The 117155-nt window shown below is 42.0% G+C and overlaps 1 protein-coding gene across 1 annotated transcript; it reads right to left on the bottom strand.

Moving 5' to 3' along the window:
* Positions 1–29611: 29611 nt before the first annotated feature.
* MRPS28 (mitochondrial ribosomal protein S28) lies at positions 29612–101776 on the bottom strand. The gene is made up of 2 exons (XM_009868632.1): positions 101601–101776; positions 29612–29905 (listed from the first exon to the last, which is right to left on the bottom strand). Exons 1-2 carry the CDS (start codon positions 101747–101749, stop codon positions 29752–29754), a joined length of 303 nt encoding a protein of 100 aa, XP_009866934.1. The 5' UTR covers positions 101750–101776; the 3' UTR covers positions 29612–29751.
* Between the last annotated feature and the right edge of the window lie 15379 nt (positions 101777–117155).

Consider the following 117155-nt stretch of genomic DNA (forward strand, 5'->3'; position numbering starts at 1 on the left):
GAGAGAAGACATCTAACTTGAGGTCATGTCTCAAATCAGTGTTCACAGGCCATGTGCTGCTGGAAAGGGTTCAAGTGAACAGCACAAAAATTAAAACCAGAAGTGTCATAAAACAGAAAGGGAGGTCTCAAAATTTTCCCCCTTTAGAGGTGGGTATTTTCTGCTGAACTACTGCCCAGCACCTGACTCACACCCCTGCAAATGACCACAGATGGCAGTATTTTTCGCCCCACATTTTGCACATACGTGAGAGAATTCAGCTTGCACCAAGGGCACAGAAAACCAAGTGTTTGCCACAGCTGCCGGTGCTGTGGGCTCGTGTCCGTCAGCAAACACCCCGAGATGGGGAGAGGACGCTCCGCAGGTGGTCAGCTGCTCACTGTAGGGGCAGCGTCCCCACCCCAAAGCCCCATGTCCAGCCGCGGCTGTGAGGTCGGGGCTAAGCCCAACTCTCAATCTCTCCTGTCTCCGTGTTGCTTGGGGGGGTTGAAGTCCCTCCAGCTTTGTGCAGACAGCGTCCCAAGGCCAAGAGCAAGAGGGCACAAGGAGATCTTGCTTCCTCAGCAGGAGGCCAGGTAGAGCTTAACCCAACTCCCTACTCCCATCATCTCTGCCTCAGCCTCAAATTAACACCGTCACCCTAAATCCCCAAGCTGAGCAGAGAGAGTTGTATTTTTTATTTAAAAGCAACATAAAAAGCCTATAAAAAAGGTTAAAAGCCCCGTATAATTATCTTATTTTATTTTATTTTCGGTCCTGTGGTATTAATTGAAAAAACATTACCCAGCTTGAGAATTTGAATCCTTCTGCCTGATACGGGGAAGGAAAGGAATCTCTCTTGAGAAAGGTCTCCAGAGTCCTTAATCACCATTTAGGGGCCCTGCTCTTTGAAGGGCCATAGAGGAACAAAGTGGTTTGGGGATTAGCGAATGGCTTTTATTTCTTCCCTAATGATGAGAAAAGTGCAACGAACGCCTAGGGCAGATGATAAATTGAGTCAGAAAATGTTGCACGAGTGCCCTTTGCTAAGCTAGAGGATCAGTGTCAACAACATAAAAAAATGCCTCTGTTTGCTCATAAGAAATAATGTTTGAATCATTAAACAGTAGAGACGGTATTGGCCATATTTAATCGCCTTGTACCTGCAGCCCCTTTGCAAACAACCCCTTTGAAGTGACTTCAAAGGGTCCGTGCACATAAGGAGAGGCTGTGGTATCGGTCACTTCATTGGTTACTCACACGGCTGCGGAGCAGAGCACAGCAGAGTTGAGCTGCCTCTGCCCAACAACCTCATTCAGGGATGGGAGTGAAAAGGAAGGCCATCCAAAAGCCCTTGAGAATATTTTACTGAAAAGAAGAGAAAGAAGAAAATGCAGCGTGTTCCCTTTGACATTGTCCCACAAGCCACTTTGAGCCAGAGTTTCCTTGAGCCATGGAAAAAAACCAAAAAAAAATTAGTTAATTCAAGGAAAAAAAAATAGAGTCGTGATGCTCTGTAGCATGTTTCCGAAAGCATCTGTGGTGAGGGTGAGGAATCCAGGATGAAGCCAACATCCCCAGAAGTCACTGGAGATGCTCCCTGATTTTCAAGAGAGCCAAGCCATCTCAAGGCAAAGTTAGCACGCAGCACGAGGCAGAAAGCTCTGCTGGCAAGAGGGGTACAAGATCAGGAGCTGACTTAACAGAAACAATCAAATCTGTAAACCAGACTGTAATTTTTTTTCCTTTTGTAAGGCTGAAACACAGCTCCAGCTCAGAGTGCAGACAGGAACTAACTTGCCAACAATAAGGCAGCATTTGTGGAAGCGCTTTTTCTCCTTTCCTTCTTTTTATAGACAATTTTCCTCTCTTTGCAGAGATGCCATGTGAGTGATAGAATTCAGGCTGTCTGTGCTGTCCAGAAAGGCAAAGATGGCATTGGGATGCTACGACTCATTGTAGCACTGTGTCATTTTTTAACTTGGAGGAAGGATACAAGTTCTTTGGGCAAATCTGGAGCTCAGATCAGCTTCTTTGGAAACTTGTGAGATACTGAGAGAAATTTAATTTTATGTGCTTGTTTTACCTCTCCATTCATTAAAGAGCAAGTTTACTAAGTTAAGATGTTCAAAAGTGCAGTGTTTTTATATCTGGGGTTATACACCTTAGTTGACATATGATGTCTTTCCCCTACTTATCATGGCCATTAAAAATGTTTAAATGAGCTTTCTGAGGAAAGACACAATATAAATACATGATTTATTTTATAAGATATTCTTAATAAGTAACCGTCACCTGAGATGTATAAACATTCTTCCTTTTTTAAAAATCTAATATCAGCTTTTAGGTCCTTATGTTCAGAGGATTTCAGAAGGAACTTGGGCAAGATAAGAACCTCAGGATTTATGGGATAATTCATATTTTTAAATGATGAAACAGCATGAATAGAAGTGCCACCAGTTTATCTCCATGGAGACAAACACATTACCTGCTACTACAGAAAAGCAACCTGGTTAGCACCTTAGATACTTGTAAGGAACGAAAGAAATAATGATAAGGTAAGTGCTCCCCAATTAGCAATTGGCAGATTAAGAAAATACATTGTAAAGGAGAATGAAGACTAGCAGCATGCTTTTCTGCATGTTACCTGAATGAATCTAAAATAAATGCTGGGCTACCATTCTTGTCTTCATTAAAATACCTGTATTGTGCAGGTGACATATGTGGATGAAGTGGGAAAACTACTGAGGAATTTTAAATATAAGGAGCTGGAGAGCTTATGTTTTCCCCTCTTGTATGAAACTAAACAAATGTGGGAGCAATAGCTTTTTGTTAAGATTGAAATCAGAAGCAAATACTTTGACTAAGCCAAGGAAGTGTAGAGATTAGGAAAACATTGCGGTCAAGAAACGTAAGGATGGATGCTATATAGACCTCCAAAGACGCTGAGGAGATACTTTAAGGAAATGGTTTCCACATATGCCAAGAATGTAACACTGCCAGCCTTAACATCTGTGAAAAGGAGAAGTGGAAACATGTATCAGTCGTTCCAAAGGGCTTCTAGGAAAAACAAAAACGTCTCCCAAAAATGGTTTGGGTAAGCTGCTGTGGCTGGAGGGAGTGGAGAGAGGAAGTGAGCTTCACGGTGAAAAGCAGTGCCACAGCTTATGAAGCCCTTAGGTCACAGGAGGGCTGGCAATGGAGACTTGATTCCCAGGGACCGATGCCATCGTGGTCTCTCCACAGGTCGAAAAAAGGGAACACTGCCCCTAACCAGGAGCAAAAGAGGGGATGTCTGCCTCAGACATAAGACTGTTGGGGAGTAATTAGAGACAGCTTTGGAGGCTTTGGATCTAGTCTTAGGAAAAGGGATCCTTCTGCAAGGTAAGAGTTAACACTGGAAGCATGTTTGTGATGCTGGAAACTGCAAACACATTGTGAATAGACAGAAAAGCTAAACACACAAAGAGAGAGAGGATCCATAGAGAAAACGAAATCAATTGCAGTAAAGTGGAGACAGGGATGAGGGCAATAGGTTCAGCATTGCTAAGTAAAGATGCAGGCCATTAGGATGAGCAATAAGCAGAAGGCCTTCCAACTATAAACCAGCCGGGAAAAGAGGACTCTGGGAAAGCTGTACAAATAAGCAGAAGTGACTTAGAGAGATATTTAGAGGAGCAAAAATAAATCTTGAACAGAGTCCTTCTGAGAGTGCTTTGCAGCAGCAGCAGCATATTGCGTTCAGAGAAGGACATGCTGCCTCGCTGTGTACCCCTCCCTCTGCCAATACTGCCCGGCGACTGAGGCCATATGCTGGCATCCCTATAGAGAAGACAGAGGATCTCTTTTTTTTGGTCTTTTTTTGTTTTTTTTTTGAGTTTGGATCTCATTTCTGCAGATGCCAGTATTTATTCCTTATTTATATTTATTCTTTATTTATAAGGAATAAATACTCGGAAACATTTGGCTGGAGAAGTATAGCACAGGACAGAGGAGTTTCCTGAGCCGTCAGATTTTGATTTCATCTGAATGAAAGGCAAGTAGTGGTACAGAAGAAAAGAGACAAGCCAAATTTACTCTATATTTTATCAGTATTTTGAAATGTTTTTCATACTGAGTTGATGAACAGGTTAATAGACTACAAGCCAAGATACAAAGCTTTCATCTCTCAGCTACCAGTGTTTCACAGACAACTTTTCAGCCCTCTCAGTCATATTTTATATATTTACATAAGAAAATGTGAAGTAGAAAATCCTGATATTTTTAATCTTCTTAGAGCCTGAATTGCTGCAGAGAAAAAAAAAAAAGAAAGAAAGAAAGAAAGATGCTTTTTCATTATTTCCTTTGGGGAGAAAATCAGATACCACATGGTCATAAAGACCTAAACCGAGAGTGATAACAAGTCCACTTTCCCAAAGAGCTTACAATATGGAGAGGGGAAAAAAAAGATTTTGTGTATAGAGAGGATAAATGGTCTTTTCATATCCAGAAATGCTTTATTTTTGCATGAGTCATATGGGTTTGAGGAAGTCCTCTAAAACGCCTCACATTTTGGCTCTGGGTATGGAAATCCTCTTGTCAGAAGTGAAGTTTCTTAAAGTCACTTGAAGGATATATATCTGAGTTAGGGAAACTTGGAGATGCCTCCACTACTGCAGACCCCATCCCAAGTCTCTGGCTGTGGTAGCACCGGTGACCCCGCAGCCATTGCTACCGTGGGAGCTTTAACATGTGCATGTAAGCCCGCTTGGGTCACACCAAAGCTCTCAGACATGAGCAGGGACATGTGAGCCAGTCTGTGGAGGCGGAGACTAACTGGTGCTCCCAGCCAGTTTTGGGGTGTTTGAGTGGATTTTTTTCTTTATGTTGTTTTGGTTTAGAAAACACCCCTAGGGATGGTGAGGGTGGCTCCTGTCAGGGAAGTCTTTTGTGTCAGCATCTAAACAGGATCTGTTCAGGATGCTCATACTTAATTCATACTGTTCCACATTTTCAGAGACTTTTTCAGTCCTTTTACCTAAGCCTGAAAGCTTTCAATTGTTTCCTCGGTGTTTCGAGATTGGCATCAGCTCAGATCTCTGGGTGGAGATATCCTCTGGGCCATGGCATTGTTGCCCTGCTCACTCCCCCGACAAGAACGCCCAGCAGGACTCCCTGGAGCTGTGCAAGTGCCTCTGCAACCCTCAGGGATGGCCAGTTCCAGTCTGAGGGGTTTAAGGGCATGAAAAAACCCAGAAGCAACGCGTGGCTTTGTAGCCCTCCTGCCTGACTTTCCACCAGCCAAAACTATTGCCCCATCAGTCTCCCTGGGAGAGGCAGAGGAGCGATGTGGGAAGAGCCTCCAGGAGCACGGATATCTACCACAGCTCTCGTTACACGGCTTCTGGATCACTTCACATGGTTCCCTTTTATCACTAGGAGCCGTGCCTGAGACAGAGAGAAACCCTCACAGAAAACCAGCTGTGAGTGGCTTTCCTGTTGCAATTGGAGTTACTCTGAATTATTCTTTGGAGAGGGAGGGGATTTTCAGGCAGAAACTTTGAAGACAGCACTTTGGATGATGGAAATAATTCCCTTAAACAGTGGAAGAGCTTTTTATCTCCTCTTTGGCCTGTTTAGCCTCCTCCAAGGCTGAATAAGCGTTATTAAAACTTCTGTAAAACTTGCTGTAAGCCATGCCTAATGCTGAAGCAAGGCTATCCCTGAGGATTTTATTGAACTACATATTAAAAAAAATACATAAGTACAGTAGCCTTGCATTGTCCCATCTATTCACCTTCTGGTGCACTTTGAATACGTCTAATGAGAGATTTCTACCACAGAAATGAAGGGGAGAGTCTGCCCTGTCGCTCAGGCACCTTTCTCTCATTGCAGCCACCAGACTATTGCTGGATTTGTTCCTGACACCTTGGTGCCACATCTACCACGTAGTCACATCCATTAATGAGCCTCCCTCCTGCTCTGAATGTTACTTGTCACATGAGGAAGGTGAATCTATCGTAAAGAGAGTCATGGAACAGTCAAGACCAAGCAGAAAAAGCCACAGAGATTCCCTTAACAAGCAATGGCCACAGGATGCAGCCAACAGAAGACAGTCTTCAGCAATTATAATGAAAAATTGTAGCCAAGACACCAGTCAGATCTGAATTTGTCTCTTTTTATCTCGCTGCACTGCTCTGTGGCCATGACATCACCTAATTTAACAAATTCCACTGTCACCCTTTCATTAGGCACTGATGAGGATCACACCAGGTACCCTGCAGGGCTCAGCGCAGCCAAGAGGGAAACCTCTGAGGGTGCAGTGTTGTTTTATTTAATCCAACCAATTTGCTGCCAGGCCCACGTGTGTGTGACACTCTTAAAATTCCTTCGACCTGCAAACCCTAAGAGGACATCTCCTGAGTTTATAAGGACCCAATCCTGCTGGTATTTAATTGCCAGCACCCTCTGTAGTAGGTACCACAGGCACCATTTCCACCTGTGAGGCTAACCCCAAAACAAGCAGCGGGGCTGCTCATCCCACTGGACACCCCACCAGGAAAGGTCTGACCCAAGGAAGTAAATTTCAGTTCGAACTGGGGGGTCCTGTTGTGTGTGGTCAATAAGGAGCATTACCCAGTCTGCCTCTCTTGGCAAAGAAATTGCTTAACCTCCAGACCTGTCAGCTGGGTCAGGTAAGTATCTAAATTATTTTTTGATGTCTTATGATAATGGGTGTTTTTCTCCTAAAGCCTGAGCTCCCAAATGGAAATCATTAAGTGAGAATCTCAGCTTTCATTAAAAAGTAGTTTCCTGTCACTCAGAACCATGAAAGAAAGCTCAGAATTGTGAATCAACAAAATCATACTGGCTTAGAAGACAGAAGACAAATCAAAAGAAGCCCATGGTAACTACCGTGCCCACAGCTCAACATAGCTCCTGGCCCAGGACAGCAGGGCTGTGACTTTGTTCTCAGGTGAACCACCCTGTGGCACATATGCACTGCAAATTAAAGGTGCATTAACTCTTGTTTGGTAGTTGTTGAGTGATTGGACACCTTCATTATGTTTTATTTGTGAGTGTGTAGAGGTAGGAAGAGATTCACCAATATAGGTGCATGCAGGAACATACCTACTTCAAATATCAGGTTTACTGGTGTAGACAGTCATCTTTTCAGTTACACTGACATAAAAACTAGACCAATTCATTACTCTCACAAGAGTCTCACTATAGATATTGTTCAGTTATAACGAGACTACAAAAATAGCCTAAAGATTCTTAGTTTTCTGATCACAATAATGGGACTAAATGTTACACAGCAAAAAAATAACAAGTGCCTACAAGTCGTCTCCTGACTTTTCTAACTAAACTCCTCCAAGTACAAAAAAAGGAGATACAGATAAGCAATTTAATCCTCATCTAAATGTGGAAACACATTTAAAAGCAGCAAGCAGAATAAGATCGGCATCTTTAGCCTGGCATCTCTGATTGTCTTTTATATATAATATTTCATTTCCGTGCATGCTCAAAATTACATTTTAATTTTGAGAACATAAACATCTTATTTTCAGTACAGAAAGAGCTGGCTGTTCTCAGCCATGAATGCTTTGGTGATTCCCTTCTGCTGTGGCGAAGGACAATGCTTTTCAGAGCAAGTACATCACTGACTGTGCTGCTCAGATGCAGCAAAACACAGAGGTAGGTGCTGCACTCCTGCATTGTTGCCGTTTTCCTCAGGACCAAAGTAGACTACTATAGAAAAAGAGCAAGAAAAGAAATTTCAGATTGATCAAAAAGGCAAGATGTTTTATGATCTTTGTGACAGCACTGCAGAAACCCACCTGTCTCACCAGCAAGCACCAGACAGCAGCATTTAGTAAGCTTTGCATCAAGGGGCTCAGTCTAAAGGTTTTCTTGGAGGGGAAAGTGCTGGACTAAATGTTTTTAAAAGCTCAGCTCACATGTGCACACACCCCCCTCAGCAAAATATAATCTGAGCCTTTTCTCTTAACACTTCTTATTTTCTAAGATAATTGAATGACTCAGTGAGCATGGCTGGCATTAAAGTCTTGGGGGAGGGAAAAGCAGAGGTAGCAAGCTCTAAATCCTCTGCCAAATCCCCTTTTCATAATTTATAGTCTGTCACCAGTTTATCACTGAGAACTGTCCCTCTTTTTCTCATTCTCCAGGCTCCTTTCCCAGTGGACAGTCCATGCCAGCTGTCTCGGCAGCAGGAACGTCCTTTTTTTCCCAAGCCTCGACCTGTGGGAAAATCTTCATTGGCCAGTAATTGATTCCACCCTGCCAGCTCCATTACTTTAGTCTACAGTCAAACTGCCAGCAAGCTGGAGACAGGCAGCCTCAGCCCTCCCCTGCTCCCGCTATTGAAGTCCGCTCCTACCCGGGCCATTCGCTACCGGGGCTCCAAGCTGAAGTGTCAGCCTGCCCTGCAATTAGCACTAATCTGAAAATTGGCCTTTGCTAGCAAAGCCAAGCACCTGACAGCTAATTGTTAATGTCAGACTGATGTGCATTTAATATGGAAAGGTTATTTATCAAAGGGTATTTTTTTTCCCTTTCTTTTTTTTTTTCCTTTTTTTTCCTGTTGGTCTTGGTTTGTCTCTGGATTGCCACAGGCACTTACAGCCCACAAACCAATAAAGATCTTATACTTCATTTAACTTAAGGAGCCTTCTAAATACCCTTTTGAAACCCTTGGTGTAGGGCAGTGCAGTACTCATCTATTTATATTGTTTATAAAGAAACTGCTGCTAACCAAGCAGTTATTGTTTTTAGTCTCTTTTTTTGGAATCAAAATATTGGGGGGCGAAGAAAGGTTGATAACAGAATAGCAACTGCTGGCTGGCCCTGGGATTAAAAATGAATTAAGTTTTGACTCATACTCAGAGTCTTGCCAGCCTTTCTTTATGCCAGGCTACGTCAGTGTTTACAGTATTACCTACGCTTTCCCTGGCTGCGCATATCAGAGGAAACACGCTGGGAAATACATCAGTCCTGTTGATTTTAATGCAGGTTTGGACACTCACTACAGCAGAGTGGGGAGGGGGGACAGGACGGGACTTCCCTGGTGGCTTTGAAGATCCAAAAAGGACACTCTCCTTCAGGTCTTCACCCTGTGGTCAGACAGCGGAAGCTCCTGCACGCTCCGGTGAAGTTGGCTGATGTCTATCTGCCATGAAATGGGGTCTCTTGCTGACAAAGGCCATAGCTAAATGTTTTCCAAGAGCGTACGGCAATCACGAGGTGAAAACAGGTTGCACTATGAGCATGACCACTGGGAACATCTGCCCAGTGCTGCACAGGTGACCATCTAGCAGCCCTGTAAATAGCTTACAAAAGCAAACCCACCTGGTCTTTAAACAGAACTACTTTTCCTTGGATTGGACACGCAATATTTCAAGCCATGCTAAAGTCCTGCTAAAAAAACAATAAGGTTTTGCAATTGCTCAGAGGAAATGAATACATCCAATGGAGCCTGCGAGGCCAGCAAAGAAACTAGTGGCACACATAAAACTCTGGCACACAAGCTATGCTAAGAGAAAAGCTGACGGATTTAAATGAAGGAAGAGAGAAAACAGTCTCCAGCATGGAAAGCATGTATGAAAAGTGGTAAATCAGACAGGACACAAACACAACAACTGTTTGATACAAATCATACTCTGACAGGGAAACGAAAACTACCAGTGTGAGCTGTGTGAAGCAACTGCTCGTATTCATTTCACAGGTGCGGGAAAGCATTTTTCGTGTATATCAAATGTATTTTCTTTTTGAAGGAAAGTGGTCAAGCATGTCATAGAGTCCCTGTATTCTAAACACTGTGTTTTAAAATACAGGAGTATGCCATTTGTATTCTTCCACTAACTTCACACTGCAAAAATTTAAATGAAAAACATCCAGCTGTGCAGGATCTAGAGAAAGACTTTCACACACAAAAAAACATTCAAAAGAAAAAAAAACAAATCACATTTCATCATTCATTAGGCATTGCTTTTTGTGCATTACTTTCAGTATTAAATTTTATCCTCTGCGGTTAAGTATTTAATTAACTTGACAAATTAAAAATTTGGAGGTGAATGAAAAAAAAAGAGTGGAGTTTGTTCAGAGCAATGAATGAAGTGATGTGAGCACCCAACTTGCTGGGACTGGGTGCTGGGGTGGGCAGGGGCTGCTCTCAGCATGCTGCATCCAGCAGGGCTGATGGCAAAGTCCTGCATGAACCTGTAGGCCACAGACAGACGGATGACAGACAAAACTTTCATTACAGTACAGGCTGCCACTTTGCCAGGCCTGCTGCAGAGACCAAAAATCACGTCGCTCGCTCTGACACATCCTGGGTGTACTGATCCTCTCAGACAGAAACTCCAGGCCACTGCAGACTGAGGGAGAGCAGCCCCTGCCCAAGGCTGTGCGTCCCACCACCACCACCACAGGGCAATGGGCCACTGGCAAATGCCGGCCATATCCCTCATGCGGCCGCCACAGTGTGACCTCCCGCCGGGGGAACACTGACCCTCGACATGAAACTCCTGGCCTGGCACCAGTGTGTAAACTAAGCAAATGCTTCATCTTAAACACATGCTTAAACCCCTCTGGCATGATCCTCAGCTGAGATTTAAAGATGTGTTGGAAAGTTTTGGCAGCATTGCTTTCAACTTGGCCGGCGAGGAGATGTTGAAAGCTACACGACTGCATCCACACTGGAGTTCTGAAATGTGTTAATTAAGACATTCTGTTACCAGCCCTTTCCTTCCTATGCAAGACAAAACCCACTGGGTGATAAACGTGTCTGAAATGATTCGTATGTTTTAATGCTTTCCTGAATATGGATCAATTTTAACACTTTTTATAACACTTGTTTCCCAGCCAAGACAAAGCCAGTAACTCCAGTCTGGTTCAAGCACACGTTTAACACCCTCCACTGAATAGGTCCCAGAAAAGGGGAGAGTTCAAGAAGTCATCTCGCTTACTTCCTTGCTCAGGGCAGGAGAGCAACTGGGTAGACATTTGTCTGAGCTGTCCTTAAAGATTTCCAGTAATAAAAACTACACAAACTCCCCCAGGCAATTTATTGTACTTCAGTTTCCTTACTGATAGAAATTATTTTATGAATAGAATGCTCCCAAATTGCAATTTAAACCATCACTTTTCTTCTCTCTCTTCCATGGACATGGAGAACACTACTCCTCGCAGCTGCTGTGTACCTAGTTGAAGCCTCTCATATCTTCATTTGTCCAAACAACAATAATTTTTCAAATTTTCCTCAGAAACGTATCCCAGGCCCCTGAGGACCGCATTCTCAATGATTCACTCACCTCTTTTTTTACAGTACTGAAACTGAAGCTGTAACTTGTGCCCCAGTGGAAGCCACACGAGTGTGACCAGAGTGGAAGGATGAGATTGTAGGTCCTACCAAACTATTCTCCTACCACGTGTCCCAGTAGGACACTTGCCTTCCCTGTCAAAAAGCAACAATGCTAAATTGTAACCCTGTATGATGCCATTTTTTGCAGAGCTGTTGCCTCTCCTGTAGCTGCACTTCATCGCTTTGCAAGATAGGAGAGCCACTGGGCCCAGGTCCTTCCCCACCACTCCTCTGTAGCACTGAGGTTTTGGGCAGGATTCCTTCAAATCTGCTATTCCCAAAGGGCAGACGCTTCTTATCAGTCCTTCACCAACCCAAATATCTCTCCACACATCATCTCACATCACAGGGACCTGCCTTTCCTTGCAAAAATGGAATGACCACTTGAGCCAAACCCCTCTGCAGAAGTTCCCCTGGCACCTTCCAGACCCCACGTTTCTCTCCCTCCCAGCAGAGCAGGATCACAGAAGTGATGTACATGTGGTATGACAGACCCACTGAGATCTCTTGCCTGTGGACAAGCATCCCTTACTCCATGGAGGAGCTCTTTGTCAAGAAGCAGTTTTGTAAGGGCATAGATCCCTCCATTGATGACAGGGCAGAAGCATCATCTTGGGAGAACATCCTCCTTCTGCAGAGCTGAGGACAACCAGCAGACGTGAGAACTGAGGTGCACATACAAAGAACAGATGCCAGAGCCTGACTCCATTCCCATCACCTTTGGATAAAAGGAAATTAAGAGCTTTGCTCCCTGCTCTCCCACTGCTCTGTCTGCAAATTGAGGCACCTCTGGGGTGACTTCAGGTGGGTTTCTTCCTAATTCCTCCATGAGGAGCCCCAAAAGATGGCTCTGGGGATAGACTGTCCTAGTATCATTCTTGTCTGCAATTTACATAATGTAAACGTTATTTAGACACTCAACAGCACACATCTTGGTATGGAGTACAACAGCTGCTAGTGCAGCAAGAGTTTCAGCAAAAATAAAAAAAAAAAGAAAAAGAAAAGGAATTTTTCATTATATAAAGTTTTCTCTTACTTAAGTATTAGTATCACTAGATAATACATATCCCTGTAATCTGGAACAAGGGTTTACTTCTTAGGATATAAAAGCTTCTTTCTATCAGATTGGATCACATATGTTAGCTTATATCTTGCGTTACTTAAAAACAGAAGGAAAAAACTACAATTTTAGCATCAGCTAAAATGAGGAAAAGATCTCAGCCTCTGAAACCAAAACAATGACCTGATGCAGGAGTCAAGACTGTCAGGTAATGCTCAAGGGAACATTTTAAATAAGGAAAAAAGAGTGGAAGTGGGAAAAAAAATATCATCATTGTATTCTTATTCAGTAATGTTCCTCTACTAGCATTAACAGCTTATCTCGCCATCTAAGCACTTCTAGATAACAGACTGGGGTTTATGTTGAGTACAGGCTGTACCAAGTCACTAAACCCCTTCTATTGTTAAAGATTATGTAAAATGGTCAATCAAAGTGTCACTTCTTCCTGCCCGTCCCCCAGGTTGTTATGTTGCACAGTTCCTTATGAAAATCAAGCATAAAAGGGGGAGTAAAGCACCCGAGACATGTAGGAAATGGCACACTGAAGAGCTGGCAGGTGCATGAGGCATCCCACCACTCAGAGATGTGTTTCTGGGGTTTGTAGCACAAAGTCACTCAAACAAAGAGAGAAAAATGTCTAAATTAAACTTGTTTAGTGAATTTGTCCTCGTAAAAGCATGTGTTTTCAGCAGCCTGTGCATCTGCAGAGCTGCTGAGGACCTTTCCACACCTTGGCAGGTACAACAGGCTCCAGCACAACACAGATGTGGAAGATGTGGAAGATGAAGCTGGAATAGGCTTGGGACAAGTACAATTTTCTCGTAATTTAGATGAGACTTCTAGATATCTGTGCCATACTCATAATTCAAAAATAAGCTGTGTCAGATAAAAACAGTGAAAAATCATGAAATCTGACAATTATGAAAAAGAGTGAAAAAAAATCATGAAATCTGACCGTTCGGTCCCCATGTGTTGCCTGGTCTAGTTGAGAGGCGGCGTCCCTGCCCATGACAGGGAGGTTGGATTAAATGATCTCTAAGGTCCCTTCCAACCTAGGCCATTCTATGATTCTATGAAATTCAAAAAGTTGCTTGGTTTTGGTGGTGATGGTGGTGTGTTTTGTTTTGTTTTGTTTTGTTTCCCAAGTTGGTTTATGTATCTATTTTAATGCAATTTTGAATGTGTTTTCTCAGGAGCCTAAACTGGTACAAGGTGGAAGCTGCAGTTTGGAGGTCCATGGTCAGTGATGGGAAACAGCTCTGAGCCAGAGCAATTCCACAGGCATCATGAGCAGCAGGGCTTTGGGGACAAAATTCTTCCTTCATATGAGGGCAAAGTTATCACCTCAGCCATGGAGATACCTGTAGACCTCGGAGCAGATTTGACTGAGGGAAGATTGCTCAGAAAGGCATGTGTGTCAGACCTCAGAGAGGTGGGGGCTCCAGATAAAGAGGATGTCAAATTCAATATGTTATGACCTCTTTTTTTTTTTTTTTGAAGATTCCCATTCTTCTCCACAGTCCAGCTCAAGCGAAGTTATTTTTCAGACCAGTCACCACTCCTAGCTTAAACACAGACAGGCATTGCTAAATGATTTGGAGGATACACTGCTCTTGAAGCCCATCCAAAGGAATGGTAGGGTTAGATGAATGTCATGCGTGAAGCTCAGTTTTAGCCAATCACAGCTGGTTGACACAGCACGTAAGATGTGACCCAGACACCTCATCCAAGAGCAGATCCTCTATTTGGGGTGGATGACAGGGACGAGAACAGCTGTACTGGGTCAGACCAGCATGGCCTAACTTCCAACTGTTAGCAGATTTGCCTCAGCCAGCAGCAGCTTCTGTGCATTTAGCAACCCTTGACAGCTTTCCCCTCCTTCGATTTGTGGGGTCTTCCCTTCAACCTGTGCATGCTTTCAGCCTCCCCAGCATCTTGCAGCAAGGAGCAACCTATGCATCATCTGGTGAAGGTTTCTTTCTTCTGTTTGCTCTGAATTTGCCTCTTGATGACTTCATTGGATGCCCCTATTCCTTGCACCGAAAGAACTATCAATCCCTACCACAAAACAGTGTTATAAACCTCTATCACACCTGCCCTCAGGCATCTTTTTCTCAGCACCAGGACTCAGACCAGTTGCATCTTAGCCTTAATGCTCATATTCCTGGGAAAACTGAGCAGGCAGGAGAGCTGCATACATTTGTGCAGGGTTGAAATAAGCCTTTGTTAAGTATTTGCTTAACATACAAATGCCTTTCACATCTCAAGATAGAGCAATCAAGCCTGTGTTCTAATTAAGGAAGGGATCAGATGACGTCTTCCCCCCAGCAGAGATTTTCCAAAATTTTTGCTTGCATTCAGATGTGTATTCTAAGCAGGTGGATTGACAGGGTAACAGAGCACTTGTGCTATTTAAGATTTGTGCTACAGAGTACATAAAGAAAAGGAACAAGAAAAGTAATTCCCACTTCTCAAATGTCCAAGAGTCAAGACTAAATAGAGTTTATATCAACAAGAGCAGCAAACCACCAGCACATCAAGTTTCCATCTGCTATACAGGGAGGTCTAACATGATAGATTTAAAGGAAACCTGTGTATCATTGCACTAGGATATATGTCCTCTTATACACAGCATGCACACGCACGCAGGCATAGCTATATCGTGTGTTGGCAAGTAATGGAGAAGTTCAGCAAACATACCTGAAATAGCTCACATGCTTAGAGATGACAAACAGGCTCGTTACACCATTTCCAGAGGGTTGTTTTTCCCCAGCTCTCCACATCCCCCAGCCATTTGAACTACAGTTGTTCATGTGGACTTGCACTCTCACTCAGTCACCAATTAGAAAGCGATGACTTGAAAAAACTATCATTTGTCGTTGCAAGCCAAAACAAGCAGCTCTGCTCCATCATGTCCAGCTCTGACAAGGAGCTTCCCCAGGCCTGGGCTTGCTCCTGGACTATGCGTGCTCTTGCCTCATTGTCTGGTCCCTCTGCTGCCTCCTCCTCCCTCGTTCCCAGTCCTCTGCATCCATCATTATCCTGTACCCACCATCGTACGCTCTGTCCTCCCTCCCTGGGATCCTTCCAGCCCACTATCCTGGGCTTCTGCAGGGAGAAAAGCTTTCTCTCCTCTTTTCTGCCTCTGCTCCTTGCTTCAACCATGTCTGCTGGCAATCCACCCTCCTAGGGGCTCACGGAGGCTGTGATAGCTGAGCAGCAGCTACACAAATACCTCAATACAACATAACTGCTGGGTTTTGGGAGCTTAATCTTGCTATTTCTCTCATTGCAAAAGCACCCCAAAACTGAAAGCTAGTATTCGCAACAGTTGATTGATCAGTGAAGAAGGCTGAGGACCAAATCTGCTTTGCAGAAGAACCTGAAGGGTTTATGGAGCAGAGTAGGTACCGCAGCAATGCAGAGAGGCGTCTGAGTGATTACATGGGATGGCCCAGCAAAGGGTGGGAAAGGTAGGCTGGAAATAGAAAGAAGAAGGGAAAATAGAAGTTGGGCTGTCATGAAGAAGCTTCTTGATGGAGAAATCTAAGAGACAAGCTTTAGCTGTTTAAAGCTGGACAGACGGTCATGCTAGAGGCCACACTGCAGAGAGGTGAGGAGGACCTGGAGGATGGTCCCCTGTGAGCCAGACAGGGCTGGTGGCCCTGATCCCCTGCAGTGGGACTTGTGCCAGGGAACGTCTTCTCCCACAGCATCCCTCCTGTACACCTCCAGGGCAGCTCTCACGAAACCCTCTGGCCCCAATTAGGGCCTCAAAGTGTTCCCCTGGGGCAAGGGCTTTCCCTGCACTGCCATGGGGGCTGCAGCATATGGTAGTCACTGGGTTTGGCCATGCAGTTTAATTAAACTACAAACTAAAAATAAATTAAAAATAAATAAAAAAGCCTTAGCCCCCTCACATGGGAGGGCGAGGAGGGGGGATGGTCTCCCCGGTAGCTGCCTAATCACTCCCAGGGTGACGGCCCTGCTCCTGTCAGCACGAACTAGCAATTACGATTAATGGGCTGTGGCAATCGGATCCCGGCACTAACAGAGACAGCAGGTCCCACCATTTGCATGCAGTAAATTATTCAGGCTGTCAGCTGTTCGGATGCGAATCGGTAATGTTGCGGTTAAACGCTGGCCACATGGCTAATTTGAGGTGTGCCCACCAGCCCCCGCGGCGGGGAGAGCTGGCTGTGTGCTGGGCCGGGCAGGACAGCTGTGCCACTGGCAGGCCCCGGCCAGGCCCCGGCTGTCTCGGCACACACACAGGGCTAACAACATGTCCTCCTGGGAGCAAAAAGCCCAAGAGCGTCTCATTTAGCTTAAGTTTCATGGGACTGTGAACTTGAGAAGATGGGGAGAGCTGGATGCCAGCGAGCAAGCTCTGGTGACTAAGCCTACCTGTGCCTGCAGCCGTGGCCAGGTGTTTCACAGGAATCAAACGCACAGCTGGGCTGAAAATTGGAGTATTCCTGCACTAAAAATGTAGCATCATATAATAAACTTGGAGTCTGTCAGTGATTTTTTAAAAGCTCCATTCAGGCAAGCATGCAGCCAGTACCTGGCATGAGCATCCACAGACTGTTTTGGGTGAATTTGATGTGCATTGCCAGCATCTCCTTCTGCCTACCTGGCTGTGAGAGGTGTGTTTGAATGTACTCACTCTCATGCATGAAATATTTCCTTCAGAGTAACCCTTCAGGGTGGAAAAAACTGAACTCTCCTAAGCTCAACTACTGCTTTTCAAGAGCACAGCATGAAGAACATAAAAGGGAAAGAGCTATTTGAAAAGTAACGGGAAAAAAATCAGCACGGGCAGTTGTCTGCCCACACATCGATGCAGTTCTTCATCCTTCTCTTCCCAAAAAGAGAGGGAGCGGTGAGGGATCTGACAGAAGCACGACACCAAACTCAGACGGACCAAGCTGTTTCTTCACTAGCACCTCAGTGTGGACAACTGCAGCAAAGTCCCATTGCTTAAATTCAGATCAGACTTGCTTTCACTTAGGGGTCTGCTTGCATTCACTGGTACATAGTCTGAGAAGGGACTAAATTTCATGTCAGGAGCCTGAAACGGTTCAGAGTTGTCCCATATGTCTCAAGACTCTAGAAGTAGCTGTACCCTTGCGAAGCATCATGATCCCTGCAATGTTGGGCTGCAGTGCCAGCAGCTTTTTAAGGAGTACTTGGCTTTTGCAAATACGTGGGTCTTTTAGTGGAAAGGAATTGTTTGATTAAAAAATATAAATAGTGACAGGCAGTATTCTGAGGAAAAGAAAAAAGTAGATCAATCCTCAGACTTTTAGAGACTGAAATTAAAAATAAAGAGAAATAAAAGGATGACGGCAAATAGTAAATACTCTCTGTAAGCACAGTAGTGTAAATTGGTAGGAAAGTCATGAATGAATACCAAAACACAAGTTTAAGAGCATGAGGTCACTTTGCTAAACAAATACCTACCTCTGAACATATGGGCAGATCAAGGTGTCCGTGCTGGCCTGATCTCTTCAGCACGGAGTTCACATCTATTTGAAAATGTCTGGGCATATCCCATTTAGTCCTCCTGTATTTAGGACAAGTAATTAAGGGTGGGTAGCTGTCAGAAGGTCAAGCTATTTCAGATCCACAAAGACTTAAAATCCATTCAAGTGCTCAAACGTATGCATTGAATAGTCCCATCGTGTCCGAAGGGCCATGTAGCAGCGTGAAAATCTAGGCAGCAGTATGGGTTTTCACATATCAGAGTCATATTTTTATCCGCATTGAGGCCCAAAGTACTTATGCAGATGTACACCAGCAGTAAAACAACAGTGATCCTTTATGACAGTATGACCATAATCTAACTTGACAAATGCAGTTGTCAGCATCCCTTAAAGTAAATTATAACTACGCCCTCTTGGCTAAATCCCTAGCCCTTTCAAATAACAAAACAAACAGCTCTCTCCCAAGAGTTGTGTTCTCTGCATTGTATTTTCTGACATGCTTTCCCACCATCAACCTTTCATCCTGTTGAACTAACTTCCATTGTAAGCAGCGGACGGCAGGCAGGGTAACCCCCATTAAACTCACCCTGGTGAAGTGCGGGTCTGCCCAGAGGACAGGCGGTAGAGGGGGCACGTCCCTGGCAAGACCGGCCAATGAGCTCTGTGTCAAGGAGCTCGAGTAAGGTAAAACATACATCCAACTGTGCTTTTTTATAATAGCAGGTAAGCTGGGTGTAATAACTGGGAGAAGGTCCCCCTCAGCTACCCATCTTCAAGGACTCAAAGGGTGCTGTTGTGGTTTGCATCAGGGTGCTTAGCTGCAGCTCTTCCAGCCCGATGCCCTCACTGCTAGTAGCAAACAAGGCACCCAAAATAAGGTCAGAGATGTTGCAATTGGCCCTTTTACAGTACCCAGCAGTAAGCTTTTATCTTTCTATGTAAACTGAAGAAATATGCTTTTTACATCCTATTTTCCTCACCCAGTACTCACACACATTTGTACTCCATACTGTACTTTATACACTTCTCTGGGTTGCACAAGAGACCATGCTCTTGTTCTGTCCTGTTTCACGTGTCTGAGACAATCCTGCCCCAGGAAGACCTCCTGCCCTTTCAAAACCACTTAATAAATGTGGTTTCTCCTGAAGACAGGACTCCTTGCTCTTTATGTCCCATCTGGGTCTGGCTTTGCCCTCCAGTAAGAGCGAAATGACAGCGATGCTCTCAGAGACACGTGGGTGCTTTATCACATGAAGACTTCCCATGCTATATGCCTGCAGGGAGGGTGGATAGAGCCCAAGATAAGCAGGAGTTTTGTTTGCTTTGTTTTCACTTTGTTCTCTGTATTTTCTTTACCCTAATGTTTTGGTTTTCACTTACAAAAATCCAACTTTGCTTCCCTTCAGATTTGTGGGTTGGTCATGGCAATGTGCAATGCCGTATTGACATTAGTATAAGTCACAGGAAATTTAATTCCATGGCCTTGCCAGAGCCTAACCAAGGCTGTTTGGGCTGTCATGGCTTGGATAGATAGGGTAGTTCAAGGAAAATAATTCTTGCAATTGATGGTAGCAATTCATTAGGTAAACCCTTCTTTTACATCAACATTGGACCTCAGCCCCAGCCTATGTGTGGTGATAATTTTAGGGGAAGATGAAGTCTTGGGGCCCTGCTCATACATACAGATTGCTTCACCAAGTGAAAGGCTAAACCTGCCAAACCATACCCTGGAGTAGCATCCTGCTCCTAAGCTGTGCCTGGTGGCCTCGCCCATGGGCATCCTCTTGCACCAGTGCTCAGCAGTGCTCTTCTCCCGAAGACAGAAATGGAGCTTCTGCCAACTCATGCCAGATGCCCTTATTCCCTACCCCTGTAAGTGCATCTTCCAAAGCAAGCAGCCAGAATGGCCAATTAGCCTTAAATTGTACAAACAGCAGGGTCAAGGTTGTTTGGAAACTCATCCGATGAGTGAGCTTCTGGGGTGAGAAGTGGCAAAGCAGCTGAGCAAGAGCAGCAGCCTCTCCGGATGGCTCAGTGGAAGCCAGGGAGGATGTGTCCATGGCCTTAGCACACTGCATCTGTGTTATGGTATCCAATGTAGACTTGGAAAATCACCTTCGATATGGACCTCTCCTCCTCCCATGCTTCATGTGCCCAGCTTTCAGCAACAGGATAAAAATCTGGAGGACTAACAGGCTCACCAAGTAATGCTTCACTCCTCACTGTACACATTGGCCACTCCTGTTACTGCCAAGAGACACGACAGAAGGTTTATCAGCCCATCCAGCTTCCTACACTGTCAAATGCTGGCAGGTATGGCAGGAGGAACAGAAGCACTCTGCCATGCTGCCTCAGAGGACAGGAGTCAGCTGAAATCCTTCTTCCTTGTCCTAAGAGCCTGGCACTGCCTTTACCCCGCTGGGGGTCTCAGATGGACAGTATCCAGGCACAGAGAGATCTTCAACACGACATCTAAACAGAGTCTGAAACAGAGACCTCAGTGACAGCAGCTATCTGGCTAAGACTAACTGCAAGGCTGAGCCCTGGTCAAAGTCGGCCTGATCCTGCACACCACCTCAGGTCTCAGACCCTGGTGGGGGGGAACATTTATACCTGCAAGGGAGCTTCTGTTCAGTGCCATTTTCAGAGCCTCAGTAGACAGAAAACAGCAGGTGCTTTACGCTCCAAAATAAGATTATAACATGCTGTAAATTAAAATATGCTCAGCTCTACATGTACAGTCAAATAGGGAATGATGCATAGAAAACAACGGGAGCTCACATTCGTCTCCAGATGATCATTCACAGGATGCACAACAATACAATTTCACACACAGAAATCAAAGAACCTCTCTGAAATGAAATATCTGTTCTTTTTTTCCTTCTTCTTCTTTTTTCAGTAAAGATTTCTAATGTGCTGAAACCGTTTATAATAATAATTGGGAAAAAAAAAGTCTCTGGGAAATTATTGGCATGAACTTTCAGGGCTCTAAATTAAGGCCAGCCTAATTTTCCAATTAGGCAGCTTGATAGGCAAGATGACATGTGCAGAGTAGAAGGGCAGGCTCTAAACAGCATTTTTATGAACATTTCTCATGCCTGCAGCAGCCTTTCTATACCCAACAGCTGAGGGAGTGCACTTTCCCATGCCGTCAGGGGTGAGGAGGTTACGACTCCAGCATTGTGCCCCTTGTTTTTCACACAAGAACCCGGCGCGCCGCAGCTTGCTTGAAAGGGTCCAGCGCCCCGGAGAGGGGCGGGTGCCCCTGCGTCCCCCCCAAACCCCCAGGCATGTACTGCCAGCTCCCTGGCCTGTTCCCCCGCCCAGCCCCGCGCCCACCGCTCGAGCGTGTAAGCTCGGTTTAACCCGCCATTGAGGCCCATGACCGGCAAGTCTAATTGGTAACGGTGGCGGGGAGTGGGGGGAGGACACCTTTTTCAGAATCGGTCAGTTGGTAAATGAAAGTTCAGCTCCCCGGTGATCCAGCGTGTGCAAAGAAGCCGCAGCTCGAAGTGCAAAGGGCAGGGCAGAGAGATTTCGAGCCGACGCTGCTCTTTCACAGCTCGAGCTGTCAGGGGGGCTGCCTGCCTTCACTGGCTCCAGCTCTCGCCTCCCCACTGCTCACCCAGTGGAGAGAAAGCCCTCCACTGCATCCTGCCTAAGCTCACTGATGTCCCTGCCACCCCAAACGCTGCAGCAAACACAGACGTGGTCTTCTGGGAGTGAATGGGAACCCAAATCTCAGTCACAGAGAGCAAAGTCTGGCCCCCAGCACAAAGAAATCATGTGCCAATGCTCGCTCAGCACCTAGGTGATTCCAAGCAAACCACGCCAGCCCTATTTAAACATCCTCCTCTGGGTTAAGCAATTTAACAACTAGACCCATGCTAGCTTGCGACAAGCCAGGTGAGCTCATGCAAGGTCTTTGGCAGATGAGGATGGCAGGAGTCATCAGTGACTAGCAGGAGAAGACATTTAAATGTAGGAGTCCACCACCACCACTCTGAAAAACCATCAAGATGCCAAGAAATCACACAGTCACAGGATGCTTGAGGTGGGAAGGGATCCCTAGAGATCATCTTGTCCATCCACCTGGCTTAAACAGGGCCACACAGAGTTGGCTGCCCAGGACCATGTCCAGGTGTTTTTTAGTATCTCTGTCCTGGTTTGAGAGCCCCAGGATCAAAGTTCTCTGGGGCTCCAGGCACAGGGGGTGATCACAGTGGGGCAGGAGGAGCAGCTGTGCCTATGGGAGGAGAGGATGGGTCGGGTGACCCCAATGGACCAATCACAGTGATCCTTCCCATGGTGCTCAGCATATAAGGGCCCCTAAGAGACACCTCAGCCCTTTAATGCTTGTTTTGCTTGGAAGACTCTGCTGGTGCTTTATCATCTCTGCCTGTGCTGCTGGTGTTCCTGCCTCCATTTGCCATGGTGCAGAGGAGCACTGTTCATCAGGACAGGTTGTCTCCTCCACCCTGGGTGGGAGCAGTACAGCTCCTTTTCTGCTTTGGAGTGTCATTGGGACTCTGTGCTTGGGTGCTCCTTACTGCTGAGTCCAGTCCAGGACTTTTTTCTTTCTGCTTGGGTCCTAGTTATCATCTGGGAGGCATGGGTCCTATATTAACATATTCTCTTTTATCTTTGAGCATATTGCATACTTGTGTGTGTTATATATAGTTCCCCATCTTCATGGTTACTTCATGGTTAACATTATTCTTTTTTGTTAAAGTGCTTCAAGTTTTTTTCAACCTCAAAGTCTCTCTCCTTGGTTCCCCTGTTATCCTCCCTGGGGAGGGTGATGGTGGGATCACAGTGAGCACATGTCAGAGCTTAGTGGCCAGCCCAGCCTTAAACTTTGACAGTCTCCAAGGATGGAGACTCCACAATCTCTCTGGGCAACCTGTGCCAGGGCTGGGTTACGCAGTAGACAAATGTTTCCTGATGTTCAGAGGGAACCTCCTGTGTTTCAGTGTGTGCCTGCTGCCTCTGGTTCTGTCACTGAGCATCTCTGGGGTCCTCCTTTAGGCCCTTTTTGAAGGAAGCAGTGACATTCGCTTTTCTCCAGTCCTCAGGGACCTCTCTCGGTCACCATGGCCATTTGAAGATGTTCAATGTGATTCCCACACACTCATTTGTGAGGCAGGTCAGGACATGTCTTGAACTCTCTTCTCTGATGTTTCCAGATGCTTTAGTAATTGCCACATTAGACTGGGGCTTCAGTTACATCTGTGCTTTAGTTGTATCCAGTTTAGTCATTTTGAGGAGATGGCCCTTAACTTTCTTCCCCATGCTACTGGATCGAAACTGTGAAATAACATTTAAATTCTCAAATGTGTCATGTCTTAAACACAAACCAGGTCTGAGGCTGAGAAGACAAGCAAAGATTCAACCAGCCCAGCTGCTGTCACGTGAAAGTCAGTTAGTAACAGAGCTGATTATTTCAGTAGCTCTTTGATTTCTCATAAAAGACAGGAGAGAAAAAAGATCCTTTTCACTGCTTTAAATGTCAACATTTTGAAATAATTTAAATATGCTGCCATTTTCAGAAGTTAACCTGGAGCTGCAAATTGACTACAGTCTCTACGCCAAAGGGTGCATACACCTTGGATTGATTCACCCGTTTGGGAAGCATAATCCTTGACTGCACTTGACACCCACCTTGCTGCAGAGGGGTTGATTGCCTCCTTGGAGTGAGTGCATCAGCCTGCTTAGCTCTGACTGAACAAGACACAACCCAGAAGGAAACCAGAACACTTAAGAGTAGTTAAGAACTTACTGATGTTAGCCTAACGTGGTCATACTGGGGACAGTACTTATTTTGGGTTATGGCCAGATCATCATGTAATAGCTTAGTTTGGGCAGTCTATACCCTTTATATGCGATAAACACTTCTTCAGAATGCGTAATTTACTAAAAAACACATGTAGAGTGCGTGCTTGTATCTAGCAGAAATGTTCTCTAGCCAAAACAGAAGACTTGAAAAGCTTTCCCAGCATAGAGGAATAATGCTGTCACAAAAAAAAAAAACCCAAACCCAAAACCTTAAACAATAATCTCCCTGATTTATAAATGTGACAGTATTAAGAAATGTGGAGGAACCCAAACTTTCCAGAATGCCCTAAAGAAAAGTAAAATGTGAAGTATTCTTTTCTTTAGAAACGAGCTCATTGCCAAAGCTTTCGTGGCAAGATGCTAATTTACTCTCAATAGGCAGGCCTGATTTCTTCAGCATTTCCCTTTTCCCCCATCTCATCACCTAAAGGCCTGGAATATGAAAGGGCAGACAAGCCCAGGGGGATTTATTGAGTCTTGTTAAAGCACATCAGCCACCAAAAGAACATTGAACTATTTTAATTTTTCTTCCAGCTCCACAACACGATAAAACTATTTGCTTTCCAAGTATGTATAAGGTGTTTTAATGTTCTGTTTGTAAAATAAAAGGCAGAATTTTAGGAAAACATAAGAGCCTTCAAAACAGGATGTGAATAACAAAAGGCAAAGTACTACTTCAGCTAAAAGCCAAACCAGCTTTGGTTCAGTTTTTATTAAAGCTAACTTTGCTTACAAGCATACCCGTAAAACCAGAAAACACTGGAGACATTCAGATATAATATTTGGGTGGAGTAAGAAATGGGTTTGCGGTAGGGTGAAGTTCATGAGCAATAAAGTTACAGGGCTAGAAGAATCATAGAATGGTTTGGGTTGGAAGGGACCTTAAAGATCATTGTCAAATTCAAAGAAATGCAGTTTTGATATTAGTTCTGTCAGAGACCCAGGACTTTCACTGATCCATCTATCAGAGTCCCAGCAAAGGACTTTCACTGATTGGATTCACAAAAATTGAAATTACTTACTTTACTGAGAGGAACAGAATAGATTCGAGATTGCTGTTGATAAACTCACTAACTACAAAAGTGCTACTAATTAAGGTTAACATTGCTAGCAGAAATAATGCAATAATCCAGGGGTAACATTCATGAGAGGGTGAAAGGTTCAGCGCTTACCCAGAGAGGCATCCCTGCCCGGGGTGGACGAAGAGAACGCAGCCCGTCAACTGGTCCACAAGGTATTGAGGTTCTTCTCTCCAAATTTAAGAGTAATTTTCTCTGTCTTTTTATCTCCAAAATGATGAGGTTTCTCCCCTGTCAGGTGATGTGTAGTATGATTTGGGTGGAGAAAGAGTGCTATAGCCATATATGTCTAGTGTGATCTCTATAATCTTCATTAGCGTATGCAGGGTGTCAACTTTAACATGCATTTCATAAGTAATGAGGCAAAGGTTAATCACCAGGTGTGACAGGCTTTCAGAAAGCCAAAGAACCACACAGGCTCCTGTTATTTTGTTGTCTTTGCTGACGAAAACCAGGGCTGTCCTACCTACATAGGACCTCCTCCTCAGCTGCACACTGTGATAGTCGAACAAGTCTCCACTCCCCCAGATGGCACTAGAGATAGCAAAGCTGGTCTTGGTTGGTTTTTGTGCACAGGGGCCTCACCTCATCACCCAACTCCACAATCATCTAGTTCCAACATCCTTGCCATGGGCAGGGACACCTTCCACTAGACCAGGTGGCTCTAAGCCTCATCCAACCCAGCCTTGAACACTTCCAGAGAGGGGACTTCCACAACATCTCAGGGAAACCTGTTCCAGCATCTCACCACCCTCACAGTAAAGAATTTCTTCCTTATATCTAATCTAAATCTTCTCTCTTTCAATCTGAACTGCTTACCCCTCATCCTATCACTACACTCCCTGATAAAGATTCCCTCCCCATCTTCCCTTCAGGTACTGGAAGGCTGCTTATAGTGGCCTTCTCTTCTCCAGGCTGAACAGCCCCAACTCTCTTGGCCTGTCCTCATCAGGGAGGCGCTCCGGCCCCCTGATCACCTTTGTGGCCCTCCTCCAGAGCCACTGCAACAGGTCCATGTCCTTCTTATGCTGGGGCATCACAGAGCTGAACATAGCACTCCAGGTGGGGTCTCAAGAGAGCAGAGGGACAGAATCTACACCTTTAACCAGCTGGCCACGCTTCTTTTGATGCAGCCCAGGACATGACTGGTTTTCTGAGCTATGACACACACTGCTGGTTCATGTTCAGGTTTTCATCCACCAATACCTCAAGCCCTTCTGTGCACGGCTGCTCTCAATCCACTCATCGCCCAGCCTGTACTTGTGCTGGTCCTGACAAAAAGCAGTAAAAGCCCTTCTAGCAGAATGTGTAGAACCATATCTTGCTTGTGTAGAAATGAAGATTTGTATCCCCCCACAGCTACGTGCTGCTGAATCACCCAGCACTCTACTGCCAATGTGCGCATGGAGAGTCTGACCGAGTGGGGAAGGCAAGGCTGAGGGGGCAGCCAGCCCTTCTCCTCCCTCTGCTGAAGATGCCTTCCATGCTCTTCTCTGAGCACTCAGCATCACATTTCCAAGCTTAAATTTTACACCAGAAAAAGCATGAATTATAACTACCTGGAACGAATCTGTCACGCTCATCCAAATTTAAGTAATTCATCAATTAAGCAATGTGGGCAGCATGCAAAGCAGTATCTGATAGAGAAGGATGGACGATTGAGCATCTGCTAATGAAGTGGATTCTGTGTTGTTACCTGAAAATTTTCAGAGAAAAACCCCTTTAAACACATTGAAAAATCAAGACTGTTATAAAAAACCACCAAATCTTCTGAAAAACAGCTCAAGAAACAAAGAGAGCTGCTAACATCAAATGTTTTCTCAGCTGCATAATCAAAAAAAAAAGGAATTTTGAGAGATTGAACCACCATGATTTTAGTAACTATCTATCTTTGCTCATCTGGTCAGTGCTTCAGAGTGGCAAAAGTACAAAATCTAGATGAAAACACAGCATGGTATATTGAGAAGTTCCTGGTTTTGTCAGTAGGATGAATGTAGATGCAGAACTCAGCTTACACTGGCCTCCAGATTCTCAGCAAAACGACAGATTTACAGTTACAGCTACAAAGTCTTGGTATATTGAATCAGTAGCATTAATTTGGTTAATATTAGTAACACCTGTAATGCACTTAAGTGATAAAGAGCATTCCAGGTGGTGGTGCAAGCCAGGCACAATGCTGCAGGAGCTGCTGGGGTGGCTTTACCCTTCCTTTCTGTTAACAGAAATTACCATCCTCATACATGAAATGAGAATGACCTCCAAATGAAAAGTCAAGACCCAATCCAAGGCACATGCAAGGCCACTCAGGAACCTAACTACTAGTACTTATTGGAGTAAAAAAAGAGAATTGTCTTACAGACACGGGGCCATGCAATTGTGCTGTCATGGCTGTTCAGTAATAAACTTTGGTGGTTTCTTATGCTGTATTAAGGGCACATAGCCTACACATACTCTTCGCATGTGTAGGTATTACAAACATGAAACACAACCCCAACAGCCCATCAAAAAGACATTTCGGAATTCCCTGCTCTGTCGTTGCAGTTCTGCATTTGGGAGTTGCACAGAATTGAGGCAATATGTGATGGGCATAGGCTACCCCAGAGACTTCTCCATGGGAGAAGTTCATGTCTGAACCATTTAGAGGTCCAGTAAATAACTGCCTTGAAGGTCACTGAAGATGAGCTGGGAGATCAACTGGTTCTCCAAAGGCCAGAATGGCTACCAGCAGCCTAAAGCCATTGAATGTTCAACGACACGATTGGTAAGACTGTGTCAGTTTATGTGAACCTGTACATTTCCAAATAAAATGCTAAGCTGGTTTTGAAATAGCAACCACTACAGTCTCTAAAAGCTACTTCTCCACAGGTTATCCAGAGGAAGATTTGATAAAATCACTCTTTGATACGCTACTGTGAAATAATTCTTAGCGTGCCTCCAAAAAGTTAACACATATATTTCTTCCTTAATCATTCTTACTTAAGATTGATCAAGCATGTAGGATGAGTTATATTCAACGGACAGGATTTCTCTTTGATATTTAAATTCCTTCTGACTTCTTAAAAAGGCCTTCTTTTCCTACTACAGTGCTAGGATAACTCTTTACCTGGAGGCTAACACCCAATGAAATCCAATGTTCAAACTTCCCTACTTAAAATCACTGAGATGAACAAGCAAATTAAAGCAACAGAATAAGGTCACATTGCTTGTTTCCTCTCTCTTGCTTGGATCCTTACTGATTTCAGAAACAAAACCTCAGTCTGCAAAACTATAAAAGGATCTGGTAAAACATGCTTGTTCCCTTGAGAATAATTATGCATTTTCCATGTGATTCCTCTTAGGATTTTAGGCAAATAAATACCTTATATTAAAAATACTCTCCTTGATAAATGCATGAGATGTATTTTGGAAACTACCCGTAGCAAGTGATGCCTGCATTATACTGCTCTTCTCCATGTTACAAAAAGACAAAGGTAGGAAAGGAGTTTTCCTTCTTTTGTCAAGTTTTTTCCTGGGACAGAGGAGTAAGAAAGAATCAAATCGCTGTATCACAGGGCTGTGGTTCCAGGTAAAAGCACAATTTAGATTTCCTTTTGCTTTTGGTTCTATATGCTTTCAAACAACAACCTTTATAAGAGAAATGATAACGTTTTCAGAAAAGACTTTTACAGATTAAAGCTTTTGTATCCTGTTCTAAATGAATTTTGTTGGACCATGTGAAGATGTGCAGCATTTGAGTGGCGATCTGTGCCACAGGCCAGATGCAATCTAACAGAATTGTTCATGGTTTCTGCTCTCTGATGCCACCTTTCCCAAGTATCTCTCAAGATGCAGGCAAGGAAAGGGGTGCATGAGCTGTGGCTGCCTGGAGCTGGCTCCCTGGTACCCTGTTTGCTTAGGGATCCCTCCTCTCACCTCCTCTCTTCTACTCTTCCCAATATGCTCAGTCACAAGAGGCAGAAGGAGCTACACCCTCCTCGGTGACCCCATCACCACCCATGTGGTGTGTTCCAGCAGAAGGACGAGGTGTCTGTGGAGTTGAGTAACACACGCTTAAGGCAGTGTGCATTTCGCTGAATTGGTACCTCTAGTGAGAAATACAGTCTCACTGGACAGTCACTGCAGACAAGCAAGACATAGCGCCTTAACAAATCTCATTTTATTGCAACCTTTTATGATTAAACAGGGTTGCTTTTGTAATTCAGTGGTATAAATGGCAAATTTCACTTGCCCTCAGCACACCTGCTAGGCATGATGCAGACTGCAAATGAATGTGCAGAATTCAGATTCGGATATGCCAGAAATAAAAGAAATGCTCTCTGATACCAAATGCTCCATAAAGATATTGGAAACACCATGGCATGATTGCTTGTGCATTCAAATATCCATTATATCCACCATAAAATAGAGAAATATAAGACATACACTTGGCCTACTACATTGAAATAGTTTCTTTTCATTCATATTAACAATCAGAGAAAATTTACTAACTTGCATTGGAAATGAGAGCTCCAATAAGAGCAAAGGATAATCTCTAGTTCTTCGTGCAGACGGAGATAAAAGTGTGATGTATTTTAACAGAGATTAAAATCAGTATCTGTAGTAAATATTCTGCACTGCAACTGGAAAATCAGGAAGACTTGACATTGTTCTGTGTGAAGCACCCTACTGGACGGGGCACCACGACAGCAAGCTTTGGACTTCCCCAGTGGAAGTGCAACGCCTTAGACCAACATCCTTTTGGGACAGAAATACGAATTCTGGAATTTATAGACGAATATGCAGACATTCATATGCAAGAGCAAGAATCAGGTACGACGTGCTTATTGGCTTTTATTGACTGCATTATTTACACAACCAAGGAGACAGAAACTTTCATTTATTTCCCAAGGAAACATTTCATTTGTATAATTTGCCGTAGAGCACAAAGTGCATTTATCTACATGAAATCTACTCATTTTGCTTTGTCTGCTGGCCTTCTGCAAGCCCTAAAAGCACTGCATCGGCTTCCAGCAGTGTCGTATCTGTTGTTGCACCCAAGAACCTAGACGTGAGTTCCAGATCCAGCAGTCTCAGGCGTACTCGGGTTCCTCTCTGATATTTTCTGTGAAGAAAAGGAGAGAAGGGGAAGAAGCAGTTAAGCAATGGGTCTCCTAAGGCTGCTCTCTTGTCTCCACACCAAAGGAGCAGCCCCACAGAAAACCATGTGCTTCAATGGAAGCCCAACACTGCTATAATGCGTCAGCACTAAAACTGTTGGGACACGCTCTGTGCCAGCACCACCACCACAGAGCCCGTCTCTGCTGACACAATCCTGCCCATGGCAGAGAAGACACCACTAGATCCCTCTGAGGGAATGCAGGCTCTGCAGAAAAAACCAGTTTATTATCTAGGAAACTCTTTGTATCTTCCATCAAAGTATCTTACTGTATCCTCCACTGTCATGCACACAATCATCTGCAGGACAACATGTCATTAAAGGGGATGGCAAGTCACCATTAGATGACTGGTGACATCGCTATTATCAAAAAAGCGTAATGCCAGCTAACTATAGTTTATATTTCCAACTCCGGGCCACAGGCAAGGGAACTTTTCTCATCTTACCCCATCCTCCAAAGACTAGGTATCATCTGCAACTTTTCTGTTACATATAATTAAAAAGAAACCCCACAACTATTGTAATGAAACATGTTGCCTATGGGATCAGGTTTTGCTGTTTTGCGCTCTTCTTCTTTCTTTTTCCTTTTAAGTCAGAAGATGCAAGTGTTCAACATGTTTTAAAAGTAGACTGTGTCAGGATGCCCATGCCAAATTAGCGAAGAACTTTTAAATACTGCCATCTTTTATAAGGCACCTGGGGACCTACTGATCAAAGTCCAGCAATCAAACTGAATTATTTTTATTTTAAAAGTTCAAGCCACACTTTTTTTTTTCCCTAATCAAAGCATAAAGAGCTGAAGATGCATCAAGATTGGCCAGCCTGGGGAAAAACAAGAGAAAGCTTGAAACGTTCTCCAGATTAGAGAAATGTAAGAGGGAAGTCTGGTTGTGCACATTTCCACCTTGAATGAGTAGCTACACAGCGAACTTCAGCCAGCAAGGCTTCTGCCACCACTCATCCCAGTGAGTCCTGTGATGATGTGCATGAATCAATACAGTAGAAATACCACATATCTTTCTCAAAGTCCTAAATGTGAGCTCCTTCATCTATCCAAAATGTGAGCAAACACTCTTGCAGTGAAAAGCACAGCACAGTTGCCAAAGACAGTGAAGAGCTTATCTTTGGTTGTTACCTGAACAGCTGGAAAGGATCATTTCTGCCCCTTTCTCTGTGAAATATTTGCATTTCAAAACAGAACAGTTTCACAACTGCTGATAACTATTCATAAAAGCTAATGTGCAACATTTCAGAGGAGTAAGATAAGGGCAAAACAAAATTAGAAGACAATGCACAGGACCTTAAAAATGAACCGTATTTTCCAGGATTTGTTAGGTTTATTTAAAAGAGAAAGATTCCCAAAGAAGTCAGGAAGCTTTGAAATAAGGAGAATGAAGAGGAAAGCTCCTCACTGAGGAACTTTAAATGAAGACGCTAGCTGACTAGTGATTTTAGCCATTTGGGTATGTGGGAGAAATCTCCAGAAATTTCTCTAGCATGAACCAAACTTTTACTGTACTGACAGCTGCTGACTACATGGGTTGCCTTTGCATCCAACCATAAAGTTATCCTGATCCCTAATACTATCTTTAGCATATCGAAGACCAGCTGAACCTCCGCCTTTCTCTCCTCTCCTCTCCTTCCTCTTTGAGAAAAAAAGCAGCTCACCAATAATGTAAAGCAGGACACTATTGTGGAAGCTAGCTCCAGGGTCCAACACTCTTCTACAGAAGGTGGAACAGAATGAGGTTTAAATTGAATTAGAAGTATTCTCTTTGTCTGACAGCACAGAGTCAGAGAGACGTTGAACTCCATTTCTGTAACCGAAAATGATGATTTGCACAAGTCAATACAGTGGAAATACCACACGTTTTCTTAAAAACATAAAAGCTTTTCAATACTTAAAGGGGGCCTACAAGAAGGATAGGGACAATCTTTTTAGCAGGGCCTCTAGCAACAGAACAAGGGGTAATGCTTTTAAACTACAAGAGGGTTGACTCAGACTAGATATAAAGAAGACATTTTTTAAAATGAGGCTGGTGAAACACTGGAACGGGTTGCCCAGAGAAGTGTTGGAGGCCTCATCCCTGGAGACATTCAAGGTCAGTCTTGATGTGGCTCTGAGCAACATAATCTAGTTAAAGATGTCCCTGCTCACTGCAGGTGAGTTGGACTAGATGACCTCTAAAGGTCCCTTCCAACCTAAAGCATTCTATGATTGTATGTGCAAAATATTACTTTCATCATGCAGCAGTTGCTTTTGGGCTCGTTGCTAGACTACAGTGGTAAGGAGGAAAACCTGTGAAGAAATTGTACTTCTCCTGATTAATAAATCTAGTTTAGCAATAAATTAATAATCTTAAGCATGACTCCTCCTATTTTAGCATTATCAAGACTTTGCTCATTGTACAGTCTGCAGAGAACTTTGCAAAGTCCAGACACAACTTTAGCATATATTTGTAATGCAAAATTCAAGCAATTGTATTCTCCTAAAAAGAACCATAATCTTTAATGCTGCTTCAGAAACTCAAATAGATTCCAGATACTTTTAATCATACTGAACTCAATTATTAATGATGGTCTTCTAGTCACAGCACATCTGTTTACAAAGAGATCCTGAAGAACATCACTGCTAGGAGCTGACACAACTGCCAATTTGTATAAATATTAACATTTGGGTTTGTGGCAGATGTTCCCTACAGCTAAAACACTGTAGAATAAATGAGAAGTAGAAACACGAACACATTGTGCACTGGTGGTCTGCCCACCACATTTAGAGCAAGAAGAAACGACAGGTAGCTCTACGCATAGCAAGCATATTCCATCCACAAAGGTATTTAACCTTAAAACAGACAAAGCTATCCTACAGTTAAAGCAGAAGCAGGACTGCCCCGTTTGAGAGCCCCAGGATCAAAGTTCTCTGGGGCTCCGGGCACAGGGGGTGATCACAGTGGGGCAGGAGGGGCAGCTGTGCCTATGGGAGGAGAGGAGGGGTCAGGTGACCCCAATGGACCAATCACAGTGATCCTTCCCATGGTGCTCAGTATATAAGGGCCTCTAAGAAGACTTCTGGGGCCTTGAGTGCTGCTGTGCTGGAAGGGTTGCCATTGGCAGTATATCATCTCTCCTAGTACTGCTGGTGTTCCTGCCTCCTGTTTCTTGTGTTGCAGAGGAGCACTGTTTTTCAGGAGAGGGCACCTTCCTCTGCCTCTTTGGCTGGGAGCAGCACAGCTGCTCCAGGGCTTCCTTTTCTGTTTTCTTGGACTGTCATCAGGACTCTGGGCTTGGGAGCTCCTGTCTGCTGCCAGTTCCAGTCTGGGACTTCTCCTCTTGGAACCTAGGTGCCACCTAGAACGTGTGGGTTGTGTGTTAACGTGTTCTCTTGTATCTTTATTTGCATACTTGTATAATATCTGTCTTTAGTTCAACATCTTCGTTATAATTTTAAGTGTTACTTTCTTTTTCATTACACTGGTTCAAGTTTCTTGAACCTCAGAGTCTCTTTCTTCACACTGCAGGAGGAGTCTCTCTCACTGGTTCCCCTGTTATCTTCCCCTGGGAGGGTGGTGGGGGGATTGCAGAGAGCATCTGTCAGAGAGGAGTGGCTGGCCCAGCCCTAAACTTCAATAAGGACCCAGAAACAAAGCAGGCATTTTATTATTTTCAGGAATGGTGTCCTTGGAGACACAGGACACCAATGTAAAAGGAAAGAAAACATCTACTCCATTTTCCAAAAGGCTTCACTTTATTTTTTAAGAAACAATGCTGGTATTCAAGATCATCCTATCTCATGACCGTCAGCAGGAGCCATTAACCTATGCCCAACCTCCAAGCACTGTGTTTGTGAAGGATGCATGTGTTTTCCTCCTACCACTTCCTATCACCAGGTAAGAGTATTAGATTCACTTCTGTCCTAGTTTCAAGTAGACGAAGGTAGTTTAGTTGCATACATAAGTGAAGGTATAGGAATATTCTACAAAACTTTACGAAAATGTTTCACAAGTTTTTCCAAGTTTTCTCCACTTCTATAGAATTTATTTACAAGAGCTATCAGTTTTAACCCTCTGGGAACACCAGTTCTGCACAGAAGGACTCTGCCTAACACTCAGCTTCAGGGGTGGGAATCCACCAGCAGCTCTTGCTGAGCCATGACACCATTTCAGGCCACTGTCAGTAGAGCATCCACTGAAGCACCCACTAGAAACCTTCATCTGAACTTCAGGCAAGGATCAATGACCTCCAAAGCTTCCTCTGGTTTGAAGGAGTGCCTGAAGGCTTCTTTCCATCTCTTCTGGAGTGGACAAGGAACTGGGTACAGGTGTACCTTTCCTCAAACATCCACATCCAGAAGATGACCTGAAGTTAGAGGCAACCCAAATAACTGCCTCAGTACTTGCTCTTTGTAATTTTTAGACTGCCACAGAAAAGAATGTAAGAAGCAAGGTGAAAATCCTTTTTCTTATTTGAACTGTAAGTCTGTACAACCACACATAACTGATAATCCAATATTTAAGAGTACAGAGAAAGCATAGCACAGCCTTGCTAATGCTGCTTAAAGAAACTTTGGAAGCAAACCTAAAAACTAAAGTTTATGTCCTCTTACTACATTAAAAGTAGGGCCTTTTATCTTTGCACACAAACACTAAACTACTGTGTCTTACATAAAGTAGGTCTTCTCTTTGCTGAACACACATAAATAGCACAGTGTGCACTTCCAAACTTAAACAAATTGGAAGCTTCCTTCTGACTGACCGTAACCCTTTTATTGCAATTTGGTTCCTACACTAATTCCTTCAGTTTTGCATTGATGCTTTAAATCATAGAATCATAGAATGTCAGGGGCTGGAAGGGACCTCTAGAGATCATCTAGTCCAACCCCCCTGCCAGAGCAGGATCCCCTAGGGCAGCCACACAGGAACACATCCAGGTGGGTTTTGAAAGTCTCCAGAGAAGGAGACTCCACAACCTCTCTGGGCAGCCTGTGCCGGTGCTCTGTCACCCTCACAGTAAAGAAGTTTTTCCTCATGTTGAGGTGGAACTTCCCATGTTCTCACTTAAACTCGCTATTTCTTGTTCTATTCCTGGGCACCACTGAGAAGAGATTGTCTCCTTCCTCTTGGCACCCACTCAGATATTTGTATACGTTAATAAGGTCCCCTCTCAGCCGTCTCCTTTCAAGGCTCAAAAGCCCCAGTTCTCTCAGTCTCTCTTCATAGGAGAGATGATCAACTCCCTTAATCATCCTCGTAGCTCTCTGTTGGACTCTGTCCAGTAGATCTGGGTAAGAAGCACAGTGGAAGTGCAATGCCTTAGATCAACATCCCTTTGGGACAGAAATCTCTCCATCTTAATGATAAATTAAAGGAAACAGCCCAAAATTCTTCAGTCATGATTTTAAACCTGTAATTTTTAAAAAAGTCATTTTACTATATCCCCTTAAAATATATGAATAAACAAAATCACCCAATATTTTTATATAATAAAACGGTAAGGGGAGGATATGGGATGATGTACTTCAGCTCTTGCTAACTTTCAAGAATGCTGGGGGGAAAATGTTGGTTTTTTTTAAATTTAAGAGTCATTTCAGGCTACACTGAAAGGTTTACAAAGGGAGTTAACTTGTAAAGCAATGAGCATGTGAAAACAAACAGGCTATAACTAAAAATGGAGGTTTGATCCTAATTATACCATTTGCTACCAAGAAAATGGGACAGTAGTTTTGCAGGTGTGCAATTTCACATGTAGAGAAAGCACCCTCATTATTATATGCCATTAAGAATTTTATTCAAAGTCTAAATTATAGGTGTAGACATTAAGGTATATTGTTAAACTTTTCAATATTTAAAACTACATGTGATCACAAATTAGCAAGCAGTCATTTTCCTATTAAAATTGCTCAAGTTATTAGTTCAAAATTTAAAGCAACAAACCTTCTATTCTGGGAAATGGTGCTACAAAAATAACACAATTACAGAAATCATTGGAATATTTTAGCTTGTGTTCCCTCTATTTTGTTACTGGTTTTCAGTCTCCAATGCCTCCTTTTGGAGGAGGCATTCTTCTATCCCACCCCTCGTGAACAAGCATTTCTGAATGGAGTAGGAAGGCAACTGCTAAACTTGGGGTTTAATTTCTATACCGAGGGTGTCATTTAGAGACTTTATTTTTTTTTTTTTACATTTTTCACATCATTATTTTTTAACATCTCCCAACACATTCTAGTGTTGGCTTTCAAAAACAGCAATAAAAGGAATCCCTGGATTATCTCCCAGACAGAATAGATTAATATAAAACACTTCAAGGACGGAGTCACAGTTGAGCCATAGTACTCTCAGAGAATGCCATGAGAAGTCTTGATGCTTTTCATTTTTGTACTGTGAGAATTTCAACGTGTCTTTTTCAGATCTATTATTCTAGAGGTTTTGTTTCAGTGCCTTAACAGAGTACCGTACAGAAGAGTATAAGTTTCTTAATTGTTTCTTTTTCTCTTTATTATGTGTAAGACATCAGAGTATCAGCCTTAAAGAAAATACAACAAAAAAGGTAATGAAATAAATTTGACCATCACTTTTCTTTTCCCCAGATTTTTTTGCTGGCCTTGGTTACTACCATTCAGAATCATTAAAAAATCACCCTGCAGCTCCTCATTAGCAAAACTTAAACTACAATACCCCCCCGAGAAGCCAGCCCACCTCTAACTGACCCCAGCCAGCAGCCGAATGAAGTTGTGTGTGGAACAATTCATCTTGTTTCTCAAAAATGTTTTGAAGCTTTCATAGATTCTGCCAGAGCCCACATTGGCCTCTGCTTTATTGGTAAAGGGAGGCCATATAGATGGCTCAGGATGCTACTCTGGCACAGATCTATATGATTTTGTATAGGTCACCCTCTGATGCTCTACAAGGTAGGAGCTCAGCAAGAGCACACCACTTCCCAACAGTCCCTCACTCATTACCAGCATACATGAAATTCTTGTTCAGAAGAAATATGGATGAGATTAGCAGATTGCTGACAAGTACAAGGCAGCATAGTTCTACACAGTCATAAAACACACACACACACCCCCCCCAGCATGAGCTCCTAGGCAATGCTGGGGCAAAAAGACCAAATCCTGGCATTATATATACGAGCAAGATGGCAGAAAGCGGCAGTAGAAAGGTAGCGTGAATTCTGTGCAGGGCAGAACATGGAACAGTAAGACAGGTATTAGGAGAGTGTGTAGTATCCTGCTGTCCACCTTTCCTGAGAGGCTACTCAAGACAGGACAAAGAACATGCACAAAACTAAATAACCATGTAAAGATCTTGATTTGTTAAGTTATTTAAAAGGTTGAGCTGTCTACACCTTTACAGAAAAAAAACCAGTGGTATTACAGGGTGCTTGCATCTATCTGGGAAAAGCATGTAATGGCAGGAAAGTAAAGTCCAACAAATGCAAATGGGAATCACAATTCTGCCAATAATATTGATTAACCACTGAAAAAAACTCCAAGCACTAGAGGCTTTTCAGCCACTGATGGCTTCAGCTGAAGAGATGTGAACACAGATGTGTTAGTTCAGTTCAGGATAACCTGCTGAAATGTCATGTCTCATGATACAATGAAGTCCTAAGAGATGACCTGAAAGTCCCTCTCGGTTTAAATTTTAATCATTCAGTACTTATTATCGCAGCACCTAGTCATTCTAATAAAGGACGGAAGCTCAAAATAAGATTTGCAAAGCATCTCTGTTCTCTGCAATCAAACACTTCACAAAAAATGCTCCAAGGTTGCTGGTCGTGTTCCATCAGAAAATGAAACATTTCTTCTCATGACTCATCAGCCCACTGATGCTTCAGCTGCCTTTGTTTCCTACCCAATTTGTTTTCTTCTGTCCATGAACTAAGCAAGCAAACATGCTCCCATTTCTTCTCAACATTTACCATTTGTGATACCTGCTTAATAATTTTTCAGAATATTTTTGCTCATTATGTCAAAGCCATTCTCTTACAAGAAGAAAAGCTACACTCTGCTAAATACAGAGATCTAGGTACTTTGCTATATAAAAGCAGATAAGTCTCTCATATTGGAAGCATTTAGCAGAATGCTGGAAGCCTCTAGGAAACCACCAGATTAAACAACAGTCATTGTCACCTTGTCTTTTTGAACAGCAGTGCATAAGTAGAGCCTATGGCCAGCATCCTTAAAACCAACAGGTGCTTTATAGAATTGTTAAGGTTGGAAAAGACCTCTAAGATCGTCAAGCGTCAACCCAACGCTACCGTGACCACTTAACCATGTCCTGAAGTGCCATGTCTACAGATTTTTTTAACACCTCCAGGGACTGTGGTTCCACCACTTCCCTGGGCAGCCTGTTCAATGCTTCACCACTCTTGCAGTAAATAAATTTGTCCTAATATCCAACCTAAACCTCCCCTGGTGCAACTTGAGTCCATTTCCTCTTGTCCTTTTGCTTGATACTTGGGAGAAGAGACGAACTCCCACCTCACTACAACCTCCTTTCAGGTAGCTGTAGAGAGCGAGAAGGTCTCCCCTCAGCCTCCTCTACTCCAGACTAAACAATTCCAGTTCTCTCAGCTGCTCCTCATACAACTTGTTCTTCAGGTCCTTCATCAGCTTCGTTGCTGTTCTCTGGACCCACTCCAGCACCTCAATGCCTGTCTTGTAGTGAGGGGCCCAGAACTGAGCACAGTATTCAACGTGCGGCCTCACCAGTGCCCAGCGCAGTGGGCTGACCACTTCCCTATGCCTGCTGGCCACACTATTTCTGATACAGGCCAGGATATCATTGGCTTCTTGGCCACCTGGGCACATATGCTTATCTCCAATTCAGACAAAACCCAAAGTACCCAATGTTTACTAAAACTGACCAAAAAAAAAACTTGCTGTAGTTTTTGCTACAGTCTCTGCAAGAATCAGTTTGCATTCACTAAAGATTTTGGGACAGAATCGCTCCCTTTTTAGGGAAGGAATCCACAAAACAATCTATACTTCATATCACATCAAAGATGAATGCTGTAACCTTTTCTCTATGCCATGGTGGGGTAAGCTTTGACAAATGAAACTTGCAATCGGTCGCTCCTGTCATCTAAGAACTAGTATCAGATATAGTTATGTCATCATACAGTAATTTATGCCAGTTGCTTTCTCAGTCTACAACATAAACAATATCCTTTAGCTTGAGAGGAAACATCACTCTAAAATAAATCTAAATCTTTAGTCCAATTTGTTACTTTTTTTCTGCTATTTAAACTAAGCAATGACTTATTTTTATCAAAAAATATGGGTTAGAAACAAAATGCTAAAAATAAAGATTATGTACTTGAATAAAAAAATAGCTAATTACAACACAAAATTTAAAAAAATCTGTAGCCCTTCATGTTTATGGGCACCAGACGCTAGGCAAACTGCTTAAAAGATGAAAGAAAAAGGTAGCCAAGTGGAAAAAATCAACAAACCTCACTCGTAAAGCATGATCTAGCTCATACTCTTCTGCCCATCTTTCCACAAGCCATGCCTACTGCAGTTCCTGTCCCTTCCCTTTCCCATGCTATCTCACGCAGACACTATTCATGTACACTGACCTAAACCTTCAGCTCTCCAAATTTCAAATGCAGTTTCCATAGTACTGTGCTAGCTTCCCTCTTAATACACATGGTCACAATCTTACTCTCTTTCTGCACTTAATTCTGTGTCCCTAATTATAACTTTCTCTGATCTCTTCCTGTCTCTCTGGGATCCCTCACCAGGAGTTTCTTGTTTTCTTTTTATACTCCAGGAAACTTTATTAGACAGTTTTTCTTGTCCTCTTACTTACTGCCTCCTCACTGATCCTAGTCCCAGCCCATTTACACAGCCAACTTCATTCTCATGTCAGTTTTTTATCCCATCACAGCTTTTGTCTTTCACCGGCACCAACTAAGTTCAGTTGTCTTCTTTTTCTTGCGGTGCTTCTCAGCTTTCTCACTCAGCCAATTCCACCTTCCTTGCACCGGCTGACAGGTCTCTTACAAGGGATTAAAAATAGGAGGTTTTGAAAATCCAGACATGTTATTATCAAAATTCAAATCAGACTGTTTCTCCCCCTTTCTGTCTGGGTAATGACATTAGCTTGGGAACAATGACAATGAATTTAAAAACCTGCCCAACCTTGGTGCTCAAGCCTCAAGCTTTGTACAGCTTGGAGAAGCTGTCACATAGGAAAAACCTCAGCAAACCAGGATAATTTACATACTGTCAACAGGTTTTTGCAGACACGTCTTCTAACCCTGCTCTGACACTCCCATCTGTGCTGATGGTAAGTACTGTCCATGTCCCTTCTTTGTCTTTAAACCCCACTGTAGCTATAAATTAGATTTATTCTCTTGGGACAGCTGCATGCAGAAAATGAGTGAGGAAGCTGGAATGGCTACTCCAGTGGCAGTTGTGTGTGAATTCAACAGGAGAGATGAGAAAGGTGCTAAAGTTGGGGAAAGCTGGGCACTAGTGGTTTGGGGTCTCAGAGAAACACTGGAAGGGGAGAGCAGGTTCCGGAGGAGATGCAGGTTGAGGAACACAACTTTGGAGAATGTGGGTGAGGTCTGTGGAGAACACTGGCTTGGTGAGAGTTGGTGGGCTTGAGCGTAAAGGAAGAAGAACTGGATGGGGCACTGACAAGAGGAGCTGGAGGTACCATATAGTTCCCCTTTATCAATCAGCTCAGGCCAAGGGAGGACTTCTTCCCAAAGGACTGCTTAAAAATACCAGTCTCTTCACTGAACCTCCCTGTTCCCAAGTCTTTCCTCGTTTCCGGTTTCAGCTGTTGGTGCCTACACAAAAGCACTGCCTCTAGCATCCATCCTCTGGCTTGCTCAGTCACTCTTATTGTTCACCTATGACAAGAGTCAAGTCACATTTATGAAAGAGTTGCTCTATAAGATTCAGCATATCCATGCAGACTGCTCGGACAACTGCAAGACAGTGAAGAAGTAATCAGATTTTAACTAAAAATAGCTGACAGTATCAACACTGGTCTGACGTAGCTAAAAGAGGATAAAAAGGGATCCTGCAGGTAAAGAGCACCACTGTAACAACAGCTTATAAATCTATTTCCAGTTCATTCAATAATGTTGACACATCACTGAGTGTATCAACCTAAAATATATGTCTGAATTTAAATACCAGAGGACATTACCCAACATTTTAAGGTATGTCAAGTAATGCTTCTTTAAGTTTCAATTCCTTGTTAGTATCCATTTAATCTGAATGTCCCATGAACAATTTCAGCTACTTACAATATGAATGAACAATATGGACTAATACTGAACAGGCTTTTTGATCAAAAAGAGGTCAGGGTGCTCCTGTAAAAGGGGACATTTTCAGATTTAGTCAGGAACATTTCTTTGTAAGCTAACACTTGCATTATTCATTCAAATGGCTTTCACAGTTAATAAAAGCCTATTCAGAGACAACATGAAAATCTTACTGGGGAGTGGCTCCTTAAAAATACAACCAGTTTGACATTGTCAGTTCGATTTTCAGGAACCAGCAAGAAAGAATGTGAAGCATGGGGAAGGCTCTCTTCTCTGCAGAATGCCATGCACCCGTCTTTGAGAAAACCCAGTATTTGATCATTTCACTTCCTGCTAAAAATAACTAATATTAAGAGATCTTAACAGGAGCCGGGAGAGGTACGCTTTTGCAAAAGGCATGTTTCAGATTTAAAAAACTATTTTTCAGGAAACATATGAAGCAGAAGAAGAAACCTGGAGGCATTCAAGGTCAGTCTTGATGGGGCTCTGAGCAACCTGATCTAGTTAAAGCTGTCCCTGCTCACTGCAGGGGGGTAGGACTAGACGACCTTTAAGGGTCCCTTCCAGCCCAACACATTCTATGATTCTATGAGAGAATACCCATGAAGAACACAGTGGGTCTAGGCAAGGCGTTAACAGTGAGACAGCTCACCCAACAAACCACTCTCACTTGTTGCACAGTGATGTCAGGAGTGAGCTCAGGCTCCTAAGGGCAGCTGTTAGAGATACTAACAGGGAGGCAAAAAGCAGTTAAAATAGCATGAAATGAGGTATTATCAGACACTACTAAGATATGAGAAATGACAAAGGTTAACCTAATGCTATAATGTTTGAGGTTAAGGAAATATAGATTATCACTGAATATGTCTATCAAAAGGAACTCTCGAGGAACGTCAGAATGTTTAGTTTTGGAGACAATAAAGAAGAAATGAACAGCTGGATATACCAAAAGAGACAGGAAGGCAAAAATGGTAGCTGCAGGTTGGAAGTAGACAAGGAGGGACCTCCAGGGAAAGCTACGAAAGAAACCATGCTGCTGGGTACAGTAGCACAACATGTTCTGGGTTCCTGAAACCAAAGGCAGTAGAGAGGCAGGAAGGGTTTCCAAAAGGAATTCTCTTCAGGGGACACTGACACAGAAACAGGAGCATGCCTATAGTTTTAAAAGGGGGAGTGAAAGAAGAAGGAAAAGCTTAGAGTAAGTATAATATAAGTAATTCAGTGAAATTGGAGAGACAAGAAACAGGCCTCAGAGATGAAAAAAGCTTATTTAAGAATAGTAAAAGGCAGAATTGCATCCAGTATATAGAAGCATACCTGGAATGAGCTAACAACAACTACCGTGACATTGTACAAGGAGAAGAACCATCTTCCTCATCTATTTGTTTGGCTTACGCTTTTTTTTTTGTAACCCATTTACTGTTTTCTGGTCAATAAAGAAACTTTGATAAGTTCTCATTAAACACAATACACAAACATGGACTGAGAAAAACATATCAAGTAAGGCTGTGGTTCTTTTTTTCCTATACGTGGAAAAACGAAAGCTTCATAGAATCACAGCATCTGGTTGGAAGAGACCTTTAAGATCATTGAGTCCACCCGTCACCCAAGCACTGCCAGGTCACCACTAGACCATGTCCCTAAGCACCAAATCAACATGTTGTTTAAATGCCTCTAGGGATGGTGATTCCACCACTGGCAGCCTGTTCCAATGCCCCACGACCTTTACAGTGAAGAACTTCTTCCTAATATCCAGTCTAAACCTCCCCTGGCACAACTTGCAGCTGTTTCCTCTAGCCCTATCTCTTGCTACCAAGGGAGAAAAGGCTGACACCCTCCTCTCTCAGATAGCTGTAGAGAGCGATAAGTCTCCCCTCAGCCTCTTTTTCTCCAGACTAAACCATTAAACATTAGAACATTAAATTCTGAGAAGCAGCTTCTTCAAGGAATTTTTCATCTGTAAGCTCTTTCCTGAGCCATTTTGAAATGGAGCCATACCTCATCTCAAACTGTGCAATCTTTCTACTGGATCTACAGAGCCAGACCTTTCACATCAGAACACATTTATTACAGGGGTACAAAACTGCCAGCCAAAAGCATTAAAATCATGACAAAATCTGTGCATATTTTAGGAATGGATACAAAACATAACATCATATGGACAAAAGGAACTTAATCTAGAGCCCAGCTCACAGGTCTGTGTTTCTCTTGCTCGGTACTGCCAACAACAGAAGAGCTGGATGCGGTTTTAGGTTGGCCATGTCATCAACTGTGCTCATAGAAGCACCATGTTCTCTGGAAGGCTGTAGCGCAAGAAACAATTTGAAAGGGCTATACTTTCCTGTATGAAAGCTCAGGCAAACACTTAACGCTCTTAGTTTCTAATTTTAAGCTGTTTTGTTAGAATCATTATATAGAATGATCAGAGCAGGTGTCACATATTGTATTAGATCTTCATACAACTGAAAAAATGAAGAGCTGAAAGTCCAACAGCTCTATCTTCACAGCCAGAGTACTTTCACTAGCTCACCAAACCAGGCTGGTGAAATAAGACTTCCACTCAACACAGGGGAACCGCTGCACATGCCTGGGACAAACCCTGTGACCATGCACACTATACCAACCATACCTTGGACGACTGCTTTGCCAAGGAGAGAGTGTTATTAGCCAGGCTTGGCTCAAACAATTCGCTGCCCATAAAGCTACTTTAATGTACTGTCTCTACTGGGAAAAAGAACACAGTAATCCAACAATACATTACGATACTTTCCCATCACTGCAGCAGTTCCCACCACAGGCAACACTTTGTCTTCAACAAAGAAGTCTCACATTCTGTGCCTGCAAAAAAACCTATCCATACTGTAGGGATGCCAAGAGGAACATCTGTGTGCTCAGAAGGACACAAAACTGGCTTTTTGTGTGTGCGTGTGTGTGTGTGTGTGCCTGGGTGAAAGAGATGGGGGCGGGGAGCTCACAGACAATAGCTTGTGTGAGTGCCTGGTAAGGAAATGCTCTTTCATTCCCTTCCTCCTTCCTTTAATTTATTTTTTAATCCGAACAAGGGAGTCAAACAGCCACAACAGTTATCAACTACTTCTCCAAGCCCTCTGAAAAGGGTTAAGTTTCTCCCACATTACTAGTTTTAGCCTGGATTTATTGTTACCAGAAATGATTTCTTTAGGTGATAAACACATACATCTGCTTTTCATCAAATAATCTCAGGATTCTGAGTCTACTTGTCCCTTTAGCACAAATTGTGGTGACTGTAATGTAGATCTCACTCATGAAATGCTTAATTACAGATAGCAAAATGTTTCCTACAAGATGGATGCATTCACGGGCTTAGATTATGAACAAAAAGGAAGGAAAAAATTCAGACAAAAATAGAACTAATACGGCTGCCTTTCTGAACACTGGGTCAATCACTTGCCGAGAAGCATAAGAAAATGTTAACTAGGAACTGGCACTACCATGAAATTAAAGCTGGAGAGCAATGAAAACCAGCCCAATGGAAGCAAGTGACTATAGAAAGACCCTCTACAGAAGGCAAAGACCATCATTTATCAACAAGTATTTATTTCTATTTTGTTTTTGTAAGACCAACTTCATCAGATATTTAAATAATCCAACAATTCTTAGATTCAAAACTACTGTTTTCTTCTCCATTTTAAAAGGTATTTTTTAGTGGTGGGACTGTCCTGGCCCAGTGACATTTAATTATGTTCAAGTTCCTGGCTACATGCAAAAATCAGAAGAAAGTGTAAGTTTGTTTTCTTTTTTTTTTCCTGAGCTATGCTTAGTAATGCCACATTCTCCTTTCCTATCTACCCGTTCTCCTTCCTAACCTGTGTGGTGCAATCCGATCACCTGACAGAGACCATTAACTTGGACGGCTTCATGCCTCATCTTTAATGCCAGCAGTACCTCCAAAACTGGGAACAAGCGTCCCAGGAAATCAATTAGCAGCGAGTTATCTGTTTCCCCAAATATTTGTAAGTCTCTCACTAAGGGTCTGAAATTACATCCCCTTCCCTTTGGGGAAAGCAAAGCCAGGAGATGCAAATCTGGAACAGAGCTCAGCCTTTTAATCAGTCTCTCAAACGCTCACCTTGCTGGGAACGTGCTCGAGCAGAACAGGCAGGTTTTGCCATACCTGTGCACGTCAGACAAAGAACATGACATTTTCTGCTCACAGGATATAGTATTACCTTAGTGTGCCTTCTCCAGAGAGGAAATTGAGATACAGGAGCTCCTGCAACTACTATCCCCAGAAAAAGAGGGCAAAACAGCTTTTTCATGTGGGAGAACTGTCCACAGCATTTTACTCTGGATTTTGAGGTATGAGTCCAGCACTTCCACTTTCGGAGACTCAATGCAGAGAGGACTGAACTCAGGCATTCAGAGTTCAGGTCTAGATGGGCTCCCTGGTGTGGAAACCTTGACTACCAAAACGTTCAGATCCAAACTGCTTCTCCATGGTGCCAGATCTGATACAGCTGCACTAGGCTCCCAACACCAGGAGCTCCAAGGGGCACCATGAAAATGGCTTTTCAGAAAGCCAGCTAAGGACAAGGAAAAAATTTTAGCTCTTGTTTAGCGCTGACCCTGCCCAATCGAGACTGAGTACACATTCCTGCACTGGACTCCAAGTTCCAGAAGGCCTTATTGACCCAGGTCTAATGCTGCCTGAAGAGTCAGCTCTAGCTCAGCATTGCATTTAAGCTACTATGTCCTGCTGGAACTCAGGATGTGAAATGCTGCAACACACCACTGGGCAAGAAACCAGCCCACATCTGAAAGGGCTTGAAGTGAGTGGGTGCCAACATCTCCCGCACAGAACCACCTGGATATCCTTCCTAGTCTCTGGCAAATGGAACAAACTGGGTATCTCCACCTCAGTCACCCTGGAAAAGAGATGACTGCAAAGAATGAAGTCTAAACTAGGACTTACTTAGATAAAACGTAACTAAACACTTGAATAAAGTTAGAGGATTTACTTGAGCTTAGTACTGTTTGAAAGAAAAAACTTTCACCTGTTCTAGGCATGAATAAAAAGTACCAGAAAATAAAAATAATTGCTTAATACAATGCCTGTGCATGTACAGACAATGTATTTTAATTCCCATTGTGCAGCGTTCAGTGAAACTAGTTGATGTAAATGCTCATGAAAACAAAAATAAAATGGCAGAAATTAGTCAAATGAAAGAAATTTTTAGAGGATTTTCCTTTGCTTCCTCGTTGCTATTGCCAAATCTTCAACTCAGTTGCAGAGCATGACTGTGCTAAGTTTTGTACAAAGGTGTATAGAGACAGAAAATCCTGAAATATTTGCAGACTAGTACGTGCATTCACTAAGTTCTGGTCCATGTTACTGACGTGGATAAGCTTACTGATTTCTGTGGGACTATACACACAGCTGTGCAATATGCCTGCACAAGTGGCTGCTGAATTGGGGCCAAAAAAATCCGCAACCAACCAACCAAAATAATGAAGAACAGACAGAACAAAATAAAGAAGCAACATGTCTTAATCATTAGATTTTCAGAGCAGTAACTCTTCTTTATGAATGTAACACATTTCTACTCTCCTTTTTGTATTTTTCTCCAAACTTTAGGCAGTTAAACTGAAACTCCCCATTTAACTGGTTACCTTCACTATCTCCCGTCTTCTTATCAGCATTTATTTGATTTTAAAGAAGTCACTAGAAGTTTTGCTAGCTGGTGTCACAGGATACAAGCATTCAGTGAGAACATTTGCTTCTTAGCTAGTGCTCGCACCAGCTCCTTAGAAGACCGAGCACCTTGGCTGCTATCCTGTGTTAATGGAGTGAAAAAGGGAAGCTGTTAAGATGCCGTCTCATTTTCTCTCTGTCACCTACTGCCGCTGTTCATTCTACACCCAACCCTTGATAATATGCAAAAAATATTCAAACCCTGCATCACATTCTCCTTCATTCATAGCTGCAGTTCCTTTGTAGTGCCTCCAAGTCCTGATCTTCAAGCCCTACTGCCAAACTGCTTGCTACTTAAGAAAATAAAAGTCCACATCTCCTTCATGTGCAGTAATTCTGCAAAGGTCTTCACTTATTCAATCAGAACTTTTTTGCAGTGTAACTCTGAAAGGTTTCCCCTAAATTATCCACAGGAACAGATTTCAGGGCCCCTCTCCATTTTTTTAATCTGCAAAATATTCTAGTGAACACATGGTTATATCCTTAAAAACATTGAATACTTCAAGCCTCCAAACATTTCAAACACTTATGAAATGCATTATGCCTTTCTATAAACACAGGAAACAATTCTACAGCAAACTGTAATCAAATGTTTGGTATGTTCACCTCTAGTTTATGACAAGTAAGAACTAGTTTTGTATTTTAATAGGTTTTAAAGCTCTTCAAGAATAGTAAACTAAATACGTCCTGCCAGTGAATTACTGCAGACTTAGTGGCCCACATGAATGAAACAGAGTGCTTTTGGAAATACTTGCAAAACCCAGCACACCCACCTATCACCCTTCCATACACTTCTCCAGGTCACATACCCTTTTATTTCCCATTTTTAACTTTTTACTCCCTTTTCCTTTCCCCTAGTTGCCTTGAAAACCTCAACTGATTAACTTACCACCCTCAAACTCTTATAACTGTGCTACAGAGAGCTGTGGTAGAGGCTGTGCATTCACTCGCTTTGCCACGGTGAATTTTCGCAACAGAGCTGAAGGAGAAGGTTTGGCTCATTTGCAGTTCTTATTTTTATTCTGCCCTGCATGTCACAGGGATGTTGAAGTCTGTGAGGCTGGGACTGCCTGGTCACACTCACCTGAGCTGCTGAAAGGGCAGTCTGAGCCTTCTGTCTACACCTGAACACTCTTGATCCTGTCCTTGTGACAGGGCAAGCTCTCTGGCTGTCAATCTAATCAGGAGCTGGATCCATTTGAAGACTAATAAAAGGAAAAAAAGGGCAGTTTTCTTCTGCATCAGCTCTCTGACCCAGCTCTAAATGCAGCTGTACAAGGGGGGTGGCCAGGGCAAGCAGGTGAGGATAAGGCCAGCGTGGACCCTGTCTACTTCTGTTCACAGCAGAAGGCAAAGCCTTAAAAATTTATTTGGGACCCCTCCATCCCTCTGTCTGCTGCTGACTGAGACCAAGAGGAACTAGTTAGATGGAGAATAGGATACAAGACATCAGGCTTTGTCATTGTATCATACTGGAGGGATTTCAGAAAAGTAAATTAAAGCCAATGGAAAATTCACAGTTTATAAGCCTGGAATACAATCGGCCCCCAAAATGTTAGAAACTTGTGTAGCAGTAAAGGCAGCCCTTGGTTTAAATGCCAACTTCATACCAAAGATTCAGTAATACTGATAAAACAAAGAACAGTTTTGTCCCAATCAATGTTCAAATAAGCTTGGTCACTGAAAAGGGAGCTGCTTATCACTTCCATCTATCTCAGAAGTCAGAGCTTGTGGTTATACTTGTTAGCAAAAGTAAGAAAGATCCCGAGGCTGCTTCCGTACCTTTCACTTGTTATTTTTTTCTTCCTCTCTATCGTTCAAGACTTTCGGCTCCTGCTATTGCTTACCTTCTCATGGAGTAGTGCAAGAAGCAATTAATCACGATAACAAAATCCTATTCTCGTTTGTGAGTAAAACTAATTGTATTACAGTATTTCTTTTCCATCACCTTAGAAGGTGCCTTGCAGCTTTCCCACAGTATCAAGTTCCCGATACACGCACACACACACACACACACAGAGCGCCTGGGTGACGACTCATTCCAGCTTAAACTACCTTTTCAAACAAACTTCTCCAAACAATGTATTATCTACATTTTAAATGGGGGTTGAAATTCTAGCACTCTCTCTGTAAAAGGGACAGGGAGGTTTATTGTACTCCACAAAAGATTTAAGGAAAGTATTGATGGTCCAAGCAATCTGCAATACTCTCGGGGTGGAAAGAATCATGCTGAAAGTTTTCTCACACAGGGAAAAGGAAAAAACTACACATAAATGATGTTGCCCATTAATGTGTCGATTCCACTAAAGTATTTTATTGACTCTGAAATAATATGGCAGGGGAGAGACCTTAGAGACCACCTAATGCAACCTCCCTGCCATGGCGAGGGAGGCTGGATTAGATGATCTCTAAGGTCCCTTCCAACCTAGGCCATTCTATGAGTCTAATATATTTACGCATTCTAAAAGAACATGCCTGCAGGAAAACACTTTTGAAGCCGATGGTGTTAGCTGTAACAATAATGACTACACAAGGCAAACGCAGGCATTCAGTCTCCCAGGTCACATTCAGTTTCTCTTATACTGGAGAACAAGCTCAGATTACCTGGGTGATTAAACACCCACAGAGCCCAGGGCATGGCTGAGCACCAGGAGGCAGGCACAGGCTGACAGTTGTTACAGGACCGATCTCCAGGACCTGCTTGGCTGTTTATCACCTCCAGAAATTCAACCTGCAAACAGGACACACACTGTACATCCCTGCACAGAGGGATATGCACTGAGCACCGTTACCATTGCCCTACCCCAATGCTACTGGACCAAAACCTTACATTTAACTCCAGTAAGGATGAGAGTATTTCAGCACCTTGGCAATCTACCAAGTTCTTTAAGCACGTCGAAGTTGCACCCTTTCAGACCTCGTCTTGGCCACGTCTCTTGCTGCCCCATTTCAGCATTATCCACACTTCTGCACGGAAGTGAACTATTAGGAGAAACTTCGAGGAAAGCATACTGGGTAAGGTGAAGTTTTTCAGTCCCAGTACTGATGGATGCACGCAACTAACACACAAAGAAAATTATGTCAGTTTAAAAGTCACTACCTATTCCATGCTGTAACTATAAAGCCTTAAATGGAAATGTTTAAATACAAGAATTAACCTCCCTTTTACAATACATGATCAATATGTTTAGACTTTCATCCATGGGCAGAACAGCTTTGATCAAATCAAATCACCCCATTAATATAACAAGATAAAATAGGAGTAATTAAGCTTAAAGGAGTAATAAACCTAAAAATATCACTTTTTGCATAGGAATCACTTCATATGCAAAGTCACATTGCTTATGATACATAAATACAGCACACATATATGCATAAAATTTAATAATATATAAAAAGTCAAATTTATTTAGTATAGGATTTTAGCAACAAGCCACACTTGACTCCCAATAAGCCAGCAAATAAATGCACGAATGTTGGCTTTGCTTCATCAACTGCAGTAAAAATCAGAAAGAAACCACAGCAGTTTTACAGTTCAGATAGTGCTGCAACTACCGTTACATGGGGTTTGGAAATCCCCAGCAGGGAATTCGTGTGTGCACTGGATTGTCTGCCCCAAGAGCAATTTTTGTGGCCAAGAGATGCTGCAGCAGCATTTCTGGATGGCAGAGGGGGACCAGTAGGCAGGCTCACCCCTGCAGAGCTGGGGTGATGGCCAGACAGCAGCTAAACCCAAATCTCGCTGCTGCAATGATGATAGCAAAGCAGATCTGGGTAGTCTGAGGGCTCCCCTTCTCTACGTGAACAGTTAATCCCTCACACTCTGAACAGTTAATTCCTCACACTCTTGTCATGTAACGATACAGATTTAGCTCCCAATAATTATTTCAGTAGTTTTCTTCCAGCTTTATCAGGCAAAATTCCAATGTTGGAGCTTTACTTAAGACACCAAATTAATTTTGCTGGAGGGACTGGGGAAGTATTTACTGAATGTTCCTGGAACACCGTAATAATCATAGTCTGCATATCAAATACATGCTCATCCAACTTTGCCACGGAAGAAGAACAATTTGTAACACTTGTGTCATTTGATATTGCAGTATACTCACCACTCTGGCTACAACCTACATTTTATGTTCACACACAACAAGTGCAAAAGTAACACTGGACTAAAAATGTCTTGTAACACTAATATTTTGTAGAAATTTGGATAAAGGGGAAAAACAGCATAAAAACCTAAGGAATAACAAAATTAAATGATTTAATATTCAAACATCTGGGTCTTATCCTCAGTTCATGCCTTGGATGTTGCAAACTAAATGTTTCACAGTAAAATGCTTTGCACACTAATTGCACAGGTTGTGCAGTAATATGCAGGTCAGCAGTTTGATATCAGACACAGGTAACTAAACTGCACTCCCAAAAAGACTAAAACATTTACATTTTTCAGTATAGCCACATATTAGTCTTAAAGATGCCATCCTCCAGCACACAGGAGTGAGACTCCCTTTAACTCAAGCTGTAGCGTGTCCCAATCAGTGACAGAAAAAAAATAACTCCAGGTTAATAAGTTTTCGCCATTTTCAACACTTATTTCCTCATTCTGTTATCTAAATAACTTCTTTGAAGTGACTAATTGATACATTTGGTGATAACAAGATGCCTTCATAAAGAGTTTCTCTTTCAGGAGTCAACTGGTTTGGGCATGTGTGCACATGGCAGCAGTCAAGCAATGACAGATTTTACTTATAATGTGTGTGTGGGCTTGTACCAAATACTGCTATATGATGGTGATACTGGATGCTCACATTTATTTTATTTTTCTTTTTTCTCCTCCTAACATTTTCTAGCTTGAATGGAAAACAACACAGGTACAAACCCTTAAGCAGTATGTTCATTCTTCAGTAAAAACCAGTTTTCCTCATAGCACAGATGAGAAAAATAGGAAATCAGAGGGCCAGAAGTTGAGAAGGCACATCACAAGGTTATTTCTTGTGCAAGCTCTTGGTGACCCATAAAATATATATTTACTCAAGTTATAGTTTAGCAAAACCTGCTAGTAAAATGTTTTAGATATAAGGTCATACCACTGACCACCTCAGCTTCTCACAACAATCATCGAATGAATGGAAAAGAAGGAGAGCTCAGAAAATGCACCAAATGAAACTGAGGCAGCAGAATCAATTCTGGGTAATAGCTGTATCAGTATTTCAGCCAAATGCTTCCCATCTCAGTCCTAATTATTTCACAGTCAATTACAAAAGAAGTTCAGCAGATTGCTTTGAGAATGTGTTTATGAATATTTCTCATTCATCTGCATCACTTACAAGGGAATATAAAAATTTGGAAAAAATAATGTTTTACATGCAGCATGCAGAAATATTTATTTCAGGAATTTTTAAGTGTTTATGGGTACCTACTGTATCAGAAAGCCAGAGTTTCTGCTGTACTTTCCTTAAAGTGTCTTGAAAGCAAGTCTTCTTTAATGACCATCCACTTTTTAAGTGCCTGACCAAACTCAGAAAATTTGAAGGTGAAAGGAGATTTCTTGTCTTACCTTTTACACTAAAGGAGGTTGTCACTGACAAATATTTATCTAACTCGCTTTTAAGAAACTTCTACAAAGGAAAGAGGTTTTTTAAAAATAGTCCCTCGGTAAGCCCTCTCAGAGTTTCGCCATCCTAACAGTTCAACTTGTTTACCTAATATCTAAGCTAATTGTCTAAGCTAATTGTCTAAACCAAACCAACTTTCTTCTGTTCTTCCTCCAGCAAAGATCAAAAGATAGGGCTGAATCATCTTCTGTACTGGAAATAGGTTTCGAATACATGCACTAATTATTTTCATATTGACATGATTTAAAAAGAAATGATGCAATACAAGACTTGTTTTAATAGTTTGTTAATTCTGGTGTTCATGACATGAAGGAACGACATAAGAAATTTAAGGCGGCAAAAATAGGCTCTCAAAAGCTGAAGATGAAAATGAAGTTTCTCCAACACTTGCAGTTCAGTCCCTTAGGTACATATTCACGTTTTATTGAGTAGCACTGGTTTTACTGCTATAGGAAGCATATTACAGAGCAGTGGAAAAAGAGCCTAACTTTCTAAATCCGAATTCAGTTTTCAATTTTCTTGTCTTTCCCTGAGAAGACCAGCACTACTACTGTTAGTCTTGGCACTAGCACATATCACCCAATGCAAACTGTCCATTATTAAACACAAAAAATGATACTTGATTCTCTTACCATAAGAATAGTGGCCAGCACAGTGATCGAGGGATTGTGAAATGCAAGTCATTCTTTTTCTGTCCAGGAGAATCACAGAATCACAGAATGTTAGGAGTTGGAAGGGACCTCGAAAGATCATCTAGTCCAATCCTCCTGCCAGAGCAGGATCACCTACAGTAGGTCACACAGGAACGTGTCCAGGAGGATTTTGAATGTCTCCAGAGAAGGAGACTCCACAACCTCCCTGGGCAGCCTGTGCCAGTGCTCTGTCACCCTCACAATAAAGGAGTTTTTCCTCATGTTGAGGTGGAACTTCCCATGTTCTCACTTAAACTCACTATTTCTTGTTCTATTGCCGGGCACCACTGAAAAGAGATTGTCTCCTTCCTCTTGGTACCCACCCCTCATATATTTGTATACGTTAATAAGGTCCCCTCTCAGCCATCTCCTTTGAAGGCTAAGCAGCCCCAGTTCTCTCAGTCTCTCTTCACAAGAGAGATGTCCAAGTCCCTTAATCATCCTCGTAGCTCTCTGTTGGACTTTCTCCAGTAGGTCTCTGCCTCTCTTGAATTGGGGAGCCCAATACTGGACACAGTATTCCAGGTGTGGTCTCACCAGGGCAGAGTAGAGGGGGAGGAGAACCTCCCTAGACCTGCTGGACACTTTTCTTAACGCGCCCCAGGATCCCATTGGCCCTCTTGGCCACAAGGGCACGTTGCTGTCCCATGGACAACTTACTGTCCCCTAGGACTCCAAGGTCTTTCTCCATGGGGCTGCTTTCCAGCAGGGTGACCCCTAATCTGTCCTGGTGCCTGGTGTTATTCCTCTCCAGATGCAGGACTCTAAACTTGTCCTTATTGAACTTCATGAGGTTCCCCTTTGCCCAGCTCTCCAGCCTGTCCAGATCTCGTTGGATGGCAGCACAACCTGCCTGGGTGTCAGCCACCCCCCCAGTTTCGCATCATCAGCGAACTTGCTGAGGGTGCACTCTGTCCCCTCATCCAGGTCGTTCATGAAGATACTGACCAAAAACAAACCAAGAAGTCTAGAGATAACCATTTCTTCCCGACTGCTATCCATACTTCCTCACTGGGCTGTAGGACATGAATTTCTGCTGTCAGCACTCAGGTTGCCTTTGGACTGGGAGAATAATCAGTAGACACTGTACAGAGCGCTGAAAATAACACAGAGCTGGCTGGAGATGACCATTGCTCAGAGAAGCTGATGCATTTGAAGATCCTCACCAGTAACACCTGTGAAATCTCTATGTGTGTCCAAATACGCACCAACTTAGCTCAGTCTACATGGATTATCAAGCAAGTAGCATGAGGCACCTCCCCGCTGAAGGCTACCCCTCTCAAATGTCAAGGGTTTGCCCACAAGCAGGGCAGGATAACACTCCATAAAAATACGCCCACAGCAACGTACTTCCAGAAATGCTTGAAATGTTTCTGCAATGTAAAAAGTCAAAAAATCCCACAAAAACTAAGAGTAGTAGATTCAAGGAAAAATGATGATGGATAATTTAATTCCCAGCATTCAAAACCTGACAGAATTCAGAATGATGAGCAACAGGAGATACAAAACACAGTGTATGAAGCAAGCTCACTTAGGTAGCATCACAATCAGATTTGCCTACATAGTATAAACAGATGTATACGTTTAACAATTGCCTGCTAATAATGAACTGCACTGAAGAGTTGCTTTGCTATGGGAACAACTGCCCCACATCAAAAGAACCTTATTTGTATATCAAAGGAGAAATTACACTCAATAATAATGTTTCTTCGAATTGTCACCTAAAAATAGTATGGGACAAACCTAACTTTTGGTCTGAAGACTTTTGAAGGGAGAAGGCATTTTCATTATAGCCAAAAAACAAACCAACCAAAAACTTTCACTCTGCATACTGCAAATATCATAGGAAAGAACAGAAACGAATTTTAACTATGCGGTGTGAACAAGTGGGTGTGAAAAAGAGGAAGACTACTTCTTACACATACTTCAAAATGTCTCAGCAACATCAAAGGAAATATACCACATTCTTCCAAGACGTGTTTGTTTACACTCCAAGAGCAGCTTATAGTGCACAGGGACTCCCAATCACACTCCCGTCAATACTGAGACCCTCTCACGCCTCCCTATTTACTGCTCAAACACCTCCTTTATTCCACTACCTCTACATAAAAGCTTGCTAGAGACTCAAGAGGCGCACAGCACTGCGCCATTGAAGCCTGCTTTGCTCACTCACAACAGAATATTAAATATCGCTGCGGTTGCTCTCTCCCCGCCCCTTTCCTTTTTCAAGCAACATTTGGGTGCTCTCTGCAGAATTTTGCTACACCATCCACAATGTCTGAAGTAGCTTAGTGGTGGGCTTCGTCATTTTACTCATGATGGCATGGCTTTATGTCGCACACAGCACTTCCAGGCTTTTCACTAATCCCCATTCTTCTTTTCTTCTAAGCCTTATGTTACTTGAGAATTTGACAGGAGGAAGTTTCATATGGACAAGGCCTTCCAAAACCAAGCTGCCACTGGCTAGAGATGACCAGATGAAATACAGCAGAGTAGAGCTTTCATCTGTCAAAGGCTGCACAAACTGTACTGCAAGCTGTCATTCTTTTTCTCTAAGTAAGGGCAGAAGTAAAAGCTCAAGGTTCAAACTCATTTGAGTCTTTAAACCCCACAGAAGTATTCTGAACAAATGGCCAAGTGCTATGATCAAGGATGGCCACGTGCCACTTTCCATTTTACCTCTGCGCGTATGAAGATCACCAAAAAAATGTTAAAGCATGTTACATGTGAGCAGATCCTAACGCTAGTTGTACAATTGAAAGAGAAAGTGTTATGAGACTTTAAATTCGGTACAAAACTTCAAGTCGGTTAAAATTAAGCAATAAAAATATTCCTGCTTAAAATTAAGTCAGAAGGTGCCTTTGTTACCAGTCTAAGTCCATAAAATGCAGGAGTAAAAAAACCAGCAAGTAACTTCGACATACTCAATTACTTCCATTAATTGTTTACACTTCCTAACGAAATCTTCCTGCTTGAAATTAAGTCAGAAGGTGCCTTTCTTACCAGTCTAAGTCCATAAAATGCAGGAGAAAAAAACCAGCAAGTAACTTCGACATACTCAATTACTTCCATTAATTGTTTACACTTCCTAACGAAATCAAACAGTTTCACAGCTCTAAGCAATATAGCTTAGAGATGAAAAAGCAGGGCATACCCTCCTTGTTTTGAAGTCTCTCCACTCTTGTTGGTAGTTCCTGCTAGGAAACACCCTTCCTCCAGCTGTAAGGACAGTCGAACAGCTGCCTTAATAACCAATGCCAACTCCACATATTAATACATTAAAGCAGCTGCCTGCCTGCCTATGCAGCTGAAGGAAAAGTGCTGGAGGCATAGGCCAGTATCTAATACTGGCACTGAGCGCAAAGGCAGCTGCTCAGCTCATACAGCTGCAGGAAGAGTGCTCTGTATCAAAGTCGGAGGAGAAATGGAAGATGGAATAGCTAGAGCTGTGTAATCGTAATTCCCAGAATTTATAACAGATACTTGCATCCTTAATCTCTGGTCCTTAGCTACCCATTTGTGAACTGGGATAAATATGGGATGGATATGCCTCTCTGCTCACAGGATCCCGAAAAATTAAATTCGTTTAAAACTGTGAAGCATATTAATATAATGATATCATGCAAACACCAAGAAGAAACAGGGAATTCTATCTTCTTTGAGAACTATTCAAAGCATGGCATAGACGTTCATTGCATGAATACCATTCGTTCTACACATTAAACAGTATTAAAGACTCAGAAAAACTGAAGATGAAAATTAAGCATGGATAGGCAACTCAAGCACTCTTCAGCTTCTGAGTGGTAGCTAGATTCTGTAGACAGCTATAAGGATCTTTCCTATTTGGTTGCTTTTAAGCACACGTTTCTGCATGAGAAAGGAGCACACGTATACACAACACATACGTACTAGAGAAACATGTCCTGATTTCCCTGCTCTGACTCAGGAGGCGTAGGTAGCAGCCTGTACTTTACTGCATAACATAAATACTGTACACAGCTTATACTGCTTGTGGAAAAAGCAATCTCCATCGATATTCTGCAGCTAATGACAAATACTGAACAAGCCATATTCTCAACTACTAGCACAAGTGGCTTTCAGATCCCCTTCCTTGCTGAAAGGGCAACTACATGTCTGGCAGAACTGACCAGGCTTTTTAAGTCGGAAGCAGGAACAAAATAGAAGAAAAAGCCCAGAACTGGAAAACAGGTGGAGGTGTCTCAGGAACACAGGATCTACACTGGCATGGACTTCAGTTTATGAGGCCCAAGGGAGAGACCAAACACAGGACAAGAATCAGAAGTGTAGGCAAATCTAGGGGCAGCAGATGGGATGAGGAGCTTTGTACAGCACAGGTTCTTCCTCTTGAACCACCTCTTAATTCTGGGTGTCATTTCCAGAGTGAGAACAAGGGGATGCTCCTGTGTGAGATGATAGCTCCAATTCAGGCACACAGAATCTCCAGTGCCTCTGTGGGAACTAGCACAGGGCTGGCATGACTGGCAGGTTTCCATGCAGTCAGGTACCTCTGAATCAAGGCCACAGCGCACCCCACAGTGCCAATATTGTGTCTCTCCCTGTTCTCCAGAACATCCCAGACATTTAGCTTAAACAGAGGTGCCCCACCTTCCTATCATTCTGGTTTAATTTTTTAACAAATGTCTGGGGAAAGACAAAAACAACCCTGAAATTGCCACCTCTATTCTCAACTAGTCATATACAATTACTGGTTATGCAGTGGAATAAATTCAGTTTAACAGCTAGTATGGCTGATGTCAGAATGCAGTAACAGCCAATGCTTGCACACTGAATTACTAGAAACTGTGCTTTTCATAAGTTCCCACAAGAAGGAAATACCTGATAAACAATGGAAACTGTCTACTTTCAAATCATCAGAAATATTTTATATCCTCTTGGGTTATTCCACAAAGCACTATTAAGAAAAAGTAACTTGATCAAAAAGTTTTTTAGATAAAGAAGTCCTATGTTTTTATTCAAACACATGACTAAATAAGACAAGCAGAAGAAAAATACGAAGAAAATCAAATCTCACAGCATTACTAACTACTGCTCCTCAATTTCTCTAGACCTTTGGTAAAGTTTAAAGATCAAATACTGAAAATTATATGCTAAGAAAACGATCAAAGCTACTTTGCAGATACCTTGAGATCCACCCTTAGTAATCTGTAAAACATTCTGCCTCAGTTTTACTGTCACTAAAAACGAGTCGCTAAGTCACTAAGAATGAGTGAGGTCCGTAGGCTGCTGCTACAGCAACCCGTGGCTGCTTGATGACCCATCGTGTGAGCTACTCAGGCTCCTCTTGTTGAGCTGCAGACTGGAGTCTCTTCAGGTCAAGCCCCACGAGGCGATGGGTCTGTGTAACACCACAGCCATGGGCTATTGCTGAAAGATATTCCATGGAAAACATTAGTATCTCCTTGCCTACATTCTGCTCAAGAATACTGTTACTGCAGATAAACTGATGCTAACATAAATGTTAACAGCTGTATAGAAGTAGCTAGCGAGCAGATAAGCATGCTGACGAGTAACCACTGCCCAAATATGCTGTAATTCATTCCACTGAAAAGCCCTCCCCATCAAAATCTCCCGAGGAATAGAGACCAGGCAGAACTATCACGTGGCATAACCAAAGAAGCTCAGGCTGGCTTTTTTGGTTTCAATGCCCTCCATCAATCTTTTGTCTTGCCCCCTAACTGAGGACACAACTACCTATATTGTATAAAACGTACCTTTAAATGACTGGTACCATTATGCATGCCTGCAATGCACTGGTTTAAGACCAAATAAATTTTAAAATTAGTGCCAAACTGAGCAAACTTAGGAGGACAGCTCTTCGTTGTGCTGCTGGCAGTGTTTTTATGTTTCAGAACTGAAGCACACAGTAAATAAACCACTCACACTTCTCATTATGGGCCCAATTATACATAAAACTCCGGATGATAATTAGTGCTTCCTACACAAGTCCCTGTCATTCACACAACACTTCTAATGAAAGGGAACACATCAGTGCATGACGTGCTGCATTTTTATCAATATCCCACATACAAAGGTAAAATTAAACCACTACCAATTATGTTATCATCCACTAGTCAAGAATTTCCTTGACCCCTCTACAAGACTCACAGACAAAGATTCTTGTAATTTCTTCCTGAAATGGTTAACAGCATTTCCATCTTTCTGAGGTGCATCTGTTGTGTTCAATGCTAATGCAGACTGATATAGGTGAGGAAATCGAGCAAAAACTTTCAAAATACCTCCAAACCCAAAGATTTAGAGCAGAAGAATGGTAAGCTACACAAGCTAAAAGGCAACATCAGTGGTGGCCAGCAGGTCAAGGAGGATGTTTCTCTGCAGTGTTGTATCCAGCTCTGGAGCCCCCAACATAAGGATGTGGACCTGCTGGAGCAGCTCCAGAGAAGGGCCACAAAAATGATCAGCACCTCCCCTACGAAGAAAGGCTCTGAAAGTTGGGCTAGTCCATCCTGGAGAAGATAAGGCTCCAGGGAGACCTTTTTGTGGCTTTTCAACAGTTAAGCAGGGCTTATAGGAAAGATGGGAACAGACTTTTTAGCAAGGCCTGTAGCAACAGGACAAGGGGTGGTGGTTTAAAACTTAAAAAGAGTACATTTAGATTGAACACAAGGAAGAACTTTTTTTATTACAAGGGTGGTGAGACACTGGAACAGGTTGTCCAAAGAAGTTGTGTATGGCCCATCACTGGAAGTGTTCAAGGCTGGGCTGGATGGGGCTTTGAGCAACTTGATCTAGTGGAAGGTGTCCCTGCCCATGATGGGAAGCTTGGACTAGATGACCTTTGAAGGTCTCTTCCAACCCAGTTAGGTTTAGAGAAATAACAGCTAGAATGGCTTGCTATTAGGTACTCTCCTGCTTTCTTAAAGACTCCATTTGATTGCTATCAGAGAGGTAGTGGACTGTAATACCTTCGGCACTGGAGGCACAACAGGAAGAGTGGGTGACGTGGAACTGGAGGATGTACAGGACAGGTTAAAAATAAGAACCAAACTCTTCTGCCTATCTCTGAAACAATGCCTGTCTGCGGAATACGCAATCCTAGGTAGTAAAACCTCACACAAAAAGTACTCCCAGATGCACTGCAGAGACGTGCCAAACCCCCAACAACGCTGTACACAACCAATACGTACTCTGTGAAGAACATAACAGTCTTAAGCTGCTACTCCTCCATTCATAGTATAATTACTGTGTTGCTTTGTACAGGTTGTTTTTGTTATATTCTACTAGTGGCAATTCCAGTCTGTACAACTGGTTGTACAAGGTTGGGAGAACAATTTGACTTTCTCCATTTTCTTTCCCCAGGTACTGTGTGTTTCTATGCATGTTAGAAAGTTTCAATACACTTAATTAGCTTTTACTTTTCCAAAATGAAAGCAATTATGGTTTTAACACGAACCTTCCCTTATGAACAAGTCTTAAATAGAAAAAGCCAACTAAACAACTGCAATAGACAATGGACAATAAATACTGGGATTATAGCAAAATCTGTATGTTTTTTAAACATGCAATTCCCTATACATCTTTATGCAAAATATAAGAAAACATCTGTTTACAGGACCATATACAGCATTTTTATCTTCGTATTCAGAAATATTTGTTATGTTAAGCACATCATCATTCAGTGTTTAACAACTGGCTGAGGGGTGATGATACAACTACATACTTTTATGTAGAATGTTACATGTATTAAGCTATTAACCCTCCCCATTTATTCTTCCAAATCTCAAGTAAGCAAAATAAGAATCTAAACACTATGGAAGAAGGCAGAGTTGGGTTTTTCTTCCTGCTGTAAAGCAGAGAAGAATCCTGCTGACACCCTCCACTACAGCACAGTTGTGCAGCCTGGCACAAGCAGAGGTAGACACTTTAGCTCCAAGCTGCTGTGCAGTCTGACTGCCAGAAAACAGATGCTGGGAAGCCATAGCAACATTTATGCTGTTTATCAGAAGAGTCCTTTTCAATTATGATGTGAATCAACAAATTTCAGCCAGGAAGAAAAACGTCTCCTGGTTAAAACACAGAAATAATAAATTTAGTTACTTCCTACTTCTGCTAAAAGAGTCTGCATTCACCGGTACGTCACAGTTTCCATGCTGTATTTTTTTTAAAAATTTTTATTTTGTCATAAAACGGGGATAACAGTTTATTATAACAGTGGGATGTTGAAAAACATGTTTCATTAATATTTACAGCATCTCTCTTGAGGACTGCAAAGTCAGCAATAGAAGTTAGTTATTTGATGTGACAACTTACACAGAGACACATCTTATTGACAGTTGTTCATACAACTAGAGTACGTCCACGTAAGAGGCTGTTTCCCCTATAATGTCATCACTTCTTCATAGAAGCCTAAGATCACAAATCCTAACAGGCATTTGATTACAGAAACGCACAAAACAAGCAAGATGACAAAATTCCTACCCTGAGAAGCCAACAAACTCATTTCTAATAAAACGTTAATCGAGCAGGAGGGAAGGACTGGTGAAGATGAAAAACAGGCCAAGAGGTTACTTGGGACGTATTTTAAAAAGTACAGATTATGATAATTTTAAACAAAATAAAAATGGACTGAAGTTCATTGTAGGGATTATTCTTACCATGAGGAGGTTACAATTAAAATGACAGAAAAAAATCACATTTGTAAGACTAGTCGATAAAAGAAAGGTAGAAAAAAGGTGAAAGAGACTAGGACAAAAAAAAAAAAAATCTGCTGCAGTCAGGGTAGCTGTGCATACGTCTTTGGGGTTCCTATGAATGTGTGTCCATGTATTTCTGTACTGCAATCTCTCCTGGTCTAATGTGACCTAAACAGTCAACTCACTCCACAGGCCAACAAGCTCTCCTCAGCCTTCTCCATCGTCTCCTGGTGGGAAAATGCCCTCGGACAGGAGCACCATTCTCAGGGAAGGGGGTTTGGTCAAGTGGAAGCAGTGGCTGCACGTCTCCTCTTGTACATGGCCATGAAACCTGGCTTATGCTGCCACATTTCGCCTCCCGTGTCCTTGCTCCCACTGCAAGCCACGCAGCTAAACACTTATACAAGTCAAAAGGTTTTTACCCCTCAAATGCAGCTTGTTTTCTTACAGAACGCTTACAAAGGAGGGGACGCCGACACATCTTGTGCAGTTTTAAAAGAAAATAATTGGTTTTTCAGGAAGTATTTCGGAGATGCAAGGGAGTCACAGCTTACAGCGAGACGCGGCGGGTCCCAGGGGAAAGCAGGAGAGACCCAACGCTTTTATCTCGTAACGAACTCGCTCGGCTTGGCTCGTGCTCAGGGCACTGGCTCTCCTCTCACAACAGCACTTGTGTCTTCCCAAGGCTCCTCAAGTTCCCACCAACCTCTTACTCCGCAGGAGAGAACAGCAGCATACTTGTTTGCTTCAGCATACTTTTTCATTAGAGAAGAAATGTTGATTTCAGGGGACATCTCAAAAAATAATTACGTAGGACAAAAGCATCTCTTCAGTTTGAGATTACTACCTATGAAAATCTTAAATTTTCCTTCCACGTGCCAGAATGCAGACCATGTAGAATATAGTAATACCAGATAAAACGCTTACGATTAAAATTCAAATCATCAAAATTAAGCCTACATCCGTGAAAACAGCACTGGATCACTGCAGACTTTTAATTTTGAATAATCTGAAAATTAATAAATAAATAAATAAATAAAATACTAAAGCACTCAGTTACAAAATCAGAATCAAAGCGTATTGGCCTATATAAAAAATTATTCACGATATTTTGAATGCCACCCTTCACCAGCCGCCTTACTATGTCTCTCCAGTTCCAACATATGTTTATGTCTCTGCTTGAGATAATTTTTGATAGCGGGCAAACTAATTAAACATTCTTTAGAAGCCACAGGGCTGAAGTCACCGCGTGGTGACTAAACACTGCAGCTGTTAGGAGAGGCAAAGTGGGTTCCCATCCTAATCCCGCGCTGACCTCGGAGCCGAGCCTGAGAACCTGTCAGAAAGGTGCTCTCACAGCACAAGACAGCGAGCAGCAGCTGCTTATGCTCAGCAGGCTGCAGTCTTCTTGCTTTTTTTTAATTTCCCTTCTTTTTTTTTTCCTCTCTTTTTTTTTTTTTTTTTTACCGTCACTCTGGATACTCACCGCACAATGCTCATGCATGCACATCCCTAGTGAGAAGGAGCTGCCTGGGAGTTCAGTTTTTTGCATGCTCCAAAACTGACCAAGCCACGATCAAGACGAGACCGGGTGTCTTCTAGTCAAACTGCAGGCAGAAAGCCTGCACCCACCTTGTGTGTGGGAAGAGAAGCATGAAGAGATGTTTAAAGGTATTCCAAATGCAATTAAAGGCAGGCATTTGACAATTTTAATTCTGTCATGTAATTAAATGAATACTATGGTTTTTTTCTCTTGAAAACAAAAAAAATAATTTGGAAAGTACATCAATAATATAAGCAAAAGGGAGGGGGGAAGTTAATCATACTAAATTAGTCCTTAAAGTATAAATCTGTGGCAGAATATCTAGCCTATCTTTAATCTGAAGGTGTGATTTTTTTTTAATATAAGGTAGAAGGCAGAGCGCAAGCAAACTTTTTCTCAACTGAGTTGCAATCCAGATAAAATATTAACTCACAGTGAAAAACCTGACAAACAACAGACTCAACAGAGAAGGAAAATCTGAATAATGCCCTTGAATTAGGCATTCATTCAAACAAATAAACCTCAGCAATTCAACTAGGTATGTCTATCCACAAAGGTTCAAATTACTAAATTGACTGGAGGGCAGCATTATTCTGTCTGCAGATCAATAACAGAGGCGGTTTGTCAATGCTCTGGTCACTATGCTTCTCACCCCAGCGAGCTCCTCATGGCTGGCACCTTAGAGCAGCCTAATTTTCTAAAATAAAGAAAGAATAAATGTGATTACTGTTCACAGAAGGCTAATTCTGAAACCACGAGACTCGAGGACACTTTGTACAGTACGAGTTACTAAAACACAGTTCAGAGAATTACTCAGCATCTCAGCATGACTCAACACAGCCTCATCAGTTTTGCTAACAGTTCACCACAGGGTCTAGCCTGAAGCACTGCAAAGATCTGTTCTCATCACAGGTATCCAAAATTTTCCTTTGGTACCATAAGCCCGTCCTTCCACCACTGATTAAATAGCTCAAGCTTCCTCCAATTCAATCCTTTCATACATGAAGAAATATTGAACAAGCCTAAAGGAATTTCAATCCAACTTTTGCAAATTTGACCTGTTTCTTGGTTTTGTACCAGCAAGGTATTTTGTAACTGGGAAAGTCAATATTGCTTTCATTGAAGAAAAACTTGATTATGGACACAAAAGTCCCACCTTCACTAAGGTCTCGCACAAAATTTAAAATAATACTTAGCGACATACGTGACCATACTTTATAAAAAATGCCTTGCCATGATTGATACCGGTCTGACATCAGGAATAAAAATATTGTAAGCTAGGCAAGCAGGGCTGCTGTCTGTTTCTGAAGTCATTTTCAGAGACTGCTTTCTTACTGTTTCTCAGAGGTTCCAGTGCTTAGATGACAAAATGGTCAGACCTCGTTTTAAGTGGTGGGAACCAAGGAGAGCACTCGAATTCCATCTTCAACATTCTCCTGCAAATTCCTGGGACCGCATCAAACCACCCAAAGATTCAGTTTCCTAACTGACAGGGCAATAAGAGAAAGACGAGTATGAGGCACTTGGATGACAGCATCATCACTTTTCCAGGCATCAAGCCACTCTTGAGGAAACAACAAGTTCTTTGGCAAAACAGGTAACCCAGAGCACATCAAATCCCTCCTCTGACGAGCACACTGACTTTATAAAACACAGCACTGTATTGCAAGACCTTCATCCCTTGGACTTAAAGGTATTTCCAAATACAGGGCTTGGACATATAAAAGATCTTCTAGTGGTCAGATTTGTATTATTTAAAGATATGTTTGAAGATAAAGCACATGGGAGTTATATATTCAGAAATCAAAACTTTAGTCTTCAAGAAACAGGCTCTGAGAAGGGAATTGCTCTGCAGCACACCTTTGTGTTTCAAGTTCAAGTTGCTTTCCTTCAGCTGAGACTCCTTCCAGAAAGCAAACTTAACGAATGAGACAGGAATTAAAATCCGCAAAAACAAAATTCCATATGAAACTTTACCCCTGGGAAAAGGAAAGAGAAATAAAGAATGGACTGCATGCGACAGATGTTAGCCATGCCTCTCATGGCGTTGCTGGAATGTGTGTGAGTACGTGGCGATGGGTGCAGGCGACGGGACCTAATCAGAATAAAACTCCACTGTCCCTAATCCAGAGAAGGACACAGGCAAAACTTTGCTTTTAATCTTCAAAGTGCAGTTGGGTTTGCTGTCCCATCATACGTAACTAATATTCAAAGTGACTAAAACCTTAAGAGAATAGGTTTATGAACTATCAGAGGCTGAGCCTGGATACACTCGCTATACAACATGAGGCTCACTGCTGTGAACAGCCCATAAAACTCCCTGTGAGAAGTTTTAGGCTGAGCCCTACTAAAAAAAAAACATCCTGAGTAAGTATATAGACTGTTTCCAAATAGGATTTTTAACAGCTTCATTATGACCTGTATTAAAAGATGCTTTTCACATAAATCAAAATTTTGACCGTAAAAAATACTTTTTTATTATCCTAGAAGTTATCTGATTTATTGATACGAATATCGTGGAAATATTTTATACTTTTGTCAGTACATGTCACATAGTTCACTACATAAATACGGCTTTCTGCGTGATTGAAGTTGGCTACAAACCAACCTTCTGCACAATGACTAAAAGCTGTACTTTCAAATCAGAAGAGAAGGCATACTAGAACAGGAGATAGTCTATTAGGAGATTGATTGATTGATTGATTAATTGATTGATAGAATGGTATATCTGCTACATTGCCAGCTAGTCCAGGTGTCTGCTTCAGAGGGAGGCTGTACCACTACTCACGTAACTATAATCATTTACCAGTGTATACCTGAGAGGTGCCAATTTCAAGCCCAGTTAAAACATAAACATTCTTACCAGTAGTACTTCTGCTACAACATCCTTCTGTTAAGGAAGCTTAAATAAACTATTTGGGTAGAAGCTAGCCAGGCTGCTAGATTGCGTGTTACATGCATTTACTGTCAATTTGCCCAGCCAGAAAATTTTGAGTACATTTAAGATTTTCAGAGGGAATATAACTGGCTTAGGGGGAACGGGGGGGATGTATTTCCAAAATTTAACCTAACACCTGATTTTCTGTTCACAGTATTGATGAACTAGTTACACTTTACTCTCTTTCCTCATCGAACAATAGTGACTTCTGATTTCATATGCACATAGAAACAAAGCAGCGTTCTTGTTCTCCATCTGCTGGCTCTCCAGCAGCAGTTGACCACGATTTCCAGAATACTCCCATTGCTGGCAAGACAGCAAGGAAGAGCAAGGAACCAGACACAAAGGTTTTATACTACACTTTTTACTATTAATATTTGATGAAGTTGTGTCTGTAATGAAACGAAAGCAGACATAACAGAACCAGAAATAATCCCAGAACTCATCAGATAGAAAATATGAAGGTGACGACCTGGGCTTTATGACTGCAAAGGATTCACTGCTTTAATCATATTAATTTCTTCTGAGTAATTCTACTTCAGACTGGATATCTGTTAAGGATGCTACTTATTTTTATTTACTACATCATTATAATTGTGGTCATCATTGATTTTTATCACTGATAGACCATTACTGATCTTACAGCTAATATTTTGCTATATCCTGGAGTCCTTTTACTTGATCCCAGTGTTAATTTAACAATTGCCTTCTAAATAATCCTGTACCACAGAGCCCACTACAAGAGCTGGTATCCAATCCCTCGCTGACAGTTGCTAATAACCAGTACACTGAGTTCTTTTAAAAAGCTTATAGCAAACGAAAAACTGTAGATATATATTTGCAGTCTTGCAAGCGAGAGACAGACATGCTCGAGCACACACGTGAGCACAGAAGGTGGGCTCTGGGACAGGCTGGCCTGAAGCAGCAGCCAGCGGTTAAGCAAGGTGCTTTCACTCATCCAACAACCTCTAGCCCCCTTAGAGTCAATGGGGCTACTCCAAAGAAATTGCTTCTCCACCTTCCCATCCTGTATCACACAACATTGCTCAAACTGTGAACAAGAATAGCCCTGGCACGAAGAAAAAAAGTTACTTTTAAAGAACATCAGCGAAGGTTGCCAGCATCCCATTCATGCCCTTTTAAATTTTCATTTATTTCCCACTCGCTGGATGTACCTTAAATTTTGCTTTCCTCTTCCCCTAGCCCCGGACACTGGTGACCTAGGAACACCAGCATGATCTGGACCAGATGCACTACCGAGAGCCACTCCAGCTTTTAGAGCTGGAAAGCAGGGACAGTCAATAGACACCCTCCTGCCTCCCTTTTCAGTGGGAAAAATAAGACAGACTACGTAACTGGGATGAGATGGTTTGGTGCGAGGGTGAAAGAAGCCAAACTGTGAAACTACAGATATGTATCATTCCAAAACAGTTTATATTTCCAGAGGTTTCCAGAAGGTCCTTTCCAAGGAGATCATAAAAAACTCAACCCCACAGAGAACATCACACTAAGCTGTCACAGGTAAGAAGGACAAATGATCACATCATTCAATGAGAAAGACAGGAAATAAAACAAGGTTAATTTTATGAATAAACGGAAACCATCAGTCAAGTCCTGCAGGAACCTAAAACTGCTCTCTATGTACAAACATTTTCCCCCCAATTTTGTAAGGAGGTTACAATTGTTTATGTCAGTAAAATTAAAGCTAAGCACAAAGAGCTGCATATGCACCTCCCAGAGTAATATGCATGGGATATAAAGTGATAAATGAAATTCAACACAGTTAAGTGTGAAGTGTTGCATATTGAGGGAAAAAAATATCCAGACTTTACAATTACATTAAACTACCTCCTATTGCTCAGGAAGAAGATCACAGGGTTACAAGAGATGATTTTAAAGAAAACATCTGCTTCAGACTCTGCTGCAGTCAAAAAGCAAATTGAGTATTTGGCTTTACATAAGAAAAAGAGAACTAAACTGAAAATATTTTACGCTGCTGTAAATAATGGCCTTTAAAAGCATACCCTTCATTCATCCTCTCTCCTGTAAAAGGATATAGTTAAACTTGGAAGTGTTCAGAGAACAGTGGAAAAAACCTCTAGGGCTGTTCAGTCTCAAAAAGAAAGAATTGAAATGTGACCAGTCCTCCCTGCTCCTGACCCCTCCAATTTTGTGTGACAAACAGGAATACATTTGAGTCTTGAGTCATGGAAAGCATCGAGCGGGTGAAACAGTTCACTGTTGCTTCTAACACAAGTATAAGTCAGCATTAAATAAAACTGGCATGATAAGCTAAGAAAAAACAACTTCCTTGATCTGTGATACCCTCTCATAAGTTATTGGAGACGCTGACAGAGTTGACAGAAGTTCAAAGAGTGTTTTACTGGAGCAGGGAAGATCAGTGAAGGGCTGTTAACCAGGAGGACACCACCTCTTGCTCAGGAAGTCTCTCCAGCCCCAAGCGGCTGGAAGCTGAACAAAAGCACTCCTCTGTCCCTGCCCTGTCATTGAAGCTTTCCCAGGCTGGAGACCAAATATTTCAAGGGCTACTGCTGTCTCACCCAAAATAGCTGTTTTTACGTTCTTGTTTCTGCCACCAGAAGCCACAGGCAACCACGGGAGGCTTTGAGTGTAGGAGATCATCTCCCAGGCAGGCAGGAGTGAGATGGATGCAACAGTCCAGAGTCCATTCCTCAGCTGGGAAATCCTTCCTTCCCTCTCAATTCTGCATCCATTCAAAACACCTTAAAAACCTCAATTATTTTCAAATATCCTCAGACATGAGTTAAATAGTTGTGATTAGATGGAAATAAAGTTCTTAAAAACTAACCTTATACTTGAACAAAAATACTCAAAAAGACCAGGCATGTCATCACTTATCTGAAAGCAAAACTTAAGTCACTGAAAAAGGAAAACACAGATACCCTGGAAACTTTCTGTTGTTCAGACAAATAAGAAAAGGTTCTAGAAGTAACTGGTTTAAAAATATTGATGCAAAAACCCCCATTTGAATCTAAACTGAAGGTAATTCAGCAACAAGTTGCTCTTTCTTTTCACCATGAATGCAACAAAAACCTAAGAATTGACTAAAAATTGCACACTGAAGTTATTCCTTTCATGTATTTATATCTATGAAAATGCATGCAACTGACTCAGCACTTGTTTTAACACAATTTAATCAAAACCAAGAGATCTTACATTAAAAATTTACATTTTCTGCCACTGAATAGCTGCAGAAAAGCATTTCTCCAGAGCTAATCTTTTTTTTTTTTTTGAAGGAAACCCCCAATAACATTCTTTATTCACTGAAAACACACTGTGACTGACTTTCATCTGACACGGGAGGAGGTATCAGCGTTTCAGTGAATTAAAACCATGCTCACAGAGCAGCCTGAAAGGCCACAAAAGCGTCTTTTACCAGTGACTATCTCTCTCAACCACAGGGTACCACAGATATGCCATGACGACGGCAGCTATGGGGTTCTCCCCAACAAAACAGAGGCAGGCCAATGCCACCTCCCCAGTCCAACACATTTTGCACCAGCTAGAAATTTGTCCCATCACCAGGCCTCAGAAATGCTCTCAACAGAAGGACAGACTCACTGGTTTCTCAAATGACTGGAGGTGGGCAGGAAGGATGGACAGAAGGAAGCTGTATGGACCACCAACATGGGAAGGGAGAAAAAAGTCATCATGGATCAAGATAATTGCATTAACCAAAAAGATGCTTCTTTATTTATCTGGAAAAGTTATTCCTTACTACTTTTTTTTGGGGGGAGGGGGAGAGCTTCATGTTTAGCCTCATATCTACAGTAACACCAAGTTTTTACTTTGCAGAACTGCTGCCTACCAGCTGATCCTCATTTGCACAACTGACTTCTCAGTATGTCCAACACTTTCTAACTGTACATTCATTGCCATTTTTTTTCTTCAGGCCCTTTCTTCAACTTGTCAACTTAATTATGAAACCTAAGGCCATATTACAGTTTAAAGGAATCTGAAACCGTTGAGCAGCCCTCTCAGCTTGGTATCGCCTACACATTTAATGAGCACACTCAGCATTCCATCACCCTCATCATTAACTAAAATCCTGGTAGCTACGACTAATCCAAGGCAGTGCCCCATGGAAGCAAACTCAATTTATCTTTTCCATTCAAATAATGAACCACTCACTGATAATGACGCATTGTGGTTTTAAAATGAGTTTTGCATGTATTGTATAGCTCCTGCCTTCCTAGTTTGCTATCCGAAGGCTACTGAGATGGCACAAAAACACTTACTGATGTCAGGCTTCTGACAAGCATTGCTTCCTTTCTGTCCACAAAACCTGTTGATTTCAGTATTATCTTTTTAAAGAAAATTAAATTAATTTTACATAATTTTTAACAAATCCAAAGAAGCTGTTACTTATCACCTTGTCTTCTAGGGTTTTCCAAGATATAATGCAAGGAAAGAAATTATTTAATTTCTTAAACCACAAAGATGGCAATTATCATACAGTAAATTACATTATGTCTTAAAGAATTTATGGTCACTTATGACAGGCTGAATGATATTCTATTAGATATAGAAGGGAAATAGATTAAATGTAGACAGATTTACTTATCTTTTCAAACTTCAGCCCTTCTAATCTTGCCGTCCTTGCTTCATATACTTGATTTTAAACAGAAATTGCTCCGGTGAGGGAAGAATTCATTTTCTTTGTGGAAAGAAAACTTACAGCAAAAGAGCTATATAAAATACTGCACAATTACACAAGAAAGCCAGAGATCAAGCACTGAGTTTTTTACCTGTGAACTCACTTCCCCTTAACATCAACTGAAGCCACCTAAATACAACAATATTACAAAACCCACAGCTCTATGCAAGGGCCAGATCTGCCCATGTTTCTGTGTTGTGAAGCCTCACTGAAGCTAACTAACAATTAAATCACAATACCAAGACAGTGTTTAAAGTACTCAAGTTTGGTACAGAACAGTCCCATGCTCAGTTACACCTCTAGACATATTTATTCCATTAGTCTCTGAATTCATAGAATAAAACTCAACATACACAGGAACCATAAAATGCAAAAGCAAATGCAGAAAGTGCCCAGGCTCCTTCCCAAGAAATGTCTGCTGATGCTAAACACCTGCCCTACACACAGGATCTTTATCCCTTCCTCATCCTTGCAAAATGACAAAAGAAGGTGAGGATGGTGGTAAGATGCATTTCTCATTCTCCATCACGTTTTACAAACTCATTGACTGGACTTCTGCCTAACAAGAAATATGAAAATGTGCAACGCCCCTGACAATTTAATAACTAACTTGTTCCCTTGCCTGGCAAAAGTCTGGATGCCATCATCCTCTGTTCATCTGAGATGAAAATAAAGCACATAATCCAAGAAATAATATCTGAATTGAATGCATTTACATATACATCTATACATGCACACATACAATTTTAAGCCACTTAATAGTAACTCTAATACTATACAAACGATTTCACTATAATCAATATAAAGAAAAATGAGCACATCTAGCTCCCCAAGTTCCTGGGTTTGGGCTGGCATACAGTTAATTTTCCACAAGAAGCTGGGAGAGGGCACAGCCAGGAGAGCTGACCTGAACTAGCCAAAGGGATATTTCATACCATAGGATGCCATGCTCAGTATATAAACTGGGAGAGCTGGCAGGGGCTGGCGAGGAAGAGGGATCTTGGCGCGGGAACCGGCTGAGTATTGGGTTCTGGGTGGTGAGCAATTGCATTGTGCATCACCCACTTTATACATTCTGTTATTAGCATTATTGTCATTATTGTTTATTTCCTCCTTGTGTTGCCTTATTAAACTGTCCTTATCTCAACCCACAAGGTTTTAATTTTTATTTCCCATTTTCCTGCCCATCCCACCCAGAGGGGATGGGGAGGAGTGAGCAAACAGCCACACGGTGCTTAGTTGCCAGCTGGGCCTAAACCACAACACTCAACAAGTATATCTAAAAAGCAAATATTTTTTAAAATACTCACTCTTTCATTTTCCCTTACTTTTTAGAATTCAGCCTCATTCCTTAATATATTTTACAGGTTAAGGCTCAATTATGAACCTTTCCTCCTAGTTTATAACAATGATGAGCAAAAGGGTTTTATTAAAGAGAGAGTCATTAAACATAGAAAGTATCAGTGAAGCACATGGGCTACATATCTAATTTTCAAATAATTTAGCTATGGAATTTTTCACTGTTAAATATTCATTACACATTCCAATATGTATTTTCTCATGGTACATCTTCATTGACCCTCAGTAGTTCTTTCATAAAACTATTCTCTCAGATAACTGGGTCAAACTGTTATTTTTACAAGTGTCTAAATATAAATTTATACAGATCTGTTACATTGCTTAGAATAAACAAAAACACATTTAAAATCTCTACAGCAGTATATCTGAGTATTGACTTTGCTCTTCTATTTCTATTTAAAATAATTGCATAAACATTTGGAAAAGCAGAGCAGATCATTGACTGAAAACACTAAAAATGCACAAATCCATGGGCCCCAACAGGGTGCATCCACAGGTGCTGAGAGAGTTGGCTGATGTTGTGGCTGAGCCACTCTCCATCATCTGTTGAAAAATCATGGGGAATGGGAGAGGTGCCTGCAGACTGGAAGAAAGCCAGTGTCACCCCAGCCTTCAAAAAGGGCAAGAAGGAGGACTCTGGCAACTACAGGCTGGTCAGCCTCACCTCTGTCCCTGGGAAGATGATGGAGCGTCTCATTCTGAAGGCCATCTCTAATCAATTGGAAGAAAAGAAGGTTATCAGGAACAGCCAGGATGGATTTACCAAGGGGAAATCTTGCCTGACTAATCAAATATCCTTCTACAAAGGTGTGACAAAATGGGTTGATGAAAGGTGACAGGTGGATGTCATATACCTTGACTTCAGTAAAGCTTTCAATACTGTCCCCCCTAATATCCTCGTCGGTAAACTCAAGAAATGTGGGATAGATGACTGGACTGTGAGGTGGATTGCAAACTGGCTCAACCACAGAGTTCAGAGGGTTGTGATCAGCAGCACAGAGCCGAGCTGGAGGCCTGTGGCCAGTGGTGTTACCCGGGGATTAGTGCTGGGTCCAGTTTTGTTCAACATCTTCATCAACAACCTGGACAAGGGGACAGAGTGCACCCTCAGCAAGTTCGCTGATGATACGAAACTGAGAGGGGTGGCTGACACAGAGGCAGGGTGTGCTGCCATCCAACGAGATCTGGACAGGCTGGGGGGCGGGGCAAAGGGGGAGCTCATGAAGTTCTATAAGGACAAATGTAGAGTCCTGCATCTGGGGAGGAATAACACCAGGCACCAGGACAGATTAGGGGATGTCCTGTTTCTCAGTGGAGCCCAGCAACAGAACAAGGAATAATGGGTTTAAGTTAAAACATAGAAAGTTCCACCTCAACATGAGGAAAAATTTGTTTACTGTGAGGGTGACAGAGCACTGGCACAGGCTGCCCAGGGAGGTTGTGGAGTCTCCTTCTCTGGAGACATTCAAAATCCGTCTGGACACGTTCCTGTGTGACCTACTGTAGGTGATCCTGCTCTGGCAGGGGGGTTGGACTAGATGATCTTTTGAGGTCCCTTCCAACTCCTAACATTCTATGATTCTATGATTCTATTCAAATATTTCTCATAGAAAACAAATGCAGAAAATGTAAACACACAACTTCTGCAGTAAAATGAACTTGGCGGTAGCTGCATGGACCCAAGACCAATCTGGTCAGAAGAAAACATTTCAATACTCAGGGACACTCTCCAGTTTCTTGGGTGGTTCTACTATCTGTGCCACACAACTAAGTGCCCACACAAGAAGAGCTGTCTGTCTCAGAGGCACCATGCTGGTGGCTAAATCCAAGAAGCTCAATTTCTTATATTCCAGTCAGGTACATGTAATGGGAAGACTTCCACAGGACCCAGAATCCTTTACTATCTGTAAATTAAAAGACATCACCTTTTTCAAGCAGAAGGTAACCCTTCTTCATACAGTAAGACCTAAGCAGGTATTGTTCTCCACAAAGAAGGTCCTTCTTCTGTGAAGCAGCCTGCTCTATTGTCAAATGCTATGGAAACATGCGCAATTCTTTGCTTTGCAGGGTGGACTTTCACTGCTAGAAAGTTCTGATGGGTTCCTCTGAAGTTATGTAAGATTCCAGGCAAAAAGGCAAACTTGTGAATACAAAATATAAAACAGGAAATAATCCTTCCAGGGCCACTACCATGTTACTCCAAAGGGGTTTTTACCAGAGCAAACAGTAGGTTGTAATTCATAGTTAATTTTTTAGACTTCTCTCCATATAACCAAAACCTACTCCAACAGTGGAAGACCAGGTCCGGAACTGCACCCACCAACCTGGCCCACACAAAGCCAACACTAGCACTGCCACTCTGCCGTCACTCAACATGCAAGAGTAGAATTAGGAACTCAAGAAATGTTCCCAGAAGGCATTAAAAGTAACAGATTATTGTTATGCACACAACTGACATGGATTAAACTATCATTCAGTGCCCAATTAATTACCAGGACTTCCACACTTCAAGTCTCTTCTGATGTCATTTACTACGTAATGCAGAGTCTCACTGAAGCGAACAGGATCTACCTGAAGATTTTAAGATACACACAAGTATGTTTTTGATTCGATCTTGTTACTTATTATTAAATATTAATACCATAAAGACTATTTTTGGCACTGTGCTTTTGTAAAGTCAGACTGCAATGCATTATTAATGTTGTTGTACCTAAAGAGACGACTTTCAGTTCTTCACATAAACTGGATTTAGGTGTTTAATTTCCACTGAAATTCAGTGAGAGAGAGAGAAAAGTTTAACTAATCTGGCAACTCCCTCAGACTTACAACATGTTTTTCTTCTCTTCGAATACAGGTATGGGGCATTTTGACATTCACAAAGACCGCTGGATGCAGATTCTGTTTTTTAAAAAACTGTAAAAACGAATGCCTTTCTATACACTTTACAAACATGCCAGCTTGGGCAGTACCTACCCTACTGCCTTTCTGAATATGTGCCTTTACCTACACAATGTTATCAGCTCAATTTCATGACAAGTCTGTGTCTCTGTGTTTCCTATTGTAAGATCCAGCAACCTGGTCCTGAAATTACAAGTAGTTTTACTGTTTCATTTTTAAATAACAGGTTTGGTGTTTTGATTTGATCTGTATGGTCTATCTCATTACAATATATGATTAATTGGGCAACTTGATTCTATATTTTTCCCACCGGGACTGTGAATGTCTGTGAACTTGAGAAAGCAGTATCCGTCAATAACACCCACAAGCAAATAAACATAAGTCTTAAAAAAAAAACAAAAAATCACCACAATAAAACCACCAGTAACTCATGATTTCAAAAGCATCACCACAGGTCATCAATGTTTTAACACCTTCTCGCATTCAAACTTCATTTTCCCATTTAAAGGTAAATGCTATACTCATTCTCTACGGTGTGCAAAACCAGATTTTCTCCCCAGGTTTCACTGATCCCTTAACTACGGACCACTGTGTGCAGCGAATGGTTGCAAAACCTACTTTTTATTGACAGGTATCTCCCCGCTCTCTGCATCCCGACATCCTTTCTTTTAAAGGCCGCAATGGTGAAGCTCGACAAGAAAACGCTCGCCTGCTTTGTTTCAGGTCTGGGCAGCATTTTGCTTTCCCGCACCAAGCAGGCACTAGCAGAGAGTGCTGCTGAATGCAGGAGACCTCGCCAGAGGCTCAAGCCACCAGTTATTTCTGTCATCTCAGGCACGGAGTATTTTCTACTGACTGTGACTCTTTGCCAAGCTCTAATTAAGACACTTTGGTATGTCAGAGAATTAACCCTCTGCTGCACCTACCTTCTCCAGAAGCAACGAAGGTATAAGCATCTTCTTTCCAGAAATACCCAAACAGCATTCCCGTTATCACTACTGTGAGGCCTCTGAGCCCTCCACATTTTTACCTCACTGATTCTATAAATGAAGATGATTTAACCAGACAGTTGACACTATGAATTGTAGCAGCCTTTCTAAAAGCATATAAGTAATTCTCCTGCAAGAATTTAGTGTGTACTGCCATGTCTCTTTTCCTTCAAAGAAAGACAGATAGATGACAAATTCTCAACTGTCTTTTAAAAAAATCAAGTAAAAATAAGCTGTTGAAAATTCTTTACTCCCCAAACATTTTTTTCGTTTCATTCTTGTAGGCTGCAGAGCAGCAACACTGTCATGTGGGAAATGAGGAATTCTGAAGGATCCAGAGCTCCAGTTTTATTTCACAAGCATCAAATATAAAGACAAAATTTGCTGATCTATCAATACCATCTATTGGTCTCACGCAAAGAACAACCATCACCACGTTGAATGAGGGGACGCTGAGACAATAGTCAGAGGGTAAAAGGAAGCTCATGCATTGATTGCAATCTATATTTTCTTGTTCCAAAACCCTGTTTAACCACCACATCCTGTCTATACACAGAAATCTTCCCTAATGAAAAGTGTGACTGAGAAATGAACTAAGTTTATCTCATTCTAGTAACCGGGAGGAGAAAAAAACAACATAACTTGAATACGAGAAATGGCCATATGCAATAAAACCAATAGGAAAAAGCAAAGTGTTTCAACTTTTAAAGAGTTACAAAATCAGAAAATGTAGTTGACTAGCCAATTGTTCTCATATTATGGAGTATAACATGACATTTGTAATGGCAGTTTTCATTACTTTGGGCCAATAAATCTGGATTTTACACAGTCTAAATGAGGTCACGTGTAAGCCAAGCCCATTTCTTTGCTCTTACTGTGCATTAGCCCCCATGGCAGGAAAAACAGAGCTGTCTCCCAAAGCTACTACCGATCTGGTCTTGGCTGTGGATAAACTTTCCTTCCCTGAAGTGAAGTTCTCTACTTTAGACAGTATACTAACAACGAAAATTATCCGATCCTCCGTGTAGCTATGTTTCTGTAAAGCAACAAAGGAGCTCTTGATTTTGACATATCTAGAACATTACATTATATGAACATGCTCATAATGATGTCTCAGTATTAGATGATACTGGTCATTTTTAAACTGAAATAAACAAACTACCTAATGGGCTTAAGAATTATTAAAATTGTAAAAAAGTAAGAATAATTTCAAACGTTTTGTGCTATTCCAGTCTTCTGGTCAGATAAATGCACATTTTTAAACCACGAAAAAAACCTTCATAAGAAAAATGGTTAATATTTAGTTGTACAAATCCTTTCCCACAGGTTGTATAATGACAAATCCTAAAACAAGCAGCGGTGTCAGGTTAGCCTGCATTTATAGGTATTGTTCATTCCTCTGCTTCACTGCTCTATTTTCCTTGTAGCTGTAATCCACAGATGCTATGTATCGGAAAAGGGCTGTCCCACATCATGATATTGGAATGTTATTTCCAGTACTCAAAGGGTATGCCCTCAAATATAATTTTAGAAAAGTGATTTCAGTTCTCATAAAGTTCTTTTGAACTCGCAGGGGTGATGCGTGCCAAGCGTGCTGTTGTTTTTATGCACAGGTTATGATATCCTGGGGCCCTTTGTTGAAACAAGTCAACTCATTTCTCTTAGAAACCTTTTTTCTTTTGACTCATGCTTCATTCTCCTTCTAAGGAAGGTACATGAAATATGTCCATTTAGATTTTGGCTACATATGTGTCATATATAAATTGCATATATATGCATCATATTTAAATTTGATTTTACCCGTAAGTATACTAGATTCAGAAAGAATTTTATTCATTTCTATTTCCAGTGAATAAAGATCAATACCAATTGGTAGATAATACTGTTGCATTGTGAAAAGCCTCACATAAGGTAACTCATATGAAACTAAAATAGAGAAACATTAAAACTTAATCATAATCTAATCCAAAAAAAAGTTATCTAGCAGAACTCCTTGTGAAAGGTATAATAAATTACTGTAACTTTTTCATGGGATACATGTTGCTACCGTGAAACATAAAGGAAAAGTTGTTAAGCATTGATCAAAGACATCATGTTTGTCATTTAATGGTAAGCATTTCACTATCACGCCCCCAAAAAAACCAAACAAAAACCCCACCCCTCGTTATTCATTTCAACTGAAATTCTTTATGCTTATTTGCCTCTTACTTCTGCAAGTTACCACCGCTTCAAGAAAATGAATTAGATCAATAAAGTCATGATGAATTTTTCTTTCTGGGAAAACCTCGGAGCTCACACTGAAATTGTTCTCTGTGAAGTGCAGGCCAGGACGCTGAGGGCACATATTGCACGTGCAGGTAATAGGTTTTCAGTGCACATTCAAGAAGCCTACATTCTCCGCTCTCTTATTTTGTCTAGAACTCTAAGAAGTCTGCCTATAATGCCTTGTTTTCTGAAGCATGAAACTAAGCTTCATATATCATGCAAGGTTTTTCCCTGATTACTTTGATGTTAGTACCTTAGTGCTCCAAACCACTGAGCACGGAATTATTTCTACATCTAGTTTTCAACCTTTTTTTATTATACGGCACCACCTTCCAAAAGAAAAGGAATGCTGCAGTGGTTAATACCTATTCCAGCAAGTCAGGTGGCATATCTAAAGACAAGAAGTCATCTTTTCCTCTTTGAAAAATGTATTCTTAAAATTCCTTTTGAATTACCTAAAGAGACACGCAGAATTACAGCTGAGACATCACGGGATGCACACAGCATCGAAATTGGAGTATCCAAATTAAAAGTTTGCTCAAGTTTTACTCATTAGGTAAGTCAGGGGGAAAAAACCAATTTATCCAGGAAGCTTCTTGATGTCTGCTGGGAATTTCAAGTTCTTCCTGACTTTTCGTATTTGAATAAGTTTTCTTAGTTATGGAATTCAAGTACTTTAAAGAGTTTAAGGCATTTACAGACTTCTACAGGATAAATCTTCAGTGTCATTTATCTCCTCTACAGATAGAATAGCTAAGGATAACACTATTTCAGACAACTGAGTCCTTTAGATAAATATTATTATTTCATTGAATCATAGAATGATTTGGGTTGGAAAGGACCTCAGGGATCATCTAGTTCCAACCCCTCTGCCATGGCAGGGACATCTCCCACTAGATCAGGCTGCTCGAGGCTCCATCCAGCCTGGCACTGAACACTTCCAGGGGCGGAGCATCCACAACCTGCCTGGGCAACTTGTTCCAGTGCCTCACCACCCTCAGGGTAAAGAACTTCTTCCTAGATCTAAACCTCCCGAGGTCCTAGGTCTAAACCTCCGCTTTTCCAGCTTCTACCCATTACCCCTCCTCCTATCGCTACAGGCCCTTCTAAAAAGTCCCTCCCCAGCCCTCTTGTTGGCCCCCTTCAGATACTGGAAGGTCCCTATAAGGTCTCCCCGGAGCCTGCTCTTCTCCAGGCTGAACAAGCCCAACTCTCTCAGCCTGTCCTCGCAGGAGAGGTGCTCCAGCCCTCTGACCACCTGGGTAGCCCTCTTCTGGACTCGCTCCAACAGCTTCATGTCTTTCTTGTGTTGGGAGCTCCAGAGCCAGACGCAGTATTTCAGGAGGGGCCTCACAAGGGTATTCCCTTTACAGTAGAAGAAAGAGCAGATGCCAACAAGGAAATACTCTATTTTGAATATTTTCCTTTTTTTTTAAGCAGAGAAATGGGCAAATGGTTTAGGAGACAGAGCTACATAGCGAGAAACAAATTCCTAAGACTATCTAGCATTTTTACGAAGTTAATAAATCTACTGGGGAATGCACAAATAGAATTTTTTGCATATTTGGAAAAATTTGTCTTGACATATAGGCAGCAGTGAGACTGTATATAGCCCTAGTATATCCTAGAAAAGTCTCTGAGGAAATTTATTGCTTCCTACAGCAATAAGCATCAAAAAGCCGAAGAAATAGATAATTGTGAAAATATAATTTAACTGTCTTTTGCTGGTAGATCGACCCAGACTTTCCTTGCTGTTCTTTGCCCAGAAAAGATGCTAATGCCAACGCATTTCTAGATACACAGAAAAGAGAAAAAGCTGATTATGTAATAGATGCCTTTACAAGGCAATTTTAGAGGCCCACAAGACAAGCAGGTTCCCATGAGTCTGAGCAAACCAGCTTTTCTCCCTCCCTGCTTGACGAGTGAAGAGCCAGCCCTCTGCTCTGAAACAGCGGGCGTGCCTTTGGAGGGGAAAGTTTCACGCTTTTAGTAATTACAGTCCTCCCATAACTGTGAAGGATTATGTATATATATACACACATATATATATATGTAGATGTGTTACATATTTGCCACAACATTACTCTCCCTGTTGCATCACACTCCACAGGGCAACAGCTCTTCAGAATAATTGGCTCCTAAGAAGCAGCGCTGGGATGCAAATGTAAGCAGCAGCTAACAAACCCTTCAGTCCTCCGAGAGATCCCTTGAAGCTGGGATTTATCAGCTGGCTGCACTTCCCCCCCTGCCCTGCAGCCAGGGCTGCCCAGCACCCAGTGTGCTCTCAGCTTTGATGTGCCAGGAAAGTCACCCAGGCTGTGTAACCCTCTCTCCTAATTTCCAAAGTGGCTGTTGCCTACCCCGTTACTGAAAGTCACGCAGGGCAGAAAAACACACTGTTTTAATAATTATGTGAGTTATGTAGAGACCTCTCCCCTCCCTGTAGAAGGGGGGAGCAGAGGGGGATGAGAGAGAGGATGTGTCAGACTAATTTACATGCAAATACTGTGCCTCAGTTCCAAAATACATTAAAAGAAAAAGCAGTTGCCCTAAAATAATTTATGGCCAGCAATATTTTATTGCCCTTGTACACTTACCACTAAGATTTGTAATGCTGGACTATTAATAATGAAGGTTTGTTATCTGAAAATCCTGGCAACCTGGCCTCTAGGGCTGAGAACCATTGTAAGCTGCTTGATTTAGAAAATGAAAAGTGAGTTAACGTGTTGGCTGTTTGCAGAGTTGTTCTGCGCAGCCATTCTGTACGAAAGGATGGTAAAAGTATTCTGCAGCCCCTCCTGATCTAAAACCGTTAAATACTAACTGGACCTAGAGTCCAGCCAAGTCCGCAGCTTTGGGAAAAACCTGATGCATAAGGTAGCAAAAATGCCCAAGCAACTGCACTCAGGCTTATTTCTGCCTACATGGATAAAGTATCCACCTTGTTGACCTGTCAGTCTCGCTAATCCACCCTCTATTTTCAGTTAATATCATTAAAGTTCAGTGCTTGAGAGCCTGGAGGGAGAGGTGAGCACCCCATCCCCTTTTTCCACGGGGCAGCGACCAGATGTCAATGGCTGCAGCTGTGACTACATAATTACCTGTTTGCATGAACGCAGCCCGCAGTTTAGATTTAATAGGTCAGACGACAATGCAGCAAAACGCATTTAGCCCACGATTACCCCTTTTCAAACATTCTCCTGCTCGCAACTTCGACCCTGGGAACATTGCGGGCACAGACTCGGGTCAATAAGAAACATTGGCCGGCACAATGGGGCTGGCCTCAAACAGCGCTGTTGACAGACACCGGCACAAAGGCGGTGAATAGAGTCCCCCTCAGTTCTCACACAGAGCGAAGAATGAGTCAGTGTACTGCCGCTTTGGTGCTCTGTTTGTACAGTGTATACAGCTTTTGTCCCCTGCCACTGTTGGCCGCTCAATGGGGGCTAAAGAGCCGAGGAAGTGAAGGCGGAAGAATGGCTCCGCGCTCGTCCTGGCAGCCAGCAGCGGGTCCCCCTGTGCGGGGCGGGAAGCCCAGAGCCGCCATGGCTCCCACCACACAGCACCAACACACCGGCTTCTCACCTCAGATGAAGACGGCAAGGGAGATTTAAGAAACACATTTTGCCCCCTTCAAAACCAAAACGGCAGTAACCTGTCCCCTCTTCGTTCCCAGACCAATCCAACTCAGGGCTGTTACTTAGAATCATAGAATGATTAAGGTTCAAAAAGACCTCTAAGATCATCTAGTCCAAGCATCAACCCAACACTACCATGACCACTAAACTATATCCTGAAGTGCCATGTTTACCCATTTTTTTTAAAACCTCCAGCGATGCCAACTTCATCACTTCCCTGGGCAGCCTGTTCCATTGCAAAGAAATTGTAAAGAAGAATCGTAAATCATAAAGAAGAATTGTAAAGAAATTTTATCACATGAGAACCAAGCACACTTAAAATCTGGCTTCAGAATTAGACACACCTTTAAGATGTATGTTTTCACCCACTGATTGCATCGTTGACAGCAAGGAAAAACTGAGCGTGGGATACAGAGTGACAGTAGTCCTATATCCCTACAAAAGGTACATCGAAGATGGCAATGACGTGGTCGTCATTTTAAATCCTCACCGAGAAGACTTTTAAAGGAACTGAGAGGAGTAACCAAAGACAACTCCAGCTATACATCTGTATTTCCCGCAAAACATTCAGATTGTGCAAATAAAGGGTTGGAGAAAATCTATCATACACATAATATCACATACACACCTGTATATTAGTTACTTATTAGCAGAGAACAAAACATCACACAGATTATTGCTACTCTTCAAATAACTATTTTCATCAACTTTCCCTTTATGGAAACCATACTTCCGTAAGTATGTTTAAGAAAAAAAAGTAGCCCTCTAGCATATCAAAACTGTTGCCTTCACCTGCTTCATATCCAAGAGTATAAGACAAAATATGCATGCTTTATTCTAAGGAGTGAAGTATTAGCTTGCAAAAGGCATTTAGACTTTGGAATGATTAGCATGAAGCTAGTAAGGGAGTTAGCAACTGCTCTTTAACTCAGGCTGACCATACTAGAGATAAAGTCCAACATGGTAAAGCCACAGTGAAAGAACTGTTTAACGTGTTTACGACTGTGAATTGGTTTTAAAAGGGAAAAAAAAATAATAGGGGAGAAGAAAATTAATTAAATTAAATTAAACAAATCCCTGGATTTCCATGAATAGAACACAGAGAATATTCTTTATTTTATCACTAACAGCCAAGATAGTATTAGCATGCTTTCTAGGCTTCTTTCAATTTTATCTGTTAAGCTCAAAATACTGGAACGTTGTTACTACATTAATAAGCTACAGAAGAAAGCCTCGAAATACTAAAAAATTAATGTGTTTAATGCCAGAAAAATAGCTTCATTATGTGTAAGCCAGTCATAAAGATTTTGGGAGTCTGAAGCCATGAGTTTCACTCTTGGCAAACCAGTAGTGAGGAAGTAACCTGAAATATATGCGAAGACCACCTTATTCTCAGTTACTTTATTTTAAAACAGCACAAGGATTTCTACTTTTTATATCAGCACAGAGCCTTATTTAATTAAAGCAAGCCTACTCGCTTTGAACACCAGCTGTAAAGCACATGACTGCACATGAATGTACTGGCACTGAGTATGCTGAAGCAGGCAAAGGCCTGTTCGAATGCCAAGGTAAGCCTGCGAGCCTACCAAGGATCTGATCAACCACAACCTTGAACAGATAGTTTTTAGTTCACTTTGAAGGAGGGAAATCCTCACCTTTCAACTACTCTTAGTTTTTTTACATACCTTGCCACAGGAACACTCATAGATCTAAAGGCTAATCAACAAAACTAGAAGAATTAATACTCGGCACATTTTTTTTTTTAATAATGAATGCGAAATTCTCAGCAGAGAAAGATCTTCTGAGTTTACCCTATTATGAGGGAGGAAGAAAATTAAGAAATAAACTGTGCTCCATTCTTTGCACGGAATGATTCTAAATGGGGATGGATAAGGAAATCACCAAGAGCTTATGGGTTACGATTAAAGGAAGGGCAGGGAGGGCTGACATTACAGCAGGGGTCTGCAACAGGCCACCCAGTGAAGAAGACCGAGTGGATGAGGCTCTCCGTAGACAGGTAGGAGTGGCCTCACCTTCACAAGTCCTGGACCTCATGGGGAACTTCAACCACCCCATATCTGTTGGATGGACAATTGAGTAGGCCATAAGCAACCCAGGAGGTTCCTGGAATGCGTTGATGATAACTTCCTTCTCCAAATGACAGAGAAGTCAGTGAGGAGAGGTGCCCTGCTGGACCCTGTTCTAATCGACAAGGAGCAGCTGGTGGGGAATGTGAAGATCTCAGGCAGCCTTGGCTGCAGCAACCATGGAATGGTGAAGTTTAAAACGCTTAGGATAGTGAGGAGAGCACACAGCAAGCTCACTACACTGGACTTTCCAGGGGGAACTTACAACTGCCTTCCAACACCTGAAGGGAACTTATAGAAAGGCTGGAGAGGGACTTTTTACAAAAGTGTCCACTGATAGGACAAGGGGAAGTGGGTTTGAATTAAAAGAAAACATATTTAGATGGGATCTTAGGAAAAACTCAGTACAAGGGTGGCAAGATTCTGGAACAAATTGTTCAGAGAAGCTGTGGATGCCCCCTCCCTCGAGGTGTTCAAGGCCAGGCTGGGTGAGGCCTTGAGTAACCTGATCTAGTTGAGAGGTGTCCCTGCCATGGCAGGGAGGTTGGATTAGATAATCTCTAAGGTCCCTTCTGACCTAGACCATTCTATGATTCTATGACTTCAGGAGAGCACATTTTCGCCTCCTCAGGTACATGCTTGGTACTACAGGATAAAGCTGTGATGGGGAGGAGGGTCCAATAAAGCTGGTTAATATTCAAGGATCGCCTCTAAGCTCAGGAGTGATGCATCCCGACACAGAGGAATTTGGGTAAATAACACCAAGAGACCTCCATGGATGAACAAGGAGCTTCTGGACAAACTCAAGGACAGAATGGAAGCCCACAGAGATTGGAAGCAAGGACAAGTAACCTGGGAGGAATACAGAGAAATTGTCTGAGAAGCCAAGGATTGGGTCAGGAAAAGCAAAGCACTAATAGAATTAAATCTCGCTAGGAACACCAAGGGCAACAAGAAAAGCTTCTATAGATACCTCAGTGATGAAAGGAATACTAGGGAAAATGTGGGACCCCTCCAGAAGGAAATGGGAGACCCACTTACCTGGGATATAGAGAAGGCTGAGCAACTCAACTAGTTTCTTGACTTAGTCTTCACCAGCAAGTGCTCCAGCCACATCACCCAAGCCACAGAAGGCAGAAGCAGGGACTGGGAGAATGAAGAACTGCCCACTGTAGGACAAGATCAGGTTTGAGAACATCTAGGAAACCTGAAGGTAGACAAGTCTACTGGACCTCATAAGATACATTCATGGGTCCTAAGGGGACTGGTGGATGAAGTGTCTAAGCCATTATCCATCATATTTGAGATATGGCACTCTGGTGAAGTTTCTGCTGACTCAAAAAGGAAAATCATAATCCCCATTTTTAAAAAGGAAAAAAAGGAAGACCCAGACAACTACAGGACAGTGAGTTTCACTTCCATGCACAGCAAGATCACACTGTGAATTCTGCTAGAAACTATGCTATGGCAAATGGAAAATAAGAAGGTGATTGGTGATAAATCAAAATGGCTTCACTAACAGCAAGTTGTGCCTAACAAATCTGGTGGCCTACAACGGGATTAGAACATTGATGGACAAGGGAAAAGCAACCAACGTCATCTACCTGGAATTGTGCAAAGCACTTGACACTGTCCTTCATATCCTTGTCTCTAAATTGGAAATTGGAAATACATGGATTTGACAAATGAACCACTCAGTGGATAAGGAATTGGCTGGATGGTCACACTCAAATTGTTGCAGTGAAGGGCTCAGTATTAAGTGGAGACCTCTGATGAGTGGTGTTCCTCAGGGGTTGGTATTGGGACTGGTGCTGTTTAACACCTTTGTCAGTGACATGGACAGTCGGACTGAGTGCACCCTCAGCAGCTTTCACAACGACACCAAGCTGTGCAGTGCGGTCAACATGCTGGAGGGAAGGGATGCCACCCAGAGGGACATTGACAGGCTTGAAAGATGGGCCCATGACAACTTTGTGAAATTCAACAAGGCCAAGTGCAAGGTCCTGCACATGGGTCAGTTTAATCCCAAGCACAAATACAGGCTGGTTGGAGGATGGATTGAGAGCAGCCCTGTGGAGAAGGACTTGAGGGTGTTGGTTAACGACAAGCTCAGCAGGACCCAGCAATGAGCATTTGCATCCCAGAAAGTCAACCACATCCCGGGCTCCATCAAGAGAAGTGTGGCCAGCAGGCCAAGGGAGGTGATTCTCCCCCTCTGTTCTTGTGAGACCCCCCCAGGAGTACTGCATTCAGCTCTGGGGCCTCCAACATAAGAAGGACATGCATCTGTTGGATTCAGTACAGAGGAGGGTCATGAAGATGACCAGGGGGCTCATGTACTTCTCCTCTGAAGACAGTCTGAGAGATTTGGGGTTGTTCAGCCTGTAGAAGAGAAGGCTGTGGGGAGACCTTATAGCAGCCTTCCAATATTTAAAGCAAGCCTACATGAAAGCTGGAGAGGGACTTTTACAAGAGCACATAGTAACAGGATGAGGTGCAATGGCTTTAAACTAAGAGTACATTTAGATTAGGTATTATGAAGAAATTATTTTCTGTGAGGGTGGTGAGACACTGGAACAGGCTGCCAAGAGAAAGTGTGGATGCCTCATCCCTGGAGGTGTTCTAGGTCAGGTTAGAAGGGGCTTTGAGCAACCTGGTGGGAGTTGTCCCTGCCCACGGCAGGCAGTGCCCTGATAAATCACAGGAAAACTTTTTTCTTTAGGCTTAAATCGCTACTCAGTGGTGCTCAGAACTGCAGAAGCAGAGGAATATTTCACAAACCTTCACATTACAGCAATGTGTGACTCAAGTCACCGAAAGACCCTGAAAGAGGTATTGTATCTGCTGCCAGGCATCACCACTGCTCTGCATCCCCTCCAGGCTGGCAGCAGCAGCAGCACTGCCTCCTGCCAAGCAGAGGATCGCAGCTTGTTTACCGAGCTCTGTCTGGAGGAAGTAGAGCGCGTTTCAGTCTCGTCTCCAGCAGTCCTGTGAAGCCAGCTGCCAAGAACAGTCTTGAAAGGCTTCGGGGGGGGGAAAAATCTAGTACTTAGGTGGGAAGTAGATGAGTCTGGCACTGGGGACCCAAAGATGAGCTTGGGAGAAGCAGGCACTACCTGATCTGAAAGACTGAAACACTTTTAGGCAACTGCAAATATATAAAATCATAGAAAAAGGAGTAAGTGAAAGGACAGATTAGCAATCATCTTATAATTACTCCTCAGATTAAGATCTCTACCTGAATCCTTGAAGTTAATGAGTACAAATTGCAAATAAATTAAACTTGTATGCTACTTACTTTTCCTTGTGATATATGGAACAGACTTGAAAAGTTTGATTGGGATTTCATGTTGTATGAAATAATAGCTTAAATATTTAAATTTTTAAAATTAACACTCTGTTGCTTCCAGAAGATTTCAGAAGAGTTAAACACGTGTGCTGTGCATTTCTATAAAGACACACTTTATGCAGGTTTATACAAACCGTGAAAGATCTCGCTGCCTTTGGAAGAGCCCACTAACTCCTATGAAAATAAAGAACAGGCGGTTTCACAGAGAACAAATAAGCAATCCTTAATCAAAGAAAAATTGCTTATGCCCTTTTCCTCTTACCCTACTAATGGGAAGTCACCAAACACGACTAAGTGATAGGCATCTCTCATTGTACGCAATAGTTATTTCCCTGCCTTTGGAGTTGTATCTCAATTTCTCGGTTAAGTGGGTACGTGCTCATGCAGTGTGACCACATTATGTGCTCTTTTCCATGTGATCAGAGCCTGCCAAGTCTCAAAGCAGATCACTTAAAATATAGCTTGGGTATTTTTCAGAACAATCCCTCCAGGATTTGAAGGAGTCGAGGGGGGTTATTATTTCTCAGCCAAGCTGGGTGGCTAGATTTCAAGTTCTTCAAATAAAAACCAAATTGTTGTAAAATACTAAGACGGGAAAATAGAAAATTTACCTCTCTTGACAGCTATCACAACAGGAAAAAGACCTTTGGTTTTGTTCAAAAAAATGCTCCAGGACTGACTATCAATGTACTTCATACTTGAGTCTCCATAAATCATGGCTATGTTCAGCAAGTTCACAAAGCAACAGACATCTGCATCCCCGCTTGGCCACTATCATGCTTAAAATGCTGACAGAGCCATGGCAGCAGTGACCACACACAGACTCCAAATTCATTAAGGCAAATTTTAACAGCTACTGAACACTCTTAGAAGAATAACACATTTAAAAAAAAAAAAAAAAAATAAGTCCTTACTTACACTGAAGTTCTTCCAGCACAAGAATATCTGTCCAGGATTTTAAATTTAATCTTGAAAATTTAAGAAAAATCAGGCAAGCAAATACAATAGCAGGGACTGCATTACCAGATGCTCCTTACTCAGTAAGGGCAATTACATACAACCAAAGTGATGCTTTAGTTCTTCTGTTGCCTCTGCTTTTTTCTCCAAAACACTTGGTATAAAAATTATACTCAGCTGCTATTCTCATCCTAGTTCCACACAAGTGCATGTGAAAAGAGAGGTGGCAAGGACCATGTTGTTTTTGTTAGCATGTAAGTGAGCAGAAAAGGAAAATAAATTACTCTTAAATAAGAGACGTACAATAAAATCTTATTTATTTTTGTCTCTAGACAGTGTTTTTTCTTTTTATTCAGATTTGCTGAGCTGCTTAATAATAGCAAAGCAGTTGAATGCCCTACACAGGTCAGTAGCACACAGCCTTAAGAGGCTTACCTTGCTTTGTATGAATTTACCTGCTTTTGTAGCCTGGTTGGATAACGGCATCTAAATAGGCTGACAAGCATCAGGAGAAGCATCAGGGGAAGAAAAGCATCTGCCAAGGAGCTTGGCATGTAGGAAGTAACATAATTAATTCTATCAGTCTTTTTGGGTCTATTCCAAGCAACAGTCAACACCCACTCCTCCCTCCGACGAACCATTCCTCTGTACAGACAGGTGACTGCAAAAACAAACGCGTGACTGAATCATCAATGCCCACAGCCAGCTTTTAGGTATCTCCGAGGATGGAGACTCCACAACCTCCCCAGGCAACCTGTGCCAGCGCTCGGTCACCCTCACAGTGTAAAATGTTTCCTGATGTTCAGAGGGAACCTCCTGTGTTTCCCTGTGTGCCCACTGCCTCTGGTCCTGTAACCAGGCAGCACTGGAAAGAGCCTGGCTCTGTCCTCTTTGCCCCCTCCCTTCAGGTATTTGCAGACATTGAGGAGATCCCCTGGAGCCTTCTCTTCTCCAGGTTGAACAGTCCCAGCTCTCTCAGCCTTTCCTCACTGGACAGATGCTTCTTCATCATCTCTGGGGCCCTTCACTGGACTGTCTCTTGAACTGGAGAGCTCAAAACCTGACAGAACACTCTTGGTCTGGCCTCAATAGGGCTGAGTGGAGAAGGATCTTCTTCCTCCACGTCCTGGCAATGCTGTGTCTAACACAGCCTAGGACACCATTCTCCTTTGCTGCAAGGGCACACTGCTGGCTCTACTTGGTGTCCACCAGGACCTCCAGCGACTTTTCTGGGAAGCTGCTTTTCAGCCAGTTGACCGCCAGCATATACTGGTGCCTGTGGCTCTTCCTCCCCAGGTGCATGATGTTGCATTCTTTTTTGTTGTTGGCCCATTTCTCCTGCCTGTTGAGGTCCCTCTGGACAATAGCACAGTCACCCTATGTAACAACTCTTTTGAGTTCTGTACTCTGTGCAAATTTGCTGAGGGTGCGCTCTGCTCGATCACTGAGATCATTAATGAAGATGTTAAACAGGGCTGGACCCACTGTTGACCCTGGGGTGCACTGCTAGTTACTGGCCTCAAGCTTGAGTAACCTTAATATTATACAGCAGACTGAGAAGAATTATCAGTGAAATAATTCTGTACAATATCTCTAGCTTTTCAAATATTAAAAATTGTATCATATCTGCCATTTAGTGTCTTAAAGTCTTGGTTCTTGCAGTTACAGGGTTACATAAGAAGTTAAATTGCTTTTTAAAAAAAGTTAGTTTAATTAAAAATTCCTACTCTGCCAAGTTAAAAAAAAAAGTGATGTGACCCCACAGACTGAAGAAATAAAACAAAAAATAGAAACAACTTCAGCATCATGATTTGTGGGAGGCCTGATTCATGCCTTCTGAAGAGCTCGAGGTTGATATATTACCTGCAGAGTGCTGCCCTAGCTGTCTTAATTCCCTTCTCAGACTCACTTACTGAAACTATTCCAGAGGGATGAATAATTACCACTCCATGGTTATACGATAGCATTAATTTTCCTGAGCAAGACATACGTTATATGAAGAGTTATAATTCACATTTGGTCCAAACTGTCATTAATTCAGTTTCTCAACCTAGAAACCAAACAGTTTCTGTCTTTGGGCAAGTCTACACCTCTCAGTGGATTGCCACGCAGAGCCCATGAGCTAGTTCAGACCAAGCTGGCTCGCAAACTAAAATCAAAGGCCACAGCAGCGCGGCGCTGCAGCTCAACTCATTATGCTAAGAAGAGGGTTTAGCGCAGAGTTACGCCCAACCTAATAAAGCAGTTATACTGCTTCAGTAACCCAGACTGTTTTTTCATCTAGCCCTTACCTCTGCTATACGAACAGGTCAAACCGACGAGTCTTTAAGCCAGAAATATCTGCACCTTGCTCTGTAGTTTAGTGAAGTACAGGTCTCTGTAGCCCTGGAAAGTATCACGCACTGCTGCAATTGGCATGTCCCTACTGCATCCACTGTCACTGGTCAGGGAAACATATTATGGAACATTAAGGCCTTCGCTAAAATTCATAATCCTTTGCATTTGGAATGGCTGAGATTGCTTGAGCCTTCTCTAGCTATCCAAGCCATTAATTATACTTTACTAGAAGTATTTAAGCGAGAGAGACCCTCTCTGCACGCAGACTGCAAGGCTTTCTCAAAAGGAGAGGGGGGAAATTTCCAAATATGATACATACAGAGATTCAAGTCATTTATCCTCCTCAATTTTAAAACAATATATAAGAAAATTTTAATTTTTCTGCCAAGTCAAGAATTTATAATTCTAGTTTCTACAGTTCTTGAGAGCCAATATCTAGATTAGGGAAGAAGAAAGAGTTAATATACCTCATCTTCTGCAGATCACTCAAAGCTCCCAATGCAGTAGTAAGTTTCACAAGTCTTTTTTTCCTATCATGTATGTGTGCCATCCACATATGAGAAAAAGTATGGCTTAAAAAGTGCTTACAGATTTTGACACTGCCAAAAAAGCTCCAGGCCACCTATGGACTGCTTTGTTCTCCCAAGACATTTTATACAGCATACTCCACCTCCCATTCATCACGATGCCCTGGGAAGACAGAGCTGGCAAAAAGGTTTCACCAGTAAATGCTACTGGGATTGCAGTTCGGGTCTGTGTTGGGTTTTTTTCCTCCAAAGGCTTTCAAATTCCATAACTCTCTGCTACTTTAAACTAATGACAGAAGTGAAAATAAAGATGAAAAAATGATTAGCAGGCTTGCCTGCACTGTTGTGGCTGTAATCCTACATCTATGCTGTATACTCCATACCCAGTGCTGAGTAGGGTGTCTCATTAATATAGATTAATCGTACCTTTGATAACCAACACCTGTCCCATGGTACTATTACATTAACTACACTCTAAAGTCTGAGATGAAAAATTTACAGTGTAGTCCAAAAAAGTGTTTAGAGACTTTGGGCTCCAGGAGCTCTGGAAGCACAGTCTCAAATATTACAGAACCACACAAAGCTAACATGTCTGTTTGTGGTTGAAAATAATCGCTGAAGAACGATATACAGTGGGTGGCAAAAATAGTCACAATCGTAAAGTAACCAAGCAAATAATAAGCTATGTCCATAGGGGATAAAAATGCTGTAATTTCCAAAATGCATGCTGCTATAAATAAGTAAGAAGTTGTTTGCTGAAGTACACAGATTAAGTTTACAATCACGGCTATTCCGCATGCCTGTTTTAAAAACAGAGAGCTGAAATTGTTTGACAGCAGACAGAGTGGCACCACGTACATTGTTTGGGCTCAGAGCAAGGGCAAATTGTGTTATATGGAAAGCTTTGTTGAGAAGGGAATTCAAGTCATGCCCTTTATTTTAGCCCTTGTGCTGGTTTTGGCTGGGAGAGAGTTAATTTTCTTCTCAGTAGCTGGTATGGGGCTGCGTTTTGGATTTCTGCTGGAAACAGTGCTGATAACACAGGGATGTTTTTGTTGTTGCCACGGAGCCGTGCTTACACAGCATCAAGGCCTTTTCTGCTCCTCATTCCACCAGCAAGGAGGCTGGGGGTGCACAAAGAGTTGGAAGGGGACACAGCCAATGACAGCTGGCCAAAGGGACACTTCATGTGTCCAGCAGGTCTAGGGATGTTCTTCTCCCCCTCTACTCTGCCCTGGCGAGACCACACCTGGAATACTGTGTCCAGTTTTGGGCTCCCCAATTCAAGAGAGACAGGGATCTACTGGAGAGAGTCCAATGGAGAGCTACGAGGATGATTAAGGGACTTGAACATCTCTCCTATGGAGAGAGGCTGAGAGAACTGGAGCTGTTTAGCCTTGAAAAGAGACAGCTGAGACATGATCTTATTAACATATATAAATATCTGAGGGGTGAGTGCCAAGAGGAAGGGGACAATCTCTTTCCAGTGGTGCCCAGTAAGAGAACAAGAAAGAATGGATTTAAGTTAGAACATAGGAAGTTCCACAAAAAATTGAGGAAAAGCTTCTTTACTGTGAGGGTGACAGAGCACTGGAACAGGCTGCCCAGAGAGGTTGTGGAGTCTCCTCCGGAGACTTTCAAAATCCACCCGGATGCGTTCCTGTGTGGCTGGCCTAGGGGATCCTGCTCTGGCAGGGGGTTGGACTAGATGATCTCTAGAGGTCCCTTCCAACCTCTGACATTCTATGATTCGATGATTCTATGATTCTATTTCATGCTCGGCATATAAAATTCAGGGGAAAAGAAGGAAGGGGGGGATGTCTGGAGTGATGGCGTTTGTCTTCCCAAGTCACTGTTACGTGTGATGGAGCCCTGCTCCCCTGGAGACGGCTGAACACCTGCCTGCCCATGGGAAGAGGTGAATGAATTCCTTGTTTTGTTTCGCTTGCGTGCATGGTTTTTGTTTTATTTATTACTCTGCCTCTATCTCAACACAGGAGTTGCCTCACTGTTACCCTTCCAATTCTGTTCCCCATCCCACCGGTGGGCAGCGAATGAGCAGCTGCCTGTGGGGCTGAGCTGCCGGCTGGGACAAAACCACAACAGCCCTCTTCAATATAAACAATAAGGCTTCCTTTCCAAGTTGCAACGTTGGTGTGTGGGAACAGGACAAGAAGATCAGTCTTGTTTACTATTTCTCTCTGGAATTTGGGCAAACTTTGAGACCACAGGCTGACCAGAGTCCCAAACCCCAAGTTTGCAGACGAATAGTGCAAACCACCTTGGTCCTCAGAGAATTTCAACATGACATTCTGGTAATTCTAATCACAGAAAGAGACTGGTTTTCACAGTGTGAAGACCAGCTGTCTGGTTATATTTTCCTAAAACATACAATCTGGAAGAGATTCAGGAAAGTGCGTGTGCACAGTCTGCTTTACACTTCAGCAAATTTAACCAGGTCACAATTATTTAACTATTCAAAAATACTGTGGTCCATGTTCATTTTTCAAAATGCAGAGGAATTTTGCCCTCCAATAAGAGTAGGTGCTTACCTGACAGGCAAAACAATTCAGAAGCTAAGGAGGATGAGGAAGGAGCAGGGAAGTACTAAGCTTGCTTTGATTTCGGATAGCTACTTAGTATTACACACATATTAGTCAGTAATATGGCACTGATGAACAGGAACCATTTGAAGATATAGGCACAGAGGAAATAATTGTCATATAAACTTAACAAACTCTCCCAGGTTGCTTACTTATAACACTACTTCATTTTTTTGATAGATAAGAAATATTTTCCAAACAAAACAAACAACAACTAAATCAGAGCTGATGACAAAAGAATAGAGAATTTTTTGTGTGAAACGCCAGGCAAGTGTTCACATCAACTAAATAAGATTATGTTAATAGGTATTTTAGTAGGTAACGTAATTTCTACTTTAATTATTTGTAAATGAGCAAAAATTATTTACAAAGCTTTCCATAAGCACTATTAGAACGAACATATATTCTGCTGCAATATGGCCACCTCTAACACATGGTGACTGCTTAAAATCACACAACAGAAGTGCAAATCCTAACATTTCAGTGGAAGAATGTTGGTAAAAAGATAAGCAATAATATGTAAGCTAAAAAGGATAAAATAAAATACTGAACAGATATAAAACTGTAATTAATTACAAATGTAACTACATTATATTTATATTTGAAATATATATATTAATACCGGAAAAAAGAATACAGAGAACAAGCCTGGAAAGGATACAAATAATTAACACAGAGCACACGAATGGCAGTAAAAGATATGGGAAAAAAGGAAGATGATGTATTCCCTGTAACAGGCTGGTTACACATTTTCTCCACCTCCTTACAGAATTCTTTTCTACAGTGTGGTTACTACTAGAAAGGCTTGTGAGGAAAAAAATTATCTGTTGGGAATGAAAACTACAACTGAGGAAGGGAAACAGCAAACAAGAAGACCAGAGATTTAATGTCAATGAGCTAACAGCAACAAATTGAACACATAAGTAGAACGCAAAAATGCTACAAGTACAGTTACTCTGCTCATTCTCCTCACTTCCCATAAGTGGGAATTAAAAAAATTTTCCTCAGATCTTGAGCCTCTTCTAGGCAAGACTACACCACAGAAATCAAATACAATTCTGCATACTGACGCATCATGCTGTGCATTTAATCAGTATCTTCAACATTCACTAATAATTAAAAAATAAATTACTAGGTTTCTATAGGTTCTCAGTCTCTTTCACATGACCTGTTTTTTCTGCAACTGCATGAGTTTGAAAATCGTATTTACAAAAGCATAATTTATTGTGTCATTTGTAGTGCTTGTTAGCATTTCCTTCTTTCCCCTTGAGAATTACACATTACAGATAGATGCTATTTTGCTGGCAACAGACAGTGAAAAGTAAAACACTGTAAAAACAACATGAAAAACTAAAACCAGCATTATTGCAGCAAGAAACGTTTCCTTTATATATCAAATTAATCAGTTTTTTGTTTGTTTCTTTTAGCAGCAATGGTTCCATCAACATTCAAAGTTTGACACGAAAGAATATGCCAGGCTGCCAGAACAGCACCACTCCAGTCAGCCGCAGGACAAAACAGGAAGACATGCACACCCCTAAGGAAAACATCACTAAGTCTCTCCATTACCCCCAGATCTGTAGCGTACAGGTGGCCCATTCCGCTACTCAGACACTTTGCTCCCAGTTAGTCAAAGACACCGGGTTCAGTGTGAATTTGATGTGATTCCTCCAGCAATGAAAAAACGAAGGTCCTGGGGAAGGAAGTAGGGTACTGGGTCTTTATCAGGCCAGCCTCCTGCCAGTTGTCTGGTCTTTATTTAAGAGAAAGGTGCCAGTCTCTTCACAGTGGTGCCCAGTAATAGGACAAGGAATAGTGGACTAAGCTAAAACGTAGGAGGTTCCGCCTCAACATGAGGAGAAACTTCTTCACTGTGAGGGTGACAGAGCACTGGCACAGGCTGCCCAGAGAGGTTGTGGAGTCTCCTTCTCTGGAGACTTTCAAAACCCACCTGGACACATTCCTGTGTGGCTGCCCTAGGGGATCCTGCTCTGGCAGGGGGGTTGGACTAGATGAGCTCTAGAGGTCCCTTCCAATCCCTGACATTCTGTGATTCTAATTTTGAAGGAAAGAGTTAGAAAGGTCGTGTCTTTAACATTATCTCTCTAAACCCTTCCACAGTAAGCTTGCACCATTATATACACAATGGCCACAGAAACTAGGGTTCAGCAAGCAAAGGGTGAACATCTCCCTTATGAGGAAAGGCTGAAGGAGTTGGGTCTCTTTAGCTCGGAGAAGAGGAGGCGGAGAGGTGACCCCATTAATGTTTATAAATATGTCAAGGGAGAGTGTCAAGAGGATGGAGCCAGGCTCTTTTCGGTGACGTCCAATGACAGGACAAGGGGTAATGGCTACAAGCTGGAACATAGAAGGTTCCGCAAAAATATTAGCTTTTTCCCTGTGAGGGTGCCAGAGCACTGGCACAGGCTGCCCAGGGAGGTTGTGCAGTCTCCTTCTCTGGAGACATTCAGAACCCGCCTGGGCGCTTTCCTGTGTGACCTACTGTAGGTGATCCTGCTCTGGCAGGGGGGTTGGACTAGATGGTCTTTTGAGGTCCCTTCCAGCCCCTGACGTTCTGTGATTCTGTGAATTTACCACATGCTGACATCCTCCCTTGTGCCAGCATCTGCCACACAGTGAGGTAGCTTACTCAGTGTTTTGTGTGTGAGGTAGCTCATTTCGGTTGAAAGATACACTAATTATTCAAGAAATGCATTGACACGGCATCAAAATGGAGTAATTAACTCCAAACTCACCATCCAGCTTAGCATGCAGTGACTTTAACACACAAACTGGAACTAAACCAAATGGAGTCTTATGGAAATCCTCCCCCCTTCAGAGCATCTCTCTGTTTTTTCCAAACATTTTTTTAATCTTACAAGATTTTTCAAATAGTTTCACCAATGACTATTAACTTAAGACTGTCTTAATAAAATGAATGTGCTAGAAAACAGCCAGCCATATTCTCATTACGTAGTCTAAAAGGATACATTATTTTTAATTGGATTCTCTTCCGCCCTTATCTATAAAATATTTTAAAATAGAACAAAAAGAAAAGAATTTAAAATGTTTTCCAAATAAAATTCACTCTGGCAACCATTCAAACAGTGTAAATATTTTGATACAATATACAGAAACAGCGTTAGGTAATGTTTTATGAAGCTCATTAAGCTGTCACGTTCTAAATCACGACGGCATCAAATTATTGCTTCCCTTGTCTACTATTTAAGTTTGGCAAAAATGCACTGTATAAAATGTGTCAAGTAAAATCGCCACAGGATATACTGGAAATCCCTACGCCAGCTGCATGCTCAAATATAAAGGAAGTGCCTTTCAGATCCTACAGCCTGATAATACTGGAGTTGCTGGAGGGTTCCAGCAGTCTTTTAAAATAAAGCTTCATTACTCTGGCATGGAGAGGTGCAGTTTAATCCTCTTTGGAAGCTAGTGCCACAATCCTACATTTTAGAAAATTGCTGAGAGCCATTGTCCTTTTGATGGGAATTGGTTATTAACAGTACAGGTGCAGACCATGCAACAGGCCGTGTCAGCACAACCCCTTCCCATATTTTCTGCTTCTTAGGAATTCCATCTGATAACAGCAGAAGCAGGTTGGAACAGCACCTTTGCGCCATGGATTAAGCTGTTGCTCACTTGGAGACCTAAGACAGACACTTTCCTCTTTAGGACTTCTTTCTCTCTGCATGTTAAAAGAAAGGGGAAAAAAAAGAAACCCCAACAACTACTTTCCTTGTACAGCTGAAAAGTTACTTTAACCTTACTTACACCTTATACCCCTGCTCATGGCAGGGAGGTTGGATTAGATGATCTTTAAGGCCCTCCCAACTTACGATATTCTATAACTCTACTTTCCAACACACTGTATCTCATTTATATAAACTTCAGATGCTTTGCAGAATTGCTACATGTTGCTGGCATAAAACACACATTTAATATAGTGTTTAAGTCAAAGTGTATCAAGGAACATCATATTTTTACTAATTATCATACATACTAAATAAGTACAGCACATAATAAATAAGACCTTGAAATCATAAAGGCAATAAACATTCCCATCACATTAAATAAATACCAAATAACAAAATGCTGTTGATATTTATAACTAAATACATTCCTGTTTGACTCCAGTGAGATTTTGCCAACACTCTCTAACTAAGCAGACACATGCTTTCAATTTCAATACCATCAATGTTGATAATGAAATATATTTCTTGCAATCCTATGAAATACAGTTCACAAAGAGGATAGTAAGAAGGAAAACCATCAGTGAAAATCAAAAGAAAGTAACTGGTAGGTTCTTCAAATATTTACCCTATTTAAATTTTGGATCATTATTGTTCTAAGGTTTCTTTTACTTAACAGTTGGTTCTTTTACTTAATAGTTGGTTCTTTTACTTAATAGTTGGTGGTGTTTTGTTTGGGCTTGTTTTTTAAAAGGTTGAAGCTTACTTTAGAAGAACAGGTGGAAAGAAATGTATTTTTGTAACTACTTCAAATTTTCCAAGTGAGGGACAGGGGTTTTTTGTAGCTCTTTTATCCAAGACAGTCTTGAGAGTCTGTCAAGACAGTCTTACGCCACATGGTGGTAGCACTACAGGGTTTTTCACCGGCACAACCCAAGAAATCACAGCTGGGAGGATCAGGTCCGAGCCATTTAAGAGAGCAAGCTTTACTGACAAGAACCATAGAATGGCCTAGGCTGGAAGGGACCTCAGAGATCATTTAATCCAACCTCCCTGTCATGGGCGGGGACGTCTCTCAACTAGATCAGGGAACACGTGGGGACTGAACAGGGACCTCTTGTAGGATTTTTGTTTCTTTTCAGGTAACTTCTAGAACTTTCAAAGAGCAAAGGACATATCAGAAAAAGAAAACTGTATTACAGTATCATGAAAATAGTGGAGTTCTGGTAAGAAAAAAGCCAAATGACTAAGGAAATACTCAAAGCACATGTCCTCATGGAGAAACCTCCTTACAAATGTCAAGAGAGAGGGTTTTTTCTTTTTAAGATGCTAAGCTAATATTTTGGAGGACTTGCCAAATACCTGGAAAGACAATACAGTAAAAGCAAAGATCAGCAGCAGCATACAGATGCTCAAAGAGCCATGCTCTCAAGTCTGACTTGACTTACGCCATAAAAATGGCGTAATGATTTTAGATGACCGAAGATTAAATTTGGTTCTTCTGCCTTCAAGAAATCACCTGTTATCTGTAAATTAAAATGCCCATCCTTTTCCTTGGCACAAGCAATAAACATTTTGCAAGCAAATCAGTAAACAGTTTTATTGATTACATGCATGTAAAATATGGTGATAAAGTCACTTTTGTCAGCAAGTGAATTAAAAGAAATTAAAAAGTTACAGTTACAAAGAAATTACAGTTACAAAGTCTTACTGCAGTCACCAATGTAAACTGGTACAGATCTAAATAGACATTGTGAGTTCCACCCATTTATTTTTAAGCTTTGGCACTAGTCTGACCTTTATTCTGGCGATCAAAAGCAGTTACTGCCTTCCAAAGAGAAGTCAGCACCCACTAAAAGACTCTAAGCCTTCACACTTACTAGGAGGCCAGCATATAAAAAGATTATATTTGTTCTGATAAGGCAAACTTTACCCTGTAAATCAATGAGCTGCTGTCTTTACCAAGCAAGCAGATCAAAGCAACTGCACAAAGCCATAAGTCTTCCCATTGTTTTTTAAAAAGCAGGGAGATCCAAACTCAGCAGTACTTACTGATGACAAATACAGCTAGCTCAGATAACAGTTTTTCATGTTTATTATTGATTCCACAACTACTTTGCAAATTTTGTGTTTATATGACACAGCACGGTAAGACAGGCCACAACAAACAGAACAAAAGACTGCCCATGACTGCAATTTTTTGTAAATCCGGGTAAATACTAGAAGTTCCAATTCCAGAAATACAATTAACTGGAAATAGGTGGCAAGATTTATTTAATTTCTTTTCTTATACAATTATTTTTATTTAGAGAATCATGTCCATACAGCATTTAAACACTTAAGAAATCAGAAAAATTCAAGTTCCTGGACTGAACTGAGGAAAAATGGGATTTGAATCAGTCACCTCTATCTAAAACGAATGCTCTTAAGTCCACTACATATAGAGCAGGAACACTACTACTGCCACTACAACTTCAATGTTGTAAATGCTGTCTGTATTATTTTGTGAACTTCTGCCCTGGTTTCACATTTTATTTAATTAAAAATGCCTCAGCTGTTAATTTCTCTCTCCCCACTCGCACTCAAAGCACAGAGGAAGTATAAATGAGCCAAATCTGCATCCTGCAGACATTCAAGGTCAGGCTTGACTGGACTCTGAGCAACCTGAGCTAGTTAAAAATGTCCCTACTCACTGCAGGGGAGTTGGATTAGATGACCTTTAAAGGCCTCTTCCAACCCAACGCATTCTATAATTCTATGAAAAGTGTGATTATTTCTGTCAAACCTTTTTTTACTAAAAAAATCAGCTATTTCAGAAATACATTGCGGGAATCATGTTTAAAGTTTTAGACACACTGATCTTGCAGATTCATAAAGATGCTTCTCCTCTCCCAAGTTAAAAAGAGGGAATTATGATATTCATATTTATGAATGCAAAATCAGGGTATTTTACTCATATGTTAAAACTAAGTGTTAAAAGAATGTGGAAACATTAAATAGACAAGTATCTTTCAATAATACATAATTATAAGGTGCTAAAGACAGTTTTAAAAGCCCATAAACGTTATTTCCACTGGAATTCGCTGTTTCTTTATTTTTTTGCTCTAACTGCTGAATTCCCCAGAATTCCACCACAGTTGCTCTAGTGCAGGACACACAGTGAAACTTACCACCAAAATCTATACAAAATCTTCTTCTGCGATATATAACAGTTGACCACATCAGCACTGATGGTCTATTACAAACAGTATTGCCACAAATAATGTGTAAACTGCTCAGTATATAACTTCACATATATATATTTAGCATAGATAGCTCCTGCCTAAGGAGGCTTGAAATTTACATGGGATTAAAGTTCCACATTCACAAAATTCCCAAGTATTTGAATAAACAGTGCTTGTTTTAACAACTCAGACGATAACAATCTCCTGTTCCTCAGGGACAAAATACTCAGTAACTTCCTTTGGTCATCAGAGGTTGGAATAATGCAGATAGCAGTAATGCAAACTTGCAAAGGAATCTGCGTTCAAGACAATGCTGTCTGAGCTATGCAGATCAGTTTGTGATCATACTTTCAATCTGTACAACACGTCAACTTCTATAGTTTAAATCACAAAAGTCATAAGAACTATCCTAGCTCAGTCCAGAAGATGGTCACATCTCATTAGCCAAGCATTTCAGTGTATTGTTCGCATATGTCGATCGCTTACCGTCAGTTTATTACTTACTTTCCATCTACTTCTGGTCTTTTGCACACACAGTGAAATTTGCCACCAAAATCTATGTAAAGATCATCTTCTACCACATGAAATATTTGACCAATGGCAATTTTGTCTTTGGCAGGTCCCATCTGAATTAAAGGGGAGCGTCTCAACATGGATGCAAAGGATTCCGATTTCTCTGAAGGAACCTATAGATAATTAAAAAAAAACCAAACAACACATTTCACATTATACTAGCTGAAGGAGGAATTAAATTAAACTTATAACAGATTAAAAGGCTCTACTCGCTAAATTACAAGTAAAGATTTCATGTGTCTGGCACACTTTTTTAAGACTTTTAAAAAGGCATCTGGTATATTTCTCCAACCACAAACATTTTATGCGTTAATGGCAAAGCTTTCATTAATTCAGTGACACAAAAACATAACACTTTGCATCTCCTGAAAACATATGCCAGTTCTATTATTGGTTAGGTAAGTTGATATACATATGTATTCCCAATATTAGGAGATACTCCTAAAACGAACAGCTCTTATCTCTTTATCTCCTTGGTGAAAACCAAAACAGAATTAGTACCTTGCAGCTATTCATGCAACTATTTAATAATGAATCATAATTAAATCTTTATTTTAAAGAACAAAACCATTTTGCCAAGTCAGAAAAAGTAGAAAGCATGCACAAGACAGACCCAACACATTAAAAAACCCTGAACCATCGCTTCTTTCATTTTTCACTCTACAACATCAAAGTACATACTTTAATTCAGTAACTAAATAAACAAAATGCCAGTTTCTTCTCATAGAGCTCTGGGAAAATGGGAGAACATAAATCCTCCTGTTCTTCTTCATGGAGACATCTCTGCTCTGTGATCTGAGAAAGCTGACTCTCACAGACTACCCATCATATGCCGGGTGAAAATACCCAGCTATATCAAAGTGTGACTCATTCTCACATATAGTTTTCTCGATACACTAAATTTGACCTCTTTTAAGATTACCACACTGGTAACAAATGAAAGGGGAGACTGGAAGCTGTATGATGTACCTGAAATCTGAAGGTGAATCTAGGTAAATCATTTTGTAGATGGATAGACAGATTCAAAAGAAGAGAGCCTACTAATTCTCCCCCGCATTTAGCAGTAATTAACTGATACAGTAATTACTTCATGGAAGATTTCAGACTATTTTCAAGCCAGCAGAAGAACTAAAGAGAACAAAACAATCAAGCAATTAGAGGTTTAGATCTGTCAGCTTGAAAAACACTATTTCCTCTTGATGATTTCAAGTAGATGCTGAAAATCCATCTACAATTTTATATGAACAGAGAATAATGCCATCATCTTCCACTTGTACATTTGGAAACTTTTATTCCCGGGGAAGTCAAAACAACAGACATTTCTAAATTCCAGCTCTGCTGGAAGGCACAAATAGCATGGGTTGTTCTGACGTGACATAACCTCAGGAACGACAAGCTAGAGATCTGACACCTGGTCAATTTGCTGCTTCAAAAACAGGAACTGCAAAATGTATCATCCCAAGGACAAGGGCTGAACAAAGCACATACATCACAAAAAGAAAGCGGCTGGTGATGGCAAACCACAGAGCAGTAGGTTTTTATACAGGAAAGTTAATACCAAACAAAGTTCCAAGCACAGGATTGTTTGAATTTCACAACAGAGTCTAAATTCAAATACCTGCAAATTAATTGGACAGGTTGCATTTCTAAGTGCTCAGCAAATACAAAATAATGAAAACAACAAGAGGAAGTTTTAAAATGAGATTTATCACGTGAATTGAGGGGACAGCAGTAATCTAGATGCAACTTTAAATCAACGTACACACCATGAGCTAAAAGTAAATATTTCAAAATTAACATCCCCTCACAATGATTCCATCTGGACAGGAAATCACAATCCTCATACTGAAATGCCAAAACCTGTTTTAAGGGAAACTGAGGTTCAAAGTGCAAAATTCAGTAGTATTCCACCGATTTGCTCACTATGATTGCAGAATGACTCAACTGCCTTGGAATTTAACTGCTTGTTCCTGTAAAGTAACGAACACTTTTCCATCAACCTCTACGCTCATAAATGTTGTTGTAAAAGACAGTACATCTCACCTCAGTCGTATGTCACTCAACATCTAAATTACAGCAGTCAAACACAGCAAAACCCCACAGTAAACTACTCTGTCCACTGAATTCCCTACTTCCTCAACCAGCGTTATCCCATTTCTCCATCCTTCACACCAATTTGTCTGAGGAAGATGATATGAATGAACACAAGCACTCAGGAAGTGACAGCAGGAACGCTCACAGCAGAGGATTTCCAGCGCACATTCAGTCTCTCAGATGGAGAGGCTGAGTGCTACATATAGAACAACTTTCCCAAGTAAAAGTTAACACTATCAAAGGAGGATTCCTACAGAGATTTGAAAAATATACATGTAAATGATACTGAAGAGACAGACACAAGTACAGTAACATCAACTGGCAGCAGTGCCAGTGTTTTGGAACAGATCATCCTTCCAGACACTTTACCGGCTCAATCTATGAGACCAAACATCTGACAAAAATCTTCCCTGGGTCCTCCAAAAACTCTGATAAACAGTCATCTTAAATTAGGACACTGGTCTTTAAGTGTTTAAACCAAACCACGCTGGCAATGCCATGTCTCATCCTGCCCTCTCCACACTCTGCCATACAGAACTCCTGTTCCCCTTATCTCACCATTGAAATCTGTCCTAAACTCAACTAAGTCTGTTTCAGGAATGTAACAAACAAAAGTTATTTACTTTCTTGTATGGCCAGTTTTCTGTTGGTACAGTTTCCAAACTAGATCACCAAAGGAACAAGTAAGTATCTCCTCCTTAAATGCTTAACCTGTTTGATTTTCCTTCTAATTTCGAGGTTTTAAAGTTTTCATGAATAGTTGGATGCCTTTCAGTTTCTGTGTGTATAGTTCAATAAAAAACAGTAGCTCTATCAATAACAGAATACTCTGCAAAATTATATATATTAACCAGAGCGTGGAAAAAGTCATAGATTTAAACCCCTGTAAGATCCAAACGAAAAGAAGTAACTCCAGTGGAGGAACGTAATATACAATTCCTGAAGCAAAGCCCACGACTATACGAGCAGGGTGGTCATATCCCACCCACCAAGCATTAAGTCTTTTAAATTCTAGCTACATGCTTTACATTTGCTTGCAAAGGCAAGTAGCATGCCTGCAAGACACGGATGAAACACAGAGAAGTGATATTGGAGATTGGTAATAAAACTGCTACAATTAAAGGGTGAATGACACATTAGCATCAAGCAGAATGCAAAGAAGGCAACCCTCCATAAATACCAAAGTTGTCTTCCTCAGCACTGTCATCCATAGATAGATTTTTCTGTCTAAAGTTAGTTACGCAAACAACAAAATGGGCAAACTGATATTCAGTAACAACTTAGTATGATGCCACAATAGCTAAAGGCCCAACAGCTTGGACATACCCAAAACTTGACTGGAAAAGGCCCTGAGCAATTCAAACCAAATTTGCCCTGCTTGGAGCAAGGGATCTGAACAAATCACTGAATGGTTTGGGTTGGAAGAGACCTTAAGGATCATCTGATTCCAACTCCTCTGCCATAGGCAGGGACACCCTCCCACCAGACCAGGCTTCTCAAAGTCCCATCCTTGAACACTTCCAGGGAAGGGGCTTCCACAACTTGTTTGGGAAAACTGTGCTAGTGCCTCACCATCCTCACAGTGAAGAATTTCTTCCCAATACCTAATCTAACTCTACCCTCTTTCAGTTTAAAATGGCCATTTTCTTCCCAAGTTGTGGTTCTGCTGCTCTTTCTTGTGGGGGCAGCAATCTGTCCGTCAGACGGCTGTCCCAGACTACTCAAGTGTACACTTTGAGGGACTCCAAGATCTTTGATCAGCCCTCCAGACATCCCTTGAAGGTGTCAATCTGCCTTCTGATGCTCCCACAAGCCACGGCTCTGCCTTCTGGGGTGCTTCAGTCCCCCATGGGAATTTCTGTGCTCTCCAGGGCAACTGGTGTGTGATTCAGGATGCCGAAAGCCCCTACGGATGTCTTTGTGAGCACTCCGAGGCCCCATGTGCGTTTCAGGCTACCCCAAGTCCTTGGTGTGCCTTTGGGTGCATCTCCAGGCTTTCTCCTGGATCCAATCTCCCTTGGGTGTGCCTCTCACTAGAACCCAGGGCAACCACCGTGCCTTTTGGGGTGTCCCTGGTCTCAGTGCACCCCACTTTCCTTGGCATCCCTTTTGGCATGCCTGGACCCCTCTCCCATCCTATCTGTCTTAATTTGGGGCCTCCTGAACACCTTGGTGTGCTTCTCAAGGGTTTCTGGAAGCCTCCATATGGCACTCAGAGTGCCCTAATCCTTTGCCAGCCTGATGGCAAGCTTTGAGCTGCCAGGCCAGGACAAAGAATGCTGGGTGCTCCTGGAGTGCCCAGCCCTTGAACCAACACCAGAGGAGCTGCGCCTTCCCCTTGTCATGGAAGACCAGCTGGAAGCAGGGCTTGGGCTCTGCTGTGGATTACCTTCTCCTCTGTTCTAAAAAGACTCTGGCTGGTGTTCAATCTCCCTGTCAAAACTCTCCACTTGGCTGACTGGGGAGAGAGCAGAGCACAGCAAGCTGCGATAGCAGAGCACGTGCTCTCAGTCCCCCTCTGATCAGTCACCACAGAGCAGTAGCTGTCAGAAAGGGAGGAGGCTCTGCCTAAAGGTGAAGAAGGCCCTGGCCACATCCAATGCAGCACAAGGACTAACTTTCCTCCAATAAATGTTTTTAGGTGTCGGGCAACTGCAACTCACAACCTCAGTGCCGAGGAAAAGGTGCGCATCTTCAGCTCTGGCTGTGTGATCACCTAAGGCAGCCCATTCAGGTGGGAAATGTATAGTTCTCCTTGAAGAAGAACACTTCCAAAGCATTGACATAATGCTCCCTTTTGGATTTGTGCAATGCTGCATGAGCCTAAAATGTCAAACTGACATTCTGAGCACCCACTCCAGGTGTCTGCGAAACTCATGTTCCATTTACGTTCATCTCATTGCATTAGGAGACGAGAAAGCTTGAGACCCAAGACTTGCTCCATGAGATCAGAAGATGGGCAATTAGCATCAGGAAGACATTGGACAACTGGAAAGACTTCTATGCTAGGAGGAGATTATAACACCAGAGGTGGAGAGCTTGTGTGTTCTTGGTCCTGGGAAGTTTCTACAACTCAGCCAGACAAATCCACCAGGACCTGAGCTACTGCTGGCAATAGCCTTGAGTAAATTAAGAGCTTGGACTAGAGACTAACAGAGGCTGCTTTGAAGCAGCACTTATATGATTTTGGTTCTGAATAGAAGGTATGAAAAAGGCACAGAAAAGTTTATTTCTGAATTAGTTAATAAAAACAGGAAAGAATATTCTCACCCTGGTTATTCCATGCAAGGTCACTGCATCTTGTTATTTGAAATGGGACTGCTTCATAATTTGAGAGATTTTTCACTACATATGAAGTTGAACCATCTCTGCAATAGTTAAAACCAAGTAATTCTTGTTTCCCACTGTCCCACCTCCCAACATACCACATTTCGGCACTGACAACTAGTAATTGCATGGCAGGATCTGACACATCTGAAACACCAAAGAGCTCAGGAGAAAGATGTTGGGCTGTCTGGGACACTTGGGTGCCATCCTGAGGTCCTGTGCTGTGCCCTGGCCAAGTGGGTGGGACGTGGGAGCCCTGGCCAGGCTCCAAGGTCCCTTTCTCCCCCTGTTCTGGGGAGCCCAGACCTGGCGGCAGGACTGCAGCCCCAGCCGTAACTGGGGCGTACAAGGCCAGCACTGCAATGTCACAGCGGAAGCTGGAGCGACCTGCGGTTCCAAGTGTCCCTGAAGCAGTGCTGAGCTCCAGCCTTGCGCCAGCACGGTGTGGAGAGGTGAGGAGAAGGCAGCGGGGAGACAGGGCTTGGCAGGGCTGCCAAGGGAGGAGGGGGCCCCACACCTTGGGGCTCTGGGCCTGTGCTGCAAGCTCACCCACATTATCCTTCTCCCTCTGACTCTGCTGAGACTTCGCACGCCGCGCTTTTGGGAAGTGTTCCCGAACGCTCGTTGGCGTTGATGTCAGAGGTGTCAGCTCCAGAGGAGCAAGCGGCTGGCCCGATGGAGCAGGGTGAGAGCAAAGTGCCCCTCCCGCAGCGTGGCAGAGGGGTTGTCGGGGCAGTCAGCATTGGGCCGAGAGCGGTGGCAGCGGGAGGCAGGAGCTCCCCAACTGCTCAGAGCAGCCCCTGGGGGCAATCCCTCAGGGACGCTTCCCCCAGCCCCACAGAGCTGCTCATCCTCAGTGACATTTTCTCTCTCCCCTCTAGCACGCGTCCTGTGCCGCCGGGCCACCGCTGACCCTGATATCTGTGGGGACTTGCTAGAGAAGCGTGGGCTGTGGGCCCATGTGTTTTGTCCGGTGAGTGCCCTCGAGGCTTCCTCCCACTCTCTGACAGGCAGGTCCTGCCACGCTCTCCTCATCAGCTCCTCATCTTTTCTCTTTGGGCAGTACTTCATCAGCAAGGTTCCTCAATATTGGGTTGAGGATGCACAACGTGCAGTGTTTTGGCAGCACGAGATTCAGCGCACAGCAGAGCGGGCAGCGCAGAAGGTGAGGACCTGACAAGATCAGAAAGGCTTTGCGGGAACTTGCCCAGACCCCAAGAAAGAAACCCCAGCCCTTCCAAGCGGTGGGGCTGGCTGGGGGTCTCGGAGGCTGCCACTGATGGGGACTGCTGTGTCCTTTCCAGGATTGCGTTATCTGCGCAAGAGCAGAGCTACCATCAACTTCTCTGATACCGGCTGCAGGCTCAGCTTCCACCTCCCCTGCGTTGCGAAGGGAAAATGCGTGACGCAGTACCTTCCGCAGTGCAGGTACCTGCTCTCCCCTCCTCGCTGCCACCGCAGAAGGCTTCTCCCTCACCCATCCCTTTCCTCCTCCCCCAGGGGGTTCTGCCGGAACCATAGCCCCAGGCAGACAGTAGAGGTAGCTCCCGCGAAGGGCACACGCTGCCTCATCTGCCTGGAGGCTGTGGACAACAAGCAATCCTTCCACACCGTGGTGTGCCCAACATGCCAGCACACCTAGTTCCACAGGGACTGCACCCAGGTGGGAACCATTACCTCACCCCTTGGGCACAGCTACTAGAAGTGGTAACACCTGATTGTTTACGGTTACTGCCTGGGATTGGGATGCAGAAAGGCTCTTGTTGATACTTGCTCTTGTGGTGACCAAGATAACTGCTGGCTCATGGGCCACACTGGGAAGTAAAAGAGGTGGCACCTCCAGTGAGGAACAGACAAGGCAAGTGACCAACAACAGTATCTCATTCCATATATGTCATACGCAGTGTAAAACTGAGGGATGACAAGGGTTAAGGCCTCTTCTTCAACGGCAAGCATCTAAAGAGGACTCTGTCTAATCTTTTGCCTTTGATTCTGAACCCGAGCTCCCAAATCCAGCTCCTTGTATCCAGTTCCCCACTGCCACCAAGCCTGGGGCTGCCATGGTGCCGCACTGCTCGGCAGTGTCAGTGGGGATTGCAGTGTCAGCGGGGACAGGACTTCAAGAGCATCTGTCAGTGTTCAGTGGCCAGTCCGGCCTGAACCCTCGTCAGAACTACAGAAGGATTTCGCTTGGAATGGACCTTGAAAATCATCTTGGTCAAACCCCCTGCCATGGGCAGGGACACCTCTCACCAGACCAGGTTGTTCAAAGCCCCATCCAGCCTGGCCTGGAACTCTTCCAGAGAGGGGGCATCTACAGCTCCTCTTGGCAACCTCTGCCTCCTGAGATCACCTTGAACACATACTTGCTTAGAAAGAGAGAAGATTGGGAGCCTGCTAAAATGAATATTAAACCAAACCCCAATACATTAAACTATCCTCTGATCAAGTATAGATAAGGCACTTATGTCAACAACCCCCCCAAAAAAAAAATCATGATCTACTACTAGCTCACCAGATTTCATTTTTTCGTACCTTTTAACTACTAAAAACACGCACTGTGGCTTATATACACACCTAAGTACCAGGATTTTTTTTTTTAAAAAAGTTGTTGTAGACATTACCAGGATCATAATGATTCATGCAATAATACACCAAATTCCTCTCCAGTGTACTTTTCCTATTTTTTACTCAAATGAATGCAATAAGCTCTATTTAAGTCAAAATTTCGTTGTGCAGAAGAATATCACCTTAAAAGCAACTGGACCAACTCAGACAGCACAACACAAACTTGACATCGAACAGTTAGTGGTCTTGCATACAGAAGCAACATAACAAGCACTGTCAGCTCAGGAGTTCTCCTAAATTTATCAAAGAACAAGGATCAAGCTTTGTTTTCACCATCGCGGGTTCCTTGCACACTGAAGTTCTTCCAAGAAATGAGGGTGAAAACTCAGGAGGAGCACCGAGAGGACTGAAATATGACTACAGTGACTAAGATTTCCACACACAAGCAATTAGAGCTCAAAGAAATTTCTCCAGGTGTCACTTTCTTTTCATAATTTTAAACTATTTGGCTAACACTGATGACTGTTTATTGAAAAGTTCAATATATCACATTCTCAGAATATCATTATTCAAATTCTAGACCTCCTGCCTTTTACTCATCTCAGAAACACACAGCTCTCAGTCTGCCCTCAACCAAGTTAAAGTACCTTTTATGCCTCCAACTTCAAACATGTTCACAACTTTGTGCCTACCAGTAACTAGTCATTTTAAAGTTTTCTCAAAATAAAAGCTCTGCATCCTGTATTAGTAGGAAAAAAAGTTTAGGGGAAAAAAAAAAAGTTAAGAATTGACCCTAACACTTATTACTTATTTCGGTTCTGGGGCCTGCAACATAAAAAGGACATAGACCAGTTGGAGCAAGTCCAGAGGAGGATCCTAAAGACAATCAGGGAGCTGGAGCACCTCCGCTGTGAGGACAGGCTCAGAGTTGGGGCTGGTGATCCTGGAGAAGAGAAGGCTCTGGCAAAACCTTACAGAGGCCTTCCAGTACTTAAAAGGGGCCGACAAGAAAGAAGGGGAGGGTCTCTTTATCAGGAAGAAATTCTAAACTGTGAAGGTGATGAGGCACTGGAACAGGTTGCCCATGTAAGTGTTTAAGGCCGGGTTGGATGGGGCTTTGAGCAACCTGGTCTAGTGGGAGGTGTCCCCGCCCATGGCAAGGGGGTTGGAATCAGATGATCATTAATGTTCCTTACAAGCCAAACCATTCTATGATTTACTCTAAAATACTGTCAACCTCCAGTAAGTGCCTGATATAGACTCCTTAAAAACCAATACGGTCTTGCATCTTCAGGCTTATTTCACTGTACAGCTATTGCCTACCAAGACATCATAACCTCCTGCAGTCACAGACTTTTTTGTCTGCTCTTCCAAAGCAGCTCTGCACTGGGCAAAACATCCCGCACTGCTCACCTCGGGTCTCTTCTACCCACATCTCTACTCAAAGGACAGACTGACAGGGAAGTGTTCTTTTTCTTCCTTCCATGTTTTTTAGCACTGTTGCAAAATTTACATACATCCTGAGATGCAGAAAACATTATCAGTAATCACCTCAATATATCACACTAATTACAGTATCGTGGATCCTAATCCTTTGCAGAAGGCCTGGGCCTACCATTATTTTTTCAGAAAATATAAGCAACAGCTCAACACAAGTCATAGCTCTGCAGGCCAAGGATTCACCCCATTGTTTGCTATCAACAGATAAGCAAACAGTAAATAGACACAAAATTGATAAATACTTGTACTTGTCATATACCCTACTTGTCTTGCTTATATTCTGTAGTATGGGGAGAAATCACAAGTCTAGGATGAAATACGACTCCTGAGCATCACTTGGACTTTCATGTGAACACTAATACAAAGACCAGAACCATCTCTTCTCCATCTCCATTCTACCATTTGAAAACAAGACATTTGCAAAAAGCATCAAATTACTTGTTATCCTCTTATTTGCAAATAGCATTTGTCTTCAGTAGAATTAAAGAGGACAATACATAAATTGATAACTAATATACATTATTTACACATGAAAAATACATACCATAGACACCAGCTTGATGCTCCAGTTATTCACAAAACTCAGATGTTTAGGGATAAAGCAGACATGCAAAACCATGCACCCAATGGAGAATAGGGAGATTATTCTTATATAGCTCTGCATAATGCAAACTAGGGCACAAGTTTTAGCTAGTATACAATAGTAAAATACAACTGACTCAAAATTCACCTACTAAGGCTGCTAAGTAACATCACATCATAGAATCATAGAATGGCATAGGCTGGAAGGGACCTTAGAGATCATCTAGTCCAACCTCCCTGTCATGGGCAGGGACGCCACCTCTCGACTAGACCAGGCAACACATGGGGACCGAGCGGGAATCGAACCCGCGACTTTGGTGTCGGTCATTGTTGTCAGCACCGCGCTTAATCATCACACTTAACAGCACACAGCTATAATCCAAGGCAACATAAACTCAAGAGTTTGTTCTTCTAAAGTCCACTGTCTGTTTTGCATTTTTTCCCCATCCTTTTCCTCACAGATTAGTGGTCTGAGATGTCATCTATAAAACAAACAAACAAACCAAAAAGGAACTGAAATTCATACTGTTTCCCAGCAGATTCAACTTGCAACCCAAAATGGGCAACCACAAAGACAAGGAAGATCTCTTCATTCTTCTTTAAATGAGACTCTTCTAAGCTCAGTCAGTTGAGCGTAGTGCTAACAACGCTAAGGTCGCGGGTTTGATTCCCGTTCGACATGTGGCATCCCTGGCGGCAGGGAGGCTGGATTAAAATGATCTCTAAGGTCCCTTCCAGCTTAGGCCATTCTATGATTCTATGATTCCACGCAAACAGATAAAAGCAAGGAACCAACAGGAACTTCTTGCTAACAAAGGCTTTTGAAGATTAACTACTGTTTATACCAAAGACTATTACAAGGCTCAATTTCTGTGAAGACAGCACTTGCACACCAGTTTACACTATGATGACCCGAAAACTTTAAGGGAATTATTTTAGTTATAAGGTTTCTAATATAGTCTAATATTAATTATTTAATATATACAGTCCAGTAGAAGAAATAGCAGTATAACTAAAAATTCCAGCCAATGCCACAGTCATTAATTTCTGCCCATACCTGAGAAGTGATTTGAATTGCACCGTCAGTGGCAAATCCCAAATTATAGAGTTTTGGAATAAACATAAATAGTGTCTGTACCTATCCTTTTAAAGGTAAGTTTTGAATAAAGCAAGAGAAAAGAGAAGACAACAGAACCACTTATAACACTATATGGTACTACAAAACCAGTATTCAAGAGCACAGCGAGCACTGAAAGTGTTTCCTCCAAAACTTTAAATTTTGGAGGGATAACACTCTGATTTTACAATCAGAAAAATCAAACGGCTCTTTTTGCCTAGAAGAGCACAGGGCAGATTGACTGATATGTTTTCATTCTTACGTTTATCATAACTTCACTAACTTTCAAACATCTTGCATACTTATGGCTTTAACTGCCCAGAGTTGTTTCCCATCACAACCTTAAAATTACACACACCCTCAAAGGACCACGAGAAAGCAAAGCAGACTTCTGCTGCTTCAACCAAAAGAGGAACATCCATACGTTCTCCTCAGCACTGTGAATAAACGTGGTTTTATTTTAGAAAGCAAAACAAACAAAACACTTCAGCCAAAAAGGCTGAAAGTAAAAAGCTGAAATTAGATGTTGAAGCACCCCTTGGTGAGAAGTGGTGACTAAGTGTTTTGGCAAAGCATCATTTAAATTCCACTGTAGATATTAGGATATTTGACAACTAATTTACTGTGCAAGTCTAATAGTATTTCGTAAAGACCTCTTCACTAAAGTCCCGACTTCAGCATTTATTTTTTTCATACTGCAGGATTAGAGGCTTTAAGAAGCAAACGTACAGAACCTAAGGTACCTCCGTATTAACTGTTAATTCAAAGACAAAATCTGGCAGTGATTTTGCTATATGTGTCTCAGTGTCCCAGTGTGATTTGGGAGCACACCTGACCTGAAGTCTTTGGAGAAGAGCACCCTGTCCCTGATGGAACATGGGAGAGACCACGATCTACTCCTTAAACCTTCTACGCAGCTTAGACGAAACAATCTGATGTTATTTTTAACCTCAGTTGTAAACTGGAGAACTTAAACCTGCCAACCCATTTGAAACTAGGCAAGCTACAAGCCCTAGAAAATGATGAATATCTTATTTCTTTCTTTTTTTAATCTAGTCCTAAGTAAACTACAATAATACTAAAAAAAAAACCTGTAGGAAATCCCAGTTAGATTAAGTGGATAACCAAGCTGCCCTCATAGTTAAGAAAGAGGCTACTACTCAAAAATATCTCCAAAACTATTTTGAAATGCATATAATGCAGAAATAACTCATTTTCACCAAAGGATATCTTCATTTTGTCCAGGTTACAGTTCCTATTTACAAAATCTTCTCATCCCAAAAAGAAAAAAAATATTAAAAGGACTAAACCAGTTTTACTACGAATATGATTACTCCTATTTCATAGCATTATCCAAAGGGAAACAAACACAGTTATAGGAAGTCATAAGGGAAATAGTTGTCAAACTTGGCAGAGAGCACTGGAAGATTTTGCTTGGCTACAGACACAATCTTTAAGCCAACTTTCACATATTGAAATAACATCTTTTTTAAAAGCGTTAAATTATACTCTGACTGGAGATTAGGAAATGATTACACTTTTATTTTAAAAACAATGAAAAATTCATCATATACTATTTGATACCAGTTTATGTTCATCACCATCCTTCCATCCACCTTCACATTTTGGTACTCATTGCAGTGCTGACTAATGAATATAGTATATTCCAAACCCTATTTTATTTTTGCATACAGAATAGCTTCTAATTAAAAGTAGCTCAAGCTGTGCAGAGAACACACAATATACTTGTATGTATGTATTTGTATATATATTATCCTCATAATAATGAACAATGTAATACTGTGAACTAAGCACATTTTTAAAAGAGATGCAAATAACAATTAACCAAATACATGTAATACTTCACCAGTAAAATATCAAGGTGAAAACAATCTCTACCTCTCATAATTACATTTTTCAAGTAGGATCATGTAGATCTGGGGAAAGAAAAAAAGATCACAGGAACAGGATTTGTACTTTGTGTGTAATACTCAACAGTTTTTTCTGAATTGCACTTTTAATGTCAAAACTTGTCTGTTGTCCAGAAATCTCTTTATGTTGTTAAGGCTATCTGCAGCTTTTTTCTATTTGAAGTCTATTTTTTTTCTATTTGAAATCTTAGACTTATCAAGATGCAGTACGTGAATTATTCTTCAAAATCATAAAAGAGTATAATTATTCAGAATATTTTGTAAAATAATGTTAAGTTACAAGTATCTTATTACCTACTGCTAAATCAAATGCAGCAATGCTGTTCATAAAATAAATGTAAATTTTTCCAGTTAACAGACTAACCTTGCATGTCCTACAATAAATACTACACTATCACAGTAAATTCAAAGACACTGATTTTTTTATTCAATTATAGCTATACCTGCCCCTTATCAGAAGAGTCAAAGGTATGCTCTATTTCATTTGAGCCCAAATTTTTTGGTTTTATATACAGAGACACACGTGACTGGAGTTTAAAACTATAGTTCCTTTTCCTGTGACTTTTTGCAACTGTACTTAAGAGGAATAGCATCATCAAGTACATCTGGGGAGGGGAAGGATATCACAGTTGCATCAAGAAAATTAAACATCTACATCCACTTCTAGACACTTTTTCAAAACTTCTTCCTTAAACAACTGCCCATTTAAAATACCAGAAAGCAAAGTCATATTGCTGTACACACACTATAATGCCACCCAAACTACCCAATAAATCTTATAATTGTACAATTTCCTGCACCAATTGCCTCAATACCAATTTCTTTGTGTTCGTAGTAAGACGGAGGTTTTCCAGTTATCTTCACATTTTTATAGGATACACGGACAGAAACTGCAAACCAAGACTTAAACAAAGAATTTCAAATGCAGTTTTGAAAATTTACTATTGGTAGCCACAAGGCTCACTTACTAAACAATGCTGAGCTAAGAACTTATTTCATAACATAATAATAATACAATTTGGTCACAATAAAGCGGCTGTTTTCTTGAATTTAAACAACTCCTATGCACAATTTAAAACATGAAATATTTATCTACGTCTTTCAAGGATTCTTTTACAGCAACAAAATAGAACACTGCAGTGGTATCAACACAAAATTAGTAAAATATGAAGCTTTCAGAGAGAGGTTCAAAGAATGGATGAAAACAAAGAGGTGAAGACAACAGTACAGACAAAATTTCATTGATGTTCTGTTTTAAGGAATTAAAAGAACCAAGTCTTATTGCAATTTCTTCATCAATGACAGGAAAGCAAACAAATTCCAATTACTTATTTAAATATTTTTACTGCTCTATGTAATACATGGAAGGAGGTGAAAAAAAAGAAAGCAGGAACCAAGAGGTTATTCCTATAATAACCTGAACTAGTACATTCACAGCATTTCACATTCCTCCCAGCAACCTCCAGTTCATCCAAACTCCTCCCCTCTGCCTGCACCAGTTCCTACGGGAGCTGGGATCAGCTACCTCAAGAGTAAGACCCCCACCCACCCAGCACACTGTCATCCACGCCGAGGAGCACACAAGCACCGGGTCAGCCGCTGGTGCGAGCACACAAACCTCCCAGCTTGCACAACATCCAGAGCATCTTAACCTCCCAGTGCAATTCTGAACAGAAACCACTTGGTCTCTAAATCAGGGGTAGTGAGTAAAGCTACTGCATGGATTAAACCATAAAGGAAATCATACCAGACGAGCACACACAGTCACCAAGAACCGCCCACGGCGTTTTGGGCCCAGCATCTGCCTGTGTGGCTGAATTGCTCACACAGAACTCTGCACCATTTCTCAGAGCAATTACACTTCTGTGCCCTCACATTTCACGTTGCTGTATGGTGTTGCCATGCTGACACGGGACACTGGCAATTCCAAACAACTGCATGGTCTTATCAGCTTCACTGACTTTACAGGCTCCTTCTTCCAGGCTCAGTAGTCACAGTAATTGGGATCTCCCACAGCAATGGTGGATGTAAATTTCCTATTGATAACAACCACCACTAGGAAGGATTTCAACTCCTATTTATCCTTTGCATTATGGTTCCATGCATCTTTAGAGATATCTTACATGTAGCCAATCAAGACTAGGCAGTGGGCATTCACTTGTTTTTCTCCATGATCCTGGTAGTCCCAAGAAAATTCAAAGTTTGGCATTCCACTCTGACAGCCAGCCATCCAAGGCACATCACATACACCCACCACTCATGGACCTCCAGTAATGTCAAAGCCATGACTCACCAACTCAGAGCTATCTGAACAAGTTCACAGAATCACAGAATGCTAGGACTTGGAAGGGACCTCGAAAGATCATC

Source organism: Apaloderma vittatum, unplaced genomic scaffold, assembly GCF_000703405.1.
Source record: "Apaloderma vittatum isolate BGI_N311 unplaced genomic scaffold, ASM70340v1 scaffold1714, whole genome shotgun sequence".
In the NCBI taxonomy this organism is placed as follows: Eukaryota; Metazoa; Chordata; class Aves; order Trogoniformes; family Trogonidae; genus Apaloderma; species Apaloderma vittatum.

Coding starts and splice junctions, on each gene's coding strand:
- MRPS28 (XM_009868632.1), bottom strand. CDS start 101,749: ATGTTGAGACGCTCCCCTTTAATTCAGATGGGACCTGCCAAAGACAAA. Junction 29,906..101,600: donor AGACCAGAAGTAGATGGAAA/GTAAGTAATAAA, acceptor TTTTCTTCACAG/AAAATATCAGAGAGGAACCC.